This window comes from Paroedura picta, chromosome 11, assembly GCF_049243985.1.
Source record: "Paroedura picta isolate Pp20150507F chromosome 11, Ppicta_v3.0, whole genome shotgun sequence".
In the NCBI taxonomy this organism is placed as follows: Eukaryota; Metazoa; Chordata; class Lepidosauria; order Squamata; family Gekkonidae; genus Paroedura; species Paroedura picta.
Genome location: NC_135379.1, coordinates 39284132 through 39419933, shown reverse-complemented (window position 1 = coordinate 39419933; position 135802 = coordinate 39284132). Strand labels below are relative to the sequence as shown.

General features: G+C 45.2%; 5 protein-coding genes across 9 annotated transcripts in view; 3 read left to right on the top strand and 2 right to left on the bottom strand.

Annotated features, from left to right (window-relative positions):
* Positions 1 to 14624: 14624 nt before the first annotated feature.
* On the top strand, positions 14625 to 39781 carry CAPN7 (calpain 7). 2 transcript variants are annotated; one of them, XM_077304482.1, is made up of 21 exons: positions 14625 to 14862; positions 17148 to 17256; positions 18987 to 19144; positions 21606 to 21673; positions 22727 to 22921; positions 24832 to 24918; positions 26479 to 26605; positions 26969 to 27054; positions 28348 to 28441; positions 28656 to 28802; positions 29848 to 29954; positions 30897 to 31017; positions 31514 to 31658; positions 32097 to 32196; positions 32665 to 32800; positions 33708 to 33783; positions 34401 to 34546; positions 36054 to 36116; positions 38095 to 38225; positions 39068 to 39160; positions 39250 to 39781. In XM_077304482.1, exons 1-21 carry the CDS (start codon positions 14761 to 14763, stop codon positions 39392 to 39394), a joined length of 2436 nt encoding a protein of 811 aa, XP_077160597.1. In that variant the 5' UTR covers positions 14625 to 14760; the 3' UTR covers positions 39395 to 39781. The 2 variants fall into 2 exon arrangements, with proteins under 2 accessions (XP_077160597.1, XP_077160598.1); XM_077304483.1 differs by lacking the exons at positions 14625 to 14862; positions 17148 to 17256 and having other exon boundaries at positions 18989 to 19185.
* A 2388-nt stretch (positions 39782 to 42169) lies between these two features.
* On the bottom strand, positions 42170 to 79977 carry SH3BP5 (SH3 domain binding protein 5). The gene is made up of 9 exons (XM_077304484.1): positions 79662 to 79977; positions 77487 to 77549; positions 67999 to 68127; positions 51582 to 51746; positions 50093 to 50223; positions 49613 to 49655; positions 48592 to 48811; positions 46814 to 47071; positions 42170 to 43816 (listed from the first exon to the last, which is right to left on the bottom strand). Exons 1-9 carry the CDS (start codon positions 79746 to 79748, stop codon positions 43635 to 43637), a joined length of 1278 nt encoding a protein of 425 aa, XP_077160599.1. The 5' UTR covers positions 79749 to 79977; the 3' UTR covers positions 42170 to 43634.
* Positions 79978 to 96951: 16974 nt separating this feature from the next.
* On the bottom strand, positions 96952 to 107047 carry METTL6 (methyltransferase 6, tRNA N3-cytidine). 4 transcript variants are annotated; one of them, XM_077302580.1, is made up of 6 exons: positions 106831 to 107047; positions 104751 to 105112; positions 102829 to 102963; positions 99337 to 99507; positions 98544 to 98685; positions 96952 to 97620 (listed from the first exon to the last, which is right to left on the bottom strand). In XM_077302580.1, the coding sequence occupies exons 2-6, from the start codon at positions 105030 to 105032 to the stop codon at positions 97472 to 97474; spliced, it is 879 nt and encodes a 292-aa protein (XP_077158695.1). In that variant the 5' UTR covers positions 105033 to 105112; positions 106831 to 107047; the 3' UTR covers positions 96952 to 97471. The 4 variants fall into 4 exon arrangements, with proteins under 4 accessions (XP_077158695.1, XP_077158694.1, XP_077158697.1 ...); XM_077302579.1 differs by lacking the exon at positions 106831 to 107047 and adding an exon at positions 106037 to 106303; XM_077302582.1 differs by lacking the exons at positions 98544 to 98685; positions 106831 to 107047 and adding an exon at positions 106037 to 106303.
* Positions 106326 to 117094, top strand: EAF1 (ELL associated factor 1). Its single transcript, XM_077302584.1, has 6 exons — positions 106326 to 106509; positions 108375 to 108469; positions 112518 to 112654; positions 113954 to 114120; positions 116021 to 116239; positions 116748 to 117094. The coding sequence occupies exons 1-6, from the start codon at positions 106407 to 106409 to the stop codon at positions 116792 to 116794; spliced, it is 768 nt and encodes a 255-aa protein (XP_077158699.1). The 5' UTR covers positions 106326 to 106406; the 3' UTR covers positions 116795 to 117094.
* A 9703-nt stretch (positions 117095 to 126797) lies between these two features.
* Positions 126798 to 135802, top strand: part of MTURN (maturin, neural progenitor differentiation regulator homolog) — an 18523-nt gene continuing 9518 nt past the window's right edge. Inside the window, exon 1 of the mRNA XM_077303775.1 lies at positions 126798 to 127004. Within this exon, the coding sequence (XP_077159890.1) occupies positions 126843 to 127004 (162 nt within the window). The 5' untranslated portion in view covers positions 126798 to 126842. The remainder of the gene's footprint in view (positions 127005 to 135802) is intronic.

Here is a 135802-nt window from a genome sequence, read left to right as displayed (position 1 = left end):
AAAGATGCAAAGGCTAAAGTTAGAAAACGGTGCATAGGTGAAAACAGAAAACTACAAAGACACATTAAGAAATTATTTTATTTGAAAGAGAAAAAAAGGAAATAAGAGGAATCATTGCAACTTCCAATGTATTTCAGGCAAAGGAATTAAACATTATAGAGGTTATGTTGATTGCCACAGTCTCCTGTTCCCTATAGTGTCAGAAGCTGCTTCCACTTACAGAAGATTCTTCCTGCTCATCCTAGTGAGGTCTGTAACAAGCCCAGTTAAGGGTTTCTCAGAGTAATCCAACTGGACTTGAAGTTTGAGGTTTGAGAATCACATTTAGGGATCAGATTAACACTACCTACTTGTTGTGTATGCGAGGCAGCAGAGGGCTGAGCTTGGGGTCTGGAGCAGGATCCAAGCAGCCCTGAAGGCAGCCAATGAACTGCTGGGGTCCCAACCACAGGACCCAATGAACTTGAGCCTTGGACAGCCAATGAGCTGCTAGGTTCCCAACCGCGGGGTCCAATGAGTTTAAATCAATCAGGCTCCGCTGATCCAATCAAGGCTCAGCTAAGGGCGTGTCCACCTCTGCCCATGTGTATATATTGGGGGCTTGTCCAGGCAAGTCCCCAGTCAGCATGGTTACTTTCAACCTGGAATCACTATAAGAAATAATAAAGAGCTGTAATGCACGACTGTGCCTCGCTTATTCCCTATCGAACCCACTATACAACACTACTCCAAGGCCCTCTTTGGCTTGCTGGAGCTGCTTCACCATGGTGCTACTTCCATCATGGCTGTCGGCGTTCTGTGCTTATGATGACCATGCCTTTTCTCATTTTCTCTACCAGGCAGGGAAAGCTGACCTAATCAGCCCCACCCACACACTCATGGCACTCACATTCACATGCCCACGTGAAACCACTGTGTGAACATAGAATAATGCACTTTGCTTTTGTAGCTGGATTTTCCTGTGTGGAAAAGGATAATCTACTTCTAAAGTGCACTGAAAGTGCATTATTCAACATGTGCATAATAATTACCCCATACAGTGCCATGAAGAAGCAGATTAACCCATACAGATTGGTGTGCATGGGACTGGGGCTCAGGACACAGAGAAAAGGTTCTTTCCCAAAGGCTGTTTCACTACCCTCACGGACTATAGTTAGCCCAGGTTTTCACTTCTCATTGCTACAAGATAATAGGAAGAATTTCTTCTCATCCTTCATGTATTTTGGCATTTTAGCTCTTCTCCCCCATGGGGACCCAAAACAGCTTACAAAAATGCAATTAACAACTCTCTGTCTAGACATACAGACAGCTAGAATGAGTTATATCTTGGGCTGCTGTTCATCCAGTGGGCCAGATTATACAAGGCCCTAGGTTGCAAGCCAAGGGTTTACACCTCTGGCCACACCTGGGCTTTTATGCCTGCAAGAGAAAAAGAAAACAAAAGTTTAGCTTGGATCTTAGACCACTGGCAGAGATGTATCCAATACATCCCTTGCTAGAATGAGGTATTTTAATATTTTCCAACTTTATCTTGGAGCACCAATATTAGACAGATTCAGTAAATTCTTTGCTACCTGGCACTTAATTATCCAGGAAGCTCAGTTAACTGGCATGCCCGGAAGGCAAAATTCTTCCCTTCAGCCAACATGTCTCTGCATCGTTGGGTATGCATGTAACCCATTCACATCTCTCTTTGGATCCTTGCCTTAGAACTTAAAAGGTAGGAGGGCACCTTTTTGCTTTCTGAGCAGAGATGGGCATGAACCAGCTCATGAATTAAAATTTGTGATTCAGTTTGGCTGATTTGTAGTTTGTGAATGGTTCATGAATGGTTCAAGCCTGTACAGGGTTTGTTCTATACACTTCTGAACCTCCTAATCCTGTTCATTTCTTAGGAAGCACTTTCCTTAGGGTATCTTATTGAGGAGAGCATAACTCAGACTCTGTAAATCCATTCCTCATCAAATCTGGAGGGCTGGTAGAGGTAAGTCAGATCTCATGCGGGTTTGGTGTCTCTAGTGTGCCAGGGGCAATCTGCTACATCACAAACCTCAGAAAATGAACAAGTTCATTTGGCACCTAAGAGTTCATGACTCACAAACCATGAAATAAAATGAACCATGTTTTCCTGGTTCACACCAATCCCTATTTCTGAGGACCTTTGAGTTCTGGGTGTAAACTGCACAGAGCTTTTATTCCAACCCCAGATCGATTCAGTCCCTGCCCTCTGCACAGAATGCGATTTCCGTTTGGATTTGGGGCGATTAAAAATTTCCTTCTGCAGCAAGAAGAATTGATCCAGAGTGACCCTACCTTTATTGTGCAATATCTTGGAGTGCTTTTAATGCTCAATATTTTCTCAAATCCAGATTGGGAAAGAAAGCTCCATGGTAGAGAACCTCTGATAGGCCACACCTGGTCATGTGACAAGCTTGCCTTAAAGGAGAAGTCCCTAATTGCTCTCAACTTCTGTCAGTCCTGGATTTGTTCTCCCTTCTCTGCCTTCTTCGATCCTCTCCGCCCCCCCCTGCCCCCGCCAAGAAAAGAAAGAGGCTCCCTGCTTGGCTCCTCTCCCCCTTCAAAAAAAGAAAGAAAGAGGCTTGGCTCCCCCCCCCCCTTCTGAACTACCCTAACCACGTGCACTTTCAATGGGGAGGGGGGGAGAGGAAGACCCGAGTTCAAAGCGATCTGAATTCAACAGGATTGACAATGGGATAAACAAAGTAAGTGCAGACTCTGCCCTGGTCTACACATAGAGAATACAGCTGCTAATTCCAATTTGGGAACATTCCTGGGGCTGGGGAGGGGTGGAGGATGGGTTTTAGACAATGAATGGAGCCCTTACCAGAAACATATGTGTTTGTTTGTTTACCAGAAACAGATTTGTTTGCTGTACTTAGCCCTCCCCTACAGCTAAGGGCAGTTTACATAAAACATGAGAGAAAATGGAACAAGTACAGTATAGTGTTTTGATGCCCTTCCTCCAGGACAGTGAGAGACCAAACTATTTATTTATTTTATTTATTTATCATACTTTTATCCTATACAATTGTGCTGGACATGAGTTAGCAAATGCGATGGAAGTTGAGTAAAAGGTATGTTTTACTGACTTCACTGCCAACCCATTCTATAAGATATTCTTGATGCTTCATCGTGGGTCTTCCCCCAAACTCCCTCTAGTTGTCTCAGCTCCCATTTCTTCTCATGGAGCTCCTCTTTGTGCCAGGGAGCCTGCTTGGGACAGGGGTGGAGAGGACCTCGTGGAGTAATCTCCTCAATGGCAGCCAACATTCTGTCACTGACCAGTCCACTCAGAAAAGTGTCGGGAGACATTGGGTCCCACAGAGCATCCAGGAATCCATTAGGAACCATAAATCTCTGCAAGTGAGCTAAAATCTGCTTGACATCCAATTGAGGGGGAGGCGGCAATCACAATTGAGCCTTCGGAGCATAGTAGTCTGACCACGTCAGGGCATTTGCTGCGACCAGCTTCACATTCAATCCCATGCCGACATCCTGGCAGATGGGTAGGGCCAATGACAAACTGCAAGAGCCCTAGTGTCACCAGGTCCAGCCCATTTTTAGAGGATGACAGCTTGGCATGGACATTAAAGTCCCCCAGAATTAGTAGTCTGAGGAACTATAACAACCAGGCTGCTATTGCCACCAGCAGAGCTGGCAAAGCATCTGGAGGTGTGTTGGGCATGCAGTATAGATGGCCACATGCTCAGTGGTGCCACACCCATTCAATACTTGGAGCTGACAGCGCAAGGAGTGCTCTGAAGGAGAAATCTTCATGGATTAGGATGGCCACCCTTCCTCCCCACCCCACCCCACAGACCATAGGGCTGTCAGCTGTGGTTTGGGAAACTCCTGGAGATTTGGAGTTTGCAGAAAGCAGACTTTTGGGAGGGAAGGAAGCCCAGTGAGGATTTGATTCCAGTCTCTCCAAAACAGCTATTTTTCTCCAGGAAAACTGATCTCTAATCTCCACTGAATTCCAGAGAACTCCAGACACCATCTGGAAGTTGGGTGGTCCACTGATCTGAAGGTGAAAGGTCAGACAGGCACACTCTTGTTTGTCCAACAACCTTAGACAAAATATCCACAGCCTCACAGGACTAGACGTTTACTCTCTTTCGCCTCTCCCTTGTACACTCGGAAGAATGAACTGCATCACTTCAACTGAAACCATTTCTGAGGGCCTTTTCGCACGGGGATCTTTGTTGCAAATTGTTTGCGGAATGAAAAATCGCCATTTAAAATAGTGGAATTCGTCGTTATGCATACCTGCCTTTGTAGTGGAATCAGTTGCGTTTTTTAGCGTTTCCCACAGGCTTCCGGTCTCGGCAGAAATCGCTAGAAAGGAAGCGCTATTGCCAAGCTCGTCCCGCCCCTGGCCGTCAAGCAGCCAATGGGCAGCCGTTAGCATGCTCCCAAACAGCCCCTTTCCCTTTAAGAAAGGGTTTTTAAAAAAAAAAAAAACAGACCCATAGCAACTAATCTAGGTAGATTCGTTGCAACGGAGAGACCCATCCAGCTGCCTAATGTGAGCTGTTGTTTGATTGTATGATCGTTGGCACGCTGCCTCGAGTGATAAAAAAAAATCCCCCCCCCTCTCACGGGCCCGATTTTCGGCTGAATTAATGTGTAAAAAATAAAGGGACTTTATTTCAGCAAACGGGCTTTTATGTGGTTTGTGCTTAGTGACTAAAGGTGAAGGACTGAAGCCAGGGAAGCCTCTAAACAGAAAGAGGCTCGCTGGTGCGTTTATCCCCGCTCGCTCGGAGAAAAAAAAATGGCGATCGCTTCGCCGGAAGTTTGGAGGAGAGAGCCAGGGGGAGGGACTTTGAAGAACCCGCAACAATGATAACGCACAGGTCTTTAGCGCTATTGTTGCAGATTGGTTGCAGGAGTGTATCGCTATCCGGAGGGTGAATCCACTTTTCTGGATTCCCCTGAAAGCGCTACAACGAAGCGCTTTTTGCGGGTCGGTTTCAGGATTGTTGCAGATTGTCTACGACATCGTGGGTTATGGCAAATTAGTAGCGTTTCCAATTAGCAACCATTGTGCTATTTTGAAGCCGTGCGAAATGGCCCTGAATGTTCCTCCATGTAAAAACATGAGGCAAGAAGGTAACGAGCTGCTCTGGGATAATGGTTCTAGTTCACCCCTTCCTCCACTGTTCAAGGGCTCTCTGACATATCTGGCGAAGGGAACCTGAACTCCCCAATGATTATATCTTTGAAATCTTGTTGGTCCAATTCCTGGAGATTTGGGGACGGAGCCTGGGGAGGACAGGGGCTTCAGTGGGGCCCACACCATAGATTCCACGCTTCAAAGCATCCACTTTCTCCAGCGGAACTAATCTCTGTAGCCTAGGGATGAGCTGTAATTCCAGGGGATCCCCAGGTGTCATGAACCCCGGTCCCTGACCCGAGTTTCACCTGAGTTCTCCCAGAGACTCCCAAGAAGTTGCCATAAAACCATAAATCACCCGTTGGTTCCTGTCCTCCCTTTGCATACCAAAGCATCTGACCCCCAGCACACCTTATCTCATCCTGTTCTCAATGACCTTGATAGAAGCTTCGAAGTCTCAACACTTGTAACACTTCAGAGCAAAGCAGGGACCAGATGGCCCTGCTGAGAGCCAGTGTACTTTCCCGCCTTTGCACCCCTCTTCCCCCCTCCCCTATTTTGTCTCCTGTATAATTACCCCTTGGGGGGCTTTTGATCCTTTGTCTCTGCCAAGAAGTTTGTTCATCGAACTCCCTGAAGATGCCTTTGTACTAGTCTTTTGAATATAGCTTCCTTTTGGATTTCACAAACCCTGTGGTCTTGAGCACTGGCTTTGCAAGGACTTGACTCGGGTGTCTTCTGCCTGGTTCCTGACATCAGGTCCCACCTGGAGGATGGCATCCCTAGTTATTCAATCATGTGATCTCCCACCTGCCTTCTGAAGCCCACTCCATGACCTCATTCAGTGACACAAGTGGGCCTAGTCTGAGGATCAGGGTTATCAGGGACAAGCCACCTCCTACTGCAAAGGACCCCACATTGTGTCTTATATGAGCACTGAACTGAACTCCCTAAAAATGGCAGGCCATTTGGCTACCCTACATAAACAGTAGCTCTACAAAAAAAAGTCCTAGAAGACCAAGTTCGTTGTCCACAGGATTTAAACATTTTTCTTTAACAACCATTTTCCACTCTGAAGGAATAACACCACTTTGAAAGCATTTCCTTTAACAGCTGCTCCACTTCCAAGGGGCTTATATTAGTGCAGCTCAACCTCCATGTTTGGTTTGTGTGCTCACATCCCAGAAAATCCAAACTGTTTATGGCTATGAAATATAACACACAAACTTCTTCTCCCCCCCCCCCCCAGCCCACCCGGTGCCTCATCTTCCCAAGAACAGACTGAGGCATATTTTTTGAACGATGCTTTCTGCTCTACTAAGTATTCCAGCTTCCATTTGTTCTATATAGGGTAATGGAGTGGTGGGTTTTTTTTCCTTTAAGAGATCCATTCAAAGAGAGTTCAACTGTACACCAAAAAGGAGCTTAACTTAAATAGTGCGGAAGATGCAATGGATTCCATTTATCTCCATCACCCACTCACTCAGTGCCAATTTTCTGCTTCTTCAGCATTAGCCTGCAGGAAGATCTTGGGGTGGGGCATCTATAGGGGCTGCCCTGTCATTTGTTCTTCCACAATTTCTCCCACTAATGCATTGGGGGCAGCAGTGGGCATTGGAAAAAGGAGGTCTCCCACCAAAGTGAGAGACAAGTTGCCCTTACTGCAGAATTACCTTTTTCAGAGGAAGAGTGCTTGCACTCGAAAGCTCACGCCTTGAATAAATCTTTGTTGGTCTTAAAGGTGCCACTGGATTCTGATTTTGTTTTGTTGTGCAATATATCTGGAACAAAGCATGAGCATTTAAACATGATGTTAAGGGACACAAAAATTACATAGCAAGAACATACAGCAACAGGCTAAACACACTAAGCTACAGCAACAGACTAAACACAGTAAGGTATCTTTTGGAACTATTTTATGACAGAACAGACCTATTATGACAGTACAGATTTATTACAGCCAAACTGGCCAAGTCAAGATAGGGACTGTTTCCACACTAGCAATATCATTTGTATTTGCGCATATATATATATATATATATATATATATATATATATATATATATATATATATATATATATATATATATATATATATATATATATATATATATATATATATATACACATACATACATACACATACATACATACACATACAAAACAGAGTTGCATTAGAATTATAGATTAATTATAGAGTAATGAAAAATACAAATATGAGAAGAAAAGGAAAAAGTACATAGCATAAGTTTGAGCGTATGCAGTCTTTTGCCAACGGCAAGCACTGTGTTCGTGCTGCTTCCCTTCACATAATGCACCTGAAAAAATCCAAATTGCAAACCTTTATAAGCACAAGTCAAGCTCCACACAGATACAACACATGTGTGTGACAACTTTATTTATTTATGTCCTGCTTCTCTCCCTGATAGAGACCCAAAGCAACTTGTGATATCGCTGTCCCCTCCTCTAGTTGATCTTCACAACAACCCCATGAGGTAGGCTAGGCTAAAAAAAAAGTGACTGGCCCAGCAAGCTTCTGTGAGTAGAGATTGGAACCTGGGAGGATCCTAGTTCAACACTCCAAGACTTTCTCAACCAGGGTTCTGTCATGGCCCTGGAAGGATTTCCTGAATGGGTGGCATTAATTTTAATATTTTTTTAAAATTTGTTAAACATTTATTGGGTGGAATGACTATATATGGTCATGGCAACCTGCTCTCCCTCCCAAAATGGCCAGTGATGGGGAAAGGGAGGGGTCCCAGGTGGACATGTCCAGAGTTATGTTTCCCGACCATATTCTGCATGATCATGCCATTTCTAGGGTTTCTTGAAGCCTGAAGAAAGTTTCAGGGGGTTCTCAATGGTAAAGAAGTTGAGATAGGCTGCTCTAACCATAAAAACATACTAGACTTAAACCTATGCTGGGTCCCCACCATCTCCTGCTTATGTGCACAGGAGTTCAGCTCACTGGGCCATGGAAGAAACAGGATGATCTGTTTACATCTGCTACACTCCCATAAAGTCTCCCCTCTCACCTTGATACGTTTTGAAGGGCTGGATTGTATAACCGGCCATGAGTCTACTATGAGAGTGGTTGGCAATAAAATAAATAAATAAAATTAAATTAATAACCTTTTTAAAAGGGAGGAGAGATGACCCAGGAAACTACAAGCCAGTGATTTTGGCCACAATTGCAGGGAAGATAATGGAAATTATTTTAAAGGGGGTGATCCGCAATCATCTGGAGAACAATTTATTGATCCAGGGAAGTCAGCAGGGATTTGTCTCCAACTGGTCCTGCTAGACTAACACTTTTTCCTTCTTTGACTGTGTGATGGGCTAATTAGATCGTGGAAAATCAGTGGATGTTGTTTACCTAAATTTCAAAATGGCTTTTGACTAGGTTCCCCATGACCTTTTGAACTGCAGGTGAACTGCAGGACTACAGACTGGATTTTCGAATGTTTAGGTGGATCGGGAACTGGCTAGAAAATTGCACCCAAGGAGTGATTATCAATGGTATTTTATCAGCATGGAGGGAGGTGTAGTCCTACAGGGCTTAGTACTGGGTCCAGTACTTTTCAACATTTTTATCAGTGATCTGGATGAGGGGGTAGGGGGACTCTTCATTAAATTTGTGGATGACACCAAATTTGGAGGAGTAGCGAACACCTCAGAAGATAGAGTTCAACAAGATCTGAACTTGCTGGAAAAGCAGACAAATGAGAACAAGATTCAGATCAACAAGGAGAAGTGTAGAGTTCTACATCTGGGTCACAAAAATGAGCAGCATGCATACTGGATGGGAGATACACTTCTGGGTAGTAATGTGTGTGAACGTGATCTTGGGGTATTTCCGGACTGTAAGCTAAATATGAGCAGACAGTGTGATGTGGTGGTAAAGAAGGCAAATGCAATCTTGGGCTGTATCAACAGAGGAATCACATCAAAATCACAAGATGTCATAGTCCCCCTGTATACCGCATTCATCAGACCCCACCTGGAATACCATGTGCAGTTCTGGAGGCCTAACTTCAAAAAGGACACGGATAAAATTGAAAGGGTGCAGAGGATGCAGAGGATAGCGATGAGGATGATCTGGGGCCTGGGAACCAAGCCCTATGAGGAAAAGGCTGAGGGACTTGGGAATGTTCAGCCTGGAGAAGAGGAGGTGGAGAGTGGAAAATATTGCTGTCTTTACATATTTGAAAGGCTGCCACTTAAGAGAAGGACAGGGAAAGGTTCCTGTTGGCAGCAGAAAATAGGACTTCCAGTAATGGGTTTAAACTACGTGGAGAACAATATTGGCTAGATATCAGCGGAATCGACTGCCTAAGGAAATGTTGAGCTCCCCCTCAATGACATTCTTTAAGCAGCAGCTGGACAGATGCTTTAGGCTGATCCTGCATTGGGCAGGGGGGTTGGACTAGATAGCTTGTATGGCCCCCTTCCAACTCTATGATTCTATGACTCTATTCTTCTAAATCAGAGTTTGTAGTCCTTAAGGCAGGGGTAGTCAAACTGCGGCCCTCCAGATGTCCATGGACTACAATTCCCATGAGCCCCTGCCAGCAAATCCTCGCCGGTCCTCACCTGCCACCGGTCCTCACCGGGACCGGTCCCACCCACTCTCCGCCCACTAAGGGCTTAGACTTTTATGTAAACAGCGAATGCTGTTTACAGATTGGGGTTTTATGGGGGGTTTATTGTATTTTAATGTTTTATTCTGTGAACCGCCGTGGGTTCCTAGGAAATGAGGTAGTATATAAATCGAAATAAAAAATAAATAAATAACATCAACTGCTTCAAAGCTCGTGCTGTTTCTGAATGAGAGGACACTGGATTTTTATAGTATCTTTTATATATGTCATGAACCGTAGGCTGGTCCGGCTGACCAGAAGAGACCCCCTCGTAGAGAACTGCTCCATACACATGTGGTGCAAAGAAGTCAGTCTTTATTAAAGGGCTCCATAAGGCAAAGCAGGACAAAGCATGGCAGGGACAGGGACACTGACAGAGACAAGCACAGATGGCCCCTTCAGGTCTATATATAGGGGGATAGTTTAAACAGGAGGAATAGTTCCCATAGAGGAGGCTTTTGATTTAAAAGGTGGGAATTCAGGAGACATCCCATCTGCCTTCCCTGCCATTCCTGGCAGTAAATTTCCAACCCCTACTATGTGAACCAAGGACGAGGAGAGATAAGAGAGAGTTCTTCGCAGTGGGGGAGATAGTTTCTACAGGTCATAAAACATGGGGTAGAGGAGGGGAGGTACAGAAAAATGGAAAACATGGGGGTTAGGGAGGGGTGAAGGACCCGCAGTCCTGTTGAACCTCTACGTTAACACTCCTGAGGAGTTCAGGAGGGCGATCATGACAATATATTTATTTGATTGATGATTTGATGCCTTCCCCAGTCAGAGATAAAGCCACCCAACAATCTATACATGAGCCTTTTGGGAAACAAAGCAAGGATTATAACACAATGCAATCAGTTATTTTTTACCAGCACTTTCCAAAATATGCTGATTATTAAGATGTCTTAAGTAAGATATATTACTATGCATTGTTTTCATAATGAAGGAACAGCACCAGCTAGTGGCCTACTTGAATACAGCTCTAAACATAGATTCAAATGGGTAGCCGTGTTGGTCTGAAGTAGCACAATAAAATCAGAGTCCAGTAGCACCTTTAAAGACCAACAAAGATTTATTCAGGGCGTGAGCTTTCGAGTGCAAGCACACTTTGTCAGACTATGATCTCCTTACATGACAGGGAATATATAGCAAAAATCAATTCTGTTACAGTCTACTGATGTAAGAAGAAGAAGAGTTGGTTCTTATAAGCTGCTTTTCCCTACCCGAAGGAGGTTCAAACAGAATTGAATTTTGCTATATATTCCCTGTCATGTAAGGAGATCATAGTAAATCTTGTTTTTTGGCTTGTTTTAAGAAATGGAATCAGAAGACCTATTTTACTTTTAAACCCTTACCGAATGAGATATAACTGAAGGAAAGGAACTACTTTATCCGATGAAACTTGTCTCTAAGAGAAATAGACCGTACAAAATATGGTGAAACCATGTGCTGTTTACATGAGGTTGGATTCTCTTATTAGTTTTAAATATTGTATTATATGTATTTTATGTACTACATGGTTTTTTTATATAAAGTATCCCTCGTTCAGTATTAGAGAAGTAGTTTTAATTTTAAAAAAATTAAAGGTTGGTTAAATTTATTCTGTGCAAAAGGATCTGAGAGATTTTGTTGTGATCCCTTGAAACAGTAGATATTTTGTGTTTGAAACAAGGATCTCTTTGGTCTCCAGTTAGCCCTACAAGCACTGCGTGAAACTTCTCTACAGGACAGTTTGGGAAAAACATTAAAGCAATGAAACATGGCAACTTGCCGTTATGGAATTTGTGGCTAAGCAATGCCTGTTGACAGCCAAAATAGTTATTGATATCGATGAGCAACTTGCCTCTGTGTCCAGCAAAGCTGAACATCTGCAATATTCTTTTGAATTTTTTCCCGGAACATATCCGGAGAGACTTGCTTCTACAACTGATCTCTAATCCCAAAGCGCCCACTTCTTGAGAAAGACAACTAGTTTAATTAATTTGCAAAAGCGTTCAACTGCCAAATACTGCTGCTGAGGCCAATTATGGTGTTTCTCAAAATTGTTATACGATATTGTGGTTAAATCAGATCACTCTTTGTATTGGCCTGAATGCTGAAATTTACACATAAATGTTATCAACTCCTTGACTAAACTTCTCCAAAGAGATCCTCAACTAGTTTATTTAACTGCCACTAATGGGCTGCCAACTATGTCAGCAGACTTTTAAGCAACCAATTCCTCCTTTAAAGTTGTTACAAATGAAAACCTTTCTACGATTACACCAAATTTCTCCATCCAGTGGTAGACCATATCTCATTACTGTTCAGCGGAGGAAAATGTGATCTCAGGGGAGAAATATCTACACCAGCCACCTTAAATTCTATTAATTGACTATTAAAAGGCTCTCTTATTGACCCTATTTGGGTGTTTTGTGATAGCGATCCCCAACCTGTGGGCTGCGGACCACATGTGGTCCTTCGACTAATTGGAGGTGGGCCCCGAAGGACGCCTTCTCCCCCCCCCCCGGCCCTTTACTTCATCCCCCCCAGCCCTTTACAACACACTTCATTGTTGTGGCATGTCTGTATCTTATTTCGAAGGGATGTTTAAACATTACCATAGCGATCAGAGAGCGCTAGGGCAGTGGTTGAGATCAGAAGAGTAAACTACCCCCCCCCACCGGGCCTCAGTAAAAGGCATTGAGTGGTCCCCGGTGAGTGGTCCCCAGTGATAAAAAGGTTGGGGACCACTGTTTTGTGCTATGACCGCTCACCGACTTATTGCTAAAAAATGTCCAAGTCAGCCCCTTGTGATAGGTAACAGAAATGAATGGCCAAGCCAATCTAACTCTATAAAGAAGCCAATTTGTTCCACTAGTTATCAAAACTTCCTATTTGATGCTGAATGTAACTCCTCTTCACCCACTATTAGCATCTCAGGCAGCAGAGTGTAGTGGTTAAAAGCGGTGGCCTCTAATCTGGAGAACAGAGTTTGATTCCCCATTCATCCACATGAAGGCAACTGGATGACCTTGGGCTAGTCACAATTCTCAGAGCTCTCACAGCCCCACCTACCTCACAGGGTGTCTGTTGTGGGGAGAAGAAGAGAAGGCGATTGTAAGTCACTTTGAGACTCCTTCAGGTAGTGAAAAGCAGAGTATAACAACCATCTGTTCCTCTTCTAATGATTCAGATGAAATTCTTTGCAGGATGGGTGAATTTGAGAATATGTTAACCTGTCCAAGTATGTTGATTAAATTGTTTATACTACAATCTCTATTACTAAAAAGCGGCAGAAGGGAAATGAGGAAGAAAGGGCCCTGATCCAAGGATTAATTGAGCCCCTAGATATTTCCATCAAGAACTGTGAATCCATGTTATACAATAATCATTTAAACTGTGACAAAAATTGGCCTGCTTACTCATTGATACGCTAAATTCTTCAGTAGCAGTCACTAACACACAGGAAGGGCATGAACAACTGAATATACAATCCCATCCACTGGTAGATCCTCATTGCTCGTCAGCGGAAGAAAATGTGATATCAGGGGAGAAATATCTACTCCAGCCACCTTAAATTCTACTAATTGACTATTAAAAGGCTCTCTTATTGACCCTATCCCATTAGAGAAGGATGGTAAACAAGATTTTTGTTGGGCCCCTTTTTAATTTTTATATCAATGATTTTTATCAAGGCCATGGAATCCCAGAACTCTCCCTCCCCCTGTCCTTCATGAACAGGTTGGAAAATTTCAGTTCTGATGCATGCAGATGATACAGCAATCGTGTATTTTACTAAAATTGGGCTCAGAAGGATACTAGTTACACTGGCTGATTACTGTGATGGAGAGGAATTAAAAATAATGAATACAACAAAAACTGTAATCTTTGGTAGTAACAGATTCATGAACAGATGGACTATTAATGCTCATGAAATAAAATAATGCCACTTCTTTAAATATCTAGGCATAGTATTTCATGGATCTCTGTTTTGGAAGGCAAATCTTAATTTATCAACTGTTATTGGGAGCTATTTTTAAAAAATTCTTTTCAAAGGGTGACCAGCTAATAGCCCTGGCCCTTATAGCATTCCCAGACAAAGTCTTCATGCAGCTTTTGTAAGGGGCTGAAAAATGGGGGCGAACTTGACCAGTTTAAAATCATCCAGAGCAAATTCTTAAAGAAAAGCCTGGGTCTTCCTAAAGGAGCCCTACTGAACACTCAAGCTTAGAAGTTGGACTACCCTCCATTGCAACAAGAGTCCAGTTGAAACTATTAAAATATTGTAAGAAACTTGACAGTATTCTTGAAGACTACTTGGCAAAATACTGTTTTTGGTATGACACAGAAGGGAATCAGTGGTCCACTTTGCTGTCCCTTGTTCTGCAGTTATACTTCAAGAAAGTTTATATCACAGAAGAAGTCAATTAAAAAAAACCCTGTAAAACATAGTAAAATGCCCAACAAAATCAGAGTCCAGTAGCACCTTTAAGACCAACAAAGATTTATTCAAGGTGTGAGCTTTCAAGTAAGAAGGCATGCACTCGGAAGCTCACGTCTTAAAGGTGCTACTGGACTCTATTTTTGTTGAAACACCACAGAATCATCGTCCCCTCTCCCTAAGTACTCATTTTCTCCAAAAGAATTGGAGATCTACGTCGTCGGGAGACGAGCTGCAGTTCCAGAGGATCCCCAGGTCCCACCTGGAGGCTGGCACCCCACTCGCCTCCCCTAAACCAGCCCCCGCCGGACTGTCAATTACACTGTAGCATGGTCAATTACACACAAGCGCGCAGGCGCACGCCCCAGAATGAGCTCCGCGAGAGAGAGAGTGGCAATTGCGCATGCGTACCAAAGCCAGCACCGGGGCGGTTCCTCGAGGGTCGCTCGCAGGTCTCTGTAGCTGCTTCTGAGGTCGTGACGTCACCCGGGAAGTCCCTCCCGGCGGGGCCGGAAGGAGGAAGTGCCGGCGGGAAGGAGGCGCGGGGCTGGTCTGCAGCCATGGACGCCGCCGCACTGGAGCAGGACGCGGTGAAATTCGCCCAGCTGGCCGTCCGGCGGGACCAGGCAGGCCGCTACCCGGAGGCGGTCTTCTATTACAAGGTCTGCGCCCCACGAGCCTTGGCTCGCCCGGCCCGGCGGCGGAGCCGTCCCCCCTAATGGGCAGGCTGGGGGTCCCGGGGAGCACCAGGAGCTGCAGGAGCCCGGTTGCGCTTTTGCCTCCGCCTTTGCGGGGCGGCCTGCCCGCCTCGGAGGGCTCCTGCCCCGGAGCCTTTCCCCTGGGGAGCTGGGGCGATCCGTTCGTGTTGCTACTTGGAGGGGAGAGAAAGAGGAGACCGGCTTCAGTCCGAGGGGAGATGGGGAGGGAGCCAGGACTCCAGCATCTGGGCCTTATCTGGCTTCCGTTTGTGTTGAGTATGTTCTAGCTTTCAAAATCAGGCCTCGTTCTTGGGGTTTTAAAGGGAGGGTACTTCTGAGCATATGCAGAGTGTGTTTCCTTAGCTGCCTTCCTAAATGTCACGACTTCTCCGGGAAAGGATGTGGTTTGTAAAGCAGACTTGATATTCCAAATGTCAGATTTCCCTCCGATTCTTCAGAGAGCACAAAGAGCACCCGGGGTACTTTCCTACTTTTCTCTTTAGGGGGTGAGTGGGGGGGGGGAATCCTAAGAGGCTGCTGTTTTGAGGAAGGGCTGCTCCGTTACTCTGTTTTCACTTCCAGCTTCACCTTCGTTTTTAGCGCAGTGACTTGGCAAATTCTTGTGTTGGAGTGGCGGGCAGTTTCCTACAGAAGGATGTGCTGTGGACACACGTTCTGTTTTCCTCTTGGCACCAGGCTACACTAGAAGCCTTAGTTGATGCAGATCCCTGCAGTCTCTTCTGGTTGTGAGAAAATGTGTTCTACCCAAGTTTAAGAACTTTTGTGCAAGACTACACTGTGTGTGAAGGAGTAACATGAATCCTGGACATTTTGCACAGAACCTGTAAAGTGGGGTGAGACTTTGGGCCAGGATTCTGATCTCCCTGCTCCGTGTGCATATGCAGTGTGTGCATATGTGGAAGTGAATGGAATTGTTAGCTGAAGGCTACCCTGCCTACTATTTAGACCTGTGGCCAAAACTACAAGGTGTTGGTTTTGACAATGCTCTAAATTACATAATCCCTGCATAAGCAAGTCACATCTTTCTGATTCAAAACTTCTATTAAGAGCAGACTCATTATAAAAAAAACTTTACTAGTGTGTGGGGCCTGTTTTTCTTCAGATCCTTGACGTTCATTGTCAGTGGCTGCTTGTCAGTTAAGGAAGCCCCTTTCCTTGGAAGTTCGTCAATTCTGGGTACCCTCAAGGAGAAGAATAAACTCTGCCTGTGTTGGATGTTGTTGGTCGACCAGAGTCAAGCAAACAGGAGTTAGCTTTGCAAATAAGGCTACCAAAGTTTCTAGTCTGCAATATGAGCTAGAGGCTGGTTTCAACAAGCCTTTTAACATAAGAAAGGGAGAGGAATAAGTGGAATGTGGCCTTGTCCAGTAAATAATGTGATCTGGAACATGATGTGTTGCAATACAAATTTATCATGGAGAAGTGAATACCTTAGTTATTTCTGTGCATTCATACGTCTTTGTTTAATAACCGGTATTTGCTTGAACTCGACCTGGAGACTAGTCAGATCAGGAACTCCTATAAATTCTGGAGTCAGTGTATCCCCATAACCATAGGTTCAAAAACGTTACTTGCTTTGGTTATTTTTACATTGCAACTTGCTATGAGTCTTCCAGAATGTGGTTAAACCTGCAGCTGACTGATACCGAGGGTGTGGTCGTGATTCTGAACCTTTTGGATTACTCTGTGTGCAATGCCTTCTCATCGCATAATGCTCTTCCTTCACTTTTCTTATGCTTAGGGTTTTTTTTCCTTCTCAAACGGCATACTTTCTGAGCAATATAAAAGCCAGGAAAGATTTGCTTCTGAGGCTTGGCTGCTCTGCATAGCTGTGTATGAGTAGTCCCATTGACTAGGGCCAAAAAGCATTGCGTATTCATTGAAGTTACCCAATGTCGATTTGAGTCCTAATGGTTCTCTCTGAATCCAGCCTTGGCACCTTTCACTTGAGATGATAATGCTTCTGAAACCTTCTGTGTGCAGTGCTCAGTCACTGAGGTCCCCCCCCCCCAAAAAAAGAAATCTTCAACCAGGGTCTTTCCAAGATAGTAATATATTGGTCCAAGTAGACAGTAGTGCGGAGAAAGAGGTAGTCATGTGATTTGGATGTTTTCAAGGTGCTTTGTTTTGCATGTATATCAAATTAATTTTGTTTTGCATGTGTGTATCAAGTTAGTTTCCCATCAAGTGACAGTTTTTAAAAACCTGTTGATGTTTTCTCTCCTCAGGAAGCTGCACAGGCTTTAATTTATGCTTCAATGGCAGGATCCACTTTGGAAAATATTCCTGGGAAGATAAGTGAATATTTGGACAGAGTTCAAGCCCTGTACTCAGCAGGTGAGTACAAGGCAGCCTGTTTTAATTTGGGAGTCTTCCAACTTTGCTCTGGATCTTTTTTCCACGCACTCCAAAGCACCCATTCTTCACCAGAGAAATCCAAGTTCCCACAATGAACAAACCCACATTTCAGTCGCCTGGGATGAAATCTGGTTGCAAGTGGTACCCAAAAATAAGCAGCCGCAAGACAAGCCTAATGGTGAGATAGTAACAAGAAAATAATAATGCCGCTTAGTCTCGTCTAACATATGCCCAGTGATTCACACCCAATCCTGGGTAAGGATATTCTTTTTTTATCCACAGGCTGTGAATAGCAGACCTTCCTCACTTCCAAACAGCCCCCACAACCTAAAGCAGGTTCTCACAAGTAGCTGTAGTCCATCCAACAGGGACACGGGGCCAGGAGCCAAGCTTTGCAGCATGTCAGAGTGTCAACTTTGACCCCATATACCCTTGGGCAGGACCCAGTGACATCTCCCAATGGAATATGTGCTGCCAAGGGGTCATCAGTGCTCTGCTGTTGTTAGCATGATGTTGCCATGCAAAAGAATAAAGGAATTCAGAGGTGGCATGGGAATCAACAGTATTCAGAAAACAGTGGGGAATATTTTAATCCTTTAGTACATATTGTTCTATTGCATATAATGCACACACATCTCTAAACCTTCAGAGGGGGAATCCCACATGAAAGTGCTGAATGCAGTTTCCTCAAGAAATTGGACACTCTTTCTCCTCTAGGCTTACGCAACGATTTGCGGTTTTTCACTCACTGGTGTTAGTAGCTCAGCATGACTCATCCTTTACTGTTGTTAATGAGTTCTGCTTATCATGTTTCACTGTATCTTTCTCAGTTAGATCTGATTCTACACTAATCGGACTCTGCAATTCTTCAGCGGGTCAGTGTGGGCCTCTCCTTACCACTTAAACAACTTCTCTTTGAAACATTCCCCTGCTCCTGTCGCTGGTGACTTTAGGTATATATGGTTGTTAAATATGGTGGCCCAAAGGGACTGCCACATTCCGAGGCAGTGAAGTGCTGAGTTTTGACCCCAGGAGGCCTTGTCAGGGAAAGCTTCTAGGAGCCAGCTTGGTGTAGTGGTTAGGAGTGTGGACGTCTAATCTGCCCTGCTAGGTTTGATTGCACCCCCCCCCCCATACAGCCAGCTGGGTGATCTTGAGTTTGCCACAGCACTGAGAAAGCTGTTCTGATGGAGCACTAATATCTGAGCTCTCTCAGCCTCGCCTCCCTCACAGGGTGTCTGTTGTGGGGAGAGGAAAGGGAAGGCGAATGTAAGCCTCTTTGAGACTCCTTCGGGTAGAGAAAAGCGGCATAGAAGAACCAACGCTTCTTCTATGGCTTGTTGTTAACCACTGTGTGAGACAGGATGCTGGACTAGATAGACTACTAGTAGGATCCAACAGGGCTACTCTAATGTTCTTAATTCATCTGAAAGTTTTTGTTGTCATAAATTTTGTGGGTCTTTAGAATGCCACTGGCCTCCTGTTTTGTTCTGCTGCAATAGACTATCATGGTTGCCCTTCTGGAATGAGGATCTTATCATAATTCAGAATGTACAGCGGTTCATTTCAACCCCCAGGCTGCAGTTGCTTTTGTTCGAGTATTTTGGTAGCCACTAGCAGTAATGCAACTTTATTTGTCAATTCCTGCAATAAAAAACAACAACTGGTCAGTCTTTCAGAAAGGCCAACTAATTTTATCCCCCTTCTAGTTCCATCACAGAAAACTGACCCTTTGAAGTCAAAGCAGCAGTTGGACTTGGAGCGTGCGCATTTCCTGGTCACCCAGGCGTTTGATGAAGATGAAAAGGGCAACAGGGATGAAGCGGTAGAGCTGTACACAGAAGCAGTGGAACTCTGTTTGAAAACAGTATGTTAAGCTACCACTTAACTTGGTGGAATTACGTTATGGTAAGGAATTCTTCCATCTATGCAGATGATTGACATGCAGGGTGTGTGTACACATCATGTTTTTGGGTTTTTGTAGTCAATGCATAAACTTGAACAAGCCACGCTTGGCTGGGTATAACAAGAAAGGAACATAGAGGCAGTCGCTCCTCTTTAGTAAGAGAGAGGTAACTGTTTCAAATCTTTATTGGCTTAGCGTATTGCCAGGTCAGATAACATTTGTTTCTGGTAGGAAAACATGATGTGGATGCACACTCTTTGATGCTGGCTTAAAAAGTAGTACCTGTATTTCTTGGGGATTTCTTAAAATTGGCTCCCTTTTTTTGTGTGTGGAAGATTGCAGGGTAAGGCATGTACCACGGGAACTGCCTACCTGTCCCGTTTAAGTTGGAGTGGAGCCAGAGCATTTTGTAACATGAGAATGCATTTCCCCATCCTCTGGCACCTACCCCATCAGGGCTTATTGCAGGAATTAATTCAGACCTTCTTCTCATCTTCTGCAGTTGCTGGTCCTGACCACTGAACAAGCAGTCTTGTGCATGCAGCATGTTACTTAATATCGGCAAGACAGGGACAGTAGGGGTTACAGCGTCCCAGCAGGACTTGAAGGCTTTCTCTCTCTCCCCTGTGCCCTAGGACAGATGTAATTCTGCTCTTTGCCTTGACTGCAAACTCTCTGGCATCCCGTAATGCAGAAAGATGATGGAGACTGGCTGTTGGAGTTTCCCCACAGAAAAACATGTTTGTTTGGACCAACTTGTTGTCGCTTCATTTTGCACCCATGGCGAAAAGCCGGTAAACTGTTAAAAGCATTCAAAGTTGTGCAGATGTACAACCATATGTGCACTCGTAACAACTCACCTGAAAGCATTACAGCAGCAAATGTTAGGGCAGTACCACTAGCAGTAGTATTGTTTTACATGCCAATTTTCCAGGAGTTTCTGCTGTGGCAAAGAGAAAAATTGGCTGCAGTCATGTAGAAACCCCTACAGGTGCTACTTTTTTTTCTACAAAGGCCAGTCACCAAAACTAATCAGTGGAAGAGCTCGCCATCATGATGTAACTCCACCAAGTGCAATACAGCTTTTTATTCCCTTTGCTTGGGACTTTGGGGGAGCGGTGTTTCCTTCAATGAGCCAAAACCTATTTCTGCTTTAGCATTGAAGTTAACCTCCTATTCTGCTCTGTTCATTGGCTTCTAAATATGCTGTATATAGATGGGGACACCGTTGTTATGAGATGATGATGATGATGATGATGATATTGGAGTGGAGGGGAGCTTCACCTATTTATTTATTAAGAAAAGATATCATCATAATCCTCTGTAGCACAAGTCAGGACTATATAAGGGTTGAAGCAGATTTATACGCACAGATCCCTGGGTAGGTAGAGACTTTGGGTGTGTAAAGAGAAGCCACGTGTACATTTACTCTTCCTGATCCAACAGCTAGAGAGGTGTATGTGTGGAGCCCTTGAAAGAAAGCTGAAATCGAAGGGGCAATGCTTGTAGTCTGGCTTCTCAATAGTGTCAGAACTCATCCAAGTGGGGCTTCTGAGCCTTCCACGTCCCAGTGCCCTTGGAGCAGGGAGGGGCTTCTTGTTGCTCCTCTCTGTTCCTTGCCAGGCCTCTTCACTACCTGTGGAAGAGTCTCTGGGTATGTCCCTACTTGGTCCTATTGAAAACTACTTTTAAATGGCTGCTCCAGAGGCAGGCCTAGTCTTGCAAGAGCTCCAGGGACAAGGGCCACAGTTCCAGTTGACTGTTCTCTTTGGTCAGCTTCTTGCTCATTCTGATGGCTCCCAGCAGCCCATGCAGGCAGCTTATGATCTTATTAATGGAGCCAGATCGTGGGGCGTACCCCCCTGGGGTGCTTGGCAGCTTGTGCTGAGAGTGGGGGCACACAGAAACCATAGAGGTCCCAAAACTGTGTATCCTACCCCCCCCCCCCTGCTGCTGCTTCTGGCAAGTACAAGTACACTGCCCCAACCCCATACACTCAGTAATCTGCTGGAACTTCCAAGTGGTATAGGGAGAACCCAGATTAAGAGAGTTGATTGGTGCATGCATTCCTTTTAAGACAGTGGATTTAGAAGAGTGGAACTCTTTAGGATTGCATCAAATGGCTTGGCTACAGATATCTGTCAAGAGGATTTGACTTCATAGTTCTTGCTATGTTGCGCATCATGCCAAGCTCTGATGATTAGATGTGCTGGGGGAAGCTCACTTTATCTAGTGTGCTTATATGAAAAATTTAAGTGACTTTAGAGAAGAATTTACTGGAGATTCTTGGCCACAAATGAGAGAGTGTACGTTATAGCTGGAAGGTACTAAATTTTAATAATGGCTGACCTTGGGGCATTTAAATGTACAGTGTTAGATTGACAGTTAGGCCTTTTGCTCTTTTTGTTATTTAATATTAAAGGCAAATGAGACTTCGGATTCAGTTCTCCAGACAAAACTGAAGCAGCTGGCCCGGCAAGCGCTGGACAGGTAAGGTTCTTGGAATTGCATTGGCTCCAGATTGGAGACCAGATCAGGTTCAATGTTTCAATATTAACATTTAAAGCTCAATGGCCCGGGACCAGCATATCCACATGACCACCATTTCCACTACGCCCCCCCCCCCCCCGAGTGTTACGTTCATCTGACCAAAATCTGCTTAGGATCCCCAGCCTGAATGAAATAAGACTGGCCTCAACCAGGGCCTTCTCAGTACGCTAACTAGGGTTTATGGTGTTTTCAAAGTGCAAAGGGAACACACTGCAGCCTTTTGGAAAACTCACTGCAATAATGTTTCCCCAATCAGATTTTTTTGTTAATGGAACTCACCAAAATTGGCTAGTGGCGTCTGAAACATTTGGACTTCAGCCTGCCCCAGAGATGGTAGCCATATTCAGGCTCATATATTTTAGTTTGGATGGTGCCATGAAAATTTACAAGGGCTGATTCACTTCTTTTTAGAAAAATAAAGTCAGATGAGATTAATTTTGAGAGCCAGTCAATTCTGTGGGATTCTTTGCTCTCTGGAGGCCCATTGCTTTGATGATGTTACAGGTGTTTTGATTTTTAACAGGGAGGTGAGTAAGTAGTCATTAGAATGTGGAGTGGTTCATCAATTAAAGCATCCATGGTATAATTACAATTAAAACATCCGTGGGTCCATTCAATAATTAGACTAACAAAGCATCTGAAATCAGTTTTTCAGCATACCATTTTTACAGAATGGCTCCAAGTCTGTCAGGCTAGCAACAGAGTTGAAAAGAAAGAAAAAAGAAAAGAGGGGGGAAAGGAAAGGAATAGGGTCAGCCAGGGAGCCAAATGGGTAGCCGTGTTGGTGTGAAGTGGCACCATAAAATCAGAATCCAGTAGCACCTTTAAGACCAACAAAGATTTATTCAAGACGAGCTTTCGAGTGCTTGCCCTTGAAAGCTCACGCCTTGAATAAATCTTTGTTGGTCTTAAAGGTGCTACTGGACCCTGATTTTATTAGGCTTTAATACAGTCCCTTTTCCTATAACATAAAATGTGAGCTCTTTATTTCAGAGCTGAGGAACTGAGAGCTTCGACCCCACCCCAGAAAGACAAGCCAGCTGCCGTGAAACCAAACCAGCCCGTGCGGACTTTCTTCCCTTTGGGACCTGACTTTTCTTTGAACGATAAGCCCCAGACAGTCCGGGCGGTGCACGCCAGCGAACCCCAAGGGCAGCGATACACCTCCGAGGAGATTGAGGTTCTCAGGTGAGAAGGGGAGATGCACTTCTAGGTCTTATTGCTTATGTAGAGCTTAAAGAATTGCTTGCTATACTAACCACACGACTTATTGAGCAGCAGCATGTATTACAAGGCTCTTAAAGGAGGCTCATGCACTCTGAGAGCCAGCATGATGTTGTGGTTATTAGCAATGACCTCTGATCTGGTGAAGCTGGCTTGATTCTCCACTCCTCCACATGCAGCCAGCTGGTTGGCCTTGTACCAGTCACATTTCTTTCAAACCTCTCTCAGCACCCACCTACCTTACCGGGTGTCTGTCATGGAGAGAGTGTCAGAATCCTGCAGCTTCTGCCATGAAATGGATTTGAGGTTTGTTCACTTCAGCCTGCTTTGCATCATTTATCCATTTTCTTGCTTTCAGCCAACTTCTAGAGTATAGATGCTGCTCACAGCTCCAAGGCCACGTAGCTAGCTAGTTTCTCAAATCATTCCACGCTGGCATAATTCCCAGAAGTTTCCTGTTATGTCTTATCCTGACACCTAAGGTACCAGCTGCTCATGGGAAGGGGTCATTGGGTTTTATATTGCAATGCTTTGCCTGTATCATTCAGTTCTGTCTATATGATGCTAGATGCTTCAGCCTGAAATAAAGGATCTTTTCTCAAAGAAGATTTCTTGTATACCAGTCTGGAATTCTGACAGAGAGGAAGGGAAAGGCGTTTGTAAGCCACTCTGAGACTCCTTCAGATAGTAAAAAGCAGGGCACAAAACAGCTGCTCTTCTTCTGACAATGACCAGCCATGCGTTCTTCAGCCATGTTTTCCTCCTTATGTAACAGTTGTGCAGGTGTCTAATAGCATTATGCATGCCTTGAGTTATCTAGATTTTAAAAAAGGACCTGGACTTTTAGGGATGGGTGTTGAACAAAACCAAGAAAAGCTGTTTTAGGGGCTTGAAGGCTCCAGATCCCTCCTGGTGACTTGGGGCAGCTCTGTGCACACGTCCCATGTTTCTAGATGTGACTGTCCACATTTAAGCTATTGCAGACTCCTCAAGCTAAGACTTTTTGATTCAGTTTTTTTTTTTTATTTTAAAAATATGCAGACAGGAGAGAGTTGCCTTAGATGCCCATGACATTTATACAGCTGCTTTGCATTCAGTGATTGAGTTTGTTTGTTTTTATTTATTTACTAGTAGAAAAAGCCCGTTGCACTCTGTAATACAACAGGCGCTAGTTCATGGTTTGGTGTGGGTTTAGTTCCCCGCTTGGAAGCTGGCAACCCTAAGAGGAAATCTCTTTGTGCACAGCAGTCTTGATCTTAGTCAAGTTTATGCAGACTTGGGTAGTGTGGAATTCCAGATCATGAAACTACACCACTCTGTCAACCTTACCTCCTCTCTGCAATGTTTTCTTGACCTGAAATAGGTCAGGGGGTGCAAGGTGGCTGGTTAGGTGGTTGCAGAGGCATTACTCACTTTTGAGGCCCCACTTCCAAACCTCAAGGAATATTTCCAGATTAGGGACATCTAACTTTCAGGTGGAACCTGGAGATCTCTTTTATGCTTCTGTTGCCGATAGAAGTCATCTGTATGAAACCTAAGAATTCCCCGTCAGACAACAAATAATGTATTGTGTCAGCTATTCTGTCATATTTCAGATTTTTCTTTGCAGCCTGAGAGATACTGTTATTTTTAAAATATGGTATAATTAACAATATAAACAGAACTTCTTGTGCAGTACTGAAAGAGGAAATGTGCTGATTCAGTAGGCCAGGTGGTCTTCTGTATCTGCTGGTGTTCCTCTTTGGATGCCCTAGGGGGAGGGCTCAAAACACTGGGCAGGGAGAGTGACATGAGGGGGGGGGAACAAAGGGATTATGAAGAGTGTAATTTCTGACATATAGTATCTTGTTTTGTTTTGATATTTCGATACACAGGAAGACATCAAAGATAAATGGCATTGAGTATGTTCCTTTCATGAGCGTTGACCTGAGAGAGCGCTTTGCTTTTCCAGTCCCTTTCTCGTAAGTAAGCTCTTAGTTGTGCGACGTTTGAAATTCTACTTGAATCTCTCACAATTCTTCAAGAGATTATTTCTGCCAAGTGGAGACACTGGCCATAAGCCTTCATGTTAATGGCTTCGTTCAGACGTTGTTTTAACCCGTCGTTTAACTAAAATAACAGTAATCTGAATTGGAGATCACTCTGCTAAACCCAGGTTCTCTTGTGTTCATTAAGCCAGAATTTGAAGCTGGTTTATTAGGTAAAGTTCATTATAACTATGGTTTTGTGTGATCTCTGAATGCAACATCCTGGCATAGTCCTGGTTGTTTTCACACTCTGCCCTCCCAGGCTACAAAGAAAAGGCAATTGAACAAGCATTTGCTGAGACAGTCTCAGATTTTAGCCATCATCTGCGAAATGTATCTTGGTCTTCAAAATGAATTATAGTAAAAAAAAATAGTTTCACACTATTTCATGGCTGTACTAAGTTAGTGTGTTTGAATGTTAGCGCATTGTGGTTTATGTTTGTACTCTCCAGCCTACCACTTGAGATACTTGTACTCATACTATTTGCATTCAGTAACTGATTGGCCAACCTTTTGACATCCACAGTCATCGCGGTGAAGTAATACAAACTGTTGGTTAGTTGTATGGGCCGGTCAATTCATTTCATTATATAGCAGGAGATAATTGGGTCTTTCAAAGAGACTTTTCTTCATATGTCCAGTTAGGGTGACCCTGGTGCAGGATTGTGTGAAGTCAGTTGTTTATCTGTAAGACCTGGTGTAGGGTCTGAGATGAGGCATGTCCCTGATGCCTCATGGTCATTTTGAGGCAGGAAGAAAGATTGGGTATGAATGTTTACATTTTTCAAAGTTACTTATTTCAGCAGTTTAGCCATTGAAGAAACCAATGTGAGAAAATCTTTCTCTGAATGTGGAGCATATAGCAGGCACACAGGTTTAGCAACCGCACTCTGCACCACGGAGTTTCTTTTTTGACACTATACAGTTGTTGTGTCATGACAGACTCCTGAAAGGCATTCATGGGCAACCTATGAACATATAGAGCCAAGAACATTTAGAGCAGGGGTAGTCAACCTGTGGTCCTCCAGATGTTCATGGACTACAATTCCCATGAGCCCCTGCCAGCAAACGCTGGCACAGATTGACTACCCCTGATTTAGAGTATCTTTAATTTAAATAATTATTGGCAACAAAATGTGAATTCAAGACAGTTCATATGTGTGTCTTCTGTTATTGAACAGTGTAATGAGGAGAGAGTATTGATTTCCCATAGGACAAAAATAGGTTGTAACTTGAATCTAGGCAAGGAGGAAGAGCTACAACTGGAGCCTGGAAAACTGGGCATGGGGAGTTGGGAGTCTGGAGAAACCTGAAGAAATCAAGTTGTGTTGCATGAGGATTATGGTAACTGGACCCAGGAACCAAATAGATGTGCAGAAAGTCTTACCTTGGAGGGATTATCTCTTTATTTGCCCTTTAGTAAAATGGTTTAATCCTGTGTGTGTATTTCACAAACATTTGATTTTAAATTTTTTTAATGTGCTTTAATTTCAGAGATAAATGTGGAAAACTGCCTTTATCCCCAAAGCAAAAGGCAATATTCTCTCGATGGGTGCGGCCGGATGAAATATCAAATAATCCCACAATGATCTATACTGTTTCAAGTTTCAGCATCAAACAGGTATGGGGTCCTTTACTTCTGGTAGCTCTGAAACAGTTGAGGGGCTTTAAATTTTTTATTAACTTGGCTGTGTCCCCCCCCCACACACACACACACTCCTTTCTATGTTTTCTGAATTTTTGAGAAACTGCCAGAAGGTTTAAACCTGTTCACACAAAACTGAACCCAAATTGGTCCCTGCAACACATGGGGAAATATATTTCCTGCAGGGAAAACTTGTAGTCAAACATTTTGTCTTAAGTTATTCCTTTATTTATAATTAATAGGATTTTGAAGACAAAAAATATGTTTTCCTTACTGGATTTTTTTTTTTTTGCACCAGTTGATTAGGAAGCGATCCTTGTAATTCTCTTTTGTTCTCAGACAATTGTATCAGATTGTTCCTTTGTGGCCTCGCTCGCCATCAGTGCTGCATACGAAAGACGATACAACAAAAAACTGATCACCAGGTATGCTCTGTTTGGTCAGAGGCTGTACAAACTGTCTTATAAATACCATGTTGGCCATCATGTACAAAGGCAAAGGCAAAGGCAACCTGCAGCCAGAACTTTGGCCAGTAGTTACTAATCAAAACATGAAATTCAGCCCCAGCACTCTCTTCTCATTGGTCCACCTGCCCATTGACCTCTGTCCTTCCATGCTTTTGTGTCTATTGGCTTGCCCATCACAGAAAGCTGATTCTGTGTAGGCTTGTATGGCTTTTTTCTCTCTCAACACCCCTGCACGCTTTCATTATATCCCTCCCCCAATGCTTAGCTTCCACCCTTCTTTGAGTCCCTATTCCTTCTGGCCATTATCATTCCTTGCAAGCTTGCGTTTCTTTTGGAACATTTATGGCTTCCATCCCAGCAGTTCAGACTAGGGTTTGGGCGCTTTGGCTGCCAAAGTGACCAACGCGCCCAACCCTAGTTGAGACAGTCGCCGGAGATGGATCCCAGGCAGGTGACCCTCCTTTTTTCCTCTTCCGCAATAATCTACGTCAGGGGTAGTCAACCTGTGTTCCTCCAGATGTTCATGGACTACAATTCCCATGAGCCCCTGCCAGCAGGGGCTCCTGGGAATTGTAGTCCATGAACATCTGGAGGAACACAGGTTGACTACCCCTGATCTACATGATTTCATAATTGGATATTTCAGTTCATGAATCTTGCATTTGTTCAGAGACAGTGGTTGAGCTAAATTCTTCACTGTTGAGTAAATGTCCTTAAATTCAACTGAGATGTGAAGCGTACTGGCTTGGAAAGCCTGGGGAGAAAAGGAGAAGAAGAGCTGGGTTTTTATAGCTCACCTTTCACTTCCTGAAGGAGTCCCAAAGTGGCTTACATCTTTCCCTTCCTCTCCCCACAACAGACACAAGTGTGGGGAATCAAGCCTGGTTCTCCAGATTAGAGGCCACTGCTCTGAACCACTATGTTGCATATTCTCTCTCTCTCTCTCTCTCTCTCTCTCTCTCTCTCTCTCTCTCTCTCTCTCTCTCTCTCATATTGTGCCCCTTTTCTTCCTTCTTTTGTGGACCCTTAAGCACGAGGCCTTAAAATTAGATAATTCAATATTTTGTTTTTAAGTTCAGTATTGGTGTTACCTGGGTGCTGATCTTAGTGCATGACTCGTTTAATTTGGCAGCTGCTCCTCCATTGAGCCCCCCACCAGCCCTGTTAACCTGAAACACACACTGCACCATGCATTCCCTGAGCTCTTCAGTTGACAATACTGACCTATTCCCTTGCTTCCCTTCAAAATAGCATCATTTACCCTCAGAATAAAAAAGGAGAACCAGAATATAATCCCTGTGGAAAGTACACGGTCAAGCTGCACATTAATGGCGTTCCTCGGAAGGTAAAGGACTTTAATGTTTGTTCTAAGAGTTGCTCCATTCTAGTGTGAGTCTGGCTTAGATTATAGCGAATGTGAGACGTGTCAGTTTGGTCCCAAGAACGTCCTTCATAGCCTGCCAGAGGCCTTGATGCCAAATAAGAGCTGCTGCCTCCCCCTTGTTTCTAGTGTCAACGTGTGCTCTGTCTCCCCACCTCCCATCCCTGTTTTTGTCTAGGTGATCATTGACGACTTATTACCAGTGGATCACAGCGGAGAACTTCTTTGCTCTTACTCAAATAATAAAAATGAACTCTGGGTATCACTGATAGAAAAAGCTTACATGAAAGTCATGGGAGGTTATGATTTCCCTGGATCAAATTCTGTGAGTACCAGTTTATTCTTAGCTGAGAGCGACATCCGAACAAGCAGGAATCCTTGATGAGTAAACTTGTTGAAGAAGTTTAAATGGATTGTTTGAGACCAGTAAAACATTCATAAGGATGTTTTCTTAGTGTGCCTAGTAGAGGGTGTGCTTTTTTCAAACCTTTGTTGGGTTAACTAACATTGGAAGTGCGTACTTGAAAGATGGGACACCTTGATCGAGCCCCAACACCGGGAATGGTTTCCCTTTGAAACACTGCTTTCTAGTTTCTGAGCCTTTGGTCAAGATGGATGTTTAGTCAAACAATGTGGAGAAGTAGGAAGGGAAAACCAGCAGAAATTATTCTCCCGTCTTGTGCCAGCGAAAGTGTCTTCTTGCTCCAGAAAAGGGGAGTTTCAGGCCAACCCCTAATATTTTACTTGTTGCCAAAATGTGGGTGGGGGGGAGGAATTATATATGTGTGTGAGAAATATTTCATACCTTAGTATTCCGAATTCCAATCTGAAAGTTCTGGTGACTGTTTCTAAAACTGTGATTCTTTAAATGGTGTTTGCAGGGCTGCTCTTTATGAAGTTTGGCAGTAGTCTTACTGTATTTCAGCCTTTGTGCCAAAACATCTGTATTGTTTGTGTTAACCCTTTTATGCCAGAGATTCTTCATTCTTGCTTAAGCTACTATTTTTGTGCTCTGGAAACCACAAAACCTGTGTTGCAGTGCAACTTTAATCGAAGCCATGTGTACAGGAACTCCTGAAACCTCTGCTTGAATCACATAATTGATAATGCTGTATGAGCTGATGCATAGCTGGAATGTCCTGTTATTAAATTAAGCTTCCAGCTTTTTGTATGTGCTCAGAATCAGGAAATGTAAAATGGAATTCCTCATTCATGCCTGCTATATAAGGGAAATCTGGAACTGTGAAAACTGTGGCCATTATTGTTAAAATTTCTGCTTGCATAACTTGGTATTTTTAATGTTTTGTGTTTTAATACAGCTATGAATATAATGGGGGGGGGAGTGCTGATGAAATCTATTTACGTTTCAGAACATTGATCTTCATGCGTTGACTGGTTGGATACCTGAAAGGATTGCTATGCACTCTGACAATCAGTCTTTTAACAAAGACAGTTCATTCAGAATGCTTTACCAGAGGTAACTTCCAGTTTGCTTCAAGGCATGGAATAACTTGTTTTTATTAGACCTGCTTTTTAACATCAGTTTTGTTTCGTTTTGCTTTTTAAGAGAGGTATGAAAGTGATTTTGGACCATGTTACTTTTGTTTGGACAGGTCTGGGAGAGTTAGTGGTGCTCATTACAGTTCCTGAAGGAAGTTGTTCCAGATTCCTGGTCTTTCTTCCACTCAGCTCCAGATTATACTAAGCTAAGAATACAGGAGGTGGAAAGGCAGCATGATTTGAATAGAATCAATAATCCACTGTATGACACCTCTTCTAAATAAATTCTTTTTTTTCAATTCAAATATTTTATTGTGATATCAATATCCTTATCCATTGTTCCTCTTAATATTTGTGAAACAGCCCTGGGGTGGAGAGTGCCTGGCTGTTCGAGTTGGAATAGGGCCAATCAGGGTGCAGCCGGCAAAACTGTCTGAAGCTGTCTGTCCATGAGGCTGGGAGTTCAATCCCAGCAGCCAGCTCAAGGATGACTCAGCCTTCCGAGGTCGGTAAAATGAGTACCCAGCTTGCTGGGGGGTAAACGGTCATGACTGGGGAAGGCACTGGCAAACCACCCCGTATTGAGTCTGCCATCAAAACGCTAGAGGGCGTCACCCCAAGGGTCAGACATGACCTGGTGCTTGCACAGGGGATACCTTTACCTTTATCCTATATTATTGGCAAATATGCAGGATTAGCAATTAAATATAGTGCCTGGCTGAATATGTACAAGGGTTAGGATGGATCTATTGAATATATGAAGTATTTTGGATTTTTAAGTCAGTCTTATTGTATTTTACTACTTTGTTTTTTGTACTGGTTGCTGACTGATTAAATGTATCCGCTCTGCACTCCAGCCCCAGAGTATACTAAGTGTGCCATCAACTCTGAAGTAATTTTTTTTTGTCTTTATGGCCAGGTTTCACAAAGGGGATGTGCTTATCACGACAGCTACAGGGGTGATGACAGAAGAAGAAGGAGAAAAATGGGGCTTAGTGCCAACCCATGCCTATGCAGTTTTGGACATTAGAGAATACAAGGTATTCTGTGGAATACTTCTTTTTTCCCTTTAGAAAATCTCAAGTCCTCTTTTTGGGAAAAAAAATCACATGGCCCTAGTGATTGTGTTCAAAATCTTGGGGTGTGTGTGTGGGGGGGTTGCACAGCTTTGAAATATTTTTGTCAAATGAGATTTATCCAGCTGTTCTAAATGTTTATGGTGGGTTGGAGCTAGTCATCTTTTCTGCTGATGAAAAGGGAAAGAGAAGCCCCCTTTAACCCCCACCCTTTGCAACAGAGAAGGGAAATTTCATTTTTGGTCTCCTTACTTTATTACCCACCTTTCTCGCTGGGACTCAAGGCAGATTACATAGAATAAATCAGTCCAATAAACAGAGTGGGATATCTAAAAGACAGTACAGTAGGTGTGCTTCATGGGAGAACAGGCCGGATCCAACCCAGAATGTGATTCCTTGCGGAGGGAGAGGAATCCACTGATAAAATAATCCAAGTAACCTATAGTTCTTGCTTCTCTAGGGGCAGCGTTTTCTCCAGTTGAAAAATCCCTGGAGCCACCTGCGTTGGAAAGGAAGATACAGTGAGAATGATTTGAAAAGCTGGACTCCTGACCTCCAGAAATATTTAAACTTTGATCCCAGAACTGCCCAGAAAATAGACAATGGTACAAGAGCAGATAGATATAATTCTATTATTCTAACCCCCTGCCGCCCCCCTCCCCGCATCTTATCTAAGTCCCTTTCATTGAACTCTGGTAGTTCTCCGGAAATGTATGTATGAATGGTATGCAAACAGGGACATGCAGTCTTAATATCTCAGTGCTTTTCTTCCCAATCTAAACGCATTGAATTTGTTTCAACATGTGCCTATCAGGATTTTTTTTCATACCATATGTTTACCCAGAGTCCTCGTCATGGGTGAGCTTGTTGATGTATTGAACTTTAGGACATAAGCTGTCCCCACTTTTTGCAGCTATTGTTGACATGGATTCATTCTTCCTATAAGATGACAATTAAACCAAGATCTTTTTAAAAATTAAATATTAGGCAGCTTGTTATGACAATTAAACAGGCTTTTGACCTCCATATTTTCCCTCTCGTAGGGATTTTCTGGATTGCCTGGGAAGATCTCTGCCAGTATTATGATGTTATTTATTTGAGCTGGAATCCAAGTCTCTTTAAAGAATCAACGTGTATCCACAGGTGTGTCCAAAGGAAAAAGTTATCAGGTTTTGAGCTTTCAAGTTATATGAAACTTTATATTGCATAATTAATCCTTATTCATGTGGAAGCTTACTTAGCAATCCCACAGATCTCCTTTCACTCATTGCTTGCACACTAAATGTACTGCCTGAATTTTGAGACCCTTGTTCTTTGACTAAAAAGCATGAGCCTTTAGGGTAAATATTTGCTGATACGCTGTCAATATTCTATAAACTAATCTGCACCTTGATACCTGCCTTTTGAACCTTTGCACGTTGTAGGCATCTGGTTTTGCACCTGATTGCTGTTATTTTCATGCAAGGGATAGTGTTTTGCTCCCCCAAAATATTTCATAGTTATTGTCAGAATTACACAGGGGTCTTCAATGGAAAAATGGTTCACTTTATTGCAGTGTCCTTATGACTGCATGCAGGAGTAAAACACAGGTGTATTGTCCCCTCTCTCTAGCACTTGGGACGCCAAGCAAGGCCCTGCGAAAGATGCTTACAGCCTGGCTAACAACCCACAGTATAAACTGGAGGTCCAGTGCCCACAAGGTGGTGCTGCGGTGTGGGTTCTGCTGAGCAGACACATTACTGATAAGGTAGGCATTGTTTCTCTGAGGAGCGTTGAATTAATCTGCAGGATGGACCCTGAAATGCCATTGTGTTTTTCATTATCCTTTGCAGAATGCCTCTTTCTGTTCTGCACAGAGCAGGGTGCTGGGTTTCCTCCCCGCCCCCCCCAAAGTACCTGACACATTTCCTTTAGCATTCAGCCAGGTCTCTGAGCTGGCATAGAGAAGATGAGCTGTGATCTGGGAGGCTGCCAGTTCAAATCTCTCCCCTGTCAAGACCTTGCTAGGTGGCTTTAGGCAATCTGTTTCAACTTGTGTTCCCACCACAACCACCACCTTGTAATAGGGGGTAATAATACTTCCCTACATTAGAGGTGTTGTAAGAACTACAAGCTGCCCGAATAGCCCAGGCTGGCCCAGTCTGATTAGATCTTTGAGGCTAAGTAGGATCATCCCAGTTAGTACTTGGGTGGGAGACCTCCAAAGAACAGGGTTGCTAGGCAACGGCAGACAATGGCAAACCAGCTCTCTTTGTCTCTTGCCTTGAAAACCCTGCAGCAGGGGTGGGCAAACTGTGGCCCTCCAGATGTCCATGAACTACAATTCCCATGAGCCCCTGCCAGCAAGCACTGGCAGGGCCTCATGGGAATTGTAGTCCATGGACACCTGGAGGGCCACAGTTTGCCCACCCCTGCCTTACAGGGTCGCTCGAAGTCAGCTGTGACTTGATGGCACTTTCCAAGGACTACAACGAGACAGTCTCTGTGAAGTTCTTTGCCTCTGAAGACGGATAATTCTTTAAAAATAAAGCTGTTCATGTGTGTGCCATAATAGTCCAACCCAGTGCTCGTTAAGAAGGGGAATTGCAACAAAGGCAAATGTGTTTTATGCAGTTTATTGGGATACACTTACTTTTGTGATCTCTATTCTACAGGATGACTTTGCACACAATCGGGAGTTCATCACCATGGTGGTGTACAAAACAGACGGGAAAAAAGTCTACTATCCTGGTTCGTATGTCAGCATCCCAACACATTCCTTGTGTTAATGAGAGTCTCCAAAATATTCAGTACAAGCGCTCTTCCTCAGACTTCCTTGCACTCGAAAGCTCACACCTTGAATAAATATTTGTTGGTCTTAAAGGTGCTATTGGACTCTGATTTTATTGTGCTACTTCAGACCAACTTGGCTACCCATTTGAATCTTTTCTGTTAAATGTTTCGCTGGCCTGGATTTTTTAATCTCACAGCTTTGAAAGGCATTATAAAATTGGTTCAACGGTTCAATCAAACTGAACAATAAATCCTAACTATGCTATCTGCTGGCTATCTCCTAACTATGCTATCCACCAGAAAAAAGGGGGGAAGTAGTTTTGCCAAGTCCCCTTTCCCCTTATACTGGCAACATTGTTTCAAGGGGTCTACTACCCTCCCCGGCCCCCTCCCTGGCATGATTTCTATAAGAGTTGCTCCCAGCTATAAGATCTACCCCCTAGATACATGGATTCATAGACATTTGTCAGGGTGGGGGGTTCTGCATGCTGCTGTGCCATTAAAGCCTAGTAACAAACTTTCACCTGCCTGTACAAATTTTTCCAACCCTGGTATGTCGATCTCTTCCCTTTCAGCCGATCCTCCGCCGTTCATCGATGGAATTCGGATCAATAGTCCCCATTATCTGACGAAGATAAAGCTGACCTCCCCCGGAACCCACACGTTTACCTTGGTGGTTTCTCAGTATGAGAAGCAGAACACCATTCACTACACCCTGAGGGTAAGTGACAATGAGGGGGCCTTGCAATAAAAGGGTAGGTGGTGATCCCAAGTAAATCCTTTTGGGCTGCATGGGGGGCGATGGGAGCTTACTCTGGAGGGCCGTTCTTGCTTGGTGGAGATGGCCAGGCAAGCCGTTATCAGCATGCTTTTTCACAGAGACTGCGTTGTGGAGTTGTTTAGGTTCATGAGTTGGCATGAGAAGCTTAGTTCAATATTACCAGTAGAGCTGCTTTAACAAAACATGTCTCGGCCCATGGGCGGCGGGGGGGGGGGGGGGGGGGCTTCTTTTGCTATAGCACAAAGGCAGTCATATCCATGTTCCCAAATGGACAGAAAGTTCCTTCCACGCATGTAAATTCCCTTCTGTACACAGAGGGGTTGTGACTCAGTGGCAGAGCATCTGCTTGGCCCGCAGAATGCCCAGGTTCAGTCTCCAGTTGAAAGGATCATGCGGGAGGTGCTATGAAAGACCTCTGGCTGGAGAACTGCTGCCAGTCTGAGCAGACAATGCTGACTTTAAGGGGCCAATGGTTGATTCAGCGTAAGGCAGCTTCATGTGTACAGTGCCTTTGTGATGCATATTGCCTTTCAGCCTACCTTCAAGAATTGCATTGTATTTATGTATTGCATGGCATGTGTGTGATGTAACCGGGAGATCTTAAGCTCACCTCGCTGCTAGGCAAGAGATGCATGGGGGTGGTTTGCGATTGCCTGCGTCCACATCACAACCCTGGTGTTCCTTGGAGGTCATCCTTCCAAGCATTAGCCAAGGCCAACCCTGCTCACCTTCCAAGATCTGGCAGGATTGGGCTTGCCTGGGCTATCCAGGTCGGGTCTTCAAGTGATGCGTTTTGGCAGAAGCCAGAAGCTTCAGTGAAACGACTGGAACTTTATACGTGTCCTTCCACATCCCAGAATCCATTTGATTACCCCCTTGGGTGTGTCTCGGTCACCTGCTTACAGATGGCATCCAGGAGGAAGGCAATGGCTTATTCCACTCCACCACCTGATCATTCTGTGCCTGTACCAGGAGTTTGTTTTTGGTGGGATCAGCTGCTTCCCTTGGCATAAGCATTTTTTCCAAAAAAGAACCATTGGCTGATGGATCAAGAGGGGATAGCACTGTGGGGCAAAAAGGGTGCTCGTTGGCCACACTTGGGGGCAATTATCTGGGGGCTTGCTATCAGCAGATATTCCCTTTCTTAAGTAGAAAACAAGCCCTCTGTTCCTGTCTTTTTCTACAGCATCTGAGAAAGATATTTTTAGGGCCTCTCCTTATATAAGTTATGCAAGTATATATTTGTGCGCAGAAGTCAGTGTGTGTGTTTGCAGAAATTTGCATAGACGTGGGAAGTGTTTTTCTGTAATAAAGAACAAATGAAATTATATTGTTTCATCTCTGTTTTGGCACTTCCCCATTTTGCCAGCATCCCAGTCCCAAACAACTAACCCTTTCACTGGTTTTATGATACATTGTGCTAAGCTTTTAAATATCATTTCTCCAGGTGTATTCGGTGTGCAAGTTTACCTTCTCAAAGATCCCGACTCCATATACCATATCCAAACGGGTAAGCAATAGCTAAATATTTATGTTTATTTATTATGCTGAATGCCTCTTGGGGCGGCATACAGCATTATGATAAAACCAATAAAACACACAAGTACAGTAAAAACACGGTGCAACTACTAAAACTAACAATAAATAACCTATACTCCATCCTTGCTTATTTTGATGCCCATAAGAGGGAGGATGTAGGAGGAGGCCCTGCACTGGTAGGTGAGGCCCATGTGGTGTGGTGTTCCGATCTGCCAGGTGTATGTGTGAAGCCTGTTTGAAAGCACAGCTTAATGTGCAAGCTTCCGAGTGGCATCACTTAAAGAAAACATTCCTTGCTCATTCTTTTGTTTTGAAATGGCATTGGCCACCAGTACCTCCCCCCCTCCCAAAAAAAACCTCTGCTGAATACTTCCCCCCCCCCGAAAAAAAAATTGTGGGTAACTTAAAAGACCAGGATTTTGTGCCCTGAGGGTAGAACACTGTTCTCACACCCTCAACCAAGAAAGCCCATTGCAACAGGAATACAATGGGCGCTAGGACCCAGGGGACACCGGCAGGCGCAGATCTCTCTTTGTGTCTCTCTCTCTCCCTGTCCATCACAGTAGGAGCCATAGGAGGTAATCAGGAGAGTTTGTAACAGGGAATGAGGGCTCTTATGGGTGGCTGTCTCTGTCTCTCCCTCCCTCCCTCCCTCCCAGCAGGAGCCATAACAGGTAATTAGGGCTGGTTCTCACAGTTTGGCAGAGCTCTATGTGTCTCTGTGTCTCTCTCTCAAGCACTGGCTCCTGCAGCGTCTGAGAGCAAAGTGGCTAGCGTTCAGAGAGGGCGGGCAAGAGCTGTAGGTGTAGGGCCAATAAGGGTATGCTGGCCACACCCTGATTGGCTCTATTCCAGCTCTGACACCCCAGACCGTTCCACCCCCCCAGACTATTTCACAAATATTAAGAGGAGAAACAATGGATAAGGATTACCTTGTCTGAGCATCTTATAGAGTTCATCCTTTCTCTTTCCTTTCCCCATTATTGACCTATTGTTACATTTTATGCTACTTATTTCTGAGGGAACTATTTTATTGTATATCCAGAAAGGCTGAACTTGCTAGTGCCTTAAAAAAGACTTTTCTGCTGTTTATATTGTGGTACTCCATTTTACTGTTCTTGCTGTTGTTAAACATCTGGACTGAAAGCAATAGGGTGCGGATATCTAGATTAAGTTAAAGCAGTTTGAAGATTTTTATAGATGTGTGTTCCTTAAAAGAGCTTGGCAGCTTAATCTGGACAAAACAAAAGACCATCGACACCTATAAGACTAACATTTATTCCTGTCTGAGCATTCCTTAGCAGCGAGAATTTCTTTAGCTACAATACAATCTTCTGTCACAGCTGAAGCCCTCCATTCGCTGGCAGGGGCTCCTGGGAATTGTAGTCCATGGACATCTGGAGGGCCGCAGTTTGACTACTCCTGTTCTATCGTATCTGAAGAAGTGAGCTCTGTCTCAGGAAAGCTCAGACTTCGGTAAATGACGTTTGAGTCCAGTGGCACTTGAAAGGACAACAAAGTGTAATTCTGGGTATCTGAGGATACCCAGAATTAAACTTTGTTGGTCTTTAAGGTGCCACTGGACTCAAATGTCATTTTGTTGCTTCAAACCGGCATTGCTCCCCCCCATCTTAAAGATGTCTCTCTACATCTGTTCTATTTGCTGCAACAGACTAACACAGCTACTCTGCTTAACTGTGTGGATCCTACACTAGATGCACCTTGCATTTCCATTCAGTCTCCTTTTGCAAGAGAACACACGATCTACGCATCAAGAACTGGATCTGAATTTTAACATGCTGGGTGATAAACTTGATTTTGACATTTATGCTAGCGAGGCAAGGGTGTGTGTTGTATGTTAAAAAGCAAACTGCAATTTGAAAAATAGAACATTGTGTGCGTTCAGCAAAAAAAAAAAAAAAACACCCTCCTGGCTTGCTCTTCTATAGGTGAACGGGCAGTGGAAAGGCCGCAGTGCTGGCGGATGTGGGAATTTTAGAGACAGCTTCAAGAACAATCCTGTATACCAGTTCCAGCTGGACAAGACTGGGCCGCTCCTGATTGAGCTAAGAGGACCAAGGTCTGCAGAGTTTTTATAGCTTGTTCAGCCATTAAGGCAGCTTAGTGGGTAACTTGCTCGGCTCTTCCTGGTGTTACACAAAGGACCTGCTCAGTGTGTGCCGAGTGGCAAAGAGTGGGGACCTAAAGCCCTGCCGCTCCATGCCTTCTAAGAGCTTAACCAGCCATTGCCCTCATTCCTGACAATAAAAGCTCTTCAGAAGAAACACAAGACAATATTCAAGAGTAGCAAAATTTTAACTCCCATAGCTTTTGCATGGAATCATGTACTCTGCATGAAGCTGCCCTGTACCACCTCGGACAATTGGTCCGTCAAAGTGAGTATTGTCTGCTCAGACTGGCGAGGGTCTCATGGCCTGCTACCTGATCTGGAGGTGGCGGGGATTGAACTTGGGCGCATTCTGCATGCCAAACAGATGTTCTGTTGCTGACCTCCATACGATGAAAAAGGATGCTAGCCGTAACACACTTTGAAAGGTTGTCATTTGGAGGAGGGCAGGATGCTGTTCCCATTGGCTGCAGAGGAAAGGACACACAGTAATGGGTTTAAACTACAAGTACAACGATATAGGCAAGATATTAGGGAAAAAAATTTCACAGTCAGAGTAGTTCAGCAGTGGAATAGGCTGCCTAAGGACGTGGTGAGCTCCCCCTCACTGGCAGTCTTCAGGCAAAGGTTGGATACACACTTTTCTTGGATACTTTAGGATGCTTTGGGCTGATCCTGCGTTGAGCAGGGGGTTGGACTAGATCGCCTGTATGGCCCCTTCCAACTCTATGATTCTGTGATTCTAGAGCTTGCTGTGACCAAAAGTGGGTGAAACCATCTGATCTTCTTTGCAGGCAGTACAGTGTGGGCTTTGAAGTCGTGACCATCTCCACCGTAGGAGACCCAGGCCCTTCCGGCTTCCAGAAGAAGACCAGTGGTGACTACAGGCAAGAATGATCCTGTTTGACCCTGTGTGTTTGCCTGACGTGGATCACTGTCCACCTTGTATTAATGCTTACCTTTTGTCCTCCCCCAGGTGTGGCTTTTGTTACCTGGAAATTGAGGCAGTACCTGCTGGCATTTATAATATTATTCCAAGCACCTTCCTCCCTCAACAGGAAGGGCCCTTTTTCTTGGACTTCAATAGCAGTTCTACGCTTAAGACGTCACAGTTGCAGTGAGGCAGCCTGCAGGGGGCCTTCTCAGGCACAGCAGAGCGGAAGCAGCCAGCCAGTTTCTGCACGGGAGAGCCGGCGGAGAAGAAAGCACCGAGCGTGAGCGGCTTTTTTGATAAAGTTCTCCCTCCGAGAGGTGGTCCAAACCATTCTCTCAAAGTAAGAGGGGGAAGCATGAGGACTGGCTCCCTGAAGAGTGGCAAACTTGAGAGCCGGCAGGGCGAACATTTGGAATGCCTGTCTTACTCTTGTTCTCGTTGGTGGAATTAATTTATGAGAGTATAGCACTTTATATTTTTACTATTGAGGTCTGGTTTTCGAAGCATCTCCGCCTTTATCCCGTTCTGTCAGACCCCTTGTGAAGGCCGCCTTCTCAAATACATGGTAATATTGCTCTGGTCATTTGTCTTTCTCTGGGAATGGAAACATTTCCTATTCCGCAATACGGGCTACCAACCTCTGGGACCTGCAGCAGCAGAGTGAGCCCATCCAGGTGGGTGGTGGGTGGCTGCCAATGCTTTTCAGCAGCAACTCGCCATTCCTTCAGGATGGAATAAGGCAGCCTATGTAATCCAGTGGACATCGCATGATTTGGTGTAGTGGTTAAGAGCGGCAGCTTCTACTGGGGTGAGCCGGGTTTGATTCCTCCTCTTCCACATGCAGCCAGCTTGGGTGACCTTGGGCTCGTCACAGCCCTGATAGTACTGCTCTCGTGGAGCAGTAACATCAGGGCTCTCTCAGCCCCGCTTACCTCCCAGGTTGTCTGTTGTGGGGAGAGAAAGGGAAGGCAATTGTAAGCTGCTTGGAGACTCCTGGTAGTGAAAACTGGGCTATAAAAACCAACTCTTCTTTACAGGTGGTACACCAGCTCCCTTTCGAGAGACTGCAGTTGTGTTCTTCTCTGTTTCAAGCAAGTTGGGGTGGGGGGCAGACTTCTAGATGAGGGTATCACTCAGTTTGCAGACTGTTTCACTAGCTTGTTTCAGACAAACTTGCATATCGCTGTTTAAGGAAACTGTTGTTGAATTGTAGAAGGCTTTCACGGCTGGAGTCAACTGATGGTTGAGAGTTTTCCGGGCTATGTGTCCGTGGTTTGGCAGTTGCTGGCAAAACATTAAGGTCTAACACTACCAGAACTTGGCCACGCAGCCCAGAAAACACGCAACAATCAGAAACTGTTCTCCTTGCTCATAAGCTTGTACATGTAAAGCTTTGTTACTGTGATGTTACTGCACAACCTGACATTAAAAGATTGCTTTTCAGTATAATCTCAAGTGATAGGGGGCCTTTGAAAGGAAATATTAAATCATGTGCTTTGTAATTGCTGTGCTGTGCCGGGCCATCTGGGCTAGGGGGAATTGGAGCCTGCCGGGGGCTTGCCAGCAATTTGCAGCTTATATGCTTTGCAGGGTAATTAGTCAGATGAAAGTTACAGCTGGAGTCTTGACAGCAAATAAGTCAACAGTACAAAGACTGATGGCAACAGCTGCTTGAATATGTCTGAGCCTCCTTATGATCTCAGACTGCGTTCGCTGGAAGGGCGAGTCCAAGAAGTAGTTTAACAGATATATTTTGCTGCATTTACACTCAGGAGGACTTCTTAATTGGTCGTGGCATTCTAGTGTGCGTGTTTTGTATGTTCCTGGTTTTTTGTGCCTGTGTCTTAACAGCAATGATCAGGAATATATATATAACTAGCAAGAAAGCCCGTTGCACCCAGGGATGCAACAGGCGCTAGTGGGAGGGGAGGGCACAGCAGCCGCAGTGGTGCCCTACTGTGTTGTAGCGTTGTCGGTAGCAGCGAGTTCGGTGGCAGGCCTGGCTGGGGGCCTCTGCACAGTTGTGCAGGGCCGAACAGGACCTCTGGCCTCCAGTGCCTACCTGCTTATGGGGCTGGTGGTGTGGGCAAGGCAGGCGGCCGGGCTGGGGGGCACCCAGAGCAGTGGCATGGTCTGGGCAGTGCAGGCGCACTGTCCTCCACGGCCAGGGAGCATCTGGTGGTGACCATGCCTCACAGCCGGCTCCTGGGGGTGAGCGCTATAGGAGCGTGCCCAGATTGGGCCGTTCATCCAGAAGCAAAGTCTGGACAGTACTCCACCCTTAGTGTCTGTTCCCAAATATTACAGGCACTAATGGTTACAGATGGGCACAGCCAAGTAATGGCCATGGTTCACTACAAAAGCACTAGACCTCCAGTAAATCCCTCTCAAATATCAATGCCTTCAAAGTTAACCTTGGATGTTTGATGTTAACAAAGCATACCCAGCTACTGAGGCTTTCTTCTAGCACCTTGTTTTATGCTACATTTCAAAGGAGGGGACCCCATTTAAAAAGCCTCCTCCCTTGCTTTAATGATTTTCACCAGCTTCACCAAAGACCAGCAGTCAAACCAGTGAGTGGTCCCCGGCGTTGAGTGGTCCCCGGTGATAAAAAGGTTGGGGACCACTGCTCCAGATGTCCATGGACTACAATTCTCATGAGCCCCTGCCAGCGTTTTCTGGCAGGTGCTCATGGGAGTTGTAGTCCATGGACATCTGGAGGACCACAGTTTGACTACCCCTGCTCTACAGCATAAACTTGGCCATAGCAAGCACCACTAGCAAAACTAGTACAGAATGGGCAGGGTGGCTTACCCAGGGGTGTCCAGCAGCCCAGTACAACCCAGGTAAGATGTGGTTGAAGTAAGAGTTTGGGTAGAAGTACTATATAAAGTTATATGTTCCAGTCATTGGACTGCAAGGACGTATTGTCTGTTTCTCTGAAACACCACAAGAGCCAGAGTCGAACTTTAGTTTTCACTTTATTACTTATTCCATTTGGCACTCGTAAAGTTCATTGCCTTGACTGAAGTACACGGCCAAAAAGCACAAATGGAAGAAGGTGGGGGAGTATATCTTAGAACAACCACTTACTTGAGGAACAAGTTTTAGAGGGTTTTTCTAAAGCATTAAAAAAAACACTTTATGACCATATTACACATGAAAACAAAATTAAGAGTGGCAGAACCGTTTACTGTGTAGTGTAAAGGTTTTTACATTTGTTCTTAGGATAGATATACAAGCTATAATGGGGACAAAATACAACAAGATTGTAAGCCGGGAATATTTGCGAGGGGGGAGGGGGGGAGGGTGGACACATGCTAAACACAAACTAAATAATAAGTTAGATCTATGAGAGATGGCAAATCACTGTTTAAAAGTCCTACTTTTTAAGCTACCTCTTATTTGCAACACTACTCAATTTCTCTACTCTAACAGCTATTGCTAAAGCATGCCCCACACTCCTTCTAGTCTTCGTTCAGCTGTTATGGTCAAGGGATGTTCCCTTTGCCGGTCCCGTAACATAGTCTAAAAGCCCCCTAGACATGACAACTTACATACATTCTCTAGCTTGCAGAGATGCTATACCCCTTCATGCATATCTCCCTTCGTCCTTTACTTGGTAGGCCAAGGTTTTAAAATATTTTCCTATCCATGCCTAAATGAGGTGTCAAAATCACAATACTGAAGTGCTGGAGGAAAAAAGGGTCACACAATGATAAAAACAGTCACAGGTACATTTCATTTTGATGGCTGGATTCAGATTGTTGCCCTGCGCCAATCCAAATCCGCCAGGTCATGTATCTAGCATTCTTTTCAAAGGATATCGTCAAGGTATGTCTCCTCCTCTTCCCCCCCCCCCCAAATTGTGGAAGCAGAGCAAAGGTTTCCAGATTTGCCACATGCAACTGCTTCCGGTCGCAACCCACCATGTCTACTAGTTCTACAATGTTGATCGTAATGCAGACACGTAGAATATAGCGTATTTTAAAAGGATATGCCACTGGCATCCCAGAATTCAACTGTCTAGACAGCAGCCCAGTTCACAAAATGGATACCTGCCCCGAAAAGGTTGCCATCAACTCCGAAGCGTTCAGCTTGTCCTTCAGCTCCCAAGTCGCAGAGAACTCCATAAGAGGGACAGTCCAAGTTATTGCTTCTGCCACGGAACACTCCCACAAAGGCTGTCGGCTAAAGCAAGCACAGCCAGCAGCACGCAACAAATTTCTATCCTGACTTTCTTTTGAAACACACGCCCAGCTGGAGCCCTCCACACTGATGTAACCCTTAGTGCAGTCTAAGTAGTAAACGCTTACAAGATCTGGCTTATATTTAACAGTCATTGGCACAAGGTTCTTCTGACATTCAGAAGAGGTTTGTGAATAAATAATTTAGGACTTCTTTTGCGTGCCAAACTGGGCAGGAGTTCAACCGATCTGCACTGTTTTTCTGTCCGCACAAATCCCGTCTTTGACTTTCAAACACTGTAGGGAGAGCTGCTTCATCCGGTTATCCAGTGCTGGCCCCGTGGAAGAAAAGCTGGTACTGCTGCTCCTGTTCTTGTTCACTTTGTCAAGAGTCTTGTTCTCTGCCCCCTCGGCCCGGTCCCCTGTGAAATCCAAATGGAAAAGTTATGCAGCTTCAATTTAAACAATGTAATTTTATTATAACAGAGTAAGCTTGAGAGGCAAACAAAACATCAGAATCACATTTGCCCATTCTAGCCTAAGGAATACAATCATGTTTCTTCCCTCTTCCACCCACTCATCTTGGAAAATTTGGGACCTGGCAGAGTAATTTACCTACAGACATCTCAGTTGTATGCGACAACTGTGTTCCTAACATCCATCTTGGGGAAATGCAGATAATTGTTCCCCCATTTGGATATGCTAACTATATTAATAATCTGATCCAGCCACTGCCAAGAGAAAGTGTCCTAGCTCCAAAAGAAATGTCCAGCATTCTGTACCCAGTGGTTACCTCTCAGGTGTTCCTTGGAAAGTTACAAACAGGGCACAATGATGACAGCTATCCTGATTTATCTCTGCTACAAGGTAACCTGGGCAAGGTTGCCAATAAACACAGAGATTTTGTTTTTATCTGTGATGGCCAATAATCACTAGGGTGCTTTGGCGTCTGAAGCGGTCATTTGCGCCTGAAGCAGCCAGTGGCGCAGGAGGGGAAGGGAGGCACTAGTGCCAGCATGCAGCCAGCACTCGTGCCTCCCTCCCCCCACCCCGAAAATATTTAGTGCTATGCACTCAGAGGCTCTTCCAATTCCTTGTTTTGGCTGCCCTTTTCTATCCCCTCCTCCTGTACTGAGACATCCATTTTGCAACGGGGTGACCAGAGCTGTGCAATCATGGCCACACTACAAATTTAGCTAATAACATCATGGCTCCTCTTCTGCTCACTTTGTGAAAAGGCCTTCCTCCTTGTCACTGCCCAGACAGGGCATGGATGGCATCTTCATAGGTCTTGTAAGGTTGAGGCTTAGGAGACAGATCATAGGGACTAAGGCTGCCTCGTGTATAGGTACTTGTGGACCCTGTTTTCATCTCTATGCCAGTCTTGCCAGCTGCACAATGCCACAAAGATACCATCCACAGGATTGGATGCTGAGAATTTTAAAGGAACCGTTTGTATGGGAGATAGGGTCCCTGTGTCCCAACCCAGTTCTATGCAGCATGATGTCAGCTGCTTTGTCGTTTCTTGTTTCATCATGAAAGTAGCATGTGATGCTCCTTTGGAAGATAAGCCTTTAAGCCAGGGGTAGTCAAACTGCGGCCCTCCAGATGTCCGTGGACTGCAATTCCCATGAGCCCCTGCCACCATGCTGACTACCCCTGCTTTAAGCAAAGCCTAGTCCCTGTACTGCTGCTTCAAGAAACCAACAAATGCACCTGGAGAGAGCGATACAGCTGTGTTTTTTTGTATTTCCAGTGTAAGCCCTGAAGAGGTGTGTTGTGAACCTCCCATCCAGCAAGATGCACAAGCATCAAATACAGACACAACGCATGGGAAGATGTGCAGCTGTCCCTGCTGGATGCTGTGTTGGATGCAGCACAGAAGGCAAAATGCACAAGCTGTGGCATGTCCACTCTCTTGTCATCTCCGAAGCTGCCCTTAGACTGTAACTGGTTCTGTCTGAATCCAGATTAACCCTTGAGCCTGAACTCAGAAACAGATTAAGGAACAAATGCAGCAGCAGGCTTTCTCTAGCAACCACACAGCTTTTTGCAGCTGCTCGTATTTAAATACAAACCACAGAGTTTCAACCAAGAGTTTTCCAATCTTGCTTTTTTCCTTTTACAGTTGTGATCAATGGTCTTGGTAACAGGCATATTTTCAACATTGCTTTTGTTACTCCACACAGCAACAAATCTGTCATCTTTCCCTGTTCCAACTATTAGTCACAGCCCATCATTGCCAAATTTGTGACTTATTTTTAGACAAGTTCCATGATCTCTTCACTAGAACAGACACACTAAATAAATCATCTGCTTCTGGAAATCTCTTCCTGCCCAAGTCCAAAACCTCGGCTTTAGCTTAACTGATGAGTTAGGGATTTCCTACACATTAACGGATTGCATTAGAGCTCTAGTCATTGAATGATTTCACACAGCAGGCTTAAATTACTGGTTGACATGAGAACATCTCCCTTGAAATACTTTCCTCCATCAAGATCAGGGTGGGGGGGGGGACAGCAGGAGACTGGGTAGATCAATAAGACTCAAAAGGTTCTGATCTAGTTTATGCTTGATGCAGAACAAAAAGGGAAGATACATTTAAATGTACTTACCACCTGTGCCAACTCCAGACACAGGTGGGTGCTCTGCTAACAAGCTGGTGCTTATGCAACATATGGGCTTGCACGGTATTGGTAAGACCTAGCAGGGGCGAGAGGGGGGCACAGAATAACACTTCTGCTAAGGCCTTTCTCCACCATGACCAAGTGCATCATGCGTATGTGGGGCCCGAAACAGGACTGCAACACAGCCCACATCGAGCAAAAAGCAGACAGCAAAGACACAGGACAGAGAGGCCGAGAGGGATGACTCTGATGGAGCACCAAGAGGTGAAGCAACAATGGGACTGCAGACAAGTGTGCTAGTCTAAGACCTCTGGGCTATTTAGAACATTTTCCTTATTATAAGAATGAGTATGAAACGTTATCACAATAACTAGCAATGCCGTAAGTATGTGAAAGCCAATAGAAACAGACCCTGCTTTAGGTGCCTGAACAGCAAGCCAGTCCATGGCATCTCTAAAAGACATCTTTGGTCTCCTTTACAGAAATTATTCTTCCAACCTCTTGAAGGAGCAGAAGCTGGGAGGGGGGGGGGGAGATCACCTGACAGGGAGTTCCATCAAGAGGGCATTGCTGAAAATCCAGCTTCCCACCACCCACCTTACCACTATCAGTGATGAAACCTGACACAGAGTTTACCTGGGTCAGGATGGAGCTCCCATGGAAAGAGAAGCATAGAAGAGAAGGGTCTTTCACGTGCAGTTAGGAAAGGGAGTTTACCACTAGCAATTTTATAAGTAGGTAATGGCGGACACTGAAGGCCAAACCATTCTCAGCTCCACCCGTCCAACTTACCTCTTTCGATTTCGCATTCAGGAGAGGAAGCCCCACTGCATTCGCTTCGAGGTCCCAGCAGAGGAAACGTCCCAAACTCTGAGAGCGAGATGGGGCTGGAGAGATCAAGGCTTCTCGGCCGCACCACTGGGAGAAACTGTGCTGGCACGTCCAAAGGGCTTGTTGGACCCGAACTAAGACTGGATACAGACTGTGTCTCAGAGTCTTCTTCGGACACAAAGCTGTTGCAGTTATCATCCTCAAAGACTTCTGAAGCCACTGTGGGAACATTCAAGGGTTAGGTTCATAGTTTCCCTTCAGAATCTACACCGCTGGCTGGCCTTATCCCACACAACTATCTACAAAGGGTGAGGATATAGAACATGGAAAAGAGAGCATCTGAGGGGATTAAGGGCAGAATATTTCCACATCGAAGCTTCTGTGGAGGCCTTGTATGATAGCAGAGAAACAGGATCAAAAGATGTAAGTAATTTGTGTAGGGGGGGGAGAGGAAACTGACATGCCCCCATTTTTAATCTGGGGACAAAATTCTAATTGGCTAGCCACGGGTAGTCAATTCCCATGAGCATCTGGAGCGCCGCAGTTTGATTACCCCTGGGAAAGACAGACACTGCCTTTATTGGAGACTGACCACAATATCTCCATCCACTGCCACTGACTCTCTCTCTCTGTCTTAGAACAGCTCTTTGTTCCACGGCTGGGACCCAGTGGTAATTTCCACTGGCACAAGTACCTCTGATCTCCCAGTTTCTGCAGGCCAAAATGCTGTGCATGGGGGACAAGTGCCTCCAGGGATTGCATGAGGGACCCAACAGGGGCGTGGGGTGGAGGAATGGGCAGATAGTTGCTTCCACCGTCAGTGGAGATCTATCACAAGATTCCACCCTGTTTTGTATCAGTGCCAATACCTAAATGCCAAGTATAAAATTCCTGTACAGACTAGAGTCTAAATTGCACAGCACCTGGAGCCCAGTCCTCTTCCCCAACACCACATCTGTGCATTTCTACACCCTTCAATATCATTCGAGAGGCAAACACCCATGTAGCTGCTCCTACTGAGCCAGGCTCTTGGTCTACCAAGGTCGGTGTTGTCTACCTAGGCTGGTAGTGGCTTTCCAGGGCCTCAGGGGAGGCCTTTCTCATTGCCTACTGCCTTTCAACTGGAGATGTCAGAGATTGAACCTAGGACCCTTTGCGTGCCAAGCAAATGCTCTACTACTGAGCCATGGCCATTCCCCATTCACTTATGACGGTTTTAGAAATAATTCTGTTATATAGCATTTATTCTACGATCTGTTAAGTACTTTGGACATTGGCTGTTCTGCAGTGAGTCTGTGGGATCTCTGGCTGTAACCCACTGGCTAAGAGCAAGCTCCAGCAGCCCCTTGGCACTTTCAGCCAGCTGCGATGTCATAAGCGACACCTGCAGAGAGGAGGAGCAATGCCTCTACTCCAGCTCCAAGTACGTCTTTCTATTCTACAGTTCCCAGGAGAAAAAGGGGGACCACCTCAACCTGGCTACCTAAATATCTGCCATTTCCAAGGTCTGTAGAACGTTTTTTAAAAGGACCAGTGTACACTTCATAAGGCAGACAGGTGCGGAAAGGACATTTACATTTCTGTCATGTCCAAAATTCATAACTGTGTATGGCTTTCCACAGTACAACACAGAACGGGTCCCAAAGCACAGTCCTCCATTTGATTCAACTTTCTCACGTCCTGGGATGGCTGTGGAGCATTCATTCCATAGGCACAACCCAAGCCGTAGAAATACTTACTGGAGATATTATCTGACTCCAGTTTGCACACCGCAAGGTCTTCCGTTGACACGTTGTTGCCTTCTGCGCCCACCCCACATCCTCTGGGCCCCATGGAAGAGGCTCGTCTCCGTTCGTGGATCTCATCCGAGATCATCTCCAGATTCTTCAAGGCTGTCTTGTATTCACCCTTTGCCAAGAACAGCTTTGCTTGAAGATCATCGACGGTCTTCTTTAATTGCTGAACAAAGGAAGCAGAAAGGACTTCTGTACTGAGACTCCAAGGCAACTCTCCATCGTCATGACTAAACAGGGAGATTATAGCATAATTTGCAGTGACTAAGGCTACAGGGATATTTGGCTTTCAGCTGTCGTCATATGCAGCCCCTGTGGTGAGCAGTGTCTTAGCAGAGTTAGACTGCTGGACTAAGGAGAAGGAGAGCTGCATTCAATCTCCACCCCAACCAGGAAGCTCCTAGGGTGACCTCAGGCCAGTCACATCTCCTTTGCCTAAACCATCTCCCATGGCTGCTATGAGGAGGATGGATAAATTGCATGCGCTGCCCTGAATGCCTCAGAGAAAGGGTAGGAGAAAAGTGCAAAATAATAAATTAAAAAGCTCAAAGTGCAGGATTCAAAGTGAAACCCCCACCAATTTCACTCAAGGAAGGCGAAGCCCACTGACCGTTCTGCCACTGAAAGCAACGGAACAGAAATACCACATTTAACTGATATCTTTCAGATCAAGAAGAAACATCCATAGATCAGGAATAAGATGCAGCCACATAAAGTAGAAATTGCAATACGGCTTTTTGCTAAGTCAGGTCATCTATCACTCAAGGTCAGTGCTTTCTACTGTGGCCGGAGCAGCAGACACTGAGGATCTAATCTGGGCCTTTTGGCATGTCAAGCAGATGCTCTGCCTCCTAGCAGTGGCCTGCTCTGCAACGGCTGAAGCCATCCCCTGGTTGGAAAAGGAATCCTAATCCGGAAAGGGGGGGTGGGAAACGGCCATTCTTAGAAAAGGTATTTGATAACTTACCTCCAGTTGCACGTAGTATTTTGCCTTGAGTTCAAAATAAGGCCTGTGGGAGAAGCAAAACAGGAAAAGGCCACTTAATGAAACGATTCAGACATTAGGACAGAGAAAGCAGTTTTGGACCGTTCTCAGAAACAGCAAGACCTTTTCCGCACCAGGAATCCAGGGCTAATTTCCACTTCCGGGCATCCGCACTGGTCCAAGGCCGCCTTCCCTTGCTGCAGGGCAAATGAGGGCCTGCATCGCATCTGGCCTGAAACTGCTCCGGACCAGCACTGACATCACCTGGAAGTGTGAATTAGACCCACAACCGGATGAGCACTGTGCCGGGCCAGATTCCTGGTCCAGAAAAGGTCCATCTGCTAATCTGCGACAAAAGAGCCATCACTTTGCACTTAGGACTGTCCCCACATTCAGCTGCAGGTCTGGATGCCTGTGTGAGCTGGCTCCCGGATAAGATATGTCCCATATAGCCACACGTACTTGGATTTATTGATAGCTCTTTTCAGTTTCTTCTCCAGCTGCTTCATCCGGCCCATGGCAGCATTGTATTTGGCTGCCGTCTCCTTGTGCACCAGCTCGCTTCTGGTTTTTGTCTGTTCTGCCTCCATGACCTTTACAGGAAAAGGTAACAAAAATTAGTTTGGAGTTCAAGTAGCTGCAGGCTTGTCATATGTTTAGACTGGATGTGTCTGAAACACTATTTTCGTAACCCTCTCCCTGTGCTTTCGCAATTTTCTAGTGTCCACTTGTTCCTCCTCCTATTGGAATCTACTCATTTGCTACATTGGCTCCCACCTAGGAGGAGGGCACTAACTGCAGAAGGTGGTGGAAATGAGTTTTATTTGAGAGGCCTGTTCATGGGATTTAAGGGGCTGGTACTTTCTTAGGGGAGGTTAATGAGGTTTTATCGTATTGAAAATTGTAGGCTATCTTCAGCCACGAAGGAAAAGTAGGATATAAGTATTTTAATTTATAAATGAATACAATGATGGGGGAGCAGAGCAACATGGGGGGAAAGATGACAACAGAAATTTCTCACGGAGATTACCAAATCACGGAGATTGGCAGATTACCAAATCTAAATCAATAGATGATAAATAATGGAAGATGCAAAACCTGGATCAGGCTCTCTCAACTAGGGTTTCATGAAACCCTGGTGTTTCTTGATAGCCCTGGAAGGGTTTCTCAAATGGTTGGGAGTTAATTAATTTTAATATATTTTTTAAATTTGTTAAACATTTATTGAGTGATATTGACCCGACCCTCCCCCCAAGATGGGGGTGGGAAGGGGAGGGTTCCCAAGTGGGCATGTACACAACTATGATTCATATTCTGCACAAAATCTCAACTTCTGGGGTTTCTCAAAGGGATTTCTCCATAGTAAAAAAGATTCAGAAAGGCTGGCCTAGATAGAATTTATTCACTTTTGCGGTAATGTAGCTTTAAGGACAAGCTAACAACGGCCTGATTAAAAATTCCAATAGGGACTCTGGAATCCAAACACATAACAATAACAGATGATCTGCAAAAATACATACTGATCACAGTATAACTTGGGTCTCAGAGAACAAGAGCAGAAATATTTCTAGCCAAACTTACGTAGATAGAGTATGTGGTTAAATACTGCTGGATTAATCCTTGCATGTTTAATTTTTTTTTAAAAATCATAGTTTTCCAAAGGAAAGGTAAGAGACTTTTCTGTAGAATTTTTAGAGCAGGGCTTCTACACCACATTCACCTTGCAAACTGTAAATTCCACATTAGAAGAGGGAAAAGCCCTTGTGCAAATAAGTTTAGGCAGTTTCCCCACCTCTTGTAAGAACCAGCTGCTCCTCATCTATAATGCATGAAGCTCCCCCTGTATTCTACAGAATGATCTCCAGGTCCAAATAACCAAGTATTTCAAGAGGAGACAGACAGGAAGGAACAAACACTCTTCCCCAAGATGACCCAGTAAAAAAGCTGTTACCCTCTGAGTGGCATGGTTGAGCATCTCTTGCCAGGCAGAATCAAACTGACGCTTGTCATCCTCCAGCAACCGCTGCTCCGCCAGGGAAATGGTCTCTTTCGCAGCCCGCAGCACCTCCGTGGAGCGCTGGAAATCCTGTGTGGCCTTCTGGGCCTCCAGTTGGGCCTAAGGAGAGAGATCCAGTCATTCAACACAAACCAATGTCATCTCACTTAAGACGCTGACTCCAGGTTTTACTGAAAATTAGGTGGTGGTAGAAGAATCTTATCTAGTTTGTCACACACATACTCTTATGAATTGTATCATATGAAATACAATGTGTACTTCCGACAACATGAGGGTCCTCTGATTGGCCCTCAGAGGTAGGTCCCTCCCTCCCAAGGGCCACTCAGATGAGCTGACGCGCTGTCGGGAAGTACTGGAGCGCCTTTTATTGGCCCTCACTGGGAGGGCCCTCTCCCACTGAGGACCAATGGGAGGCTTTTCCCTGCCCCCCTCACTGATTTCAATTTGCCACCTCCACAGGCAGTGAAAAACACCTGTCTCCTCTTGGTGCTCAGGGACTCATGAATTCCTTTTAAATAGAAAATAAAACAGACATATCAGATATTGGGGAATATCTGATATAACACAGTGTAGCATGAAACCAACCATCTAGTATGTAGCTCTGCAATCTAGAGTCTGCCTATCAGCTAGTCAAAACCATGAAAATGCTTAGGTCACCAAAGAGATAAAATACCAGGCAAATTACGTAATTTTTCTTTTCCCCATAGCCCAAGTCTCACAAAACCGACACATCGTCTTCTGCAGCAGTGCTGTTCAAAGCATTCCCTGAAGCATCAGATTTGTCCAGAAACCCCCATGTTGCATTTCTCTGGTATTTAACTATCTACGATTATTTAAACTGGCAAAAGGCTGAAGCATTAGAAGCCGTTTGTCAGAGATGCATATGAGCAAATAAAATGCTGCATAGTCAGTCAGACCTGGCATCAAGTAACATTGGACGGGTCAGGGGGCAGCTATCAGCAACACTGTAACCACTTCCAGGAACAACCTAGACCTGATGTCATGGTTTTCTAGAAATCATCAAAAACTTTATGGTAACACCATAGAGTTTCCAGAATTTCCTAGGGAGAACTGACAATTTCTGTTTTTTCCCCCAAAAGTTACTTTCTGCCATCACCTTGGTGATCATTTTTTTTCTTCTTCTGTTACCAATCAGAGCAGCAGCAGGAAACAAGGGGTGGCCCTCCCCCAATGGAAAATTGGCATCACTAGTCTACAGGGCATGTTTACTGCTAAAGACCTCTGGTGGAGTAGGCTGGTTTGTAGCAGTTTAAAGCAGCCTTGTCATACATATGCCCTTCTGCAATCCGGTTGCCTGCGATGCATAAATGTTATTTTATGTTCCTTTTTAAATGGCCTACCAGCATACCCTTCAATTATAATCAGAGTCCTTAAACAAGCATTGCTTTGGCACAGGAGCCAAGACTGTCAATCAACCAAAGGACTCACAGACCTCAGAAAAATCCCCTGCTATCTTTCTTCCCGATAGACTTGCCAGAAACTGCCAGGCACTACCCTGGAGCTACTCTGGTCTCTGCTCCCAGCCTCAGTCCAGGTACCTGAATGTTTTATTATAATAGCAAAACATGCATATAAAAGACAAAGCAATTCAAATCCCAGATCACTTGCAGAAAATCCCATGGAGCAATTTTGCAATGCCTTCGGTTACTTGAGGATTGTGATCCAGTAAAAGACTACTGTCGAGGGACCGTGGATCTTGCTCGCCCACATGAGAGGATATATGTAGCGTTCTCTAAGATGGTTGTGTTGCTCACAAAGGAGGAGAACGTGCTCCACTAACTCAGGTTTCTTGGCGGGACATGAGCAGAGTCTGCCGGCACATCGGATTTTAGCATATTGACCCCTAGTCACTGCCACTGGAAATCATTAATAGTACACCTCCAGAGGAAAAACCCTCCTGTACTCACTAGAGGCACCTCAACTACTGTGTCACTTTTCACTTCTCCTTCCCATACCACTTAAAAAAAACTGCCGAATGCTGAATAAAATTTCCAAACAAATGACCAAGAAATTGTCTAAACATTTTCTTTAGCTTAAAACTTCATGAGCAAAGTGTTTTGCTTTGTTTTTTTTAAGCAGGGAGTATTAGAATAAACAGAACAGCTGCCTTATCACAAACAAAAACTACGCAAAACACAAAACTAACATTTTAAAGGGTAACGTCATCATAAAGTGTAAGTAAAAGGAAGAATAGAGCCATATGCACAATGCTCCCAGTATTTACCATAAATTGCTGGAATAGAAGAACAATGTTTTTTTCAAAGTCTCAATTCGGAAGATGGAATATACATTTTTTTTTCCAGGGTTTCTCAATTCAGTTCTGCCTCTTGTCCCACCATGCTGATCTTGCTCTTTTCCGCTGCTCCAGACAGATGAATGCTCTATCTCGATCCACCCCACAAGGCTGTTGTGTGGATGGTGTCCCCCCCCCCTGGGCAAGCTGCTTACCCTGCCATGACCCCTGTCAAAGGGTCGTTCAACCCCCAAAGTGGTCCTGACCCCCAGGTTGAGAACCACTGGTCTATGTAATTCATAGAACACAAACGTTGTCAACTTCAAATAAGTTAAGATGCCATCAGTCAGAGGATACCCAAGGTATTGAACCCACACAACATCACTGCTTTTGAAAGGTAAAGCTGGCCAGTTCCAGACCTCATAGTTGGCCTTCCCATATTTCTCACCACTCAACCCAACATGTCACCCTTTCTCATCTGGTCTGTCCTAATCACGCCCCTGCATCATCATCACCTTCAGCCATTTGTACCATTTCAGTTTTGCCACCACTTCTCAAATACCTTTCCTCACACCAAAGCAGTTACCCAAATAGCCCTGTGATCAGAGTCCTCATCTTCTAATGACCAAAGAACATGGCCACTTATTCCACACCCTTTCTCCATAGCTGCTAGGGGAGGCAACTGCAAATTCAACACCCTCCAGAGCACTTGGGCTGCAAGTTTAAATAGAATGGATGAAAAGGTTAACAGCTGATACTGTTTTCCTGAATGCAGTCTAAGGACACTGGGTTCCTAGCTCTAAGGATAGGTCATTAATAGATGAGGGATGGTAGGGGGATCATGGGCCTCACAGGACATAAAATGACCTGATACAACCCTTGGGTTCTATGTCTGGCAGCTCTGCTTTGTGTCAGCCACCAGGAAGGCCAGTATTATTATCTATGCTATGGTCTCAAATACAGGGGGCTGGAGGCTTCTTAACTTGCCATCTTATGGCTCTTATTACTTTTTGCTTTCTCCTTTCCCTTCGCACCACCCTGAAAACACCTTTTTCAATAGCTCTGATGTCACCATTGACATACTTTTGGCAAGCCTGCCAATGCAATATATAAGCAACTGAATGGAAGTACGCTGCCAACCTTGAGTCACATCTGACATTTTACATGCTGTGAGTTAGTCTTTAACTCTCAGTTTCAAAAGCTGAAAAATAAAACTGCAAAAAAAAAACATTTCTTTCAGGGGCTTGTACCTTCATGGGTTCTGTTACACAGCCATCCACTACCAGTGGGTGGCGCTCTTGCACATCTGAGTTTCTGCTCTGGTTCTATATTGTTTCCAGTTGTTGTCCTGGGGCAACCCATGGTTTAACTCAGGGGTAGTCAAACTGTGGCCCTCCAGATGTCCATGGACTACAATTCCCATGAGCCCCTGCCAGCCCTCCAGATGCTCATGGGAATTGTAGTCCATGGACATCTGGAGAGCTGCAGTTTGACTACCCCTGGTTTAACTGTTCTAACAATTTTAAGAGCTGTGCTGGAGATAATGGAGAAACATTTTAAAGTTGGTTCCTTAAACAAGTGTATTACAGTTCCTCTTTCAGACCTAAGATGTCTGATAGAGGACAAAGGGGAAGAGAATCATGTCGACAACCAGTGGTTTTGCCTGGAATTAAAAGGACCGCACCCAGGCATGACCTCTAACATTCTGTTGGTAATCTACTCACATGGATCGAGTTCTTGGTAAATGCTGTATCAAATACAATTCTGACTTCTAAAGCATTAAAAGATGACACCTCTTTTCTAGGGATTATCTAGAGAACGCAGTAGAAGCAGCATGAATAGTTACTTAATAAGGAACAATTGCAAAGCATTATTACATTATATTAAATTAATGTCCCTGTTCCTGACCTATACACATTCCCTTTGGAAATATGCACAGACTAGAGCTCTCAAGTTTCCCATGATCAAGTCTCTATTGCCCTTAAGGAAAGAAGACAGAAAGGGGAAAAGAAAGGAGGGAAAATATTACTTTGTACTAATATTGTACTGTATGCCTCTTTATTTTGTATTTTATTTATTGTTATATGAAAAATGGAAAAAAATTACTTTGTAGAATATTTTGAAGTCGAAATATAACAAGTCAAAACCGATCATTCCCAGGGATTGCTTGACTGTTAAATTTTTGGACTTCTGTGTTACAGGTTTAATTGCTTCATTGGACTGTTACCAATTTTTGTGCTTCCCTAAATTTAGAGAGTGTCTTTTGGCAAACAGCATAGCCTTTTGATTAAGATTCACATTAGTGATCACATGAAACAATATTTTGATTTTCTAGTAGCTTCAAACATTTATTTTCTAATGTTTAAATCTCCTGCTATAGCAGGTGACTGCCTGCTAGCAGTTCCTGACCCCCTCACCCCCACCAGTAGGTAGGGCAGCAGGGGGAAGAAAGAAAGAAAAACAAAGGGGGATATCCTTATGGCACTTCAAGTGAGAACACAAAAGTGACCCTGTCAAGGCAACACTCTAGGAATTCCTCTGAAGCTATGGTAATCTGAACTGAGCCCTTGGATATATTTTTTTCTGCCCCTAGATTCCTCTGCCAGTTCCCAGCGCTCAGCTAGCAACCCTAGCATAAAGCCGTCACTTGCAGAACCGTATGTATGTATGGGGCCACATGGTCGAGAACCAGAGCATGTGAAAGCAGAGAGTGCTCTGGGTGGGCTCACAAAAGCAAGGCATGGTGCACCTGATCCTCCTTCCCTTTCACAAAGAATATTGAGACACAGAGGAAGTGGCAAAACAGCATGTCCAAGGCCAACCAAGGATACCAATGGCAAAGCCAAAACCTGAATCACAATTAAGTTTTTTTAAACCAACCCCTTACAACTCAAAATTTTGCACCACCTCAGAGGACAGTCATGGATCAGCAGCACTACAGCTGAATCCACCACGAGCCTTTGGAAACAAACACACCCTTTTGTTCTCTAGATAAACAGGTCAGCCCACAATCATCCTCTTATGGCTAATCATCCTCTTATGGCTAATTATAGGTTCCATTCATTGTATTATCTGGGCAGGAGAAATATGAAACCTGCTTCCCAAGAGGTATCTTTTAAATAGATATTACATGACACCACCACTTTAAAGGATCTTTTGCGATAAGTAATTTGAGATTGTCTGACTGGACTTCCACCCCATTCAGGATGAACCGTTATCTTCCCTGCAGCGTAAATAGGAAACACCAAGGGCATGCAATTTCCACATGTCCTAGGATGTTGTAGAATGTTTCCATTCAAGTTTGCTGATGATGTTGTTCAAGGAGCCAAGAATTCCACAGTTCTTACTCTTGCAGGGAGATGTGAAGCACAAGGCAGACCTCACCCTGCTCGAAATATGACAGTCTGGGGAGAGCGTCAGAAACTAAAGTGCATCCCAGTTTTAAGTGAATTTAACTGGTTCGGAAATAACAACAAATGGGAACCAAAGTGAATGACATAATTTCATTTGTTTCAACAGGAAACACATTCCAAGAACTTCTATTTTATCATTCAAATTTCTAAGCAGTAAAACTTGAATCAAGAAGAGCAACAGCTACAAAAATATACAAATTAAGGCAAGCCCATAGAGGGGTCTAAAATACCAGAAGCAATTTTTAAAAATTAGCTGAAGCCTGAATAAAGAGACATTTAGAGAATCTGTATGCTGCCTTTCAGAACCTACTCAAGGCAGCTCATGCTTTTCACTTGGCATTTATAAGCCAGTAAGGGGTGTGGCCAGGCTTTCCCACTTTTCCCTCCAATTGCACTGGCCCCTCCACACAAAATATGTTGTTTCTTCGGATCAGTGGGCTTTAAGAAGAGCATAGGGAGCAAAGTGGGGCGGGGGGCTGCAGAGGGAGGAGGGAATTGAAGGAAATCACCACCCCTTCCTCTGCAAACAGAAATGCCATTCCACTTGGGGGACTGCATGCCTGGATATTGGTCACATGCTCCTCAGCAGTCTGTGTCCCCCCCTCCAGGAAACCAACCAGCAGTGAATTAGTTCCAACACATGGGGGGATTATTTTGCAGGAGGGGCAGGAGGGTTATTTCTTGCAAAATAAAAATAAATGCCCTGGTCCGCCCCACAGCATGGCAAAGCCAACCAGGCATTGTTTGCCCTCTCTGTACCACCACAGGACAGGGAAGAGCCAGGCCTTCCTGGCCACAGGACAAGCCCTGTTGGCCCCCGCAGTGGGCTAAGGGAACTTGGAAAATCCTGTGTTCCCTTAGCTTGGGGCTTCTGGGGTCTAATCTACAGCAGGCCCAGGAGGGTGTCATATAGAACGTCATATAGAAACAGGGATTTGCCCCGCTTCCATATGATTGCCCTCTTGACCTTTTCCGCCCGTGCGGAATAGGCCCCAAGGAACCTCCATGGAAACAACACTGGTAACAGCTCATGCCTTTATAACAAGGAAGGTCTCATGCAGTTCCAGCAGAAACCCTCCAAATCTAGCGCATTCAGGAGCAATGGGAATTCAAGCCATCACAGGCAATCCCTTTCAAACTCCCTCCATCATTCTCAGGCCAGCATAAATAGTGGCTGTCAAGGCTCATCTTCTGGCCCTGTGAACAGATGATGCTCTTGGCTGGTGAAACTGCCTTATGGGATTTCCCCCACCCACACCAGAAGATAGATCACCATTGTTTGCCCCCTTTGTTATGTCAAAGGAGTCACCCGATGTAGTAAAATCGAAGATCAGAAACTCCCCCGAGAACGTCTATGGTACAAAAATGAGACACAGAGGACTCATCAAGCCACACTGTAAGCTGCCTTGTATAGCCAACACCATCTGCTAGTGGGTTATTTGTATAGTGCCAAGAAAATCCTGAGATTACAACTGACTCTTCCTCTAAATGGAGAACTGCAGTAAATTGATAAGAACTGGCTCTCCTAACAAGCAGTTGCATAGAACACGTATTGGGGTTAAGTGACATAACAGCAATGAAAATTAAGTCCTGAAAATCAAGCACCCCATTTCACAAAACAAGCAGAATATTTGTTTTACGATCAGCGAGACACTCACATTTAACATGGCCACCTCCAGCTGAAGTTAAAAGCCTATCAGCAACGAGATGTTACAGGCTGCTCAGTTTATCTCACCTGTAATTATCTGTGCCCAACGAATCAGGATCCCTCTTTCACACTCAAAGCACCTGAGGACAGGTTTCCAAAATCTCAGAGCCACTTACTACATAAGAACAACAATTCCCTCACTCATGCCTTTTCTCCCCTAGATCTCTGAAGGAAAAACAAACCTAGCTGAGGTTGGACAAACCTTTTCCCAACACAATGCACTAGCAAAGGAAATACATACGCATTTGGTAAAACAAACAACATTCAGCTGAAATAGAATCCCAACAACTGACTAGTTCTGCTCACCCTTGGAGAGCCCATCAATGAAACCATCAAAGAAAGGAGATCAATGAGGCACCCAAAATTATAGAATGAGTGGCAACACAAAGCCATTGAAAGGAACATGGTTTTACACACTTGAGCCTACAGAAGGCCAGCAAGTTCAAATGCTATTATGAATGGCTTAAGTCTTGCCCACACCACATGCTAGAATAAACTCACTATCCTGAACTAACCATGAGTTTTGCCACCACAGGAAACGCCCACAGCCAGTTTTGCAGCATTTCAGTAATCGTAGTACAGGGCAATGGGCAAGAGACAGATTTCTCTTTCTCAGGGGGAGTAAGAAGGCACACTTTGCATTTATGAACCCCACTAGGACTCAATGCCAAGCTCTGTTTTCATCAGTTTTGGCTTCTGTGTATTCAGAGACTAACAAATCAAATAACAAAATGATAATGGGCATTTTCATTAATGTTGTTGTACAGATTCCAAGCAAGGACATCATGATATTCACAATTCTCTGAATCATTCTTGGCCCCAAATACCCACTAATGCCTCCCACCCTATAATAGCTCTCTTGCTTGCTAAACAAGTCTCTGTGCCTGCTCTGCCATATGCTCTACTTTTTGGGGTTGCCAAATACTTCCTTTATAGCTGTCCTGCACACAACAATTGTACTTGCCTAGAAAATGAGAATGCTTCCCCTTGTCCACCAGAAATATTTTATTTGGGGAGGATGTCATTGTTGAGATGGATGGGTTACAAATAAGAACGTCTTTTCTGATGAAATGAAAACCAAACTGATGAATAAAAATCAACCACTTTAGTAAAAAAAATCCCCTAGATGTTGCTTTTAAAAAACAAGAAAAGGAGATGAATAGATCCCTACTGTTCATAGGATAGCATCATTTTCAGCAGCTGAAACCACTGAAACTAGGGTTTTGAAAGGCCTCTGCCTAATACTCTGGCTGATAGGATTCCACTTCTAACACTGGATTCTAGCATTGGGCTAGAAAGATCATCCGTCTGGATGAATGTAAGGATAGTTCACAAGATACCCTCTGCAGAACCCAAGAATGATTAGCACAGAATCCCAGCTGAGCACTATCCATGAAAATATCTCAGAGCTGCCCTGGGAGCCACTGCTTTCCTAAGGCAGCTTTCCCACAAACAAAGAACGACAGAGTTCACAGGCCACTTACACAAACCTTATTGCAGCGGGAAGCAGCCAGAGGCCATCCATTTTAGGCGAGGCTCAAAGTGCCAGCTACCCATAAAATGCACATTTGTTACTTCTGTGGCAAATACTATTTCTCAACATGATTGCATCAGCAATTACAGGCTTTTGGACTCTTCCCACACACACTCACACACACACACACACACAAACTTAGTTCTTAATCCTGATCGTTCCACATGCAGAACAAAAGGAGACTACAATATGAGCTTGTTCCACCTGGCAGGTGTATTCCCACTGAGAATGTCAAACTTAAAAAAAAAATACCCAAGGCATCCTGTTTTATTACTGCCAGGCTGGACCATCTCATTGAGGAATCATATCAAGGTTTGGAGAAAGGGGGCTGAAGACAGACATGGAAAACAGAGCTCACAGCTCCATGACTAAAGTAAACATCTTCATGATGCTGTGCTCACCTTTATGTATGAACTGGTAAATCCCATTTCATAGTAGCTGAGAAAGTGCGCCTGCACACGAAAGCTGGAGCATGTCCAGAGGAGGGCAACAAAGATGGTGAGGGGTTTGGAGACCAAGATGTAAGAGGAAAGGTTGGGGGAGCTTGGTCTGTTTAGCCTAGAGAGGAGACAACTGAGAGGGGATCTGATAAATATCTTCAAGTATTTAAAAGGCTGCCATACAGAGGATGGAGCAAAGTTGTTCTCTCTTGCCCTGGAGGGATGGACTAGAACCAATGATATGAAATTAATGCAAAGGAAATTCCGTCTAAACATCAGGAAGAAGTTCCTGACAGTTAGAGCGGTTTCTCAGTGAAACAGGCTTCCTCGGGAGGTGGTGGGTTCTCCATCTTTGGAAATTTTAAAACAGAGGCTGGATAGCCATCTGACAGAGAGGCTGATTGTGTGAAGGTTCAAGGGGGTGGCAGGTAACAGTGGGTGGTTGTGAGTGTCTTGAATAATGCAGGGGGTTGGACTAGATGAATCAGGAAGTCCCTTCCAATTCTATGATTCTATGGAATAAAACTCTGTTGGTCTTAAAGGTGCCACTGGACTAAAAAAATTATGCTGTGTTATTCTCAGACACATATCCAATAGGAAGACTGTCCAGTAGTCAGGATTTTCTATAGGCTAGGGCATCCTTTTTCAACCTTTTGACCCCAGATACTGCTGGGCAAACGTAAGGGCTTGGAGATGCCTGCAGGAGCTCTGTGGATTAAGCCAACTGGAATTATAACATTGTAAACCCAGCCAGAGAGCAAAGGTGTGATGATTTTGATTAACAGCAAAAGCTCAAAGTATATGAAATCCAACCTGCAGGAGCTGAAACAGTATGGGACGCATACAGGTTTCAGAGCAAAATATAGGGGAATCCTTTCATCCAGATACCACTCTCCAAACAACTCAAGTGGCATGAAGGATTTCCTTTCCCAAACCAAGCAAACATCCTGCCTTAGAAAAATAACTCCACATCTCCATTTACTAGTTGAGGAGCAGGAAGCAATTTCACTCCCTTCAGCATTTTCTGGTCAGGTCACGTTCCCACTCTCAATCAAAGGCGATGCTGCACTCTAAATTAATTTATTTTCTGCTACCCATACAGGCTAATCAAGGACGTACAATGCAAGCCAACGAAAGAGATGAGTTTTTAACTAGGCCTTTTGTGCCCAACATCATATGGCCACAATTCACCCAAGGAGGAGGGGACTGAATGATGTTTCATAACAAAAACGAAGTAACCTCTGCAAAGAAAGGTTGCTACCAGAGAGCAAGCCCACAGGGCACAGTAAATCATGAAGGCACATGGGAGCAAAGGGGCTGAGAAAGTCAAAGCTTATGGCATATTAGGCCATCAACCACTGCCTACACTAGGAGCTTGATCAGAGGCAAAAAGCAAACACAAATCTCTCTCTCTCACACTGGCAAAAACGGGAGCACTACACCCTAGGCCAGGGATAGTCAACTTGTGGTCCTCCAGATGTCCATGGACTACAATTCCCATGAGCCCCTGCCAGCATTTGCTGGCAGGGGCTCATGGGAATTGTAGTCCATGGACATCTGGAGGACCACAAGTTGACTCCCCCTGCCCTAGGCGACACATCGTCACAAGATACGATTGTAGAAAGGATTACTTTGTCTGTGACAGACTGAGCCAGAAGAAGCACACCACCACTACAAGCCACTAAAATGGGGAGCACTAGTGCAGCATCATTGAAAACTACAAGCGGTGAGAATGTTCTTCATAGCTTAGACCCTGCTTTCCACTCTGACGCTGCTGAGGTTTCTTTCTCCAATCTGCATATCTGAGGACTGCAGTCACACTACTTATTCCCCCGCATATCCAAGGGTGGATTTTCTCCAACTCAACGAGGAAATGCGGGCCCATGGCATTCTCTTCCAGATGCAGATGCCTTGTCTATTTTGGAGTTTCTTTTCCCACCACTACCCATGTCACGGACATTGTGCCGAGGTCTCCGCTGACTGGTTGGCTCCCAGCAGAGCAGACCCTTTCATTTCTGGTGCTGCCTAAAATCTATCAGAGGTTTCATACTGCTAAACTGTTTCTCCTAATGTATAAGTCCTCTTTAAATTATGTGAGAAGCACTCATACAAGAAAGAGTTAAAGATCAGCCATCTCTGCCTCCAGCTGCCTTGTGCTTCACAGGCAGGGGAGGGAGGAGAAACAGGTTGCTCTCTTTTTCCAAGCTTGGCAATTTGTTTCTTAGAAGAAGAAGAAGAAGAGTTGGTTCTTATATGCCGCTTTTCCCTACCCGAAGGAGGCTCAAAGCGGCTTACAGTTGCCTTCCCATTCCTCTCCCCACAACAGACACCCTGTGGGGTGGGTGAGGCTGAGAGAGCCCGGATATCACTGCTCGGTCAGAACAGTTTTATCAGTGCCGTGGCGAGCCCAAGGTCACCCAGCTGGCTGCATGTGGGGGAGCGCAGAATCGAACCCGGCATGCCAGATTAGAAGTCCGCACTCCTAACCACTACACCAAACTGGCTCTCAGTGAGGAGGACACATTGCCTGTCTTCCTTTGGGGAAAAAAGTAAGAGAAAACACTAGAAAACCTTGAATTAGGGTTGTATACTTCAGGTGCTGGAGTGGCTGTTCCAGCCCGAAGTGGCCAGCGCTGTGACACGGGGAGGGGGGGAGGGGAGGCGCTGGTGGGAGTGTGCAACCTGGCACCTGCATGCAGGTGCAGAGCTCTGTGCCTGCGTGTGTGTGCTGACTGGCGTGCCTGTCCCAGCGCCACTCCTTCCCCCCCCAGCTTCAGGCTGGAATGGCTGCTTCGGCGCCCGAAACACAAAACCCTACTTTGAATACAGTGTGTCTATGTAAAGACTTCTGAAAAGTGTTTCCCTCTTATCCACCCCACAATTACAATCCTTTTTAAAAGGAAGTGTTAAGTGTCCCCTTAACTTTAAAACAAGAAGCACGGAAATGCATAAATGCAAAGCCCAGAAGTGAAAGCCCTGCTCCTTCTGGAAACCAATCAACAGAGACCAATTACGTAACAGTTCAAACAAATGGAGGGAGGGGGAGAAAAAAATCTTTGCAATCCGGGTTTTCTTATTAACATGCAGATTTAAATGCTGCAGTTTGGAGGAGAATATCACAGAAAGAAGATAGGTGCAGAGGGCAGGAACAGATGTGAACAGGATGAGGATTAAAGAGATACCACTTCAAATCAAAATTAAACTGTGAGTGCAGACAGGACCAAGGCCAGCTGTTTTGTTCCTCCATGAGCTTAGTGGCAGACAGCCAAATATGAATACGGCTCTGATCCCCTTTTTACTGACAAGCAACTTTTGTTTATCAAACCCATCTTTCAGCCGAGTTCCTGCCAAGAAAATATTTTGCAAGACAGCACAAATCTGTTAAAACTTGGATCATTGCAAATTCAACAAAAGGATGTTTAAGTGAACTGGAGGGTTGCTTGATTTCTCGGTGTGATCAAATTAACACAGGGCTGGTTTTTAAAATGTGGATTTTTTTAATGCAGATTTTAGGAAGTTAAAACACCGAAAAGGTTTCAGTGCTAGAAAACTTACAAACATGCATTCAGTTCTTGATTCAAGCAACACAAAGTGTAAAAAACAACAACCAAGAACAGTACTATATTAAGCAAGGGAGTAGAAAACATGGGCCTATTATGTATGCACATCTTACTGCAGATTTTCAGAGCAGGAAGCCTTTAAGCTTGATTTTGCAGTCTATGCCCACCTTACGCACCTTTCTTCTTCTGCAGCTACAATTATAAAAATGTGGTAGAACTGCAGCCAGTTTGGCATAATGAAGATGTTTAACAGATCCAGGCATCACATTGACCATTTATGCACTGGGAACGTCACTGACCCAGCTACCATGCACGAGCACAAATCAGGGGAAGATGAGGTGCACCGGACCAAATGCTCCCTCCTGTGAGTGCAGGAAGAGGTGGGGCAACCTGCCACGACTAAAACTCCAGCCTGGCGGCCGATTTGTTCGCAGCCTGGCGAGCTTCTCGCTTCGGGGGGGGGAGGGAAGAAGGAGCCGCAGCTCGGCACCAGGCTGCAGCCCGCGGGTTGGGGACCACTGCACTAGGGGATTCTCTGAGAAAAATGGGAGTAACATGATCTCATAATATGAGGAACATGTTGATTGTGCAGAATGCACGGTATAACTTACTGACAGATGCAGGCATTGCAAGCTGTGATCTTTGGCAACATGTATGCAAGTGTGTGCACAAGTACAATTGCATCAGTCCCAAACTGGCTGCAATTCTATCACGTTTTGTACAAGACTACAGTTTGTATCGGGGGGGGGGGGGGGTCTTCTGCCAGAAGGTCTGGAGAGATCTTTTAGTCTTATGCCACTAAATTGAAAAAAGAGGGTGGTATTTTGCCAATGCCCTAGCACAGCTGCATCGTAACACTAATTTCCTGGCCTTCCTTGCAAATTTGCATGGTTTTCTCTTTGATTCTCTAATCTGGTCCTGCATGCTGGTCATGATCTTGGCAGGTTTTCAGAGTTTGTCCTGTGCTGATCTGTCCTCCAAATCACAAACAATTCTTAAATTTGGCAGTTTGCATGTAGTCCAGCCACTATTTTAATGTTAGGCTTCCAGCGATGGCTAAAACAACTCCCAAAAAACTTTGTTCACTAAAGCAGGGGTAATCAACCTGTGTTCCTCCAGAAGTTTGCTGGCACGGGCTCATGGTAATTGTAGTCCATGAACATCTGGAGGAACACAGGTTGACTACCTCTGCACTAAAGCATTAAAGCGAAATGTGTTTTCAAAGCTTTAAGATTCCCATATCAGTCTCTCTCCTCACATCTCATGTCAATTTCATTCTGCACTGATGATCCCTCCTCTTTATTTTGTTTGCATGCAGCACTTAAATCCTTTTGCATGAAGGAAGTTGCTGTTTGATTCCTCTCCAGTCCCCCTTTAAAGTCAATATCAACAGGGAACTAAATCTCCTACAGCTCCTTTCAAACGCTTCCCCCAGTCATTTAAATTTTTTATCCAGCAATCCAAGACTAGTGATAGTCTCATACTGATAGATTTATGCCACTCGCAAAAAAAATTTAAAATTTTAAAACAAACGGAAAATGGAGCTTGTATACCGATGAAAGGAGGAGACTGACAAAGTACAGAGTGACTGGAACAACTTTGATGTAAGCAAAGGCGTGACCTTCAAGGGGTGGCAAAAGGGTGGGGGTAATCTGAGGGAATCTGTACACTTTTGAATTACCTTTAGGTTTGAAGCCAAACTAGGGAAAAATAAGCACAAAAGTACTTTCAGAAAATCTTTCTGAAAAATAGTTTCAGAAAAAAACAGCAACCAGAAAGTGAACTAAGCAATGAAGGTAGGAAAATAAATGCAGAATGACAAAGAAAACCCAACAGCGATGCAGGCGAAAGCAAGGAAAGCCACATGTGCATAACAGGATATTTCAAAATGGAAAAGAATACAACAGCCTGTTACTTTTGCATAAACTATGCTGGCTTTTCTGAAGCATGCATAGCTGGCAGAAAAAAACTATATGAGCAACCATAGCAAATAATTCACAAGATATCTTTTGGCTGACAGCAAGTCAATAAGTTGCTAGTTGTCGATCTTTTGGAACTACAGCTACCAGGGAGTGTTCAAAACCATCTATAAGTCAGTAACAGGACTGCGCTGAGGGCTCACATTACTTGTACTATTTAATCTGGTCAGCTCAGCTGAAGGTGCATAGAAGAAAGGAGGTGCCTCTAACAGTAATCCATCAAAAGTCTAGCTCAGCAGGTCAACTGCATCATTATAGGGATGTTAAAAGTATGGGACAAAATGGCAGTAGCACAGAGGGTTAATGGTTAAGGTCAACTGGCTCATACTCTAAAATGCCACCCATCATTTTCTTTCTTAGTTGAATAAAAAAATTGAAATACAAAAAGATGGGGATTTTGACCACTTTCTATGCAATACAGAAGACCCATATGACACCAGTGTCCTAGGTCCAAGCATTTTCATATTTGGCCGGCTTCATGCCTTTTTTATTTAGTGGCTTGGTTTCCTCAATGTCTTTTCCATTGAGTAATTTAGTTTCTTCATATCATTGGAGCTGTGAAACTGAAACCATAACATTCTAAGACCTATAATTGGTGCTGTTCCAATGTCATTACAGCTGCTAGAAATCCTGAGTAGGTTGTTGAAAACAAAGTATTTCTGGAAAGGCCATTATTAGTAGGGATCGGAAAGGAGACAAGAACAAGTCCTTCCACACATATAAGCTATGTGGGTGGAATTTGTGTCATCGGTCCCACGGTAAGGGACAGATGTCCATAATAACATCAGCTGAACATTGATACTATAAATAGCACCATTGTGCTTTCAGTACATTCTCATTTTAAAAAGAACTGAAATGTATTAGCATTTTCCTTTTCATAAACATGGTAAATGAGAGAAAATGAGATGATTAGAGAAGACACAGAAGATAAAGCGGGAGGAGGGCGAGGAAATAGCAGCAAAAATCAGAAGATTACATGAGTGCTTGATTGGCAAGGGGAGTGACACCCTTATTCAATTGGATGCCAGCCTCCTCTACGCACACTGCAGAGTGAGGTCGTAGAACTCCATGGAGGTACAATGGGCTATAATCAGGTTCCCTGACATTTTTCAGATTGTGGGCACATTTGGAATTTAGGTGCAAGTAGGAAACATCTGTCATGGCCAACCACAAAGCATCAGTGAAAGAGATTATGACTATAATGAGATAGTTAATGAAACCACATCTGGCAGTATCTGTTTTCATTTTGTAGGCATCTAACACACGTCACCCCAAGGGTCAGACATGACCCAGTGCTTGCACAGGGGATACCTTTACCTTTAACACACGCAAAAGGGAAAGTACTTCTCTTTGCTGTCCCCTTTACATGACTCCAGCCATTTTACCTGGCTGCCTGTGGAGGAGCAGGGAATCAAGCCCAGCTCTTATCCACTGCAACAAGCTGGCTCTTGAAATGGTCTTACCTGCCTGGCAACCCTCCTTGCTTCCCAATATGGTTTAGAGTCTTCTACAGCTTTACCGATCTTCTTCACAAGTTCATCTAGCTTTATTGTCGCTTCAACCAGGACAGAACGGAATTTCTGACGAGCATCCTACAAAAGGAAAGAGAAGTTATTACTTAAACAATTCTCATTACTACACACATATAGTCTTTATTACGGTACTAGACCAATAATCAAATTACAATGTACATAAAAGTATTCATTGGTAATTAAAATAGTATGAAATTTAACACACCCCAACTGTAAGAATCAACAAAATTACATTTTTAAAATTCACATGCATTATCTCTAGCAACTGAGATTATCTTTACCTAAAGGATAGATTCAAATGGGTAGCCATGTTGGTCTGTAGTAGCACAATAAAATCAGAGTCTAGCAGCACCTTTAAGACCAGCAGCACCTTTAAGATTTATTCGGGGCATGAGCTTTCGAGTGCAAGCAGAGTAGCACCTTTAAGACCAACAAAGATTTATTCAGGGTGTGAGCTTTCAAGTGCAAGCAGAGTGCAATCGAAAGCTCACACCCTGAATAAATCTTGGTTGGTCTTAAAAGTGCTACTGGACTCTGATTTTATCTTTACCTATAAGTTACTCCAAATTCACCCAGCTCTTCCTTGTTTTGATTGCCCTCCAAGCAAATTTGGCAACAACAGAAGTTATTTCGGTGTGTTTATCAATTCTCATTACCAGTAATTAACTCAACGTGCATTGCTGCTACCTGCAGGAACTCTTCAGAGCAATATTTCTGGGAAAAATAATGAAAGTTTCTGAAGTCTAAAAGATCACCATATTAATGAGAGCCCAACAAGCACTCCAAGATGCCCACCAACATGACCCTTCTTGCCAAATCCAGCACCTTGTATAAGAAGACAATAGCTTCATTGCGTTTTTAAATCAAGAAAGCTTCACTCCTGCAATCCGGATTTAGGATTTCTTTTATTGCTAAAGTGTTTCCAAAACTCCCCAAATCAGGCATATTTTTGGGGAGTTACGCTTCAGCCTCATATTGTCGTTTACTTTACAATAAAGGTTGTAACTGCATTTTATTCTTTAAACTGATGAGCTTCTAAACCTAACCTGCAGGAGTACTATGTTCCTTTGGACACATGAAGCTGCCTTATACAGAATCCGACCATCAGGCCAGTGGGTCTCCGGGATCTCAGGCAGGGGTCTTTCCCATCACCTTTGTGTAACTTTTTAATCCTGCGATGATGCACTTCAGTTTAAAAACTGTTTATGGGTGACATCAGTTTTTATAATGTAATCACTGCTGGAGAAATAGGTCAGGGATACAAAACAAAACGTAGCCATAATGAACCCTTGTCTGTGACAGTTGACTGTCAGCTCAATATTTCTGGCCATTCAAAGATATTGGGTTTACTTTCTCTAGCATAAATACTAATGTAAAATATTCCCTTCTTTGCGACGGACAGAAGCAGAGTGGAAACTGTCCAAGTGATCCAGTGTACAATGACTGGAATTACAGACATTAGGGATGCATGCAGAGGAAATTGAGTTTATAAACCATTCTTTGATTAAACTCCAGTTTAGTGTGATGTCCGAATGCTGCTGATCCCATGAAATCCGGTCAGCAGGAAGGCTGCAAATGGGGCCAAGGTCCACATTTTATCAGAGTTACATTTCAGCATGTGAATCCTGGTTTGCAGTAACTCTGGTTCATCATTACACACAAATCCAGGAATCCTAGCTTAAGCCCGGTTTGTTTGTTTGCTAGAGGGTACTGAGCCATAGAGTGGCCAAAGGGCCTCTCTGGTTCCTGTGGCACTTTGCTTCCACTGGGAGCAAACAAACCAAGATTCTGATCAGTCGTCTGCACTATTTAATCATTGAGTGTCACATCACACTGCCTGTACTAGATTTACACTCCTTAAGTCTCAGGGAGAAAGGCAGACTATAAATAACCAAATGCATAAAAAATCATGGCTGGTTCAATTAACCATGGATAATCAAAGCACCACAATGTAGCCAGAGGCTCAGGTTTCATCATGCATACTTGGCACTGAGGTCCTGAACAACAAGACTGTTGCATGCTCTCCCCCAACAAAAATCCTCTCTGGGGGTCCGTCTTATCATTCACATCCAGCTCAAACATTGTGTGAAAGTAAAATTCTTGGGAGGCCTCAGAACTGTGATTTGTTACCCTGCACATTCTCAGCAGCCCTGAGAAAGCTGCCCTTGCTATCCTTCAGATGAACCGGTTACAGCCAAAGTATTAAATGGTTTTCTACAGCCAAGGAAATAGCTATCTACTCTAGGAAAAAAGGAGAGCAAAATTTATTCTCTTCCTAAGCTCCAACTGGAGAGGTTGCATTGTCTTTTTGTCAAGCCGCTATAACAGAATCGTTATTCTTTTGACAGCCCATTACTCAGTGGAAAGGAATAAATTACTGAGTGCAGGAAAGGTTTGGTGCGGGTATTAAACTGCCATCAGCTTTATTAATCCAACATTAACAATTTAAATATTCAGGGAAAGGCCCATATTCCTGTGCTTTAAGGTTCCAGATTTTTAAGGGGGGGGGGGCAGCTAGGTTCAACACATGGATGCTAGACTCCATTCACACAATTATTTACTGTGACTCTGGACTATTGCAAATACAATGAACTCACTCTTGAAATCACCAAAAAGTCTTTGGGCAGCAACTCACAGCTGACTGAAGAATAAATGTTTGTGAGCATAAGAAACACCATGAGAGACGGGGAGGTGTTAAATATGAGGTAAAAATGACATGCAGACACAAAGGGACATGGGGCACAAATGGAAACAAGATCTCCTGGCCCAAGGAATAAAGATCAAATTGGCAATGGGCATGGCTCAATCCCTGCTGGTGATGAATCTTAAAGGAAGATTTGAGGCACACAAACCTCTACAGGTGGATAAATCCCAATGGGTCGCTGTGTTGATATGCATATCAGCAAAATAAAATAGGAATCCAGAGAGGCCCATTCAAAACAAGGCCCACTCAAAAGAATAATCAGTCCATTCAGAGTGGGTGACAACTATTCCCAACTGCTGATACGTAAGCACAGTAGAACAAACATAAAGTCATACCTAATCTAGGAAAGTGCAGGGTACATCTAGAAAGGCAGAACCGAATTGCAAAACAGAGGCATATTTCTCTTTCGTTAATTAACATCCTTAAAGGGTGGGGCATGCTCAGTCCCTGCTCAGGGAAGGGGGGAGTAATCATACTGTACTTCTTGATAAATCCTAACTCAACAATCTGGCAATGGATTCTCTCTTTGTTTCCTGCTTTTTGCAGGAAAACTGCGACTTCTTGTTGCCTGACTTCGCCCTTTCTGCTTGCAGAGTTTAGCATAAATGTTTCTTGCTCAGTGATGAATCATGCATCTGAGGTCTGATTCATTTAAGAGCTCGAATAAATGCCGTTATTCTTTAAAGCGCCACTGGACTCCTGGTTTAGAGAGGGACATGAACTTTCGGCAGTGAGCTAGAAAGTCTCAGTTTTGATTGACCCTAGTCTCAACTACATTCATCTGCAGAACTGACACTAACTCATCAGCTTCACACCGGATTCTCCCTCTGAACCATTTTCGTTGAAGTTGGGCGGCTCTCATATCCATTACTGAATAGCCGGCAAAACTGAAATCCCTATCCCCCCCCCCAAAAAAATAATAATGGTTTCCAAGGCTTTGCACAAAACCCAAAACTTCCAACTGCGAATGTCATTATTTTGTATAACTTATTCCGTTTGTTGAAGGCATAGACCAGTCAGATCTTCCTTTATTCACATGACACTTCATTTTAACAAATTGTGGTAAGACCTCATCCAGGCTGTACAAGGGAAGCCCGAAAGGGACTTCAAAATTCAGCATCATGTTGCATTGCTGTTGGGGGAGGGGGTGTGTGACAACATTCTCCACCATCCAAAAGACTTGACCCATTCTGGGTGAAGAGCTTTCTTAAACCATCCTCTGCAGCTTTCCAGTCCTTAAAACCAAGCCTAATGTCCAAATTCTGTTCCTTTGTGTCCACATGGGTCTTCCTCGCAGCACTTTCAAACACTTGTCCCCTCCCCTGTGATGTGATATATGAATCATCCCAATTGATAAGAATGGGAGACCCTAAACCAGTTTGAATTTTATTTTTTGGTAATTACTCCATGTGACTACATCCTAGGGCATTCAAGAAGAATGTTTTAGCTAAGCTTCGCTTATTTCAAAGAAATTGACTGGTTCAACAGTTACTTATTAAAGAGGATTTATGGTACAGCCAGTTCTTTATTCCTTTTCTTCAGTTTACTGATTTCACAGGATGATGGGTCTCTGTCTGGTGTAACCTCCCTGGAATTATACCTAATCTCCAGGCTACAGAGATCAGTTCTCCTGAAGAAAATGGAAACTTTGGAGGGTGGACATGATGACCATGTACCTAACTGAGGTTGCTGTCCTCCCTAGGCTCCATCCCTAGATCTCTAGGTGTTTCCCAGTCAGGAGCTGGCAGAAGAGACGGGGGGGGGGGGAAGAGTGATGGGTACCCTGTTTTAAATATATAAAGAAACCCCCCTTCATTTTTTTTCTTTCACAGATTTACCTAACGTAGGAGGATGTCAGGGTGGACTTGTGATAAACGTAGGCCACAACACTAAGACCGAGGCGTTGATATACAATCATGTCAAAAACTCATAGTTCTCACACAGGCTTGAAAACTGAGGCCTACAGCTTCTCTGAAGCCTCCACTCAGTGTTTCTGAAATGGGGATTTAACAGAGCCTAAAACAGAGGGCCAATCCACGCTGTGCATGTATTGTAGAGGTCCCATACTCAACTGGGAAGGGGTTCAATCCATTGACGCCTAATGTCAAAAATTTCCCTTGCATCCATTCAGTTCATCAGCAGTTTTGGCGTCTTTGGTACAGGCTCAGAGCCCAGTGGAGTCAGAGGTGATGTCTGTGTAAACACACCCACACTCTGGTATCTTACAATGAGAGCGTTACCTCCAAAGAGTTAGTCCATTGCAGCAAAGTGGGAAAGAAATCAAATGGGACCTTTTAAGACTAACAAACCCCACCATAAACTTTTGAAAGTGCATCTCACGTCTTCAATGACCAAGCTATTTTAGAAGAACTTTGTTTAAGCACCACATGAATCAGGCTTCTTGCTTGTGAGAAATAAAAAAACAGCAAGACTGAAAGGGTTGGGGGTCAAACAACCTCAAATGCATTTTGGACCATTAGCACATTTGTGGGAAAGCACACAGCCACCCTTCCCTATTCCCTATTCCCACCCATTTGGTAAACATGAGCCTCAACGCTTCAGTGCTAGGTCTCCGAGGGCATCATTTACATCAATGCCCAGGAACCTCGTGCTCCTAAGCAGAGCAAAGGGATACATAAACATGTGTCACAACTCATGCTCAGTGTGTCATTAAATGCTTGACAGAGACCTTGGCAAGAACAGTGCATTCTGAAAAGATGAGCTCTCCACCCCTGTGAGCTCAAACAGCCTAAGCACCCTTCACAGCGGATTTTTCACAACGCCTCGAGAGATTTTTAAGACGCGGAAATCAACAGTTCCCATCAGTTCTCTGAGTGCTTCTGGTAGCCAACTCCCAAAATTACAGGCTGTCCAACCACCGCAAATCACTTATTACTACTGGACCATAGAGTCAAACTGAGCTTAGCTAGTTTTATTTGGATTGTTTTGATTTGCAAACCTGGCACTGGAAGATGGAGCCAATGTTCTAACACAGGGGTAGTCAAACTGTGGCCCTCCAGATGTCCATGAACTACAATTCCCATGAGCCCCCTGCCAGCATTCGCTGGCAGGGGGCTCTTGGGAATTGTAGTCCATGGACATCTGGAAGGCCGCAGACTACCCCTGTTCTAACACAACGTACCTTCCAGAACAAATCCAACTAGGCTTCAGATGTTTACCGTCGTTTGAAATAAGGGTGAGTGACACAAGCCATACCGGCTAAATGCACGCAGTGACTCAAGTTTATAGAGAGCAATCGAGGCCCATGAAATCACTGCAGGAGTGCGTCACAAGCCTTCCCTCCACCTACCACGTGAAAGGGTCATCAAAAGCAGAGTTGCCAGGCCTTCCCTTTACCCCTCACCCTGGGAGACCACGTGTTCACTACCTCCTGAACTTATATGAACTCCAAGCAAGAGTCACACTGCTGCCAACACAAGCAAGGCTAGCCCTGTCTCCATCTGTCACCATGGGTGGGAGGAGATACATCTCCATCCAACTGTACTAAAATAGCCGTCTCAGTGAAGTAGCAGCGCTCCTCTGAGAAGGACCATCCAAGCCCCAAATGGCCTTCAAACAATCCGAGATGCCACTCTCAAGAGAACTGTAGGCAAGCTTCCAAGGCATCATGGGAGAATATGCACCCAAACCTTAGCCAAATCCCAGCATGGGACAAAATAAATACTATTAATTGCCGATCAACACAGACACAATGGAAGCGCAAATTTTACTACAGGTCTGAATTAATGGCGCGTGCTTGTCTCATATTAAAAAGACATCACATGTGTACCCTCACACACACCAAATAAAAGACTGCAGTTCCTGTGTAAACACTTCAGTCATAAACAGGCATATTAGAGAAACTAAGTATTCAAAATCCCTCTGAGAACGCCTCCCCCATAATCCTTTGCTGTAGCATTAGTGATCAGCTCTCTACTTTGTGCCAACAGAATTATAGATTTTAACCAAGCCCAATCAAAGGCTCATTAAGAAGCAATAGATTAAATTTATATGCATCTAGCAACGGCCTGATGCCTTTCACAAGCCATTTTCTCTATGTCACACAAGGAGACCATCACAGCCATCTACACAGCAGGCCTCAGCCGTCCACGAGCTGCAACTATTGCTCCACAGTACAACACAGGGATACAGGAATAGACAAAGGAAGCTATTCATCATCTTAGGAAACCACAGAAAGGGACATCGCTGTCTGGCCACCAACCTTCAAGATATGTTTTGTTTGTTTGCTTGTTTTGTGTTACGGAAACGGTTTACAGTAAACAAAAATCTTGAACGGCTCATGAATCGATGATTGACATCTGAGACTGTGGAAACTCTCATGGAGACTCATGCTGAGCTTAAAACGCTGCTGCAAAACCTTCAATCACCATAAGCACACGTGTTAGTTTTGGCATGACCAAAGTTGAATTTAGCTCACGGTGGTGAATATCCATGACTGTTCAGGAATGGGCTAGGAACAGCCATAAGTCAGCACACAGTGGGTTCTTCTGCCCCTCACACAGATAGTGCACATTAGTGGCCACAGAACAGCCAAACCTGAACAACTAATGATCCACCATGACTATCCAACATATCTTGAGGTCCACCAGTTGCTTCCCAAGCAACTTTGTTTCAGATAGAAGTTGCCCACACACCCAGGATGCCTCAATCTCTAGTGGACTCTTCTTAGCTTGGTGGATCACAAGCTATGAAGGCCTAAAATTATGATTAATAGGTCTGCTAGGACCCACCAATGGAAAGCTTGGTCCTCCTTTTCCCCGTCTCTTGAACCATGGAAAAGGTTGAGAGAGACATATTTCACAGTGTACCTCATAAGCAACACTTTCCCCTCCCTACAACTGAAGGGAAGCTAGGGATGAAAACATGGACATTTACACCCAAAATTAAACTTTGTTCATCTTGCAGGTGCCAATATGGCTACCCACTTGAATACATTTAAGGACAGAATTGTAGATCAGTGATCCCCAGAACTGTCTCTAAAACAAGCCATTCACATCTATAATTTATAAACATAAAGCACCTTGAATGAAAAAGAGTATATTTCAGATCAGTGGCCAAGAGGTTGTAGTGGAAATCTCTTCTCTGAAATTACCATCGTTCCTCTCCCCTGCCAATTTTTCAATTTAATTTTATTTATAATTGGATTTATAGCTCGCCACTCTCAGAAACCAGCTTACAGCAAGTCACACAAACAATCCAAACAAAAGTACAATAAAACCCATTTAAAAACCCAATACTACAAAGCAATACATAAATCCCAACAGATGGCAAAAAAACAGGAAGGCCCCTACAAGGGCAGCATTGTGGGGGGACCAAAATGGTTGGGCATCAAGATGGACAGGCACCATGATGGTCAGGCACCCAGATGGTCAGCACCAATGCCATGGGGGACCCATTGCTGGTTACTGTCTATTGGAGATGGGGAACAGAAGTTTAAATGTCAAATGACTAGAAATAAAGATTAGTGCAAACACAATATAGCCTCAGCTTTCAAAAGGTCCTAGAGAACAAGAGGTATGCATGCAAACCAAGAGGAGCAAGTAATGTGGACCTAGGCAGAGAATTAACTGGAGATAGGCACAAGGATGTGGGGCAATGGAAAAGACAATTCTACTGTTCAAAGACAAAATATGTGGATTAATGTCATAATAGTTCAGCCATACAAATACAATGTTTTATTCTACACCTCCTGGCAGGCTGGCCTCCCAGAAATATACCACCAAGTGGAGCCAGGGAAAAAAAATAAGTACCCCACTAGCCCTTTGAAAGTTTTTTCATAAAGTTCAGCGCATAAAATCCAAATGCATTTGCTGCAAATTATCAGATCAAGTGAACACAATGCTCCTTTTGCAAGGCTAGCTGTTCAAGGACTGTAACAGGCGCAAGAGAGGAAATCCCACGCCCCTTGCCCCTTACTGTTTGCTACATGTGCAGCTCTCCCCATATTCAGATTTAAATTCCTGGCTGGCACTACAATCCCTCCTCTCCCAGCCTGCAAACTCCTGTGGCCCAAGAGCCCACTTCATCCGTGCTTCGGCTTCCTGCAGTCATTTCTGAAGTCATGAACCACATTTCACGTCTCCCGTTGTCAGGAGATCCAGCGTTCCATATTCTGACATTTCTAGACAACGAAGGTGTGCTTAACTCTGTGTTCCGCCTCTCTTAAATACAGGTTCCCAACAGTGCCACCTTAAGTGGCCCTACAGCCTTCTGAGCCTGTCTTCAAGGGTGCTACTCTGCTCAGGGAGGCACTGTAAATTTCTTTCCCTTGGAAGCACCCTCCCAGAATACCACTGTGTTTAAGAGAAGATCAGTACAGCGGAAAGACAGTCGACCTATCATCCCCCAAAAGCAGTGTTTGCATACCTAAGCGTAGGATTAATTACCGTTGCGACTGCTGTATATGATCCCTCGGTGTAGGGTATCAGAGGATTACTGAAAGCCAGGGCGCTATACATAGTAATGTCATTCCAGTGTCTAGCGAGTGATGCCTGACCTACTTTTGCTTTGCTCTTTGGCTTAGTTCACATACACATTTTCATTCTTTTTTTAATGTCATCGCTGGCCCTCAGCGCAAAAAAACAAAACAAAACAAAACCCAAACCACACAGAGCTTTTTAAAAAAAAAATTAGAAATACAGCAAGATCTCTCCTAGGAGTATATTTACATAAGGGGGGGAATCAAACACACTACCTCAAGCTCGGTTTCTCTCCGATTAATATCATCTGTGGACTGATTCAGCTTCTCAAGCTCCCCCTGGAAGAAAGCCAAGAAAGAGGCTCATGTCAAACAGGCAGGAACTGACACCACAGGGAAGGAGCCAGGGTTATTAAAGTGTCATCTGGCATTTCGCACTGGGGCCCCAGCTGGAATGTTAAATGGAAACAGAAAGAGAGAAAACATTTCAAGAGCAAAGCAGAACTCAGCTGCCTTAAGACATCTGCAGTAAGACTGTTTAGGGGCAGGGGGAGAGGTTGAGAAATATTCCAAGGATTTAAATGGTCCTCCTTACAGACCCAAGTTGTTCTTGTTCATCATGGAAGTCCTGTGTTCCTGTTTAAATGTAGGGCCGTCATCATCTAAACCTCAAGGGCCCAGCAAACTTCACCAGGAGAAGAGGTTTACTCAGTGGCAAGCAAACCAGCATTCGAGAGGACATAACATATTTTCTTCCATTTCCAATTTCCTTTCAAATACTTCATCCTTTTCTTTTGATCCTTAACTACAGCACAGCTGGGGAAAAGTCATGCAGGTACATAGAAACATAGGGCTGGGAGGAGCCATACAGGCCATCTAGTCCAACCCCCTGCTCAGTGCAGGATAAGCCTAAATACACAATGAGAATAGAGTGCTTTTTAACTTCCAAACACATACAAGTCCTCGGCAATCCTTATAAGAACCTTTTAAGCCAGGTCAATATTATCATCTCCATATAACCAGTTGGTCTTGTGTGCATGGATTCTTTAGGTTGATCCTGTATTGAGCAGGGGGTTGAACTAGATGGCCCCATCCAACTCTTATGATTCTACGAGGCTGCCAGAGCTCACAGCTGAGATGACACTTAAAGACCACTGGGCTCAAACTTTAGAAGGTCCCATCCAAGCCACTTGGCTGAACCTCTCCCTCCAGCCCACATCTTTTTAAATAAGATTTTTAAATAACATGGCACCATGTTTCTGAAGTCCACTGATGGCCAAACAGGAAGATGCACTTCTATTTAAATGTTGACTTTTTTTTTGCATTTTTGTATTACTTAAGAAATTAGTTTAATCAGATCCATCCTTTTGTGCATGAAACTGCACACCATTAGGAGTGCCTTTTTCACCTCAACCTCTCCTCCTGGTATGGAAGGATTTAGCACCCAACAGGCCTACTTCCATCCTCCCCTCCAGGAAACGTAGAAGGTTTTTACAATCTGCAGCTGCTTAAAATGGACGTTTTTGTCTCACGAAACCATCGCTATGCTCAGGGATGCTGGGGAAAGAGGCGGAAACCCATGCCCGTCAACCTGCCAAGGAAGGTTTTCCTCGCAGCAACCTTGCCTGGGTCACCAGAAACCAAGACAGGAGAAGAGACGGGGAAGGAGGGGGGGGGTGAGAGAAGAGACATCCAGAAAGGGGAGCTTTCAGACCCACCACCTCCCCTCCAGCTGGGATTGGGGCAGAGCAGCATGCATCACTGCAAATCCGTGGGGGGGAGCCTTCTTGCAATCTAGCAAGGGGAGGCAAAAGCAGTGCGGCCTGGGGGTTAGAGCCCTGCTTCCCGGTGCCAGTCGTTCCAAAGCCAGGGCGCGGGCGAGGTGACCTTGAGCCAGCCAGCCAGCCAGCCAGCCTGCCTGCCTGCCTGTGCCGCGGCCAGGTTTCGGAAGGGTTGGAGAGAGAGGGAAGGGTCTCCCGCGGCGGCCTAAAGTTGTGCTCGGGTTAGGGGAGAAAAGGCGTGGGCCGAAGCAGGCGGCGAGTCCCTTAAAACGCGCGCCTGGGTCTCAGCCCCCGAGCCTGTCTTCCATCCCGGGAGGCTCGGCGCAAGAGAGGCGCCGCAGAGAAGGGCCGCCGCTATGCCCGCGGGCGCACGGGCGGCCGCTTGGAGAGGCGAGCCTGCGGGGCGTCCGGCGCGTCCTTGGCGAGGGAGCCCCTGGCGCTGGCCGCGCGCCGCAGAGCCGCCTCCGCGGACACCGAATGCGGGATTTGCAATGGGGCGGGCGGAGGGGGGAGGTCGCCCCTTCCCAAGCCGAGGGCCCCGGCCGCGCCGCGCCGCAACACCCCGCCCCGCCCCACCGGCCTTTGCATTGCGGGGCATGGCCGCTGCACCAGCGCCGCGCGAAGGGGCGTGAGCGCGGGCAGAGCTTGGCTCGCCTCCCGCCGCGCTGACCTGGATGCGGGGATCCACCTCTTCCTCTTCTTCCTGCGGCTCGCACTCGCCGTCGTCCCCCCGGGGCCGCCTCAAGGCCGGCTCCATGGCGGGCGGGCGAGTGAGCAAGGAAGGGGCGGCTGCTGCTATTGCTGCTGCTGCTGCTGCCGCCGCCGGCCCAAGCGCCTCTCCTCCGGAGCCTCTGCGGGGAGCCTGCCCTGCCTGAGCCTGGCTGCACGGCTGGGGGAGGCAGAAGGGGAGGGAAGGAGGAGGGGAGGAAGGGAAGGCGCTGCGCTTCGCCTCGCCCCCTGACTGGAACTGGCGCTGCGGCGGTGGCGGCGGCGGCCCGAGCGCGGGGACGGGCTCCCTCCTCCCCTCCCTCCTTTCTCTCGCTCTGACACGCGGGCATGTTCCGCCCCCGGCCTGTTCAGCCCACGTTTGTGGTGCATTCCGGGCTCCATCCTCGAGTCTTTGTTCGCGGCTCTCCAAACACCTCCTCGCATTCCCGGGGGGGGGGGAATCAGTCGGGGGTCGCGAAGTGCTTGTTTTTGGGCTGATTGTGAGGGGGGGGGGATAACTGTTTGGGACTCAAAAGAGGATGTGCAGCAGAGTGTGGGGCTAGGAGGGGGCTCATCCTGTTCCTGTAGAAAGGCTCAACCCCCCCCCCCGTTCCTCCAGGATGGGATTGGGATGGGGGTTAGTTGTGTTGACTTCCTATGGATTTCATCTTTCAGAGACCTCTGTGCCAAGCAAATCTTGAGTCCAGTGGTACCTTTAAGTCCAACGAAGTTGTATTCGAGACATGCACTTTCCTGTGCATGCATCATTGTGATGAAATGGAAGTAAGCCACAAACTAGCATACGGCCTAATGAAAGTGGCTAATGCATTTTCAGTGTGCTTTTGCAGCTGGATTTTCCAATGTGGAACAGGACAGTCTACTTCTAAAGTGCATGGTGGTGAAGAGGGGTGGCTATCCTAATCCAAGTGAACTTTTCCTTCAGGGCTCTCCCTGTGCTGTCAATTCCAGGAGTTAAATGTGTTGGCCCCGGATGGTGTACTGTGCGCCCAATGTACCTCCAGGCATCCTGTCAGCTCTGGTAGAGGAGGTAGCTTCCTGGACACTACATTTCCCCAGACTCCTAGTTCTGGGTGACTTTAACATGCATGCTGAGCTGCCATGCTCTAGGAATGGGTTGGACCTGATGTCAGCCATGTGACACTGGTACTCTCGGAAATTGTTGTTGGTCCTACCCATCAAGCAGGCCACACCCTGGACCTCGTTTTCAGCGCAGAGCTGAATGTGGATCTGGTTTCAGCTACAGCTGTGCCATGGTCAGACCACTGTGCCCTGAAGGCCCGGCTAAGGCTGCCACCCCCTCCTCAATTGGGTGTCGAGCACATTTTAGCTCACCTGTGGAGACGTATGGATCCAACTGGATTCCTGAATGCTCTGCGGGACCTAATGCCTCCTGGTACTTTTGAACTCTGGTGCTGGAGAAGACTCTTGCGAGTCCCTTGGACTGCAAGGCGAACAAACCGGTCAGTCCTAGAGGAGATCAGCCCTGACTGCTCTTTGGAAGGCCAGATCCTGAAAATGAAACTCAAATATTTTGGCCACCTCATGAGAAGGAAGGACTCCCTGGAGAAGAGCCTAATGCTGGGAGCGATCGAGGGCAAAAGAAGAAGGGGACGACAGAGAATGAGGTGGCTGGATGGAGTCACTGAAGCAGTAGGTGCAAACTTAAATGGACTCCGGGGAATGGTAGAGCAGTGGTCCCCAACCTTTATTAGGCTGGGGACCGGCAGGGCATTGGGCCGCGCCCGCAGGGACCGCGCGGGCCACGCCCACGAGCCGCGCCCGGCTGCGCCCGCGGGCCGCACCCGCGAATCGGGCCGCGCCCGCGAGCCGCACCCGGCCGCGCCCGCGGGCCGCACCCGCGAATCGGGCCGCGCCCGCGAGCCGCGCCCGGCCGCGCCCGCGGGCCGCACCCGCGGATCGGGCCACGCCCGCGAGCCGCGCCCGTGGATCGGGCCGCACCCGCGGGCCGCGCGGGCGCGGCCCGGCCCTGATTCCCTCTCCCCGCCCTCCCTGCAGTAAGAAGCTTCCCGGGCCGCAAGCTTGCGGCCTGGGAAATTTTTTACTGCGGGGGGGGGGGGGGCGGGGAGAGGGAGCCGCGGCCCGGCGCCATGGCCTTTGCGGCCCGGCGGCGGGCCGCGGCCCGCAGGTTGGGGACCACTGTGGTAGAGGACAGGAAGGCCTGGAGGATCATTGTCCATGGGGTCGCGATGGGTCGGACACGACTTCGCACATAACAACAACAACAACTTTTCTAAATGGATTGGTCAGCAACTGGCATAACAGAAAGCCGGCTGCTATCGATGGGATAGCTTCCAGACGTCCTCTCCGCCCTCTTCTCAAGCGGGCCCCGGTATACCAAGGAGCTCCGCAGGAAGAAGCAGGAACTAAGACGGCTAGAGCGAGTTTGGAGGAAGACTCATGACGAAGTGGCGAGAACATCGAATGCAGTTAAGAGCCTATGAGATGGTGGTGAAGTCGGCAGAATGCAAATTCTACTCAAATGAAATTGCATGTGCTAATTCACGCCCGGCACAATTATTTTGGATGCCAAAATAATAACCAATTGGACATCAGCTGCGAGGCCTTTGCAAGTCACCTTGCAGGTAAAAGCTCGACACTCCGCCAGAACCTCCCTCCTACTTTAGACACAGAAAGCAAACTAGAGGCCCCTTGGCTGTCTTTGGAGAGTACTCTGAGTGACTTCAGACGACTGACCGAAGTAGACAAGTTGCTAAAGGCAACAAAGCCAACCAACCACCTGCCCACTAGATCCATCTCCCCCTAAGAAGAATATCCTGACTGATTTTCCCTTCACATATCTGAAGACATGGCTCAGGAAAGCTCATCTGTAACCACTATGCCACAATTCCCAAAGTCCTCTCCCACACTCAACGAACATTCCAAACCACAGGTTTTTGACACCCATATCTCCACACCCATGCCCTCATTTGCCACCACACCACCACAACCTCCCACACAACATATTCAACCCCATGCCCTTACCAACTGGACAACGCCTCTCCTTCCTCGTCCCACTGCCAAGCTCTAGTGCCCATTGTATGGCTGCTTTGGAGGCCGGATTCTGAGGCATTGTACAGTTTTGAAGTCCCACTCCCAGACCTCCAGGAATATTTCCACCCCAGGGGTAGCCAACCTCCAGGTGGGGCCTGGAGAGCTGGAATTACAGCTCATCTGCAGAGTATAAAGATCAGCTCTCCAGACAGAAAGGGCTACTTTGGAGGTTGGACAGGGTTGTTGTGGAAAATAAACATCTAAAGCCTCCCACACAGGTTGTTGATGAGTTGAAACACCTGAGGCCTACTGCACACGGTTGTTGTGCAGATGAAACAGGAGGCAAAAGAACTTCTGCAACAGCATCCAATTTAATCTGCACAACAACCCTGCGTGGTAGGCCTCAAATCTGCAGAGAGTTGCTCGGCTGTATCTTCCTTCCAGCAGTGAGGCCTTAGTTTTTTATATTATACAGTGAAGCTGTTCCTGATATTATATTTATATACTGCCCTCCCTTGCAGCTCAGGATAGTTTACATTGGAAACTTTCATAAAAACAGTGCAATAAAATAAGCATCTTGATGTGAATAAACATTTAGAACAATAGGAACTTGTATCAAATAAAACCGTCTACAATTTGGCATTCAACAATGGGACATTTAAACTGGGTTTTGCAGCACTGTGGTTCGGTTCTTTCTTCTGTGGGTGCGGCTGATGATGGGAAGGACCTCTGGGCCCTAGTTGGTGGTTGATCACATATTGTGATCAACTGGATTAGAGTGGAGGGGAAATGCCCGGTATTTAGGGAGATAAGGATCCTATTCTGCTGGGGGGGTGGCCCATTCTTCTGAACCTGTGACTGAACTCAAAATCAGCAACCTCCTGCTGTAATTTCCCCCTTGAAGTTTCTTTGTTTGAGGACTGCCACTCCTAGGTCAGCGATTAAATGAACTGAAAGATTTTATTCCCCCACCGGTTTCTGAATGTTGTGGCTTTTAATGTCAGATTGATGTCTGTTTATTCTTTTGCATTGGGAGTGACCTATTTGTCTGGCGCAGAACATTGAAAGACACTGCTGACATTTTATGTAGCATATATATGAGGATGGAAGATGAACAAGGGATGGTATGAACCTGTGATGGTATGGCTGGCAATGTTAGGGCCAGTTATTGTGTTGCCGGAATAGGTATGAGAACAGAGTTGGCATCTTGGTTTGGGGCAGGTTTTGGTCCCAGAGTCCTTATCCATATTAGAAAGGTACTGCTGTGGATGATGTCCATGGTTAGGAGGCTGTCAGTGGGCAAGAAAATGTTTTCCTCTGAGAATGTTTGCCTGTGAGAAGGGGATATCCTTATCCAGCATAGGTGGTAGATCATTAATGACGCATTGAACTGGCTTGAACTGTATGTGACCTCCAGTGGTGGCTCTGTTGTTGTTTTGTTTGGGCCAGTCTTGTATCAGGCTATGGCTTGCTATTGTTCCAGCTTTGGCATATTGTAATTCTAAGAATGTGTCCTCAAACAAAGGATCTTCAAGGGGAAATTACAGCAGGAGATTGCAGAACCTGAGTTCATTCACAAATTCAGAACAATAGACCCCGCTAAGGGGTGAGCAGTAGCATAGGGTTCTTCTCTTGGGACAGGTACCAATTTTCTGGCCCCAAGCATTTCTCCATCTCAGGGTGGTTTACGACATTTGATAATACACCGAGATTCAAATCATTAAGGCAATTAAAAACAATTAGAACAACCAACAATTGGTGACATCTCCTTTGTTGATATTCTTAATAGGAAGACGATGGGAGAGCCATCTAGATAGTCCAAGGCACAAACTCATCTCTGCTTTGAAAGCAATGCAGTGTTTTGAGTTTGGACGTAAAGTTAAAAAATGCGAGGAGCGTCAAAGAAATATCTATCCTACACAGTGGCCAAAATGCATATGCAAAAAGCACATGAAGCAGCTTTGAACTGTGAGTCCTGTTTGGTTGCAACTTACAGCAGGGGGAGGCATAAATGCTGCATCTGGTTCATGCCCTTTGTCCTACATCCCTTAAAAGAGGTGCTGTGTCCATTGGGAGTGTCTAGGAACAAAGCTACCAGCTAATGTAGCCGTATCAGATCTTGATATTTTACCAGCCCCTTCGTTAATTCTCTAACCAGCATGTCAGCAACAGAGAAAAAGGGCATGCAGTGGTTATCTGCTTATCTGCAACAATGACTGGTTCCCAGGACTTTAGTCGGATCATTTAGAAACACATACACAACCCTTTTATTCAGATCACATCCCACCCTGATGCTTTCAGGGATAAACATTTGAATGAGCAGAGCTATTGTCTGCAGCAGGCTGGTGGAACAGGACTCTTCTCTAACAGACCAGACCACAAGTGAATATCTGGATCCAAAAGCTAGTTTCATTTTGTCTGCTCTTATCTGCTTCCAGAGAGAATGGCAGATGCTGAGTCCTGCTAGGGAGCCCTAATCCGTAAACCCATGTAGGTGGTAGATTAGGAAGAGACCATCTGTCCCAGTCCGATGATACACTGTTCATTTTTATTACTTTGTTTGGTCCACGGATGAACTTCCATCCTGAAATCAAGTTGTATTGTTCCCTGGTAAACCAGGGCTCAAAGTATGCCCTGTTTACTGTTTACATTCAAACTCATTTGGCCTTGATCTAGACAGCCCAGGTAAGCCTGATCCCCTCAGATCTGGAAAGCTAAGTAGAACTGACCCCAGCTAGTCGTTGGATGGGAGACCTCCAAGGATTTGGGTGATAATTCCTCCAAAGAACATGCCATACAATAAATAAATGTTTCCAGTGTCTAGTTGTACATTCATAAACAGAGTTATACCCTTCATTTCAACAGACTTTGAAGGGTGTAATTCTGAGTAGGTAAAGGTAAAGGTAAAGGTATCCCCTGTGCAAGCACCGAGTCATGTCTGACCCTTGGGGTGACGCCCTCTAGCGTTTTCATGGCAGACTCAATACGGGGTGGTTTGCCAGTGCCTTCCCCAGTCATGACCGTTTACCCCCCAGCAAGCTGGGTACTCATTTTACCGACCTCGGAAGGATGGAAGGCTGAGTCAACCTTGAGCCGACTGCTGGGATTGAACTCCCAGCCTTATGGGCAAAGCTTTCAGACGGCTGCCTTACCACTCTGCGCCACAAGAGGATGGCACTGTAAATGAGGACCAAGGTGGCGATCCTAAACAACTTTCCTAATTAAACTAGGAATACCGATCTCCAGGTGGGACCAGGGGATCTCCTGGAATTACAGCTCATCTCCAGACTCCAGAAATCAGTTCCCCTGGAGAAAATAAATGCTTTGGGGGAGGGTGGACTCTATGGCCTTGAGGTCCCTGCCCTTCCCAGGTTCTAGCCCTAATTCTCCAGGACCTTTTCAACCTGCAGCCCGCAACCAAATCCCTACCTCCTGCTGGTGGCCTGATGGACTCAGCAAACCTTGATTAAGCCAGGAAAGAAAATCGGACTTGCTTCTGAGTAAACCTGCTGAAGACTGTTCCTTAAGTAAAGTTACACCTTTCTGTGCCGATCAGATTCACGATGGTATAACACAGGGGTAGTCAAACTGCGGCCCTCCAGATGTCCATGGACTACAATTCCCAGAAGCCCCTGCCAGCATTCGCATTCGCTGGCAGGGGCTTCTGGGAATTGTAGTCCATGGACATCTGGAGGGCCGCAGTTTGATTACCCCTGGTATAACACTTCTTAAGATGGTGGTGTAAACCTGCTAGAAAGGAGTCCGTTTTGTTTTGGGTTTGGGGAACAGACTGAAAAGCTTTCAGTGTCTGCAGAAGGACTTTGAAGGTTGCATAAGCCCAAATAGAATATTCAAGAGCGATTCGAGGAAGCTCCTGCTTCATTTCAAATCTCTGTCAGGCTTTACAGTGACAGAGAATCCCTATTACATACACAGGGAAGGCAAGAAGAACCCAGAAGGAGATCATTAAATGTTCATAAGCAGTATGCAAAAAGGCTTCAGCCAACAGAAGTGTGTTAGAGATGTCTGCACCTCCAGATTATCATCACATGGTGAACAACAGCACTTTAGCATCTGTTTGGTTCATTTCACTTCATTTATTATCTGTCTTTCTCACGGAGACTCAAGGTGGACCACAAAACTTTGAAAACGGAATGAAGGCCAATGAACTACTATTTTTATTACTAGGGGCCAAGCCCGTTGCATTCAGGAATACAACGAGTGTTAGATTGTGGGAGTGGGGTGGAAGAACTCTGTGGATGGCCTCTCCCTCCCCCCAGGACCTGGAAAGAATACAGGCTGGAGGCTCCTGGAAAGGGAACTCACCAGCAGGGGGAGCTCTCACCAGCAGGGGGAACTGCAGCCTTCAAGCCTCAGAGGAAGTGGAAGGGGGAGGATGGTCAGGGGTGGGGGGAGGAAGGTGATTGGCTGGCTGCTGGACAGACAGGCAAGCTGGTTGGAGAAGGAGGCACTCAGGGGCGGGACAGCCGTCCTGAGTGGGTGTTAAGTGCTGAGTGGCACTTAAGCCATGAGACACACTCCTCCTCCAAGGTCTTACCAGAAATATATAGTGGAACAGATTACATATTGTAAATGATGCAGTAAAATTGGATCATACAGATAGAGGACGGTGAAATAAAAGTGTATAATGCATCCACTGAGCAATGAAGTACAGGGAGGGGAGTTGCCTAAAATGTTTTCACAGGCAATTAAAATTTCACACCTTTTCCCTTTCTAAAAAGTACCCTCCTGCACAATTCTGTTTTTGACAAAGCTCTGTTCTCTATAAACAGCTCTCTGAGCTGTTCCATGTTATACTTCCTGTCAATTTGGAGCCTTTCATCCCATTAAGCCATGAATAGCTCGGACCAAAAGCAGTGAGACTCAAACACGCTGACCTTCTCGCTGGTGATTTGGCCTTTGCAGTGAAGTAGCTAAAATAACACAGACCAGTGCTCCTGCAGAAAATGGCTGCTTTGAAGTCTGGAACCTGCTGAAGGCCCTCTTCTCCACAAACCCCGCCCTTCCAGGTATTTCCCAACCCAGAGGGCAACGCTATGGCATCCGTATACTCTGTTTGGAAAATACTGATCATAGCTAATACAGTATGGAGGAGTGGTTAGAGTGTCGGAGAACTGGAGAGACCTGGGTTCAAATTGCCACTTATTGACTGTGTGACTTCGGATGCCTTTGACCCTCCCCCACCTATCTTACCCTACAGGACTGTTGTCAGTGCAATTCAAAGTAGAGACAAACTCCTTCTAATCCTTTTTGAAGTCAAATAGGCTTTGAAAGGTGGCACCCTGCATAAGATGGCACTGTTAACTGCCTCATCATTGAATGCTTTGTGATTTATTTATCTAGGACTGTTTCTGGCCTATTTTTAGACTGTTTTATCCTCCTTTAGTTCAGAAAGAGGGGGAGACAGTGTGTCAATTCAGTTATTTAAGAAAGCAATCTGCCAGTGTTATTTTGGGAGAGCATCTGTTTACTGAACTACCTCATAGTCCTACAGCTATAGATGTTTTCATACATGGATTTGAAGTTGATTAGATGGGTTTATAATTGGCTAGAAATTAATGTCTTGTAGAGGTTGCCAGGCCCCATCAGGAAATGGGGGGGGGGAGCGGGGTTTGCCAGATCGAGGTTGGGAAAGCCCTGGAAATTTGTGGGTGAAACCTGTGGGGGACAGGGACCTCAGTGGGGTACCCCCCCCCCAAAGCATCCTTTTCTCCAGGGGAACTGATCTCTGTAGGCTCAGGTGACCAGATTTTAACATTGGTAAAGCGGGATACCATTGACTGGAGGGGATTCTTGATTTAAAATTTGGTCTATATGCAGCAACAAAAAGTTTCATAGAACGCATAGAATGCAAAAATAGTATTGTAATATATATATGTATAAATATAAAATATAAATATATATATACATTTCAACATAAGTACAATTTGCCAGGTACTCCCAGATGTTCCTCCAAAAGTGGGACAATCTGGTCACCTTACTGTAGGCTGGCATCCCTAATTTGGCATAAACTGTATTTACATTTTACAAACATGTTATTTACAGTTCAGGTTCATGAATGTACTCCCCTTCCCCATGCCCAGCATCTCCTTTTGCTAGCTTAAAAGCAATACTATAAAAGGGAGTGTTTATTTTTAAATCATCTATGCAGACACCTTTGCTTCCCTTCCTGTCACTCCCCAAGCAATATTTTTACAAGGACAACTGGAAATAAAGTCCTGACTTCTTCACAGCCAGTTGAACTACATGGCTTGAAAAGATGCTGCCTTTTTATATTTCCAACAAGAGAAAGAAAAATAGATTTCAGTGCTTAATTAAAAAAAAAAAAACTCAACCAGGCCGCAGACATAACCATATATTAACAAAAGACAACTGAGCAGAAAACTTAAAGAGTTTTCCAGGGGAAATGTTGGCCCTTGACCCTTTTCGATCTGGCTCCGGGCCAGAATAGTTACGGAATTGAGACAGCTCTGGTCGCCATGACAAACAACCTCCGGAGGAAACTGGATCTAGGTGGGTTGGCACTGCTGTTTCTTTTAGATCTCACAGCAGCATTTGACATGGTAGATCATGGGCTAATCGCCCAGTGCCTAGCCTAGCCAACATAAGGGATATCACTTTGAAGTGCCCGGAAAAGGGTGCCTCCCATCCACACATGTACTATTTAACCCTGCGTCTTTAGGTTCAATATTTATAGACCTCACGTGTTGCTCATGCTAGTCTAAAGAGTTCCTGTCAGTTTACCTCCTCCCTCTGTTCTTGAGCTAGCTTTGGGTAGGACTGGATGCTGTCAACGAATCTTCATTCCCACGGGGACTCCCTGTGGCTATGAGGAACAGAGGAAAGTGACAGGAATGATGTTTGTCCCCACAAACCTGTCACAAAGCTAAGTAAGGCTTATTCTTTTTTCATTGTGCATCTCTTGCTCAGGCATAACAGGTTTCAGGACGGCTGCTTAGCTCCCTCACTGCCCCAAGCAGCTGCTTCCTCATGCTCTGCCAGTCTACCCAGGGACTTTAGTAGCAGGTGGTTCCTGTATACCTGCCAGACCACATTACATCCTTCTTCTGGGCTAAGAACTGCTTGGCTTAGGCTCTTATTGCAGACCAATTCTTCTGCCCCCCTCACAGAACTTCAAGAAGAAATCGCCTTTCAGGGCTATCTTGTATGGTATTTCTTTTTGTAAAATGGCCCTTACTGAAAACAGCTATTTAACAAGTTTTGTGTTTGTTCTGTTTCTTGGCTGATCATGGCAAATGACAGCAAAACGAGACTGAATCGTATGACACCCTTCCACCAAACTGGATCCCTCTTCACCGAGTCTTCCTTTGAAGGCAAAAGACGTCCTCCAACAGATCGTAACTTTTGAAGATGGAGAAAAAAATATTTCCTTGTTGAAGGAATCTGTTGGCAGAAGTCTTGGTCGAAGCGAGTTGGTGATATCATGAGATTGGGAGATGAAAGAAATCGCAAGGTATCTTTAAGATGTAGGAAGATTATAGGGAGAAGTTATGCTAAATAATAAGTCACCAATTCAAGGAGAACCAAAAAACAAAGGGGAAATGTTACAGCCTATACAGCAGCAGAAGAGAAAGGATCAAATGATGAACCAGTCCTTTTCCTACTGTTCTGAAGCTTGGAGGTATTTAGAAGTTCTCCAGAACCTTAAGAGATTCCAGATTGCACACACCTTATACCAGGGGTGGGCAAACTGTGGCCCTCCAGATGTCCATGGGCTACAATTCCCATGAGCCCCTGCCAGCATGGACATCTGGAGGGCCACAGTTTGCCTGCCCCTGCCTTATACCAATAGTGCTGGATGGGGGAAGGGAGAGGCAGAGCTACCCAATGTGAAGCAGAATATATACTGGACATGAATCACAAGCATTGGGAGAGGAAAGAGTAGTCACTCATAGGTTCTCTCTTGCCACTTCTGCAGCAAATTCAGAGTTCCTCAAAGACACCTGCCAGGTGGGCATCCTAGAGAAGAAGACCTTGGCTCGTGACTCATTTAGCAGTCCCCATTTTCTGGTTTCAACTTGAAGTATCATATTTCCCTTCACTAATAGGGAGTTATTACATATCTCTACCACAGAGAAAAATGCAAATACAAAGGGTAAAACCTATATTTAAAATACCATGGTGTGCTTTCCCTAAACTAGAAGTGTCTTTTTTTGGGGTGGAGGGGGTGTCCGTTAACGTTGCAATTTGGTTTCACTTCTTTCAGGGTTTAGAGGCTTAAAAAAAAACGGAACTACAGCCTTGCATCTGCTTTCTGTGTTTCGGCTGAGTGACAATTGTCCGCACACTCTGTGAAAGCAGTCTCACACGTGGTTTCAGGGCAAGAATTGTGCAGAATGGGAATTCCTTCTGTTTATTTATTTTTTATTTATTTAAGTTTCTATTCCATCCTGCCCCAGGTGACTCAGGGTGGATCGCAGCATTTAAAAAATTCCATACAATATAAAATCACATTTAAAAACTAGTTTACATTAAAATTCAAAATACAACTTCGACTAATGTTGCCCATTAAATCCTAGTCCGGGACTGGGGAGCCTCGTGCTGCTTCTCCACCGGCAGTCAAAAGAGGAGAAATTCCTCCACCCTCCTTCCTCTCAGGTCCCCGAATCAGGTGCAGAGCACTTTCTGTTTCAAGTCGTGGGAAAGTAATGAGGAAGACCCGAGTTCAAATTGATCTGAATTCAACAGGAATAAGTTGTGCTCAATAAATGTTAATTTAGTCTGTATATTTATATTTTGTGGACATCTAACCTTTTGGTTGTAGAGCCTCTTGTGGCGCAGAGTGGTAAGGCAGCAGTCATGCAGTCTGAAAGCTCTGCCCATGAGGCTGGGAGTTCGATCCCAGCAGCTGGCTCAGGGTTGACTCAGCCTTCCATCCTTCCGAGGTCGGTAAAATGAGTACCCAGCTTGCTGGGGGGTAAACGGTAATGACTGGGGAAGGCACTGGCAAACCACCCCATATTGAGTCTGCCATGAAAACGCTGGAGGGCGTCACCCCAAGGGTCAGACATGACTCGGTGCTTGCACAGGGGATACCTTTACCTTTTTTAACCTTTTGGTTCATGGCTTCAGAAACCTCCTGATAGGGATGCAATATGTTAAAATATTTGTGTAAATCTTTTGACTCCACTCATTATCACTTGATTACCCTACTTTTCCCCTCGAGGACGTATTCTGACCCAACTATACCGTGTGCTTCTGGTTTTGTCTTTCTGGAAGGAAAAGAGGATGAGGGACATTGCAGAGAGTCCGCCTGGGGACATCACTACCCAGGACCCAAACCAAAGCTCTTGCCTCGTGACCTGATTTATTCCCCCAGATTCATCTCCGGAATATGCGAAGGGTTTGCTTGAGGACATGTGTCCTGCATCAGTGTCGCATGGGATTTGCAAGAAAGGTTTCCTAGCAGACTTAAAACCCAGCACATATTAGGAATGTACCCAAGAATAGCCTACAAAGCCAAAAAAATAAATAAATCATATATCTTTTTTTCAGTGATGAATCCAGTGGAAGAAGTGATGCCTGGCCACCAGCAGTCAAGCTGATTTTTACAAAGAAAATTGTAATGAGATCTAATCCCCTTTCAGAGGATGGAGATGATTTCCGCTGTATCGAGGCTAAGGGAATGCTTGGAGGGCCCCGTCCCCAAGGGAACAACCCGAAAGCTGGATGAAGCCTTGGCTCGGGGCTGACGGACACTACCAGTGTTGTGTAAGCATCTGTCTGTCATTGTGTGCGGTAGCATACGGCCAGGGCACGCAAAACGTTTGAAGAAATAGATACCCTCTCTTCATCAAGGCGACTGTGAGCGGTGAAAGGCACCCACTGCGGTGTTATTAAGAGAGGCTTAACTGCAGGAATGGGAGTTGCTGTGTAATTATCCTTCGCTTGTGACTTCAGTTACTATGTTATTTTTCGGGAGGCACTCTGTCATTTAAGCCCCAGTTGGGACCAGGAAGGTCGAGAGCCAAGGTTATGGCCGTGGGAAGGAAGGGCAAGTGATGGACAGCCTTTGATTTTAGCTGGACTAGACATCAGCCAGCTATGGACTGGGAACAACGCACTCACCAAAGTCACAAGCAGGGAAGATGCATTTTAACTTGCAGCGCAGGCTGTGCACACAGATGACTCATGTGTATTGTGAAGTTGCTACTTAATGTCAAATATTCCTGCAGGCATCTTATTAACTTCTGAATATTCTGACCAGGAATTCACAGTAACATTGCTGTGTTTTCCTCCTGCCCCGTTAAGATTAACAGTCTGCTAATCTAGGGTTGCCAGGACTACGGGGCAAGCAGTGAGAGACAGAGGAGCACAGAAGGTGGCTTTTGATGATAGCATGTTGTCACTTCCAAGAGAATCCAGAAGTGACGTTATGCTTCTCTAGGAATCGGTAGGAATTCTATGGTGATTCCTAGAAAGGGTTGATGTCCCGTCTGGGTTTTATCTGGAAGTGACATCACGCCATCAGCCTGACAGGCTTCTTTTTCTCTCCAATCACTTCTGAGAGCTGCAGTGGGGGGGGGGGGGAAGGATCTTGGGCAAAGAATCCCTCATGCCCCTCCCCCCCAAGGAACCTGGAATCCCTGAGCTACTATGTCTTCCTTGATTTATATACCATGAAATTTTAGTTGTAATGAAGATTAATAAAACCGTAACACAAACATACACAAATTAGTTTCTTTTAAATAAACATTCTTACCCTGGTTTAGGGTTGCCAGTTCCCCCTGGCCACCAGCAGGAGATGGGGGGGGGGGTAGGGATGCCATATTGAGGTTGGGAAACCTCTGATTTGAGGATGGAGCCTGGGGAGGACAGGGTGTACAATGCCATAGAGACTCCACTCTCCAAAGCATCCATTTTCTCAACCAAGAAGAAGAAGAGTTGGTTCTTATATGCTGCTTTTCTCTCCCCGAAGGAGTCTCAATGCGGCTTACATTCACCTTCCCTTTCCTCTCCCCACAACAGACACCCTGTGAGGTGGGTGAGGCTGAGAGAGCCCTGAGATTACTGCTTGGTCAGAACAGTTTTATCAGTGCCGTGGTGTGCTCAAGGTCACCCAGCTGGCTGCATGTGGGGGAATGCAGAATCGAACCCGGCTCGCCAGATTAGAAGTCCGCACTCCTAACCACTACACCAAACTGGCTCTCAACCAGGGTTTGGTGAAACCCTGGGGATTCTTGATGGCCCTGGAAGGGTTTCCTGAATGGGTGGGAGTCAATTTTTAAATATATATGTGTTGAAAATTTAGTGGGTGATATAACCATACCTGGTCCTGTCAACCCACCAGTCCCTCCCAACATGGTCAGTGATGGACCTGGAGGGTGTGAGAAGGGGGGGGGGCTCCAGGTGGGCATGTACACAGCTCTGCTTCCCAACCATATTCTGCACGATTGCACCACTTCTGGGGTTTCTCAGAGCCTGAAGAATGTTTCAGGGCTTTCTCAATGCTTTCCCTCCTCCAGGCAGCCTTATCTTGGTTTTTCTTTTCTGGCTTTTTCCAGCCTGAAGTCTTCCCATATTCCATATAGCCTTTGCCTGCCACATTCAGCAGGAATTAGTGCAGGACTTCACTGGAGGTCGAGTGCTGGGGTAGCTTGGATCTAAATGGACCCCTCTCCCCCTCCCCCCAAGCTCATTTGCACTCCTGTTTTGCTTTCACACTGAATATTCACCCCTAATTGGTACCCAGGTATGCACAGCTATCTCTGTTGTTCATCAAGCACTGAGAACAGTTTTCTGCCCTGGCAAGATTAGACACTGCAGAGTTCAGTGGGGGTGGGGAATGTTAATTTTACAAATGACTGTAATTAGGCTTGCCTCTAATTGCTGTGAGTGGGGGTGTATGATGTCCCACAGCAGTTCAGCAACCACATTTTTAATGTGGCGCTTTCAAGAAATCCAGAGTCCTTCTTGCACTTGATGTTGGTCACAGACAAACAATGAATTTCACAGGGCTAAACTGTGCAATTTTTTTAAGCCGTTGATACGAAGAATCCAGTGGCTTGTTACGGAACCTTGGGAGTTCCCTCCGTTGAGTTCTGCAAAGTCAGAATGGGCGTGCATGGCTGGGCTGTCCTACAAACCAAGAGGGTCGACAGTTAATGCTAATGACTTCCTCACCTTAACAGATGGCTCTACCAGTTATGAAATGGCCATATAACATTAGTCCATGGCTGGGTGGGGTGCGGCTCCCCCAAGCAAAGGTTCTTCCTGCAACCAGAGACCCTTTAGTTAAAGGCTGAGACCGAGCTCTATCTTCAATGCTCTCCCACTGAAGCATAGCCACCCCCTCCCCTCTAAAAGAAAGTCTTTGTCCCATAGAGATGCCAGGTCCTGGCCCAGAGATGGTACCCACTCCGTCAAGCTGTTCCAAACAACATGCCAGGTACTCAGATGGATGCTGAGTGTTCTGCAGGAGGATATGACCTAAGACCGTTGGCACTGCAAATTTGTGCACTGTCGGTAGCAAATACAAAATGCAACTTCCAGAGAAAATCAGTTTTGTAAATGCTTCTAACACCCAAAGACCCAGAAAGGTAACCCACTCACCGTATATTATGGTATATAAAGGTAATGTCTGGGACCCCTATCCTGCATCAGAGGTAACACAATCATGAGTGGCCTGGCACACATGGCCTTGATCTTTCTCCTCTTGTGCTCTTAACCTAAAATAGCCAAGGGCTGGGGTGTTACTGGGCATGTTGAGCAAGTCCACATGTATCCCAGGGAATACACAGGTTCCCCCAAATGCTGTAACCCCCAAGACTGTTTAAGGTTCTCCCCATGCAACGTGGTGCCATCAGCCGTGCAGAAACTGAGGACGTGAAACTCACAAGGGATTGCGTTACATCAGACCCAAGCTGGGGACACAAATGCTGGTTTACTGCAAGACCCAGTCGCTAGCTGGCTGTGCATGGCAAGAGTGCTACCTTACAGGGCTGTGGTGAAAATAAAATGCAGGAGAATGTTGTAAACTGCCCCGAGACTCCACTGCGGGGAAAGATGGGGTATAAATAAAGCAAAGGTTTTTTAAAAAATACAGAACCGAATAAGGCTTGTTCACGGTAGCTGCACATTATAGTTTGCAATTCTATGCAGATGGTGCCATTATAAGCTAGGCTCTCCAAAGGTGACACAAAACATTTCCCCTTTCGTTAGAACTATTACTTAGGCAAAAATATGCAACAAACCAAATCAGGCTTCAAGTTTTCCATCGGATAGCATTACTGCTTCACAGCTGAAGCTGGCAATTAGGAACAGAGATGTCACTTATTCCCCAGAGATCTTACTAAAGAACATTCCCCTTAATTAACACTCTTTTGCAGTAGCTCCTAATTTTAATCACTTTTTAAGTGCCAGAATCTAGAGTAAGAAGCGATTCTAATAAATTGTGAATTGGCCTCCTCAATTCCTTCCCAAATCAGAAAACTGGTGCATGGCGCCACCTAGTGGAGGCGCATATCACTCCTGCAGGGAGGGAGATCATTGTAAACCCTTATATTATTTTTGCAGTCTTTCTGCAGTACTTTGTTTTCACGCACCTTGAGGCTGGCTCAAATAAGATGGGGTCCAGAACCTGCATATGCAAGTTCTGAAGTAACAATGCTTATAGCGAGGCATTTGTCCTCACTAGTAGGGAACCCTGGACCAGCGCTACCAGAAATGTTTCCTCTGTACTCAGTCCCTTTAAAGGATCTGTGTGCTTCATTTGGTGCATGCCTGAGAAACAGTTTGATGAACTATGCTCTTTATATATTCAATCCTACTTTGCAGAAGCCTAAAGATGCAATCTGAGCCCAGCCGAGCTCCACTCGATTCACATCTGGCCAGCAATGGTACACAAGATACAGAGAAGAGTCAGCGTGTAGTGGTTAAGAGCAGCAACCTCTAATCTGGAGAGCCGGAATTTGATTCCCCACTCCTCCACATGCAGCCAGCTAGGTGACCTTGGGCCAGGTTCAGTTCTCTCAGAGCTCTCTCAGCCCCACCTACCTCACAGGGTGTCTGCTGAGCAGCGAGGAAGAGAAGGAGATTGTAATCTGCTTCGAGACTCCTTTGGTTAGTAAAAAGCAGGGCGCAAAAAAATAGCTCTTCTTCCATAGTTTGCGAGATCCAGTTGCACAGGCAATTGAATAATAATAATTATTATTGTTGTTGTTATTATTATTATTTATTCGATTTATTCCCCACCACTTCTGAAGCCGGCTCATGGTGGGTTACAAAGTCCAATATAAAACTCCCATTAAAATACATAAAAATTAGAACATGGCAGAAAAAGCCCCCACCCATCCCTACTAGTAGAGGGAGGAGAAATTATAATAAAGGCATTAGTGAATTTTCTATGAATTCTTCCTTCTGTTCCCAAAGAGGTCCTTAAAAGTGGAACAGACTTTATTTTTTAAAAATGCAGCAAACAGGGTTGTGGGTAAAGTAGCTCAGAGACCACTGGCTCCTAGGTCTCCAGGCAATCTTTATGGCTGGGCAGGACTTCAGCCAGAGTTTCTGTAGTCCATCAAATACTCCATCAGTGGCCCAGGCACGACAACTACCCTTTCTTTTAATTCTAAGGGTTTCACTTGACGAAGCCACAGGCAGGCGCTCCTGAAAGCAATATCACTCGGGGAGTTCGGACACCGTGACGGTGGCAGGAAAGCCGCTCCTCAGGGACCTTTGCGGGAACGTTGGAAAGCAGAGTCAGGATCCACTTCCAGGCTTCCGAAACTTGCTTTGGAGAAAGACCCTTGGCACACGCAGGCCTTCCTTCTTGTTCTCAGTTTCTCGCAGCACGTACTCGTTGATCACTTCCTCGTATCCCACAGACAGGAAGAGTTGAGCCAAGAACTCTGCAGAAAAGAAGGGGACAATGGCGATCAAGTCGAAGGGGGAAGGTAAACAAGAGACGGCCGAGGTCCCAACAATGCAGGCTGCGCTTCTCAAACCTTTCCATTTATTCCAAAGGTTGAAAGGCTCTTCTCAAACGAAGCCTGCCGTGTGCAGCAGATTGCTTGACTGGAGGAGGGGGGGGCATCAGGGGGGTGGGGTTGGCACATGCTTTTTTAAGAAGAAATATATATTCAGTTTGTATTTCAGCAGTCCTGTTTTTAGGCACTGGGAGAAAAAGAGCTGGTTTTTAATTCTGCTCCTTTTCACTACCCGAAGGAGTCCCAAAGTGACTTACAAACACCTTTCCCTTCCTCTCCTCACAAGAGACACCCTGTGAGGCAGGCGGGACCGAGAGAGCTTTAAGAGAACTGAGAATGACCCAAGGTCACCCACCTGGGCTGTATGTGAAGGAGTGGGAAATCAAACCCAGTTCTCCGAAGAGTCTGCTGCTCTTAACCACACAATGCCAATTCTCTGAAGAACCCATGCAAAATACTCCATGAAAAAGGGGTGTACCCTTCCTCTCCTGTGCAAATCATATTGATGAAGAGCTCTGTGCTGCCACCATGTCAAGTACACATGGCGCCCAACGTCACTATGACCATTAAGTATCCTATCCTTGGTGGCCTTTGATTGGAGGCCTTTTATATCTGAAGAAAGGCCTTCAATCAAAGCCCACCGAGGATAGGACCAAAGGAAGCCTTTGGTCTTGTGCTGCTTTTAGAACACATTGCTGGGGCCCCAGATCTTCCTGGATATATGGTATATGGAAACATAAGGCAAGAATGGTCCTTTACATAAGTGACTACTAAATCTCTACAAGGCACATGGTAATTGAAGGAAGCAAAGTGTAAAAAAAAGCCATTTTTATTCCGTGTCTTACCATCTGTGAAAAAGTATGATCGCGTTCCATCTTGTCTAACATAGAAGTTTTCTCCCAGTTTGTTGGCAGACTTAAACCTCAGCATCGCGTGATCGTAGAGGCCATAGTCTCTGAAGACCACACACTTGCCTGGCTTTAGCACCTGACAGACAGAGAGGCACATGAAACTGATGCTTTGAAGCCTGCTTCTGCAAAATAAATCTGAAACACTATGCAACATTGCAGCTCAGTTCTTCCACGTGCCTGAAAAAAACATGTAAATTGTTTTACTTCTAATCTAAGATAACAAATATTTTTGCAAACTTTGGTTGCTGCTCCATGGAATGATCTCCATCAACTTTTTCTAAGTAGGGCATTGTATTATTCTCTTTTTACATTTTGCATTGCTAAAGGGCTCATCATTGTTTTCCTAAACCCCAGTCACATCCCAGATGCAGTTCCTTTCATCTCTTTAAATGTGACAGGAATAAAACATAAAGTTGGTTGCTTTAAATTTAAGAATGTTGTTGTTAGTTGTGAAGTCGTGTCCGACCCATCACGACCCCATGGACAATGATCCTCCAGGCCTTCCTGTCCTCTACCATTCCCCGGAGTCCATTTAAGTTCACACCGACTGCTTCAGTTACTCCATCCAGCCACCTCATTCTCTGTCGTCCCCGACTGTAAGCCGCTTTGAGACTCCTTCGGGTATAGAAAAGTGGCATATAAGAACCAACTCTTCTTCTTCTTCTAAAGACAAAAAAGGCCATTTCATTGCAAAAACTCAGCTGTTAGTTAATCCAAGCTTGCTCACATGGTAAATGTTGTTCAAGACATGGCACATCTTCTCTGGATGAACTGCAGAAAGGACAAATATCAACATCACAACATCCACAGAATTGGGTGGCACGTTCTCCAGAAGGTCGTCTTTGGTCAGGTCACACTGGAACACTTTGCATCTCTGGATATCATACAGAGGATTTTGCTACAAAGTGAAAACATTTTTCCTTAGACATTTGCAACCAAAGGCTTTGACATTTACCTTTTGAAGTCAAGAACTGGAACCATGCAGGAAATGTATCAGATGTTATATAATTTTGCAACTTAGCAAGTTCCCAACTTGTTCAAAGGCCTCTGTGTTCCTACTAATACAATAGTTTTGGGCTTTTTCCCTGTTAGCTGAGATGGAGATGTACCATAAATGAGAACTTGTTGCCAATGATTTTAGAATCAAAGAGTTGGAAAGAGCCATCTAGTCCAACCCCCTGCTCAATGCAGGATCAGTCTAAAGCAGGGGTAATCAAATGTCCATTGACTACGATTATCATGAGTGCCTGCCAGTGAACACTCATGGGAATTGTAGCTTATGGACATCTGGAGGGCCGTATTTTGACTACCCCTGGTCTAAAAAATCCATGATAAGTATCTGTCTAGCTGTTGCCTGAAGACTGCCAGTGAGGGGGAGCTCACCACACCTCCTTAGGCAGGCGGTTCCACTGTTGAACTACTCTGACTGTGAATTCCCCCCCCTCCGATATCTAGCCAGTACTGTTCTACATGTAGTTTAAATCTATTACTTCTGCGGGGTCAGTGGCAGCGTGCACATGCAAGTGTGCACATGCAGGCATGTGCACGTGCACAATGGTCAGGTACGTGGAGGCGGCCATTGCAATGGCTTTGCTGCCGCTGGCCGTCTGCCGCTGCCCACCAACCGCCACCACAACCAATCAGGGGACCCAGAAGAAAGGGCCAGGTGACCCCAAATGGGGTCACGACCCCTAGGTTTAGCATACTGGACTATGCCATCTTGCGATTTCAATGTGATGCCTCTGTTGATACAGCCCAAGAGTGCATTCGCCTTCTTTACCACCGCATCACAACCTCTGCTCATATTTAGCTTACATTTTGGGGCAAAGTAGACTTCCAAATGTTCAGAAGAAGCTTTGTTATCCAACACTCCTGGGAAATGGGGGTTGCCAACTAAGCTAATGTGAGCATATTTGAGCTTATCGGCCTATACGGCCTCCTACCAAGAGGAATCCACAGTGACGTTCCCCCCCCCCCCGGGAGTGCCAGTGCTACTATATAGTAGCAGCCCACGTGCCTGGTGTGCCCTTTTCTCCTCCCTGGAACCGCCCTACAGGCAGGCAAGTAGGTCCCCGGTCCAGGCAGGTTGAGGGAAAAGCCCTGAGGAAAGTGTCAGCTGGCAGTACTTGCTGTCAGAAGCCCTGTAACAGCTGGGGGTATCAAGCTGACTAGCTGGAGAGGCAGAAGGGTGTATGTACAACCGAAGATTGAGGGGTACGTTGGCTGAGGGGGAGAAGCCAGCCCTCTGGGCATTGCCAGTGAACTGAGCGTTCTGGATCATCAAGCATCTGGTAACAAAGCATCCATTGTATTCCTTGATGCCGGATTGATGGAACTGCCAAAGACTTTTATATACCAATTAGAAATAAACTCAATCCCAGAAGATTTATTTACGAACTTGCAAGCCAGCCAAAATGCATCTGGAGCTTGTTTTACAGTTTTAGCAGCAGCGGATCTGTCAAACGACAAGACAAATGGCCTTTTGGAGCTCCACAGCAGCTAGTGATGTCAACGGCCCGTGCTTTTTCCGTGAGACCAAACTGAGTGCCAACTAGACCTCCAGCTTCTGCACTGCCTTTGGAAGTGGCCTATTTGAACTGTGGCCAGTGTTTTGATGGGGACGGTGGGGCATTAGCATGAATTAGTTTTCATACTGGCCATAACTGAACACCTCTCCTTAATTACGCTAGGCTGGCCTGTATTCAAGATATTGGCCTAGAATTAAATACAATTCTTCAAGCTCACTGAACACTTGGAAATATAATTTTAGATGTACAGCATCTTTTCACACGGTTTTGGAGATACTTGTGTCCAAACCGGAGCCTGCAATTTGACCAGAACCTCTTTCCTTAATACTAATAATCTGTATGAGTTCATAAGCGCAAACTAAGCAAACTAGGTCAGCCATAATCTACATGTGTGCATTCAAAAAAGCAACAGAGCGTTTTATTTTCAGTAGCTCTAAGGCGCTTCTGTTTGTGGCCCTCAATACAGTCCTTGGGAGAGGTGCTACAGGGTATTAGGGTTGTTTTGTTCTATATAGTAGCAGAAAACAAAGTCACATTGAACTTAATCAAAATTTAGAAATGTTTTAATGCTCTCCCTTTGAATGATATCTTATCCCTTGGATGGCTGTGTTTCAGTCTGGTTTGGGCTCATCTAGGAAGACAGGAGAGCCTCTTGTGGCGCAGAGTGGTAAGGCAGCGACATGCTGTCTGAAGCTGTCTGCCCATGAGGTTGGGAGTTCGATCCCAGCAGCCGGCTCAAGGTTGACTCAGCCTTCCATCCTTCTGAGGTCGGTAAAATGAGTACCCAGCTTGCTGGGGGGTGAACGGTAATGACTGGGGAAGGCACTGGCAAACCACCCTGTATTGAGTCTGCCATGAAAACGCTAGAGGGCGTCACCCCAAGGGTCAGACATGACCCGGTGCTTGCACAAGGGATGCCTTTAGGAAGACAGGAATCTTAAAGTACATACTAATTTTAGACCACTTTGCTCTTATATACTCTGTATGGAAATAGGGTAATTAATTCCCGTTCAGCCCTTTGTGTTTTCAGATCGAGTTGTGTATATATTTGGGAGCAAACACACAAAACAAATATTTACTGCCAAGTAAACATGTATAGGATCAGGAAGCTTATTTCCTTTAGCGGTTCACTGTACCATGATTAATTTATTTATACACAATATAAGCAATGCAATGCTGCAAAAAAAAACCTTAGCCCAGTTTTTATTCCCATTACTGCATCTTGAAATAGAAGTGAAAAAGTGTCCTGATTATCTAAGGATAATTTTTCATACTGTTTAGTTTTTCAGTCTCAGATTTTAATCAATGAGTTTTTCAGTTAAATGCAGAGCTAAAATTATTTAAGGGATGCCTATTTTAGGTTCACTGAGCGCATGAACAAAAACAGAGCATCAGACCCTTAACACCTCTCCGAGACGGGTGGTCCAAGAGAAAGCAGCATAAAAATTGAAAAATAAGCAATCAAATACATTTGGCTAAAACCACCCAGACTCGATAAATCTCTTCCACTCTTTTTTCCTGATCCGTTTGATCACCCTCCCCCCAAAAGTTGTCTTTCCCTATGATTCAACATACCTAAAGGTGCCGTTCTGAGCAGAATGACATCCTTAAACCAATTGACTTAGAATGCAGTTCTGCTTAAGGATACACTGTTGGGCACCACTTTTCTTCTGAGTCCAAATCTTACTAACCTTTACATATTCCACAGCGCGGGGGGAGAAATCACAAGCATACGCAAAGATATCGGACTCCTCTTGCAGAAGCGGAAACAAAGAGTTACCAACGCCACAGCCTGCTTCAAGAATAGTCAGTTTCTGATGTTCAAACTAGGAGAAAAGGTATAATTAATTACATCATTTTCAAAGCAAAACAACCACCTGGAAATTAAATGCCAGCAGTATGGTCTACTCAGACCAGCATTGGCTTTGCAGGGTCTTAAGCAGATTTTTCACGTTGCCTACGGTCAGGTACTTTTATTTTCCATCTTTCTGCCTCCCCTGGGGCCACTCAACTGACTAAACAATGAAATCATACATACTGAAAACATGTTATCATTGGAATGAGAGGAGACAAAAAAAAATATCAGACGTCATCCCTTCCCTACCAAAAAAAACAAACAAATCTTGAATATGTAATACCAGGCTGGGAAATGAAGCATCTCACAGAGAAACTAAAGTTGCTGTACAATAATAGCTTTCCTTTGGAAATAGGTAGGACTACTTGCTGGACCTCTTTGCTCTGCCACTTACGAAGGCTGAACCACAACTATTAGAGAAGGTAACTGATCTGAGCTGTCTGCATATGGCGGTAAGATGATGGAGGCAATAACCCATCAAGCCTCTTTAAAAGAGCTCATTCGTTCAGAAGCACCATTCCCTACCTTCTTGGGAGCTGGGATAAGATTCAAGGGCTAGCTGGGTGGCAGTGTGGACTGACTCACTGAGAACGTGAGGAAGGCCACTAAATTCAAGGGCTTTCTGGTGCCACTCCAAGGCCCATTTATCATGCAATCCTATGCAGTTACTCCACTTGAAGCCCACTGATTTCAATGAGCTTACACATCAGAGTAACACAGCACAGGATCACACTGCTAAAGGGGCTAGTTTTGTCGCTAATTTTAACTTTACATTGCGTTAATTCTCCCATTTTAAGTTTGGTTATATTTGACATTTATGTGGCTAGTTTCATGTAATCACAGAAATCAGCTTGGTTCCTAAGGTTGTTTTTAATTCTGGTTCATATATTTTTTTAAATTGTTATCTAGATACAGGCATCTATATTACAAGCCACCTCAGATCTTTTGGAAGAGAGGTGGGACAAAAATATTTTAACATAAGGAAACAGACCAAGGTCAATGAAGATACCGCAACATAGTTCTTATTGTTCTTTTTTCTGGTTGACAATAAGCTTTTGATCCATACTAGCCGTTAAATGTATTTTACTTATACCCCTTGTTCCTTGAGAAAGTTCAGGGGGCATACAAGGATTTTCACCTTCTGATCAGATCTATCCCTGCAGAATTTCTACATCAGATACCCTGGCTTACAGTATGTTTCTGGCTGAAGAAGCGGGGCTTTCGTCCAAAAGAAGCTTATGATGGAATAAAACTTTGTTAGTCGTAACGGTGCCTAATACAGCTTTTTAATTTTTACTACCATGGTAATGGATACTTTCAAAAGTTTTACAAGCTTCTGTCTTAAGTCTTCCCAGAAACACAGCAAAAGCAACATTATAGGGGGGAAATGCAACGGCTGACATACACAAAATTAATTAGTTGTATATTTCCTGCAGTCTGCAACTGAATCGCCCTCTGCTGCTTTAGTTAAGAAGTGGAGTTGGTTTTCTATGCCACTTTTCTCTACCCGAAGGAGTCTCAAAGTGGCTCACAGTCACCTTCCCTTTCCTCTCTCCACAACAGACACTCTGTGAGGTGGGTGAGGCTGAGAGAGCCCTGATATCACTGGTCGGTCAGAACAGCTTTATCAGTGCTGGGGTCACCCAGCTGGTTGCATGTGGGGGAGTGGGGAAATCAAACCCGACTCGCCAGATTAGAAGTTCACACTCCCAAGTAGCATACCAAACTAAATTAATTCCTAAAATTAATGGAACTTACTTCACGGCAGGCTTTTAACTCTTCAAATTCTCTAGTCGTCCAGTGCCTGTCCTTGAAAAAGTGGGTGCTGTTCCTTTTGTAAAACAGGTCCCAGTTCTTTTGAGCATCTTTTTCTAGCTTCAGTTGTTTGAAGTCAGATACTAAGACCTGCTCTTTCGCCAGCTTTTCCACTTCTTCGGGGCTCAGTGTTCTTGCCTTGTGCCCAGTCAGCTGAGAAGTTGGCATTTTCCCATCAAGCTGAGCAACAGGTAAGTTGTCTGCCCAAGACCTTGATTCATTCATAGTAACTAGAATGGGTACCACAATGCTTTACTCCATATGTATCTTATTTGTCCACCTCACTTATCAGACAAGATCAAGTCCTAAACAGAAAATAAAGAAAAGATGAGTGTTCTGGCCCATTCTTTCTGTGTTTGACAAGACGGAAAGAGTTTGATTCAAATGCAGTTTGAAAAGATTATCTGTAGACAGACAAAACATAGTCTAATAATTCCCCAAAATCTACCAGGATGGATTTGTACACAATGTCCATGGCACAGATTCAACTTTAGATATACTTTCTTGCATGTCTTTTCTGGGGTCAAGCTCCCTTCAGTGATTGCATTCTTCAAAGGCCAATAAAATACCTTATTTTCTTCACTACTCGTGATTCACACTAAAATACAGAGTGTCAGACGAGCATCTGGAAGGCCCTACGTTTCAAGCCTTGCTCTGCCCTGGAGGCCTGCTGGGTGGCTGTCCAGTCCCCAACTTCTAGCCTAACCTGCCTCGCAAGGTTGTAATGAGGATAAAACAGAGCAGAGAAGCAAGCTGCAAGCAGCAGCCCTAATGCGGATTATATGTTTAAACACAGAGGAATAAGAACCAGGGTTCACAGGAAGGCCCCCAAAAGAAAGAATTGTAACTGATTGCAATCGTCTCTATAAGCGCCTGGTTCCTCCACCTTTACCTACGTGGCCTCTTCCTCAACAAAGTAGCTGTTGAACTCAGCACGGGACTCCCAGGAAGCGACTTACCCAGAAGATCACAGACAGTCAAATGTATTATTATTTCCATTTTTTACTCCGCCCTTCCCCGAAGGCCCAGGGCGGCTTAGAGCAGGGGTAGTCAAACTGCGGCCCTCCAGATGTCCATGGACTACAATTCAAATGCTGGCATGGGCTCATGGGAATTGTAGTCCATGGACATCTGGAGGGCCGCAGTTTGACTACCCCTGGCTTAGAGAGTCAAACCTTGCCTAGAAGTATGAACTGCTGGCATGACGTTGCACCTGAGGCAGCTCCTACCTTGGATGAAACAGGGTGGGTCTTGCAGGTGCCCCTGGACTCCAGACACGGCTGACCGCCCGCGAGCCTCTAGAGTCCAGCCAGCAGCATCATCCACAGCATCATCCACAAGTCCTTGCCCGTCTTCCAATGACCAGTCCCCATTCCCACCCCCGTCGCAGGGGCTGCAAGGGCCGGAGCACCCAGCGCGGAAGGGGCGCCCGGCTCGCCGGCCGGGAAAGGCCTCCTCGGCGCGGGCGGGGAGCGCTTAGGCGGGGACACGCCGGGCCGCGGCCGGAAGAGCAGGCCGGGCGGAGCGGGGCAGGGGAGCGGGGGGCGGCTCCGGCGGGCCGCTGGGCTTTTAGTGGCGGCGGGCGACGGCGGCGGGGCGATGAACGGCTTGGCCAACCCGCTGGTGGACAAAGAGGAGCACCCGCTGCAGCTGGGCGAGAGCTTCGAGCGGCACCCCAAGGCCTCCTTCCACACCATCCGCTGTGAGTCGGCCTGGCCGGCCCGGGGAGCGCCCGGAGATCCCGGGAGGGTGGGCTCGGCGGCCCCGGCCAGGCCCCTTCCCCAGGGCCCAGATCTGGCAGCCCCGGCTGGGGCCTCGGGAGCCAAGCATGGCGGTCCATCCCCGGCAATGATCGCTCCTCTCCGGCCGACACGGATCGGTTCCCCTGGGGAACAGGGCTGCTTTGGAGGGGGGACCCCACCGCGTTACTCTCCACTGAGAGTAACCCCCCCCCCGCCCCCAAAGCCTCCCACTCCTGGCTCCACCCCAAAGGTATCTCTCAAGCCAGAGCTGGCAGCCCTACCTGGAGATGTGGTGTTGCCCTCTGAAGCTACCATTTTCTCCAGCAGGACCAAGTTCTGGAGATACGTTGTAATTCTGGGAGATTTCCAGTGTCCCGCTGGAGGATGGCGTTTCTGCAAGGGATGCCAGTCCCCAGGTGGGACCTGGGGATCCCCTGGCATTATGGCTCATCTCCAGATTGAAGAGAGCAGTTTCCTTGGAGAAAAGGGCTGCTTCGGAGGGTTGGCTCCATTATATGCTCCACCTAGGTCTCTCCCCACCCCAAATCCTTCCAACTCCCGGCTTCATCCCCAAAGTCTCCAGGAATATCCTGCATAGGGATGCCAGTCCCCAGGTGGGACCTGGGGATCCCCTGGCATTATAGCTCCTCTCCAGATTGAAGAGAGCAGTTCCCCTGGAGAAAAGGGCTGCTTTGGAGGAGGGACCCCATAGCATTACACTCCACTGAGGTTCCTCCCCATTCCATATCCCACCCAGCTCCACCCCCAAAGCCTCCAGGTATTTCCAACCCCGTCCTGGCACCCCTGGCCAAGGAAGACTCTCTGCCCCCCCCCTCCATTCTTGCCAGAGCTTTGTTTTAAAGGCTAGTGTAGGGTAATGGCCAGTGTTATTGGATGAGGAGTTTGGGAGATCCATGTCCAAAACTCCACTGTCCTGTGAGAGTTGCTTGGATGACCTTGGACCTCTCTTGGTAGTTTTTTTAGCCTACTTTGCAGTGTTGTTGTGAGGATAAAACAGGGAGAACTATTGATGCCACCCTAAACTCTTGGGAAGAAAGATGGCATTAAAATGCAGGTTAAATGTAAAAACTCTTATAGTTTTGACAACAGCTCCCATATCCCCAAAAATACAGCAGGTGAATAATTTCTTTACATTCAGGTAAGAACCAGGGGAGGGGAAGTTTTCAAGGGGAAATTATGGTTGTGACTACATTGAGCACCCACTTTTAAAATGTTTATTGAAAAGCCTGCATTTACCTGATGAAGTTTCTATCTGTCAGATTTTGCACACTCAAAGAAGATGCACAGTTAGTGAAACAAAGTTGATGAATCTCCTTGTGGCTCTCTTGTACTGCTTTCAGCTTTAGTTCAGATCATCTCAGCATTGTCAGAGGCAGATTTGCTTTCTGGATCCTTGAAGCCAACTCTCCCACCCCTTCTCCTTTCTCCCTGAAGTTAGTTCCTGGTTTCCAGTTCCAAATGTAACTCTTTCGCAGTTCTTCTTTTATTTGTTGTGGTTTTATCTTTTTGTTGCTCCAGAGAGCTCAAGATGGGGTACATAGTCTTTCTGCCTTCATTTTATCCTCACAACAACCCTGCAAAGGAGGTTTGGCTGAGAGTGATTGGCCTCAGGCACCCAGTGCAATTCATGGCTAAGGGGTGTTTAGAAACCAGGTTTCTGTGGTTCTAGTTTGACATCCCAATCATTGTATCACATTGGCCTTTCCTTACATTCACTGCGGCGCATTCTTACTAGTGGTGAGTTTGTCCAAATAGATGGCAATAATATATAAACATATTTAATACCTGTTAACATTCTCTCTAGATGATTTTAAGCCAGCATCGATAGACACATCCTCTGAGGGGGAACTGCAAGTCGGTAAAGGGGATGAAGTGACGATTACGTTACCCCATATCCCAGTAAGTTTATTTTGCATCCATGTGCAGAGTCTACTTTCCTGCTTTTAAGTTATGTTTCTTATGACTTTTGGCTCTTAATTTGTAAATCTGCGGCCAAACAACATTTATAAGCTTCAAAAGCACAGAGCAACAGCATGTATGTATGTACGTATGAATGAATGAATTAATTCATTCATTCATTCAATATTCCACCCTCCCCTTGCAGCTCAGAGCAGTTTACAAGGAATGTGAAAACTATAAAGCAGATAGAGTATAGGTTCGGTAACTACAACAAGTAATAATAACAGTGGTAACAGCAATAACAGTAACATCTGATAATTGAACTATTACATTGACTGCAACCCTGCCGATTAGTCAGTGCAGTGTACTTGGTGAGCATATCTGAGGAGGGGGTTCTGGGGCCCAGTAGTTGTTGTTGAATAAATTGGCCTCAACCAAATGCCTGGAGGAAGAGTTCCATTTTGCAGGCCCTGCAGAGCTGAGCTAGTTACGGCAGGGCCACCATTTTTTATGGGAGCTCATTCCACCAGGTGGGAGCCAGGAGAGAGAATGATTTGGCCCTGGTTGAGGCTAAACAAGTTCCCTTGGGGCCAGGGATCCACAGCCAATTGGTGTTGGCTGAGCGTAGTGCTCTTTCTGCACAAGCAGAAAGGCAGTCCCTCAGGTACACTGGGCCCAGACCACGTATGGCCTTAAAGGTAATTACCAAGACCTTCAGCTTGATCCAGGATTCAACTGGTAACCAGTGCAGCTGTTGCAGTATGGGCTGGATGTGGGCTCTCCACAGGGTTTCCATGAGAACCCTGGCTGTTGCATTCTGGACCAGTTGTAGTTTCTGGATAAGGGTAGGCCTGCGTAGAGCGAGTTGCAGAAATCCAGTCTAGAGATGACCGTCGCATGGATCACTGTGGTTAGGTGTTCTGGGGTCACGTAGGGAGCTAGTAGTTTGGATTGGTGAAGGTGAAATGCCAGCTGCATCACTCCTGTGATCTGGGCCTCCGTATAGAGGGAGGTGTCAAGGATCACACCCAGGTTTTTGGCAGAGTGAGTCACTGACAACTGCACCCCGTCCAGGTTGGGCAACCACACTTCCTTGCTTGGACCCTTCCTACCCAGCCATAAGACATCCATCTGAGCTTCAGACAACTGTTTGAGCTGTCTTGTCACTGCTTCCAGACATCTGGCTAAAGATTCTGAGGGTGAATCAGGGTGATGATCCATCAGGAGGAAGAGCTGAGTGTCATCTACATATTGGTGGTGTCTCAGCCTGAACCTGCACGCCTGTTGGGCAAGAGGATGCACAAAGATGTTAAACAAGATTGGGGAGAGGTCCTCTCCCTGTGGGATTCCACTTGTGAACTGGGGGTCTCTCCCTAGTTCCTACCCTCTGTCCATGACCCTGGAGAAAGGAGATCAGCCATTGGAGGGCTGTCCCCCCTATCCCTGTGTAAGCAAGGCGGTGAGCTAGGAGCTCATGGTCGATTATGTCAAATGCAGCTGTGAGGTCTAGTAGCACAAGCAGTGCTGACCCACCTCGGTCCAGCTGGTGACGGAGGTCATCCGTCAGGGCAACCAACGATGTTTCTACCCCATGGCCAGGCCAGAAGCCTGACTGGGATGGGTCCCAGTCTGAAGCTTCATCCAGGAATGCTGATAACTGGTCTACCATAGCTCTTCTCACCATTTCCCCCAGAAATGCTAAGTTTGAGATGGGTCAGTATTTGGTGGGCTCCCGCAGTTCAAGAGATGTTTTTTTTCAGCAATGGACATACCACTGCCTCTTTCAGTCCCTCTATCAGCCTCACTTTCAGTCTTCCCCCAGACTTGCTCTAGTCATCTCAGCTCCTGTTTCTTCTCACAGAGCTCCTCTGTACACCAGGGAGCCCGCCTAGGAAGGAGGCAGAGAGGACGTTGGGGAGCAATCTCATCTATGGCGGCCAGCAGTCAGTCATGCTAGTTGCTGACCGATCCATTTAGAGAAGTGCCAGTAGGCATCAGGTCCCACAGAGCATTCAGAAATCCATTTGGATCCCTAAGTCTCTGCGGGTGAGCTGAAATCTGCTTGGTGCCCAACTGAGCTGGAGGCGGCAGTCGCTGCCGAGCCTTCAGAGTGTAGCGGTCTGACCATGGAATGGCATTTGCCATTACCAGGTCCACATCCAGCCCTATACTGAAAATGAGATCCAGAGGTGGGCCAATGACAAATTGTGAGAGCCCTCGTGTGGCCATGGCTGACACCAGATACAGCCCATTTCCAGAGTGTGGTAAAGGTCTCCCAGGATTAATTGTCTGGGGAGTTGTAATGACCAGGTTGCCGCTGCCTCCAGCAGGGCTGGCAGGGCATCTGGTGATTTCATTGTTCCCATTCTCTCCCTTGCCCTCCTCCCCCATCCCTTCCCAGTCCCTTTGTTGGTCTTGTTTTGTTACTTTGTCTCTCCCTCCTTGGTTTGGCAATGTCCGAGTGTTAGTGGGAGTCCGCATGGTAGGTATTCTTCCAGTGGGCAGCTTGATTGGCGTCAGAGTGTTATATGGTGGCGCAGGTTGGCCTTCTCATCGGTGGCTTGTAGGGCTCCAAGAATCTTTTCAATGGCTGGGTGGTCCTCTTGCTGGACTGTCTCCCAGCGGCAATCATCTAGGAATTCAGATGGGGATGTGGTTGGTCACTTTGCTCCTTGGTTTAGGCTTCCAATGGCTGCTACTCATACTGAATGGCCCTCCTGGGCAGGGGACAACTTGGGGCAAGCACTGGCACCTCCAGATGGCCACCCCTACCCCCCAGTGTGGTTGTTGGCTCTGTTCCATCAGCAGCAGAGTCAACGGGTCAGCGTTGGTCGCAGCTCAGTCTGCCTCGGCTGTGCTGGAATCCGGACCCATAGTTCCAGTGTCAGTGTGGCCTAGTGGCTGGTGCCAGGGCCTGGATCTTGGTTTCCCAGGGAAGCACTGTGGCTGGGGGTTGGAGGGGCTGCGATGATTTGCTCAGAAATTGCAGGGGTCGGGGTGGCAATGGTCCTGGTATGATTTTGTTTATCTTTCCGGCAGTTCTTTGTTTTTCCTTTCCTTCTCACAAAGTTCTTCTTCTGTCTTTTGTCTTTTTCTTCTTTGGTGATCATCAGTGAGTGGTCATTTCTTGTGGGGTCGAGTTTCCTTTGAGCCCGCCCCCTAGGTTTTGGCTTAGTTTAGTTTGTTTATTTAGGGATCTTGTCAGACTTGGCCAAATTTGATGGGGTTTTTGGAGGGGGGGTTTGGGGGTTTTTTTGGTGTTTTAAATAGGAGCAGTCAGAATGTTAGACCTCTCTGGCTGTCATCTTGGAACAAAATTTCCATAGTTAAATAAAATTGTAATAGCTAGAGGGGAACTAGAGAGAAAGAACAGGTTAGCCTAGACAGCATTTAGATTTTTAATGTTTCTGGTTTATATTAATATTTGTAACCAAATGTAGTCAGAGCAACAGAGAAATGTGGTAAACTTAAGGATTTGCAAATAAGAATAGGCATAAACCTAAAACCCCCAATTCAGGGTTTGGGACAGTCCTCAAACCAAACCCTGAACCAAACTAGAAGGCGATCAACCAATGCAGGTTGGTCTGGTGAGTGTTTCCTTCTTTCTCCCGGCCACAGCTTGCTGTGACTGAGAGAAAGGGGGGGGGGGGGTTGCCTGGAAAGGGTTAAATGCCTGGCAGCTATTTAATTTATTTACTTTTCTTCCCCTGCTTTGTTGTCATTTCAACCTAACAGCTGATGGGCAGACTTGCTCTGCGGTTCGCTTTAAATGGTTGGCAGACATGTCAGCAGTTAGTTCGGGGATTCTAAACCGGTCCAAGTGCAGGCCAAATTTTGACTCATGAATTGTTTTGCGCCCTTCTTTAGGTGCATAGCTTATCCTGCAAAATATATTGGCTAATATTTACAATGCCATTTAGTGTTATTTTAGCTGCGGCAGACCAATACAGCTACCCCACTGGAATCATGAAATCATTTTTTTTCCTTGGCATAAGCACATGCACCTATTTAGACTTGTAAGTTGTCTGTGTGTTTCTCTTAACACCAGGGTCCTACTCCTCCAATGACTGTGTTCAAAGGGAATAAAAGACCTTACCAAAAGGACTGCGTACTGATCATCAATCATGATACCGGAGAATATGTGCTTGAAAAACTCAGCAGCAGCATCCAAGTCAAAAAGACAAGGTAAAAATGGCTCACAGGAATGCCCGGGGCCAGTTAAAACATGGGAAATGGTCTCAGATGGTGTGTGGCAGATCACATCTTTAAATCCATGTTAGCTGGGGGGGGGGCACTCCCTGCATATAAAATACTATGATGCAAGAGGGATGGCTAGTTTTATTTCCTTCTTGGCATGCTAGCTTTCCCACATACAAAGAGTTTTTAATAAGGAGCGGTGTTAGGCAGTCTGTAGTGATTCAGTCTGTAGTGATTGGACCATAAGGAAAGCTGAGCGTCAAAGAATTGAGGCTTTTGAACTCTGGTGCTGGAGAAGACTCTTGCGAGTCCCTTGGACTGCAAGGCGAACAAACCAGTCAGTCCTAGAGGAGATCAGCCCTGTCTACTCCTTAGAAGACCAGATCCTGAAGATGTAACTCAAATACTTTGGCCACCTCATGAGAAGGAAGGACTCCCTGGAGAAGAGCCTAATGCTGGGAGCGATCGAGAGCAAAAGAAGAAGGGGACGACAGAGAATGAGGTTGCTGGATGGAGTCACTGAAGCAGTTGATGCAAACTTAAATGGACTCCGGGGAATGGTAGAGGACAGGAAGGCCTGGAGGATCATTGTCCATGGGGTCGCAATGGGTCGGACAAGACTTTGCACCTAACAACAACAAGTGATTCAGTAAGGAAAAGGGTGTGTTGTGTGCTATTTTCTGCATAATTGGAAACTGGGTCATACTGCAGCAGGGGTGCTTTCTTGAAATTACTTGAGGCACAGTCCTCAGTGACTTAGGTTGGAAGATGTGAATGAGCACTTAGCTGTCGCGTTGGCATTAGAATCAGTTTAATGGTCATTAGAATCAGTTTCAGTCAGGATTTACAATGTTTTTTTTTCTCTGTCTGGATTGATCTTCCTGGGTTTTTTTTATGGTCTAAGGGTTTTATCCTAAGTAGCATTACACCTTTCTAAGCCCATTGACTTAAAAGGTTTTAGCTCTATTTAGGATGGCAGCGTCAGCGTGCAAGTGAATGTGTTGGAACAGCAGAGGAGAAGGGCTTCCCTGAAATCTTGTGCTGGGAAAAGCCTGTTGCTGCTTGTCAGTGCAGCCTTCCTGACAATTCCTCCAGCTGTCTCATGTCCATCTGTCTAAATTCTGCTTCCAGAAAAAAATTATACAAAAACACACCAGCATGGTTAGTTTGCACAATTCCCCAATTTGAGATTTCGCAGCAGTTTTGGAAGGGGTAAGAAAGAAGGGCAGCGGGGAGAGGCATGCACATGGAAGGCGTTATTGTCTGCATTCGACTTGTTTATTTTAGAGCTGAAGGCAGTAGCAAAATCCAGGCCCGCATAGAACAGCAGTCTGCCCGAGGCTCACAGCCTTCCACCCAGTTCAGAACTCCTCCAAAGCCAGTCGCTGGTCCCAAAACTTCCCCGTTGAAAGACAACCCATCACCGGAGCCTCAGCTGGATGACATTAAAAGAGGTATGGCAAGCCGGAGTGTTCTTTTATTTAACATCTTGGAACTTCACACTACCAATACTGGTGAATTTGGAAGTTGCATCATTTTTAGTCTTCCTCCCATGGATCCTGTTGATGTTTTAAAATTCTTATTTGGATCCTGGGCTTAGAAAGAGTCAGAACATTTCCATTGGTTCCTCAGCATGAAAGTGTAGCATCATTCATATTAGACTTTGCCTTGATCCATGCAGTTGAAAACAACAACAACAACAATAGCAATTGGTGAAAAAACTGAGATGTCCAAGTTGCATTTTGTGCTTTATGTCCTGGAAGTCCCAGCAAGGAGGACAGCACTGGCACTGCCAGCACTTCAATCAGGATGTTCCCTATGATAATCTGCAGAGCAATTTAATCTGCAGAGCAATTAGACAAATATTATTATTCTTGTTGTTGTTGTTATCCACCACTCCCAAGAATGGCTTGTGGCAGGTCACAAATCACCCCCAATAAAATCCAAATAAAACCCCATTAAAAATACAGGGACATTTACATTTATTAACTCTTTAGTCAAATAGTTGTTTTTTTTAAAAAAAATTCTGTTTATAAACTTCCTTTCCAGGAAACTTATTGAAGGTACTTAAGGTATCCAAACCTCTGTAGCTGTTTTATATTTTGAAAACTATAAATGTGGTCTTTTAAAATAGAAATGATTGGCCACAGTTTGTTGCATTTGTGTTTAACACAAATAAATGGTAACAACAAGGAATTCACCCTATGAGCGATCTGCACAAACTGCTGCTAGATCTTAACAGAGCTGACTTAGCCTACCCTTCATGGCTATCCTTGCTGTATCCTTCCATTGAAAGTCAAGACTCTCTGCTGACTGAGTCCAAATTTCCTTTCACCTGGTTTATAGATTGTGTAACTAACACCAATAGCCTGTAAATAGAGATTTATGTTGCTGTATTAAGGTTTGGTACTTATAAAACCTGTTTCACCAGCTAAGACACTGCCATGAATTATTACAATTGATTTTGAAATTCAAATAGTGAATAGATATCGATATTGATAGATAAAGCACCTAAGAAAAGTAAATTTGGCATCTATAGCTTAGAAGCTGCTGCATATTTGTCACAGCCTAAATAAGATACAAAATGCAGAATTTTACAACACTTAAAACTGTGCACAGATCACAGATGTACGGTTTCCAAAAAGAATTGTGTCCAAGATCCTCTTTCAAAACATCACAATAAATTACTATATATGTTGCAGTAATTTTAAATAAACTGCTAAGTGTTGTGCATCACCCAAAGGCTTCAATTGTTAACATGCCCCTGTCTTCTTCTGGCAGTCACTATTGACGTTTTAAATATGACATTGTTTGTTGCATTCCTTATGCTGTTTATTTTGGCATGTTTCTCATTGAACCTTAAGCTTCAAAAAGGAAGGTGGCCTATAAAAGAAGGAAATTGTGAAGTAATAGATGACCTGGTCTTTACCTTTTCCAAAGATTAAACTCTTCCTAGTAAGCCTGTTGAAGGTGCTTGAAGCAGAATGAAATCAAGCATGCATTTATCTGAGCTGCAAATGCTGGGAAAGTATTTATAACTGTTCAGATTTCCGTATATGAACATTTACCTGTGAAAATTCTGCATCTACTTAAGTGGAATGTTTGCAACCAAAGTAGGTAAGCAGATCCCCAGCTGTAAGCCCATCCGTTTGCATCACAGGGACAATTGCCCTGCATAATACATTCCGGTTGATATTAAGTAGCCCCAATTGAACCGATTGTGGGCATGACCTAAATTTTTCAGAATTGGCAAATACACCCCAGAGGTGTGAAAAGTATGTATTCATGAGCTGCAAAATCATGCATCAGTGGAGGCATGCTAACTTACTAACTACCCTCATCCCTTCATTCTAGAGCTAAGAGCTGAAGTTGAAATTATCGGGCAGATGAGCAGCAGCAGCGGCAGCAGCTCGTCCGATTCGGAGAGCTCCTCAGGGAGCGATGATGAAAGCTCCAGCAGCGACGGCAATGAGGCTGCACACCCTTCCCCTTCTCAGCAGTACAATAACAAAAACGCTGCTGTCAATGGCATCAGCAGGCCACAAGGAAACAATCAGTCCTTGAACACTCTCAGTAAGTGGGGGGCTTTCTTCTCAGGACGGGGGGGGGGGGGGTGTTCTTAGGACCTAAGGGCAGGGATCTCCAACAGGAGGTTGTGAGCTACTGGTCACTCACTGGCCCCTGCAGGGCAGCTGGGGCAAGCCCCTAGAACAGGGGTAGTCAACCTGTGGTCCTCCAGATGTCCATGGACTACAGTTCCCATGAGGGGGTTCATGGGAATTGTAATCCATAGACTTCTGGAGGGCCGCAATTTGACTACACCTGAGCTAGTTGGTGGCAACAGTGAACACAGTAGAAGCTGCTGTCCTCATCAAGTAGCCAGACCACGTCTTTTAGAGATATTCATGGGGAACATCACTCATGACGCCTGTTTTCCCCCTGCAGACTGGTGGTTCCCCATGTCAATTTCATGTCCAAACTTTCAATCAGTTGGTTTGAGGTCAAATAGAGAAATTCTTCAGCATAGAAGTCAGAAAGTGATTTTAACTCTCCCCCCCCTCTTTTTTCCCCCTCCACACAGGAAATGACTTGCAGTTGAGCGAATCTGGCAGTGACAGTGATGATTAGGCCAAGGTTTCCCCATTGCTTTCCTGTTCCAGATGTGTCAAGATGCAGATATTGCTAAGCAGCAAGAGTAACACTGATGGGAAAATCTGGCTTGGGACTCAGCTGGCTGAACGCAGCTTCAGCTAACGCTACCTTCTGAGAACGTTCCGAAACAATGGCTAATACCCTTTGTATAAATTGTGTATGTTGTGTATATTCTTTTAAAGTTTTAAATAGATATGAATATACTACTCTAATGCAGTAAATCTGTGTGCTAATGTGTTGACACGCCGTAAAGCATTAAGGATGATTATCACAATATACTCTCAGTATGATGAACTTGGATCGACATCTGGGGGGCTGAGATGAGTGCGTAGAACAGACAGCTTCATTTCAGACACAAAGTTGGAGATTATTAGGGTCTTGGAGCATTTCTTGTGTATTAAAAACAAGGACCCTCCCCACAAATACAAAATTAACAAGGCGTGGAATAGGGTTGTGTGCTTTGGCGACCAAAGTGGCCGTTCATGCCTGACGTGGCCAGCTAGTGTGGAACATGGGCTGATATTCTGACCCAGAGGTCTTATTTTCTGCACTAAATAAGGGAGGGGGGTGTTGTGTGAGAGAATATTTTAAAATATTATTCTCCTACATTTTCTGAAGTTCTTCAGCATATGGTGTCATTCCAAGATCGTAGCACCTAATTCTGCTTCATGTATAAACTGGGCCTAAGATCCTAATTTAAGGAGAAAGTTGTCTGCAGAGGGTTTCTGAGCCAGGTCTATAATAAAACAGGCAGTCGGGTATGAATTTGAAAATAGCTTTGCTGGCTGTTTAGTTTAACACAGACTTCTGAACCACCATTGGCCTGCTCACTCTTGCAAGTAAGAACTGCTGCCGGGCAACGAAGTTTTTTGTTTTTTAACTGAAAGCAAGTTGGCTCCTTCCTCCGCCCACCACACACACTTCCCTTAGGCTGTTATTTTGCATGGGGCAGGCAAACCATTCAAGTTTTCCATAAGCCTGAAACTTTTATGGACTTGAGTCAAGTCAGACACGACAGATCATAGAATTCCATCAGTGTTGTAAAGGGACATTACAGTCATGCAGGGCCTGATGTGGATCAGTGCTATATACAGGAAGGGGGGAATAGGTTTAATCCTTCTACCCCCGTAGGGTTTTGCTTCTCAGAATACACACACACGGGGAAAGAGGGATACCAACCTTTTGGCCCATGTTGTTTTCTTTAAAGGACTGTAATGGAATAGGTATCCCAGTTCTTATTTGCTCAGGTATGTGGGAGTTAAAGGTTTAATCTCCTTATTTCCACATTGTCCCAGTTAAAATTGAGTCCTGGTATAGCTGTAATTGGCTGCGGAAAAAAATCTGATCATGGGTCACCCAACAACGTATTGCCTGTTTTTACTCTCATTTACAAAGTTTGGCTTAAGCCAAGGTAGCACTGGTTTTCGATTCATGTGATGGTCCCAGTTCAAAGGAAAGACATCCAAATAATTTTTCAAAATTCTGGATTAAATTCTGCATATGTCTTATGTGTTTTCACGTACGGCAAGCTCACACATCTGCTTCCAGTATTAGAAAAAACATAAGCCAGTGTGTGCTTCGGGTTGCATAGATACATGGGCAAACAATGGTGGATGAGTGGTATATGTAAAGTCATCTCACTTGTGACACCTGTTAGAAATTCATTCCATCTTCCTTTACTTCTGTTGAAAGTAACAATGGAACACTGAGCTCTTCCAAACAAGAGATTTCCCTATTACAGAGGTCCCAGAAGAACAATTACCTTATCACATTGGGATTTTGCTTCTATGCAGTCGATTTTTTACCTGGGACTCATGTTGTTCAGAAGAGGGCACAACCGAACACACACTGTGCCCTTTTTAAGTAGCAATATGCAGAACCCATTGGCTAGTAGGTCATGCAGCAATTACAATAAGCAGAGCACTAATGCAGAAATCAAATCAATTAAAACATTGTTTAAGAAAAGGTAAGGAGTAAAAAATCCAGGTGCCCAGTAGCTATTGGTGCCAACTACTCCAGTCCTGGTGACTGGCTCCTGGCCAACTGTGGAGGTTAGAAAGCTAGTTTCTCCTATCTGGTTCAACATGACACCGAAACAGGAGGAGGAATCTTTAATCCCATCTATTGCCAAAGTCTGTCAAAGAAGGTGATCTAGGCATTTTTAATTTAGTTTGTGAAGAAAACACTCTGCAGAGGATAATAAAATATAAATTATTTTTCTAGATACAATTGATTAAAATAGTTCAGTATGCAGGTTTGCTTTATTGTATATCTACATTTTAAAATTAATTTTTAAATAATGCTTTGTGAGAAGAACACCTAAATAAGAAATAAGCTGGTGGTTTTCAACCACACATCATCACGATGGAGAATACATATTGCTTTATGATAAAATGCTGAGAGAAATGAGTCATCCATACATGTTAGTATTATGATGCAGTTAGTTCCATGGCTAGTTACTACAAGTCTACAGGATGACGTGTATCCCATGATTCTGCAAAAATGCAGAATTGGATATTCAGCATTTTTAAAACCTTGCTTTTTGAAAAGCAAGTTTCTAGTCCTTGGAGTTGTAAAGATAAGACTGAGGACTCTTGGCTGCTGTTTGGTGAAATCTCAAACTGGAGAATGTTGTATTTTCACTGTTGAAAGGACGAGCTTCAGTGTCTCAGTAGCCTGCCCTTCCTTATGACTAACAGAAGTCAAGGTAATCAAACATGCCAATTTTTTTTCTTAATTTACATCATATGTATACATTGCTTTGGATCTTGGTTTGTCTTGCAAATGTATGTATACAATAGCCTGCAAAAATACACCTAATTGGCCACTATAAACTCTGGCAAAGGAATTCAAAACTAGAATTAACACATCACTCCAGTTATACTACTTTAGGCAACCTGTGCCAAATTTATTTGCATTGCTGTATGTGTGTGTGTATATATATATATATATATATATATATATATATATATATATATAACATTTATGTAAAGTATATGTATATATATTTTACTTAAAATAGGTTTTTTTCTTTTAAACAATTATTTAAATAAAGAATGACCTTTAGCAGCACAAATGTAGTACTTTATTTCTTTGATATTTTCCTTCCTCTTATAATTTTAGAAGGTGGAGTCATGCTGTTAATTTGGTACTAGGTTCAGAATGAACAAAACAGAGTACTATTTTACTAATGACTTAAGGAATCAAATGTGACAAGACCCAGAGATGGCGACTAGCCTCGATAGCTTTTTCAGACTTCAGAACATTCATGAAAGATGGCCAGGAAAGACAATGAGGAACATACCATCAAATCACAACCATCCCATGGTGACTCCAGTCCCAGAGTGGTTTAGGGAAGAGGTTGCAGATATGGTTTGCTATTGCCTTCCTCCACATAGCTACCCAGGTCTTCCTTGATGTTCTACCATCGAAACACTAATCATGGTTAACCATGTTCAGGTTCAAAGCTCTGATAAGTTCAGGTGAAGCCAGGCTATCTGGGCTGCTAAGGAAATGGAAAATCTCCATCTAGAGAAGCAGTATACCTTTGGATACTAAATGTTAATGCCATTTAACATATAGCTTACTAATGACATGGTAAAAGTTAGAAATGGGAAACTTGAGTAGGTAGATTTCGGCCCAGTACAGCGGAACTTTTATGTTGCTGTGAGTGATTCAACTACCGTAGATTTTTATTTCCAAAATTTGAGGATTATTTCATCATGGATTCCAGTACCCAGGTGAGCTCTGGGGCTCCCCTGGAATTACAGGTCATTTCCACACTAAAGAGATCAGCAACCCTGGAGAAAATGGCTGCTATGAAGGGTGGACTCCATAGTGTTATACAACACGAAGGACCCTCCCCTCCCCCTTCTGGTCCCATCCCTAAAGTCTCCAGGTATATCCCATCCCAAAATTGGCAACTCTAATTTCATGTAAAGTTATTTAGGCGGATCATGTCAACCATGAGTTCTGAAGTGCAAAGGTAGAACTCTCATGTGAACATAAGCAGAGTAAGACGTACAATTGTTTCTGCTGATTTGTAACACAAATAATACCTGATTTGCATTATCATTCAATTCATTCAATTAATATACCATTCTCCCCTGAGGCTCAGGGCGGTTCACATAAAACATAAAGGAGCAGGAACAGTACAGAGAAATTGGTAACCATAAATAACATAAATTTTCTGTTATAATGTAAACCGCCCTGAGCCTCCGGGGAGGGCGGTATAGAAGTATGATAAATAAATAAATAAATAAATAAATAAATAAATAAATAAATAAATAAACAATCAAACAATAAATTGGAAACCATCAATAACAAACAGTACATCAGTAACCATAAATAACAATCAAACAATAATGAACAGTGGAAGCAGAAAATTAAGTTGTACCAATTTGAAATCTGAAAAATTCCCTGTTCTAGCTCACAGTGCAATTCTTCTTGTCCTTATACTGCCTGGCACCAGCATGAGTCCCAATAGTGGGGCAGCCGGTGCCTCTGGAGCTCATCTCGGCTCTGGACAACAATGGTGGAAAATTGAGGAGAGTGACTCGTGTTACCTCTTTCCTCATTGGTGCCGACTTCAACTTGTGGTGTTTCATGAAGTCAGTACAGAGTAGCTTCATATGTTCAACCAGGAATCGTTCCCACGCTCCTACAAAGATCCTTCAAACTTAAGATCCTAGACCTGGAACCTAGGATAATTTGTATGCAAGACCTGTGTACTGCCACTGAGATACCGCCTCTCCCTGACATGCAAGAAACAAACAAATGGGGCCGCTACAGTGAATCCTTTTGGGCAGCAGTCTGTGTTCAGGTGAGCCACTGCAAAGAGCCCATTTCTCAACCTTTGAGAAGCTGAAAATAAGGTCCCTGGTAAAAACTGCCACATTAATTAGCTGCTGTGGTGATAAAAGGGCTATGACCTCATTACTCTGCTTGCCTTGTAGGCCTCAAAGGTTTGGAGCCAGAGGAGGAAGGGTGAACTAATCTCTATTGCCTGCAGATCAGTTGTAATCCTAGATCTCCAGCTACTACCTGAAAGTTAAAGGAGGAGTCTCAAAGTGGCATGCAATCGCCTTCCCTTCCTCTCCCTCCCTTCCTCCCACACATCACTGAAAATAGTAATACACCAGCTAAATGGCGTGGCGCTAAATATCATTATGCCTCCCAGCCCCTCCTCACCTTTTCATTGTCTCGCTCATCTGCTGCCTTTTTGCGCTTCTCACCCTCCACAAGCACTGCTGGAAATGGTGGAAGAAAGCAACGTGCTTTACACACAACTATCTTCCATATGTCATTCAATCCAGGCAGCCAATCTCCTTTTTCCATAGATCCCACCATACCCGCTAATTTTTTATTTTTTTTAAACATACTTCTCTGTTTAAACACCTATGCATCTAATCATACTTCCAGGGAAAACATCTAATCATAGATGCATAGTGCTTTTTGAACACCACCTCTTATGGAATCATGGGTCTTGATACTTAAAAAAAATTAACCTCATTCCTGATTAGGGGTGGGGGAGGCGGAGAGCCATGCTTTGTGTTACAACTTTGGGGAAAAATTTATTTCTGGCATCGCCTGCACACTTGTCCGCCTATTCGTTGCTCCAGGAAGCTGGCTGCATGTGGAGCGGGAAATCAAACTTGCTCGCCAGATTAGAAGCCACCACTCTGAACCACACCACCAGCAGTCCTTTTAAAAGATCTGTGTTTTGTTTTATCTGTCGCTGGAGATTCTTTTGTTCTTGAATAGACTCTGCAAGTCCCTCTCCTCCCACCCAACGGGTTTTGATGCCATTTGAAACCATTCATACTCAGCACCACGCGATTTTATTAATTCTGCAACTCATCCTGTCAGATGCTGACCAGAGTAGCCTGAAACAAGGCCTCATCCCAACCCCACCCTTCAGCCAGCCTGATGAGTTCTGTAGAAGAGAGGAGGAGACACACTGCTGCATACGTTTGTTTTCAATGAGAACTAGTTCCCAACCAAGGCTACAAAACAGTACACTTGAGCCAAATTTACGTACGAAGAATTAAGCGTCAGAACTCATCTGCATCTCAAGGAGAAGCGGAATCTTATTCAAAATATCTGCAGCGTTGGAAAGAGAACTAACAAAGTCATCTGCATATTTTAAAAACAATTAATGCATTACTTATTCTGACGCTCTGAGCAATCAACTCAGTTGGAGGTATCGTGAAAATGTATTTTACATTAGAGGAAAAACCCACCTGAGAAATAATTATAGCCCATAAATAATCTGCATGTGTATGAGAGTACTGAGAAATTAAATTAGATATGTACTTATTTTAAATTGCTAAAATTGTAACAAACGTGCAAAGGCGGCCTTTTTGTTGCCTGTACTGGAATCACAATGATAGGAATCTGTAACATCTGCAGGGCCCATGAAACCTCCCTCCCGAGAACCCATACCCCTCAACGATTAAGAAACAAGTTCCACATATTATGTCCCATGTGAACCACCCTGAATCTCAGGGGAAGGCAGCATACAAATAATAATAAATAAAGAAATAAAGAACCTCTATAAATTTCTGACTTGGAATCTTATGCATGGGGTGCAGGAACTTCCAAGTAAACATCTGTTCCACTTAATATTTCTGGTAAGGCCTTGGAAGGGGAACATGTCTCATGGCTTAAGTGCCACCCAGGGCTAAACACCCACTCAGGGCAGCTGTCCTGCTCCTGAGTGCCTCCTCCAACTGGCTTGCCTGTCTGTCCAGCGGCCAGCCAATTACCTTCCGTCCCCCACGCCTGACCACCCCCTCCTCTTCCAATTCCATCCGAGGCTTGGAGGTTGCAGTTCCCTGCTGGGTGAGAGCTGCCCCTGCCGGTGAGTTCCTAACAGCTGCCTACAGCCTTTCCAGGTCGGGGGGGGGGGGGGGAGGCCGTCTGCAGAGTTCTTCCACTCCATCCCCCTAATCTAGCGCCCATTGTATTCCTGAGTGCAACAGGCTTGGCCCCTAGGATATAATGTTGTTAGCGAATCTGTGATCTCCAGTATGGTGTCCATTGGCACAATGGCACCTGCCTACATGCTTTCTGGCAAGTCTTACTAGGTTGCCTGCTGCAAAGGCAAACTCCTTCCTCCATGTTCTAGTACCTGCCCTTGCTCTCTGGAGCAGTGTGTGCACGTGGGGGGGGGGGAAGGTGGGTGCTATGATGCTGCTTTGGGTTGAGAGGGTGAAAGTGAAACCAAGGAATCAATGACACTCTAGGACTAAGGTATATTCTAGAGCTGGAGTAGCCAAACTGGTTCTCCCGAGGTCCATGGTAATTGTAGTCCATGGACTGCTGGAGAGCCACAGTTTGGCCACCCCTGCCCTAAAGCATCACTAACACCATGACCCCACTTAGGCCAGATCAATCAAATGACATCATAACATTCATGCCACCTGCTCCCCCAGTCTCCCTTTCCCTAAATACTTTTGGGAATTGTAAGCGGAGAGCTGGCAACCCTATTTCTGGCTTCTACTTGATTCAACTTGAATGGAATGGGGGGGGGGGGGATGACCAGGTAACACTGATTCACCTCCTACCATGCTGACGGACTAGGAAAACGCTAGGTTCAATCAGGACAAATATGCCACAATAGTACGATAACCAAAGGCACAGATTTCCTTACATCTCTGAGCTCAACAAACTGAGCTTGTGGCAGTGCAGAGCAAATAATTCCCATATTTCAAAAATTAAAACCAAACAGTAGAACTTAAGCAAGGCTGTTAACAATAGGACACTTCGGAGGTCATTCATTCAGAGGGCTGCAATACATTGGAAGCAATTTGATGGAACTTAACACAAAGAGAGAGACACAATCGCCCCATGAAACAGTTTAGGCTGTCACATAGGTTTGTATGTGGTTTAGTGAATAGTTGGTTCTCTGACGCCCAAATGCCACAACCCTTGGCACAAAAGATGAAGACAGGTCTACTGTTTATGGTTCAGATAAATGAGTGAACCTTACACACTGGAGAGCTGGATTTCACAATCTTTTCCAGAAATAACACATTCAGCCCCAAACACTCTTTATGACTCTCCAGCAGCAGTATTATCAACTGAAGTTTCAGACTGCAGGGGGCCTTTGGATATTGGACTGTCTTTGTCCTCTAGGCCTAACACCATAAAAGACTCTGAACGATGCTATTAAGATTTTATGTCAAATACAAAGATTCAAAGATAACAAAACATTTGGTGATTTTTGTCGAGTGAGCTTTCACATGCCTAGAATGAACAGACTGCTAGCCCGAAGGAACTGAGACTGTTTTGCTAGAGATGAGACTGGGAGGATATTCTGCCACACACGAGCACCTTAGAAGAATAGTGACACCCATAAACTGAATGGTTTTAAACCACAGATCGCTGTAGGTCGGCATTTCTCCAACTGGGGCCCTAAAGACCCTGGGGGTATAAAGTTACGGACTGTGCCTGGCAACCAATGAGAACTTTGAGTGGGAACAAGACAGGGCCTGCTGCTAGCATGTGCACCATGACATCACTTCCAGGGAAAACAGGAAATGCCATGTCACTTTAGAATCACTAGAAACCTTATGATAAAACTATATAGTTTCTGGGGTCTCCTAGAGAGGTGTGCTGTCACTTCTATCATTTTCCCCCAGGCCATGTGCAGTGCCAGCAGTTGTTTTACTTTTAAAAAAACAAAATTGCCCCTCTCACCCACCCACCGCAGCAGCAGGCAATAGGAGCTGCCACACAGATCTCCTGACAAAGCAAGAGGCCTGGCAATGCTAAATTATGCCCTGATGACATCCTTACCCTTCCCAAATCCTGTCGTTCCCGAGCTCCACCCCCCCCCCCCCCATTGCTAGAAATTTCCCAGTGAGAGTTGGAACATGGAAAAGCATGATAAAAATATGGTCAATTGTGTAGTTTCCCGCACACATTCCTTCTGCCCAACCTAGCCAGGCGATGCCTCATTTTAACTGTTTTGCCAAGGGTAGCCTTACTTGGAGGAATACCTTACCACAAAGAACACACACCTCTCTCTCTTGCTGGAAAACAGATGTTTGCAATACTTTCCTACTTAAAATGCTCCCACTATTTAGAGACCTGGGCCGCCGTTCTGCAGGCATTTACTCAGTGGGGCTTCCCGATGTGTAAATATGCCTCCAACCTCTCTATTGTTTTTGAATCGTTGATGCTACTAGCAGTTGGGAGCCAGAACCTAGCTCGCTTTGGGCCTAGTGCGGTGTGGTGTTGCCGTGCTACGTAGCTCCTGCCGGAGGTCTGAGAAGCATCAAGGCCAGGCCCTGCAGGCTTCTAGCACAGGAGTTGGACCTAGGCGCGGGGTCCGTCCGAATCCGGGGGGGGGGGGGGGGGAAAGACCCGTAATGCAGAGCCAGGACGGCGGCTGGGCCGCTTCTGAGCCCCCCGGCTTCTCTGCAATGGCTGGCGAGGCGGGAGAGGCCCAGCTTGGCCTCGGGGCGAAGGGGGAGCGGGAGCCCGCCGCACACACTGGCCAGGCGAGGCCCGCCGGACGCCGCCCGACTGCCTAGAGGGGAAGGGGCCTTGCTGCGCCAGCAGAGCGGAGGGAGCCTCCCGCAGCAGGTGGCTGCGGTGGAGCGAGTGGGTGGCTCTCCGCAGATCCAGCGGGATCCAGATCTAGATCCAGCTCTCCCCCCCCCCCCAACCCCGCCGAGTGACCCGCTCCGCGGCCGCGCGGAAGCCCCGTCAGGCGGCAGGAGGGGAGCGGCGAGGCGGCATGTAAACAAGACCGGGAAGTTGGGGCAGGGAGCCACGAGCGCAGCCCGAAGCGCCGGCGGGGCGGCCGGAGCAGCATCCCCCCGCCCGCCCCGGTCCTTCCCTCCGCCGAAGGGCCGAGCGCCCAGGTTCCGAGCGGCAGAGGGAGCGGAATCGGATACAGTCACCCGCCGCCGCCGCGGAGGAGGGAGGGAGAGAGGAGGGAGGAGGAGGCGGGCGGAGGGAGGGAGGGAGGGAGGAGGGAGGCGGCTGAAGGCAGCCAGGGCAGGAGGCGAGGATGGATTTCCAGCAGCTGGCGGACGTTGCGGATAAATGGTGCTCCAACACCCCCTTCGAGCTCATCGCCACCGAGGAGACGGAGCGGAGGATGGATTTCTACGCCGACCCGGGCGTGTCCTTCTACGTCCTGTGTCCTGACAACGGCTGCGGGGACAATTTTGTAAGTCGGGGCGAGCCCCAGAGGACCTGCCGGAGGCGGCGGCGGCGGCTTTCGCTGCCTTTCTAGAAATAGGGCTCCTGGGGTCGGGGGGGGGAGAGCCCCCTCCCCGTCGACAGGGCCCGGCCGCCCCTTTCGCGGGGGTTGTACAGGCCTCTCGCCCCCGAGGCGCCGTGTGGGGAGGCCCGCCGCCTTTTCTGGCCCTGAGGGCCTGGGGTGAGAGGTTAACAATGGCCATTTGCCTGGGAATGACGGATGGCTCCCCCCCCCCTTCTCCTCGCCGCCAGCTTTTGTAAGAATTGTACTGCTGGTTTGCTGCCCTCCTCGCCCTGCTAACTGTTCCTCAGGGCATCTTTTGAGGCAGGGTTCAGCGGGGCGGGGGGCTTGTGGAGTAATAACAACAGCAGAGTACCTCTGAGCATGTGCAGAGTACCGTCCCCTCAACGACCCTGTGTAAGAGGGAGCTTTCTAGAGCAGTGTACTGTACGCCTCGTATTTCGGGAACTTATTTTGGAATAACTTTTGACCTGCAACTTGGGTGCCATCAGACTGAAGGCAGACCATTAGCCCCCCATTGCCAGCCCCCCCCCACTCACTTCTATCACGGCGGAGGCTTTATTGAGCCCATGGTGGGTTGTATTGGGCTTGTACAGGCTTGTGGGAAAGATAGGCACCTCCATCTTTCCAAAACCCCACTGCTGCGCAGAATGGGTAGGAAAGCTCCCAGGTTCTCTTTTCTTCTGGAAACGTTGAGCTGAAATTCAAACCACTGTTCCCACGCTGGGCCTTGTTTGGTATGCTTCCCAGCGGGTGACTTGATGCCCAGGCAGTCATGATATGTGGGCCTGCCTTATATTTACCCAGGGCGGGAGGGGTGATATGTTCAGTTTGTTCACAGGCTCTCTGTGCCCACCCATGGCTCACGAAGGACAAGAGATTGTGGAGCAGGCAGGAGGGCAAGGAACAAGGACAGGGTCACTTCCTTCAGCCAAGTGGTGAGAGCCGGAGATAGACTTGTTTGGGGATGCTTTATTCGGCTGCTGAACAAGAGGGAAAAAGGGACAGCAAATATTCTGCTTGCTATCTTTATTGCTGGACACAATCATTTGTAGCATATCTCCAAACCTGCAAAATGGAGTCTGTTGTGGTCACTGGGAGGCTGGCCTGTAAAGAAGTGTGTGTGTGTGTGGGGGGGGGGGGATTCAGTTCTACTTGTGGTGATAGTTTGAGAACCAAAGCTTTCCGTTATTGAAAGCCCATAGTATGGAATGGGTATTATCCTTTTCCAGGGGTCATCTTCTCTAAAAGCAGGTACCCAAGAGGTGGGACAGCCTTGATGCTCCTTCCCTATCTGTTAGTCTAGCTAGTAGCTTGTGTATCCTAGAGGGAATTGCCCTCATGTCGCCTGCCCCTTTCCTGAATAGAAGGTGGGCTTTTTCTGTCTGTCCCAGCAAATGGAGAACACGTATAAATAAAATGGAGCCAGAATGATATTTCCCCAACGGCTGCCTTCAGCTCCTTCAGGGCTTGGGCTAAGGATAATGCTTTATTTGAAAGCTGTTTCAGGAGGAGGCCGTCAGTCATCTTAGCTGTTTGGTTACAGTATAGTCCAAGCAGGTGCTGGTTTCTTAGGCTTTTACTAACATCAGAAACTGTAACTTCCTGTCCATGCTGATCTGCTAAAGTAGCAAGGTTTCCCTCACTCCTGTTTGAGCATAACAGAAATGTTGCTGAAAAGCAAATATTCTTCTTTTTCCAGATTGGAAAGCTTGGTGCTAATTAGAAACCAGAAAATAAGATACAAATGAGTCTTTGCAAATCTGATGTGTCATACAGTTCGAAAGCTGGTCACCTGAATTTTCCTGTGGGAACAAGCAGGGTGCCTGTTCTTAAAAAGGAAGGAGGTGTTTTCTTTGACCACTATTTTTAAAACCAACAACATTATGTTGGGAATTGTGGGATGGAATAGGAAATACAGTAAGGAGGGAAAATGATGAGATTCAATGGGAAAAGATGGTTGGGTCCAACCTTTCCTCCTTGAGTGTGCAACAAAAGAACATTGAGTTTTAAAACATATGCAAAGAAGCAAATATCAGGTTAATGATTTGCTTTAAAACAATGAATTGCTCTTGATTATGGTTTTATCAGTTGCACTTTTAAAGCCTTGCACTTGCATGTGTGTCTCCAACCAGCTTTTCCATTCAGTCTTGCACAACTTCCATGTATAATACATCCCATGTTTCTTGTCTGTGTGAATCCTGTGACCCCCAGCATGGGGGTGGTCAAAGGAGACCTTCCCTCCCTTTTTAAATCAGAGGAAAAACTGGATCAATCTACTCCAGTGCTTGGGTTTGAATGACTATACCCACCTTTGTAGAGGCTTTGTGGCATGACCAGTCCACACACAGGAAATACACTGAGTCAGAAAAACAGAATCAGTGTAATGTAGAGGGCAGGACCTTGATTTTGGAGACTCAGTACAATCTTAAAGAGAGTTACACCCTTCTAAACCAACTGAAGCCAATGGACTCTGCTTAGGACTGCCCTGCTAACAGTCACCCCCATTTGTGAAAGTGAGCTTACTTCATCTACTGTCATGAGCTAAACCATATTTTAAACTAAGAAAGAGATGTCTGCAATATTGAGACATTATGTCAGTTCTTATAACTGTGGTAGTTCTGCCGAACATGACCAAACTTTCTTGCCCTTCTTTTTTAAATACAATTTTATGCCTTGCCAATTATCCCAACCTACTTCATAAACCTTGTTATAATTCCCAAAGAGACAAGTTATTCATAAATGGAATTAGATAATGCCATCTTCCTTTTTGAAGTCCTGGGACGGTATTTTCAGTGACACTGGGCAGTTTGCCAGGGTTCTTGCAGGATAATAGTCAAGACAAGGTAGAAATGCGACTTTGCTAATAATGCCAGTTGCATTGTGGTTGTTTTGCAATGGTCAGTTGAAGTATAGATCTAGTTACTGAAAATCAAACTTCAGCTGATTTGTAGAGGAGGTGTCTTTATGCTTGCTTAAAGTTGCCAATTCTTGGGATTTGGTACAGTCTGTGGACACAATATTTGGTGCCAGAAGTAGGGCAGAGGACATATACTCCTTTTTTGCTAGTGCAAGTACGGTCCAGTGACTGTTGACTGCCTGAGCAAGTCTGCATATCCAGAAGATCCACTGCAGAACTGAGGTTTTATTTTAACTCTGTGAATCCACATGCCACGTAGGGCCCACACAATAGGGCTTGTGAGGAGTGCCATTTACCAGCCAATCTGAGATGATGGTAGTGAGATCTTCCCAGTGGCAGCTCTTGTTCTGTGGAATGAGCTGTCTAGGGCGGTGTAGGCCTCATGGCAGGTTTATGATGCATCTCAGGGCTTTTCGATAATGTTTGAATTTATTCATAGCTGAGCTTAGCATTGTTACTTTATTGTGTCTTTCTTATTTTGATTATCGTCCCTTGTTTCTGTAGGATTGTTATTAAACATTGTAAGCCCCCTTTGATCTTTTAGAAAATCAGGTTAACCCTGGTTAATTAAGATCAGTGGGTCCCCCCCCTATGTTGCCCTACATTGAACCTGTGGGTTAATATTGGTGTTACACCCATGTGGCTATGCCATTGGCCAGGCTGGAACAACTGAATTGGGTTTCTGGGCCACTAGAGTTATACCACCATCTGGATATTGTGCATATTGATTTTTTTTTTTGCATGGATATTGTATTTTTAGGGATTTTAATGTTTTAATTGGTTTTATGGGGACTTCATGATCATGTTTTATATTGTAAGCTGCTGCAAAAGCAACATTGTCATGAGTGGTGGGGTATAAATTAAAGCAGAAATTAAAATAAAAAATAAAAAACCCTTGTTCTTCCCAGCATCTTGGTTGGTTGGTCAAGAACCCAAAATTGAGCTCCATGCTCCTAGTTAATAATTTAAATCTACATGTTGCTTCCTGCAGTGCTTCTCAGGAATATGAATTTTGATACCCATGACTCAAAGCCTGTTTACACAGTCGCTTTTCAAAAATGTTTTGGGTGAGCAGAATAGTTTTATTCCCATCTCAGAGGCTTTGTCCTGTGAAGTACTCCACATGTGGCCAGAATGCTATGAAGCCAAGAGTGCTCTTCTAAGTATTTCATTCATGCAGCAGAGTTAGGTCTGCTTCATATTTGTGTGTTCACTTTATCCTTATTGGCTGCCTTCTCCCATTGTGACTCAGAATGCTTCTACCTAGACAATGTCTTCGCTTTTGACATCATTTGCGTTCTGATTCCTTATCCAAATGACATTTGTCTCAAAGTGTCCCATTTCTATACCATCACGTTTGTTGTTTTCCCCAAGGGCTGTTTTATTACAAATTTGTATGCTCCCATGCAGTTCAGCACAATCAGTTATACTTTTATACTATTTTACCACAATCAAATTGACTATAATGCTATTATCTCACTTGATATGGATGAGAGGTCATTAGACATTGTGGGTGATCGCTGTGTCTACCTTTCCCCATCCCCAATCTCTGCCTTCCCCATGCCATTTTCCCAGATGAAACTGACCAGGATACAGAAGTTGGAGGCAGATACAGTTGGCCAATTTCATCTGTACTTTGCCCATTTATTTTTTTAAATTAAAGTGTATTCTACAAGCCAGCATTGGTACACACAGCCTTTTAACCTACTGAGAAGGGTACTGGCATGAGGGCTGCCAGCATCCAGGGGCAAGCAGAGACAGTTGTGGTTGCTCTGTGCTATAGGCCTAAAAAGGTAAAGGTATCCCCTGTGCAAGCACCGGGTCATGTCTGACACTTGGGGCGATGCCCTCTAGCGTTTTCATGGCAGACTCAATACGGGGTGGTTTGCCAGTACCTTCCCCCGTCATTACCATTTACCCCCCAGCAAGCTGGGTACTCATTTTACCAACCTCGGAAGGATGGAAGGCTGAGTCAACCTTGAGCCGGCTGCTGGGATTGAATTCCCAGCCTCATGGGCAGAGCTTTCAGACTGCATGTCTGCTGCCTTACTACTCTGTGCCACAAGAGGCCCTGTAATATAGGCCTAGGCCATGGCAATAGGCTTAGGCTCATGCACTTGCTTCAGCTTGCCCCAGGGCTGTTCACACCCCATTCCTCCCATGTGGATGTGCCCATTCTGGAGAAAGAAGCTCTCATAAGAGCAGGAACCCCTTCTTTATTCAAGTATGTGCTGAGTATTTTTTTATCCTGCTGCAGTGAAATTGCAAAGAAGTCTGCCTTCAAATGTGATGTTCAAAGAAAATAAGGGCATTTCCGCACATTGTTAAAATTAGCGTTATGCAAGCTGAATGGCGTAACGCTAAATACAATTGCGCCTCCTGGCACCTCCTCGCCTTTTTGCTGACTTGCTCTTTTCTGCTGCCATTTCGCGCTTCTCCCCCTTCACAAGTGCTATTGGAAATAGTGGAAGAGAGCAATATGGCTTATATGCGACTCTTCCACCTGTCAATCAAGCCAGGCAGCCAGGCCCCTTTCTACAAGCTTTAATGGGCCCACGATGATGGTTATTTTTTTAAATTCAAAACTTCTCCATTGAAATGCCTATGCAAAAATGCATAGTGCTTCTTTATTGACACCCCTTATGGAATCACGTGTCTTGCTTCTTTTGAAAATGAATCTTATTCCTGATTCCCGGTTGGGGGGGGGGGTTAGAGAGGCATGCTTTGTGCTACAACTTTGGGAAAAATATTGGGGGGGGGGGGCTTTACCAGGATGCTCGTACACCTATTTGTTGCTCCAAGCAGTTTGCTTAAAAAAAAACAAACTCCCGTCCCTGGGAGAAGGGTGAGGGAGACGAGTGCAAGGGCGGGACATTGGAGCGGAAATAGTACTTCTTCACTTCCATACATTATTTTTGCTGGTGGCCTGCTGGTTGGTCTCCGGTACGTAGCACTACATAGTTGGCTGTTTACTGTCCAGATGCTGCATGTTGGCGACGTCAGGTGGGGGGGCTGGAATATAACGACAACTAAAGGTAAGCATTTTGCTATTTTTAAAAGGTGTGGAAATCCCTTCAATATTTCTGGGCTCCTGCAGATACATAAATATTTTCTTCACGGTACATGACCAAGATATAAAAATAAGTTACATAATCAAGCTATATAAAAATCAGTTACTGCCTAGATAAATAAAATCAGATGGTATATCAAACACTATACAATGCTATTGAATGTATCTATGTAGAACCATTATTGGCAAATTAAAGCAATTTATCAGTGGTGTTTATCAAGGATTTCCCAGCTTTAAAGGCCAGTCAATTTAGTCACTTTTTGTGAAATCTCTGGTTTCTTATCTGATAGCATATATATAAGGCAGAACAATCTGTCTCTCCCAAACAGGCCTGAAATTATTGGGGTAATAGGGGCTTCCTGAATATAGTTGTAATCTTTATAATCAAAAATAACATGTTCTAATGTCTTAAACTTTGCTCTTGGCAAAGGTGTAAGTGTTCCTTGTATGACATCTTCTTTAATCTTCCTTGCTTCCAGAATAACAGAAGGCAAGGCATTATAACATAAAAGTGCAAAGACTTCTATATTCAGGGTAATCCAAATGCACAAGGTAAGGCATAGGCCAGGCTTTCTCACCCTGGGTTTAATGAAATCCTGTGGTTTCTTGACAGCCCTGGAAGGGTTTCCTGAATTAATGGAAGTTAATGTTTTATACATTTAAAAAAATATTAAAGATTTATTGGATGATATGATCATATATGGCTAGGTCAATCTGGCCACCATGGCCAGTTATGGGCCTGGAGGGCCCCTGGTGGGCATGTACAATGCTTCCCAACCATATTCTATACCATCACGCCACTTCTGGGGTTTCTCGAAGTCTGAAGAATGTTTCAGGGGTTTCTTGATGTTAAAAAAGGTTGAGATAGGCTGGCATAGGCCTTTATCTTATTTCCTGTATCAAATACCAAGGAGTTTTTTACCCACAGATAAAAGGGCATGACCTGCAAGCCAAATATTTTACTCTTCTCATTTTTTTGCCTCTTGGCATCTTTAGACCCTCTACAGCTCTGTCTGGATGAAACTATGTTCTCCACTGCCCTCATAGTAATGATCAAGATTGAAACGGGTAGGAACAGTGAAGGCTGAAGCAACCCAGGCCGCCCCTGCCCCCCCCCCCCCCACTATTGTTCTTACCATCTGTACTTCCCTTCCTGCTTTCTGTTTTAGATAATTCTGTTTGAGCACACTGCTGTTTATTTATCTTTGTGTATCCTACACTAATCTACCAGTACTATCAGCTTACAAATCAGAAGGCATCATTTGCAAGAAAAACATTAGATACATTAACAATTACCAATAATAGTATCAAATCAGCAAAAAGCCCACCTGCCCCACCCCCCAATACAAACTTTACAAAAGACTAGGGAAAATAATTCTTAAGTGGTCATGAAAACTTAACAAGCTCGATACACACTAGATAGATATGGAGACGGCATTCCATAATTGGGAGGCCACACCAAAAAGGCCTATTTGTTGATCATCTCACCTAAGCAAAGGAAAGGGAGTGAAGTATAAACCTTAGACAAAAGTTTTGTATGGGAATTAGGGTTGGCCACTTCGGTGCCCCTCAGCTGGTTCCATGCCACCCCTCCTCTCTGCGACACGGCACTGGTCATCTTTGGCTTCCGCGATCACCGAACCAGCCAAGGTGCACCAAAGCTCCCAGCCCTAATGGGAATAGGTAGGCCTTTAGGTAGCCAGGACCAAAGCCATGTTGTTTGTTCAGCCATGGTCCTGGGCTGCTACTTAGATACCTCACAAACAATAAGTACTTCCAAAAAGCTCAAAATGAAGCGGGGTGCTTTTAAAAAATTGCTGGGAATGAGAATGTACAATTTGTCACCAGCAGGCCTAGAACTAATGTGGCATTCGCTGGGAAATAAATTTATTTTATTATATTCATATACTGCCCTCCCTCATGGCTCAGGGCGATTTACTCTCAGTATGATACAATTCAACATCTTGGTTTGGAATGCATTAATCTTGTTTTTCAGTGTTTAGCCCACCATTCTTGGCCACAACAATTTTCACTATCAAATGATGTTCTGGGTTGTTATTTTTGGCTCTCTGAAAAGCCGCAATGAATCCTTGGAGAGACCGTCGTGAGCTTTTATACAACCATTCAAAAGCGGTGTTCGGTTTGAATGTTACAGATGCCCTGTTTTAAAAGGTGGCCAGTGAAGAAACAGCATTTGAAGTGCTCTGACCTATAGTGGCTTGCAAAAGTATACACACACACAGACACACACACACACGCACAGTGTTAGTCCTGTTTTGTTGCATTGCAACCTGGAACTAAGTTGGGTTTGGGGGAGGGGGGTTAGCCCCATTTGATTCTTACAACATGCTTACCACTTTGAAGGTGCAAAATCTTTTTTCTTGTGACACAAATAGTACTCGAGAGAAACAGAAATCATGACTGTGCAGAAGTCCCCTAAAGTCAATACTTGGTAGAGCCACTTTTTGCTCCAATTGCAGTTGCAAGACTCTTGGGGTACACCTCGAGCAGCGTAGCACATCTAGCCACTGAGATTTTTGCCCATTCTTCAAGGCAAAACTGCTCCGACTCTTTCAAGTTAGATGGGTTGTGTTGGTGCATGGCAGTCGTCTTGTCATGTCACAGATTCTCAATTGGATTGAGGTGTGGGCTTTGACTAGGCCAGTGATTCCCCCCCCCCCCCCGTGTGTCAGAGGTAGCTGCCGGGGAAGATGGGAATGGCAGGATACTGCCTAGTATATGCACTTGGTGTGG

Bases quoted from the DNA above. Each gene is read 5' to 3' on its own strand.
- EAF1 (XM_077302584.1), top strand. From the start codon at position 106,407: ATGAACGGCTTGGCCAACCCGCTGGTGGACAAAGAGGAGCACCCGCTG. The intron at 106,510-108,374 runs GTGAGTCGGCCT...CATTCTCTCTAG, and splicing joins CTCCTTCCACACCATCCGCT to ATGATTTTAAGCCAGCATCG. The intron at 116,240-116,747 runs GTAAGTGGGGGG...CCCTCCACACAG, and splicing joins TCAGTCCTTGAACACTCTCA to GAAATGACTTGCAGTTGAGC.
- METTL6 (XM_077302580.1), bottom strand. From the start codon at position 105,032: ATGAATGAATCAAGGTCTTGGGCAGACAACTTACCTGTTGCTCAGCTT. The intron at 98,686-99,336 runs GTGAGCAAGCTT...TCTGTCTGTCAG, and splicing joins TCTTGAACAACATTTACCAT to GTGCTAAAGCCAGGCAAGTG. The intron at 97,621-98,543 runs GTAAGACACGGA...TCTTTTCTGCAG, and splicing joins ATCATACTTTTTCACAGATG to AGTTCTTGGCTCAACTCTTC.
- CAPN7 (XM_077304482.1), top strand. From the start codon at position 14,761: ATGGACGCCGCCGCACTGGAGCAGGACGCGGTGAAATTCGCCCAGCTG. The intron at 31,018-31,513 runs GTATTCTGTGGA...TTGCTTCTCTAG, and splicing joins TGGACATTAGAGAATACAAG to GGGCAGCGTTTTCTCCAGTT. The intron at 34,547-36,053 runs GTAAGTGACAAT...TCATTTCTCCAG, and splicing joins CCATTCACTACACCCTGAGG to GTGTATTCGGTGTGCAAGTT.
- SH3BP5 (XM_077304484.1), bottom strand. From the start codon at position 79,748: ATGGAGCCGGCCTTGAGGCGGCCCCGGGGGGACGACGGCGAGTGCGAG. The intron at 77,550-79,661 runs GTCAGCGCGGCG...GCTTTCTTCCAG, and splicing joins AGGTGGATCCCCGCATCCAG to GGGGAGCTTGAGAAGCTGAA. The intron at 51,747-67,998 runs GTAAGACCATTT...CTCTCTCCTTAG, and splicing joins CAAGGAGGGTTGCCAGGCAG to GCCCAACTGGAGGCCCAGAA.